Genomic DNA, 144,179 nt, shown 5'->3' on the forward strand with positions numbered 1-144,179 from the left:
AGTTATAACTTACAATGAATTTCTCTTAAGTCATTTCTTCTCAACTAATATACATTGGGTCTTTCCAGAATGTCGAAGCTTGGAAGCATTCTTTAGTATTACAAGTAAAGCCAATTGTCCATGGAGCTTAGTCCTGAACTAAGAAGAGGACAATTTGGGAACAAAGTTTCCGAGATAAAGGACCACTTTGATTTGGTAACAGGATCCTAGGACAATTTGGTCTAAAAGAAGAAACTTCTGCAAGACAACCAATAATCTTGTGACCCCAAGTGATAAAGCTCCACGCTATTTTTATTGTAGGGAGTTAGGTCATTTCAAAAGGGAATGCCCAAAGCACCCTAAACATTGATGCTCCAAGTGCCACAACATTGGACACAACTACGTCAATTGTCTTGACAGAACTCAAAGAGAACTTGAACTTACAAGGAATGAAAGTGTACAAGCTCAAGTGATCCAGAATATAGAAGGTACTTAGGAAAAACCTAGAAGATATCCATGAGATGTAACTACAATAAACTTTTCTCTTGTAATCCAGACTCAGATATATCAAATACAATAAGTTGTTATTTCAAAAGACCTTGTGCTTATGAGTGATCAAAATTTCACAACAAATGTGTGATGGATCCTTACCCCACAGGTTCGAGAATGAAATTCCCAGTTCTTCTGAGATGAGGACATCTCGAGTTCTCTAAGGGGGAGAGAATGTAACATTCCGTCATTATACACGGCCCCTATTATTTCAAAAAAATAATTGAATTTTTTTCTTCCACCTTGTTGTTGCTGAAACGTGGCGAGAGGGGAAAGAGGAAGGCATGAGGAATGACTACAATGATAAGGGTGGAAGGGGGAAGCCGACAATGTGGTGGAGCGATAGATGAAAATGATGAGCTTGACCTCGTAGAGGATGTGGGCAATAATGACGACGGGGAGGGAGCACACGTGTGCTACTCTCCCCCCCTTATGCGAGGAATTACCACTTCTTGCCCCCCCTTTTGTTTGCTGAAGTAGAGAGAGAGAGAGAGAGAGAGAGAGAGAGAGAGAGAGAGAGAGAGAGAGAGAGAGAGAGAGAGAGAGAGAGAGAGAGAGAGAGAGAGAGAGAGAGAGAGAGAGAGAGAGAGAGAGAGGGAGAGGGAGAGAGGGAGAGAGAGAGAGAGGAAGAAGAAGAAGAAGAAGAAGAAGAAGAAGAAGAAGAAGAAGAGGAAGAAGAGGGAGAGAGAGAGAGAAGAAGAAGAAGAAGAAGAAGAAGAAGAAGAAGAGGAAGAGGGAGAGAGAAGAAGAAGAAGAAGAAGAAGAAGAAGGAGAGAGAGAGAGAGAGAGAGAGAGAGAGAGAGCCTTTTGAAAAGAGGCTCTTTCTCTTCCCCTCCGAATAGGGTGGCCACAAGCACCTACTTTCCTTTTCCACAAAATTATCCCCCACCAGAGTTTAATTCTCTTCCCAATTTGGCCCCCGCTAACCAAGGAAAAGGTGTGGAAGTCTTGTGTGATTCACATCTAGGGAAGACCAAGATCGGGATGGCCCCCAAGCGGAAGATGTCACATGCAGATGGCAATCACACAATGAAACCCTCGAGCGAGGACATCATTGCCAATCCAACATCGGTACCGGTCGTAAGTAACATATTTCCAAATTGATAAATGCTTGCTTTGATTCCCGCATGAGATGCATTAGACCCGTACAAGAATAGGACATTAAAAATGATTAACTGCATCACAAATATTCAAAAGACTGGATTCCCCAAATGCGCGTATCAAGAGAAGGCCATTGTATTTAGATGATATATGATGAAGAAGACAATAAACTGGGAATAAAGGTATATATAAAGTTCTTATTGTGGGAAACTCATTCCTCATTGGTAGATAGTGTTGAAAATGTGGCTTGAGAGCATTGAGCATTAAAATTTCAAGACCAAGAAGTTAGGTTTACAAAGATGTCGCATTGTGGGAAACTCATTGGGTAGATATGTATGATAGGTGTGACTCAATTGCAAAAGCATGGAAAGTGTTTGGCAAAATTCTTATTTGAGAGATTTCATAATGGACAACAAAGATACATGGCTATGGTGAGAACCATATGGTTGACATGGTCGTATAATACTTCAAGTAGATGCAAGAGCATTGTCTAAAGCCAAACTACAGAGTGTTCACTACCTTCTTTCTCCTATAGTCGTGCCAACCTAGTTGTGGAGGGTCAAGATTATTTTATGGTCATGCAACAAAAAACATTAAATTGATAGTGGATCACTATGCATGTATGCTAGACCTTTTTGCAAGATTGGACTTGTAAAATTTTGCCAAACATTACATGCCCTTCACCTGGCAAACTAATAATAGTCCTATTTAATGTTGCATGGAAGAACTATGAGAAGTTGGAAATGGGAGAGAGATGCTTGCAACGACATGTAGATGTGAACCAAGAAGATGTTGCAACATGTTTGTTGATGGATGACATATAGGCAAGTGTCGGTAGGTTGAGAGATGCAAACAGATGGGGTGACATATACGGAACCACTGATAAGTTAAGAGATGCAGATTGATTGGAAGAATTGAGTATGCAAAGGCAAAGAAAAAGCCTGGAAATGTGAGAATTAAGGTGAACAAAGAATTGCATGAGTTTATATTGGGAATGTCAAAATGAGGATGCATTAGATGTTACATACATATGCTAGAATTAGCCTTGACCCTCAGTTTATGCATCTAATGAATTGAGCATAGCTAGATCCTATAAGCTTGGAAATAATTTGGTATATCTAAGTAATCTAAAAAGCAATGTATTTCAATAAAAGTAGTGAGGTTGTCCCATACCATTGACAATAAATTAGATAACATTTACCATGGTACTATGATTAATATACCCATTATTTATGGTAACAAAGATTTTCTAGGTCCAAAATATTCAATCTTAATATTAAAGGAAAAGGAAATACTAATGTAACAAAAGATGAGAAAATAAGAATAGGAAAGGCATGGAAAAATAACTATGATGCGGTTCTTGAGATTTATGGCAAAGACTAATGGAGAATGAACATAGGCATCATGAAGTATGGAGGTAGTAGATGTTTGGATCCAACACCACCTTGGCCATTAGCTTTAGCATTAATAATAATAATAATAATAATAAAGTCTCTTAACTTATCATGTGTACTTTTATAAATCAAGATATTTACTTATTCTAATGCAATAATCTATGATATCACCATGCTTCTAAATGTAATATAACTATACATGTCGCCAGTAGGAAATTGGTAGTTGACATAAATGGTACAAATAAATTATTATGTGGTCCACCAATGTTTGATGGATTGGTAACTACCCTTAATACTCAGGTGAGACCTTAATATTTTATTTTTGAAGATTTTGTGCATTATTAATGGAGGAGGAGTTGAGTCTGAAAGCCCAAGAAGAAAGCAACATTGGAGATGCTACATTCTTTGCCAATGCAAAAGGAAACACCAATGCAAAAGGCAAAGATGGCTCCTCCACCAAAAATGATGGTGACAAAAAGAAGAAGAATTGTAAGAAGAATTTCAAGGAGTCTTTATACTATAAGAAGAAAGGACATGCAATCACAGATTGTCATGTCAAGAAGGTAGATGAAAAGAATGGTACCCTTAAATGTAAGGGGAAGGAGACAACCAACATGGCTGAAGCAGAGTTGGAGTTATTCATGGCAACCATTGAGGAAGTGTGTTCCTCATCAGCACAAGAAGAATATACCACTTATTCATGGGTGTTGGATAGTGGTGCATCCCATCACATGACCAATAAGAAAGGTCTATATAGTTCTATGTAGCCTCTATAAGAATCCATCACTATGACTATTAGAAACGATGAAAAATGCCCTACTACTATGGGCACATGTACTACTTCCTTTGTTGCTAAAAATGGTAAAGTAAAAAATCTTTCAAATGTGTTGATGCTTCAAAAATTAAGAGAATTTTTTAATCAGTTTGTTACCATAATTGACTTGTCATGAAGTGAGATTCACAAGATAGATGCAAAATTCTTGACAATGCTGGAAAAGTTGTTGGAAAAGGAGAAAGAAGGAACAACCTATATGAGCTAACTGCTCTTATAGCCACCACTGGAGTGGGCACAAGTAAGATCTAACGTGAAAGGTTTGGAAACATTGGATTTGCAATTTTGAAGGAGATGCATAAGCAAGGTATGGTTCCTCACCTACATGCAATTAGTGAATTAAAGGATCCATGTGAAGCTTGTATGATGGGCAAGCAACAAAGAAAGGCATTTCCATAAGAAAGCAAGAATGGAGAAAATGCTCCTCTAGAGCTGGTACATGCTGACTTGTGCACTAAGATGCCTACACAAGCCTTGGGAGGATTTTATTATTTCATGTTGATTGTCGACGTCTATAGCAGGAAGATGTCACTGTACTTCATTCGTGATAAGGCTTAAGATTTTGGTAAGTTTAAAGAATGGCTAAAACTTGTTGAGAATGAAATAGGAAAAAGTGTGAAGAAATTTAGAATAGATGGTGGCAGTGAGTTCAACTCAAAGGAGTTTGAAGACTTTTGTAAGAGCAAAGGGATCAAGCATCATTTGATGTCGTATCATACACTTGAACAGAATGGTATTGTGGAATGCAAGAATTGCACCATTGTGGAGATGAAAAGGTGCATGCTAAAAGGCAAGGGATTACCAAACAATTTTTGGGCCCAAGTTGTAAATACTTCAACCTACATTTTCAATCAGAGCTACACAAAGGCTCTCAAGGGTAACACACCTCATGAGGCTTACACTTGTAAGAAACCATTGGTCTCACATTTCAAAAATTTCAGATTTGAATGCAATGCTTATGTTCCTAATGAGAAAAGAAGAAAGTTAAAATCAAAAAGCAAAAAATGTATCTTCTTCTGTTATAGTGATGAGAAAAAGGCTTACAAATTGTATGATCAAGAGGCAAAGAAGATCATAGCAAGCTGTGATGTGGTGTTCAAGGAGTAGTTGCACATAATGGAGAGGGAGAAGGAAAATTCTTTCACTTTAACATCAAGCAAAGAAGTAGTCCACTATGAACCTATCCCAAGAGCTACCCCTATCCTTAAGGAGGTGGAAGAACCATCTTTGGATGATGAAGAGTTTACCAACCTGACATCACACCACCGAAAAAGCCATTACCTTGATGGGTGACAAAGCTCTATGACCATAGTAACACTATGCCCACATTTGGTGAGGAGAAGGCAGATGGACCAAAGAGGTCTCAAAGAAGAGAGGAACAAAGAAGGGATTCTGCTCACATAGTCATATGGCCTTCATGGTTGACTGAGATTATGAGAGAAGTAAAGGAGCCAGTTGACTTGGAAGAAGCACTTGCAGATGTAGCATGGAAGGCAGCTATGCAAGCTGAGTATGACAATGTCATGAAGAATGACACTTAGGATCTAGTGGATTGTCCGCACAAAGAGAAAGATTATTGGCATCAAGTGGGTTTGGAAGTCAAGTACAAGGCTGATAAAACCTTAGAAAAGTACAAAGACAAATTGGTTACACATGGATTCTCATAGGTTACAGGGTTTGATTTTCAAGATTCATTTGATCCAACTACCAGAATGACCACTATTAGTAGAGTACTTGTAGTGGCTACCCATAATAAGTTGCTAGTTTACCAAATGGATGTTAAATCAACATTTTTGAACTCAAGAAAGGGGGAATTGGTTTAGCCACTAGGGTTTGATGTCCCCCATTTTGAAAACAAAGTGTATAAGTTGAAGAAGGCATTGTATGGGTTAAACCAAGCCCCTAGAGCATGGTACCAATAGTAGATAGATAAGTTCTTTTTAAGCTTAAACTTCAAAAGATGTGCCTCAGATGTGTCTATAGGGATGGTGAAAATTTTATAGTTATTGTCCTATATGTGGATGACCTTCTTATTACATGTGACTATAAAGATATGACCAATTAAACTCGAAAGGCTTTGAGCTCCTAGTTTAAAATGATGATAGACTTGGTCTTGTTGCACTATTATTTTGGGATTGAAGTCAGGAAAGATCTTCATCTCTGAAAAAAAGTATGCATAGAAGATCTTGAAACCATTTGGTATGACTGAGTGCAAGGAGATAGCTACACCTATGGAGGTCAATACAAAGTTATCCATTGTGGATATATCAATACTACCAAAAATTAGGAGTTATAGGAGGTTGGTCGGTAGCTTGATCCACTTGTTCAATACTAGGCTAGATATAAGTTTTGCTATTGGAGTTTTGAGTAGATTTTCAAACAAACCCCTTGAGAGTCATTGGAAGGATGGGATGCAAGTGCTCAGATACTTGAAGGGAACTCTTGACTATGGTATCACCTACAACTCTAGTACTTCTCTTGTGGGATATTGTGACTTAGATTGGGTAGGTGATGCCAGGAGGCATATTTCACGGTGGATTCCATGCCACGGTGGATTCCGTGAGGTTTTACGGTGGATTTCGTAAACTTTGTTGACCGGGGCTCATACACAAAGTGGATTCTTTGTGCGAGAAGTTGATGGGGACGCCTATCCTTTTCGGGCGTTTCATTAATTTAGTGTGTACATGGGTGATTCCATAGCGGGTGATTCCACAAAATACATATTAAATTAATAAACCTTTATGAGTTTAGAGTGCGCACTCGTGATAAATTAAGGTTAGGGTTGATTTCTAACCAGTTGATTTATTTATGTAGTTGAAGACTGCTAGGTATTCACTTTTGTCGGTTTAATTGTATTATTTTACTAACGATTGTGAATGCTTTAGTTGATGTGTTGAGATAGCAGCAGTGGCGGAGGAAAGCATTGGAGGATAGCGTGTATTCGAGTTATCACTTATATTTTGATGGGCGCATACCTTAGGCATGGTGCCTATATTTTGTCGCGCCTATTTATTGAGGCGTTGGATGTTTATTTATTATTTTATATGCGCATGGGCGCACGATTATGATATTTGTATTTGGACATTGTATTGGGTATGCCTGACTCTTAGGGTGCCCGCCCATTAGCTTTATTTCTATTTTGTGCTAAAGCAAACTCAAAAGCCAAAAGCATGCTATTTTGTAATTTGGGCTATTATTTGAGCTTGAAGATGATTAATACATAAAAATACATGCTTTGTGGAGCGCTCACACAAGTCATGGGAGGAGATTGCACCCAATTGGTCTCTTGTTCATGTCGTGTATGCTTTCTACCTTGAGTTTTGTGTAAAAAGTAGAGTTCTTTTGTTCTTGGGGACCTTCCGGCGTTCACTATGTGAGCATACAGCATCCGATCTGCGCACCAGTGGTATCAGAGCTCTACGGTCAGTCTCATCTTGAAAGGTTGACCCATCTTGTGCGAAGGCGGACCTCCTGGAACGATCGAGCTCTACGGTCAGTCTCATCTTGAAAGGTTGATACGGGTGGATTCCTGGCAGTGAAGAACCTCTGTTTATAGCCTCTGAACCGGCTTGTAACGGCGTAGGACTACTCCTACATCCTCTTCTCCAAGACGCTTTTCCATAGTCAAACAAATAAGCCTCCATATCTTAAAAAGTTCAAGCTTGAGTTTAAAGCTCATAAAGCTTAATTAGAAGCTTATTAAGCTTCAAATTATCAAAACGGCGGCAGGGCGGCCCTTCTCCGTGATTTCCGCGTCAAAAAACGTCCCCCCCCCCAAAATTTGATGATTTTTGACCACTAAGCTTTAAGCTTAGTTACCCAAGTCCTAAATCACATAAAGTTCCAAAGCTCTGAAAGTTTCGTAAGTCTGCAACTTTGCAAGTCCGGCAAGTAACTAGAAGTCAGAACTGACTTGTGCCCAAAACTCCCATAAGGACTTTTCCTGCGCAGAAGCACCGAACTGCGAAGTTGTTCCCTGGAAGACTCTGTTCGCATACGCAGACTTGCTGAACCAGTTTCAGCACATGCAAAAGGTCATACATAGAATTTATGAAGATTTCAAACCCTGCAACCGCAAAAGTCGAAGACCGTGAAAGCCAAACAAAAATTTATAAGCCTTGTATACCCGACTTTGAGCTACGCTCATCCTGCTAATTGGATTTTGAGAGTGTGAGGTCTTTTGAAGTTTTGCAGGATGACGAAACCAAATACGGATGATTTAATGGCTGAAGGCGATCTTCCTGAACCTACGGTAGAACAAAAGTTGGATTTAATTATGATGCAACTGGACGAAGAACGAAGAGCCCAGCAAGCATTGCAAGTTCAATTGGCCAATTTACAAAGATCGACTACCGACAAAGAGGAACCACAATCTGAAGATCTTATCCGACGTACCATCGATGCGACTCTCAAAGCTCAATCCATCTGCAAAGAAACAAAGATAAATAAAAGAAATTTCAAATTCCGTACTTTCAATGGCACTCGAGATGGAAAAACTGTTCTTGCATTCATCAGTCAGTTTGATGATTATTTTCATGAGGAAACATACGCTGAAAAAGATAAAATCAAGTGTGTCACTAATCATTTAGTGGATAGAGTATCTCTTTGGTGGACCGTGGTTTGTAAGAGTATAGATTGTCCCACTACCTGGGAGAATTTCAAGAAGAAGTTTATGTAGAATTTCCTTCCTCCACAATTCCATGAAAAAGCCATAAAGCAATGGGACCTTCTTCAGCAAAGAGATCGTGAGCCTATTTCTTAGTACACCGAACGCTTTTGGAATGCCTTACTCCAATTACACATGCTTGAAGATGTACCTGAAGCGACTCACAAGTGCAAGTATATGTCTGGATTACTTGGGCATTACTACGCTGAAGTCAATATGTTCAAGCTTGCAACTCTTGAAGATGCAATTTCTTTAGCTCATGACACTGAAGACAAGCTTCGAGGAAGAGACAAGTGTCCATAATAATTTCAAGCAAATGGTAACTATGGTTCTAAGCAATTCAATTCAAATTTTAGAAGATTCAATCAAAGTCGATCTCCTTCATCATCTTTTCGTAAGTCTTGGACGAAACCACCTGCTTTGCCATCAAATACCAATCAAAATCCTAAGCCATCTTCACAGCCAAATCCTAATATTCCTAGACTTCCTGCCATTGCAAACAATGTATCTAAAGCCAAACCTATAGTGTGTTACAAATGGTATCAACCTGGACATCTAGCAGCCAATTGCCAATCGAAGAAGCCACCTGTCCACATCAACTATCTTGGAGCAATGGAAGATGAAGAACATGAGGAAATGCCTGACTTTATGGAAGATGAGGACTACATTACTACTCCTTCGGATACTTTACCAGGTATGCCAACTCCACATTCTTTGTTGACAATGAAATGTTTAGTGCATGGAAAAGAAAAGATTATTTTGCATGATGATGGTAGTACACATGATTTTATTTCTGCCAAGTTAGTGAAAGAATTGAAATTACAAACTGTTCATATGCATTATTGCATTAAAGCAGCATTCTTAGGCACAAGGTATAATGGAACACAAGAGGTGCATGATTTAGAAATTCAAATTGGTGAATATATTGAAAGAAGGAATTTTCTAATTGTACCATTACAGTCCAGTGACATTATCTTAGGTATGCCTTGGCGTCATCAGCATAATCCTGATATAGATTATTCCACGCATTCAATTAACATTCATTTTCAAGGAAAACACATTACATTGTATGGTATGCATGCATCTAATGCTTTTCCACTGCTTACTCATACTCAAGCTAAACGTGCATTACGTAAAAGTAATAAATCTTATCTAATCTAGGTGAATGAACTGCAAGCTAAAGAAAAACATATGCACCCTAGGCATAATGAATTCCTTGCACAATTTAAAGATTGTTTTGCTAAAGATCTACCACCTGGATTACCTGCTTCACGTCCTGAAGACCACAAAATAGATTTAATTCCTGGTACACAACCACCTTGTAAAGCACCATATAGGCATAACCAGATAGAGCAAAAAGAAATTCAAAATCAAGTTGAGGAATTATTAAATAGAGGATTGATTAGACCTTGTAGTTCTCCATTTGGCGCACCTGTTTTGTTGGTAAAGAAGAAGAATAATACTTATCGTATGTGCATCGATTATTGTGTCCTAAATAAGATTACTGTAAAGAATAGATATCCAATTCCTCAGGCCGATGATCTTATGGATAAACCACAAGGTTCTCCCATATTTAGTAAAATAGATCTTAAATCTAGTTATCATCAGGTGAGATTAGATAAATCTAACATATTCAAGACTGCCTTTAGAACACAATTTGGTCATTATGAATTTTTAGTGATGCCTTTTGGATTGACTAACACACCTGCTACATTTAGTAGAATGATGAATCACATATTTTTGAAATACTAGCATTGTGTTATTGTATTCTTTGATGATATCTTGGTATTCAGTAAAAATGAGAAAGAGCATTATGAACATCTGTCTTTGGTTTTCAAGTTGTTGAAAGATAATCAATTGTATGCTAATCCGGAAAAGAGTGAGTTCTTTCAAACAGAAATTGAATATCTAGGTCATATTGTGTCATCAGATGGTATTAAAGTTGACCCTAAGAAGATAGAAGCAATATTGAACTGGCCAATACCTAAAGATGTGCATGAGTTACGTTCTTCTCTAGGTCTTGCTAGTTTTTACAAGAAATTTGTACGAAATTTTTCATTACTTGCTTTGCCTTTGACTAAACTTTTAAAGAAAGGTATTGTTTATCATTGGTCTAATAATCAACATAAATCTTTTGATTTATTGAAACATGCATTAACCCATGCTCCTGTATTACAACTACCTAATTTTAATAGACCATTATTTTTAGTAGTTACTGATGCTAGCGGATCTAGAATAGGAGTCGTACTTATGCAATATAATCATCCCATAGCCTATTCTAGTTGTAAACTGAAACCTTCCGAAATTAAATATTCCACATATGATAAAGAATTACTAGATGTGGTACAAGCTTTAAGACAATGGAAACATTACTTAATGGGTTCTGAGTTTATGATTAAGACTGATCAACAAAGTATTAGACATTTACTTAGTCAACCTCAAATATCTGACCGACATATCAAATGGGTAGCTTTTATTCAGAGTTTTCATCCCCTTATTCAATATCAACCAGGTAAAGAAAATGTAGTGGCCGATGCATTAAGTAGAAGACCAACCATTCATAATATCTCTGTTATATCATTTGATTCTCTAACCCCTATGAAAGATACATATCATCAGGACATTACTTTTCATGCTGATTGGAATAAATTAGTTGGAAATAACTGGATTCCTATTGATTCACTGTCTTATAATGATGGATTCATGTTTTATGAAAAGAGATTATGTGTTGCAGTTCCATTTAGATCTTTTGTTTTGAATGAGATTCATTGTCCTCCATATCAAGGTCATAGAGGTATCATATCTACTTTGCGTACATTGACTGAAGATTTTTATTTGCCACATATGGACACTGATGTATCTAACTTTGTTTCTGAAAGTATGATTTGTCAAAGAGTTAAGAGACATCATGGTAAACAGTATGGATTACTTATGCCTTTATCTATTCCATCAAGACCATGGGAACAGATCTCTATGGATTTTATTACTGGTTTACCTAATATAAAGCTAACCATGATATGATTTGGACTGTAGTAGACAGGTTTAGTAAATAAGCATATTTCATTCCATGTAAGAAAACTTTAACAGCATCTCAGGCAGCACAATTGTTTTTGAAAACTGTTTTCACTAATCATGGATTACCAAAAGTTATTATTTGTGATCGAGGTTCTAGATTTTGTAACAACTTTTGGATTACTTTGTTTGCTAACCTAGGAACAAAGATTGACTTTTCATCTGCATTTCATCTTGAAACTAATGGACAAACAGAAGCCACTAACAGTACTATTTTAGATCTTTTATGTGCTTATACTATTTCTAAACCACAGACATGGGACACACATTTGCATTTACTGCAGTTTGCATATAACAATACACCACACACATCTACAAATAAAGCATCGTTTGAAATGATTTATGGTTATAGATTGTCTACACCTGTTGCATCTTTATCAAATAGAATTCAAAGTGCTGATGATATTGTTAATATGCACACTACTATTTTTGATGAGGTTAAAGACATGATTGCCAAAGCCCAGCAATAGTATACAAAACAAGCCAATAAGAAAAGATAGGCCATGAATTTCAAAGTTGATGACTATGTTTGGTTGAGAATAGAAAAACGTAGATTACAAAGTGTAGATAAATACCCATTTGTGAAATTAGCACCTAGATTCTATGGACCATTTAAGATCATTCACAAAATCAATGACAATGCATTCAAGTTAGAATTACCACCTCACTGGAAAATTCACAACACATTTCACATTAGTTTATTACGACCCTTTAGAGGCCAATTACCTGTACACCCTATTTATGAAAACCCACCTTTGTTAGAAGAACCGACTGAAATACTTGAACCTGAAGCTATCATAGATACTGATTTCATGACCACTAGAACTGGACGTAGATATTCTAGATATTTGGTCAAGTTTAAAAACCATCCTGTTGAGGAAGCCCAATGGATACACGCTACACACTTAAATGCTTTCCCCACTCTGTTACCTCCACATTGAGCTAATAGCAATTGAGGACAATTGCTATCCCACCCCGGGGGTATGATGCCAGGAGGCATATTTTACGGTGGATTCCGTGAGGTTTTATGGTGGATTCCGTAAACTTTGTTGACCGGGGCTCATACACAAAGTGGATTCTTTGTGCGAGAAGTTGATGGGGACGCCTATCCTTTTCGGGCGTTTCATTAATTTAGTGTGTACATGGGTGATTCCATAGCACATGATTCTGCAAAATACATATTAAATTAATAAACGTTTATGAGTTTAGAGTGCGCACTCGTGATAAATTAAGGTTAGGATTGATTTCTAACCAGTTGATTTATTTATGTAGTTGAAGACTGCTAGGTATTCACTTTTTTTGGTTTAATTGTATGATTTTACTAACGATTGTGAATGCTTCACTTGATGTGTAGAGATAGCAGTAGTGGCGGAGGAAAGCATTGGAGGATAGTGTGTATTCGAGTTATCACTTATATTTTGATGGGCGCATACCTTAGGCATGGTGCCTATATTTTATCGCACCTATTTATTGAGGTGTTGGATATTTATTTATTATTTTGTATGCGCATGGGCGCACGATTATGATATTTGTATTTGGACATTGTATTGGGTATGCCTGACTCTTAGGGCGCCCGCCCATTAGCTTTATTTCTATCTTGTGCTAAAGCAAACTCAAAAGCCAAAAGCGTGCTATTTCGTAATTTGGGCTATTATTTGAGCTTGAAGATGATTAATACATAAAAATACATGCTTTGTGGAGCTCTCACACAAGGCATGGGGGGAGATTGCACCCAATTGGTCTCTTGTTCATGTCGTGCATGCTTTCTACATTGAGTTTTGTGCAAAAAGTAGAGTTCTTTTGTTCTTGGGGACCTTCCAGCGTTCACTACGTGAGCATACAGCATCCGATCTGCGCACCAGTAGGAGGCTATGATTCCAGAAATTCAATTTTTGGTTATTATTTTTCTTTTGATTTAGGAATTTTCTCTTGGATCAGTAATATAAGAAGCAACTAATAGTGGCATTGTCTTCTATGGAAGTAGAGTACAAGGCGACCTACTTTGTTGCATGTGAAGTAGTATGGTTTAGGAGGATGTGATGGCATATGGGAGTACAAGATGAATACTCAACTATACTAAGGTGTGACAATCAAAGTTGCAATACCATTGCCAAGAATTGAGTGTTTCATACACACACAAAACATATAGAGATCCAATATCACTATGTGCGTTATTTGATTGAGGATGGGATAGTGGAGTTGGTCTATTGTCCAATAGAGGAGAATGTAGTAGATATCTTCATCAAAGCACTCTCAAAGGATCTACTTCAATTTCATCTTCAGAGCCTCAGCATTGGGATAAGGAGTTAGTTCACCAGCGGACATTGAAGGGGGTGTTAGATATGCTCAATGCTCTGCCCTCATAAGGTGCCACCAATGATCCATGGTACTCAAAGTTATAAGGCCCCTATTATGAGAAGAAGCCATGTGTGAGCCTGAACATTAGTGCATCCTAACTTGTATGTCAAATAAGGTCTATATGACTAGATGGCCAAAAGGTGATTGGCCTTTGGGTTAGAGAGAGTAGTTAAAGTTGGTAGCAACTCGAGGCACACCACATCGAGTTACAAGGTAAGGAAGCTATCAGGGATCCCTATTTTGGGTCCGATGGCCACAGAAGTAGCCCTTAACTAGGGGTAGGAAATATTCCCTAAACAACTAGTAGAGGTACACATGGAAGGTCAACAGATGCATATGCATATGGAAGGTCATCCATCATGACCCCCTTCACAAACTATAAGAGGTAGATCCCTTCATAGATTTCATGATCCATAATTTCATCCAATCAGAGTTATTCTAGCTAGCCTTAAGCTCTTCATCTACCTTCTGTCTAGATCACCATCTAAGCTTCACATTGGAAGCACATGGGTGGACAAAGCCATCTTTGTATCAGCTTTTTTGGAGTTAAAGAATTTTTTTTTCCTTCTCTTATTTGATGTGTACTATCTTTCTATGTATCTTGCTCAAAATATATTTTCTATGTCATATAATTTTTACATGGTATCAGAGGCTAGGGGGCTCTAGGGATAGAAGAGTACATGAGAGACAAAGGCTTCAATAACAAGAAGGAGTGATGTCAACTTCCACAAGAAGGTTTGGCATATCAAGAAGCAGTTGTGGAGGCATTGTTGATGTACTGGCTATATTCAAACACTAAGGATTCATCTACCAACCTTTTTAGAGAAGGAAAGTTAGATGGTAGAAACTATACTTTGTGGAAGTTTAAAATCAAATGCAATCCTTGATTCTTATGACCTCTTGGAGATGGTGTTGGGGACTGACCCAGAATCACAACTAACCCTCAACCTATCAAATTTGAGTGTGATGATTCCTCCAAATACAAATATTCTATGGGCTTGAAAATAAAGAAACACAAATGCACTGTGTGCCTTAATTACAAGTTGTTCTGATAGTTTTTGAGGGTTCATATAATTGTGTTTTCAGCAGTTTTTGTTGGATTTTTGGGTGATTTTTGTATGATTTGAATGGCAATCGATTAGTTTGGAAGTTTTTGAGAGAGTTTTGGATAAGTTTGAATAGGTTTGAGAAGCTCATGATAGTTTTCAGTAGATATATGATGTGCTGAAAGGTTATGTTGAGTTCCTAATAGGTTCTGTTTAGCTTCATTTTTGTTCTGATTCCTTTTTGTTGTATGAGATGTTGGAATGATGACTGATGGAGTTTAAAAGTTTTTGAAGCTTATTAAATGATTATTGATGGTTTTGAATGGTTTTAGTTTAGTTGAATGCTTTTTGTTGACCTTCTGTATGGTACTATAGACCTTTTGTTGAGCTTCTGTCTAGAGCCTTTGTCTCTATTATGTTTCTATTCTATATACCTCTATAAGTGTTCTGTGGGATGAATGTGTAGCTTGGAAAAATTTTCTAATCTTGGGAAGAGATGAATAGAAGTTCAAAATAGCTTAAAGAAGAATAAAAATTAGCCTATTGAAGACTCAAGTAGAGGTGAAGTGACAGTGACATCATTGAGCTACGAAAGGACACTTGAGTGGCTCTAGTGACCCTTCATATCAAACATACCTCTTGGGAGGGGTACCATGACCAAATAGGGATTATGGATGGTTATTCTTCATTATTCCAATATATTATGGAGAGAGAGCATATGTGAGAGAGAGTGTTTGTGAGAGATAGCCAATTTTCCATGCTAAAAACAATATATCTATGAGTGAGTCTCGATCATGAGAAAGACTATGAAGACATTCAAGATGAAATTCTATTCAAAGTGGAGCATTCTTTTGTGTTCTCTTGTTCTTTTGTGAACCTACCCTTTTCTTATTGGAATTGCATTTTATTTGGATACCCTCGAGCTATTCATCCCCTTGAACCTTTTTCCTTTTTTCTCCCCCTCATTCTGACCACTTGATTTTTTGTTATTAAATTTTAATTGCGTTTCCTTGCACATTTTTGTCCCTTTTTCCATGAGAATGCATCTTGCTTCCCTTGGAATCACGTTCTGACTTGATAGCCCTATCGAATACCATTCCTCAAATATTTTTCCTTTTTCTTGCCCCTTGTTCCAACTTACGGATTGCTTGGAAATTTTTTTTTTGGGGATTTTTGAATGTGTTTTAATTGATTTTTCCATCAAAACCACTCCCTTTGTCATCGAAACCATGTTTTGACTAGATAGCCCTATCCAAACTGTCAACATAAATATTTTTTCTTCTTGCTGCATTCCATACCGACTTTAAAAAAAATAAATTCATTTCGATTACGTTTTTGGGTTTTTTTTTTGTTTTTTTCGTGCAAACAGGTTCTATCCTCATTGAAACTGTGTTCTGACTGACAACTTGTCCAACACCTCATTATGGGCATTTTTCCTTCTTTTTGCATTTCATTTTGATTGACAGATTTTTCAAAATTAATTTTCACGTGCTTTTTTGTGGCTAGGAGAAATCTATTATCCATTGTTGTTGCTATAATTGATCTTGGTCATGAAGTGAGATTCGACAAGACAGGTGCAAAAATTCTCGGTAGTGTTGAAAAAGTTCTTGGAAAAGGAGAAAGGAGGAACAACCCATATGAGCTAAGTGCTCTTATAGCCACAGCTAGAGTGGACACAAGTAAGCTTTGGCATGAAAGGTTTGGACACATTAGATTTGCAGTTTTAAAGAAGATGCATAACCAAGGTATGGTTGCTCACCTACCTCTACTTAGTGAATTGAAGGATCCATGTGAAGCTTGTATGATGTGCAAGCAACAGAGAAATGCATTTTCATAAGAAAGCAAGAATAGAGCAAATGCTCCTAGAGTTAATACATGCTGACTTGTGCAGTAAGATGCGTACATAAGCCTTGGGAGGATCTTCTTATTTCATGTTGATCGTCGATGACTATAGTAGGAGGATGCGGATGTACTTCCTTCATAATGAGGTTCAAGCTTTTGGTAAGTTTAAAGAATGGCTAAAACTTGTTGAGAATGAAACATGGAAAAGTGTGAAGAAATTTAGAACAGATAGTGGTGGTGAGTTCAACTCAAAGGAGTTTGAAGACTTTTGCAAGAGCAAAGGGATCAAGCATCATTCAACGATGATTTGTAGGAATTGCAGTGTTGTGGAGATGGCAAGGTGCATACCAAAAGGAAAGGGATTACCAAATAAATTTTGGGCCGAAGTTGTAAATATTGTAGTCTATATTCTCAATCAGAGTTACACAAAGGCTCTCAAGGGTAAAACACCTCATGAGGCTTACATTGGTAAGAAAACATCTATCTCACATCTTAGAACTTTTGGATATGAATGTTATGCACATGTTCTTGATGAGAAAAGAAATAAGTTAAAATCAAAAAGAAAAAGAAGTATCTTATTGGGTTATAGTGATGAGAAAAAGGCTTACAAATTGTATGACCAAGAGGCAAAGAAGATAATAGTGAGCCGTGATGTGGTGTTCAAGGGCAGCCATATACATTGGAGGAGGAGAAGGCAAGTTCTTCCACTTTATCATCAAGCGAAGAAGTAGTCCACTATGAACTTGTCCCAAGAGCTACCCCTATCCTTAAGGAGGGGGAAGAATCATCTTTGGATAATGAGGAGAAAGTTCACCAACCTGACATCACATCATTAGAAAAGCCATTGCTACGATGGGTGATGCAGTTCTATGACCAAAATAATCCTATATCAACATCTGTTGAGGAGAAGATAGATGGACCAAGGAGGTCTCAGAGAATAGAGGAGTAAGAAAGGGTTTTCACTCACATAGTCAATATGGTCTTGATGGTGGCTACGATTATGAGAGAAGTAAAGGAGACACCTAACTTGGAAGAAACACTTGTTACTGATGTAACATGTAAGGTAGCTATGTAAGCTGGGTATGACAGCATCATGAAGAATGAGACTTAGGAGTTGGTGGATCAGCCACCAAAGAAAAAGATTATTGGCACCAAGTGGGTCTAGAAGATGAAGTACAAGGCTCATGGAACCTTAGAAAAGTACAAAGCCATATTGGTTACATAGGGATTCTCACAAGTTGAAGGGTTTGATTTTCAAGTTTCATTTTCTTCAATTGCTAGAATAACCACGATTAACACAATACTTGCAGTGGCTGCCCACAACAACTTGCTAGTTTACCAAATGGATGTCAAATCAATGTTCTTGAATGGTGACCTCAAGGAGGAGGTGTACATGGTTTAACCAGTTTATGCCCCTCATTTTGAGAACAAAGTGTGTAAGCTGAAGAAGGTGTTGTCTGGGCTGAAACAATCCCCTAGAGCATGGTACAAGTAGTAGATAGATAAGTTCTATTGAAGCTTAAAATTCAAATGATGTGCCTCATATGCTAACTTGTATGTCTACATGGATGATGAAAAGTTTGTAGTTATTGTCCTATATGTGGATGACCTTATTACATGTGACTATGAAGATATGATCAACCAAACTTGAAAGGCTTTGAGCTCTTAGTTTAAAATCATGACAAACTTGGGCTTATTGCGCTATTGTTTGGGGATTGAAGTTTGGCCAAGAGCTAGGAAAGATCTTCCTCTCTTAAAAAGAGTATGCATGGAAGATCTTGAAAGCATTGGGTATGACTCAGTGCAAGGAGATAGCTACACCTATGGAGGTCAATGCAACTTATCCATTGAGGACACATCAATACTAGGAAATATTAGGAGGTACAGGAGGTTGGTTGGAAGCTTTTGATCTACTTGCATAACACTAGGTTAGATATTAGTTTTGCTATTGGAGTTTTGAGCAATTTTTCAAACAAACCCCTTGAGAGTCATTGGAAGGCTATGATGTGAGTGCTTAGATACTTGAAGGGAACTCTAGACTATGGTATCACATACAACTTTGGTACTTCTCTTGTAGGGTACTGTGACTCAAATTGTGTAGGAGACTGTGATTCCAGAAAGTCATTTTCTAGTTATTTTTTTCCTTTCAATTTAGGAATTTTATATTGGATTAGTAAGAAACAACCAACAATGGCATTGTCTTTCACAAAAGTAGAGTACAAGGTAGCCTATTTTGTTGCATGTGAAGTAGTATGGTTAAGGAGGATCTTATGGCATATGGGAGTACAGAGGATGAAGACCCGTTTATACTAACGTGTGACAATCAGAGCTACATTGTCATTGCCAAGAATCCAATGTTTCATACATGCACAAAACATATAGAGGTCTAGTATCACTATGTACGTGATTTGATCAAGTATGGGATAGTGGAGATGGTCTACTATCCAATAGAGGAGAATGGAGTAGATATCTTCACCAAAGCACTCTCAAAGGATATGCTTCAAGTTCATCGTCAGAGACTTGGCATTGGGCCAAGGAGTTAGTTCATGTGCGAGTGGACATTGAGGGGGAGTGTTAGATATGCTCAATGCCCTACCCTCATAAGGTGCCACCAATGATCCATGGTACTCAAAATTGTAAGGCCCCCATTACAAGGAGAAGCCATGTGCGAGCTTGGACATTGGTGGATCTTGACTTGTATATCAAATAAGGTCTATGTGACTGGATGGCCAAAAGGTGACCATTGCAGGTCTAGCCTTTACATTAGAGAGAGTAGTTAAAGTTGGTAGCAACTCGAGGCACACCGCATCGAGTTGCGGGGTAAGGAAGTAATCAAGGACTCCTATTTTGGGTCTAAGTACTTGGAAAAAGCCCTTGACGAGGGGTGGAAAATATTTTTTGGAATATTCCTTGGTCAACTAGTGGAGGTGCAAATAGAAGGTCAATAGACACATATGCACATGGAAGGTCGACACACACACGTGCATATGGAAGGTCATCCATCATGACCCCCTTCACATGCTATAAAAGGTAGACCCATTCATAGATTTCATGATCCATCCTTTCACCCAATCAGAGATATTTCAACTATCCTTAAGATCTTTACCTATCTTCTATCTAGATTGCCATCTAAGCTTCATTGGAAGTGCATAGGTGGACATAGCCATCTTTGCATCAACTTGTTTGGAGTTAAGTGACCTTTTTGTTCTTCTCTTATATGCTATATCCTCCCCAAATTTGGAAAATAAAAACAAGGAAAAAAATCCTAAAATCTCCCTTCTCAATCTCAATAGGATGCTCCAAAAATCTCCCCCTTTTCTTAGTTCGACATGAGGCCCAGATTGAAGCAAGATCATCCAAGAGCCAAGCAAATCAGTCATGGCATCTTTGGCAGCCTCTCTGGACCTCAAAGATCAAATCGCCAGCATCAGATTGCATCTTGAAAGCTTCTAGATTGCTAATTTTCCAAGATACTCTCCATAAAGAGCTCTTCTTCTTGGCCACAACCCTTCTTCTTCAATTTAGCTATAAATACGAGGCATGAGGAGCTGTTGGGGGGTAGCCTGAGCAAGGGAGGAGAGGCCCTTCCTAGGGGTATAAAGCAAGAGGGAGTGGGGCAAGAGAAGCACGAGGATGTGAATTTCTCGTCACAAAGAATGGAAGGATACTCCGCGAGCTCTTGAGTTCAAATCCTCCATCCATTCTACCCTACTTCCCTCTGGAATCAAAACTCTTCTCAAAATTTCTAAATTCTTAGTGATGGCCTTCCCCCATCACTTGAAATTCCGCCAATCTAATTACCCCCAAGCTCCTTTGCCAAAATCCCCTTTTCAATCTTGCGATTAAAGACCATGGCCCCGAAGAAGAAAGTTACGAAGGTCGCGGAGGCAAGAGCTACCAGTAACTTTACGGATACAATCACTACAAACGGAATGACGAGTACTAGGGTTAAAAATGAAGGTGCAAATACCATCAACCAAGCACCCATCATGGATCCCTAGGTACTATATTTTTATAGGCAACTAGTAGGCCATCATCTCATGAACGGGCAACAAAAGCTGCATTCATAAAATAAGATTTTTATTCAATTGTTGCATATAATCTTTTAAAGGAATTTCTAATTGCAAATTCCAAGGGGTAACTTGGATTTGTACAATATGAACCTAAGCATGTACAAGGAAGGTACTCCGTCCTAAGATACTTAATATTTCTAATTGAAACCCTCAATGGATAATCACTGTCATCACTAATCCTCAGAATATAAGAGACCTTGAAATGGAGTTTCCAAAGAAAACTGTTTGTAATTAAACTAACAAAGATTTCTTTTATCACGGACAAGGACCCATGAAACTCCAAGGGAATTATTCTCAAGAATAAATTTCTTGTTAAGATTCAGTCCAAAGTAGATCCCGAGGAAGGGAGAATCTAGGAACACTATTGGAAGGTATTGCCACTTTATCATGAGTTTTGCCTTGATGTTATTATTTTTGGAAGAAAAGTTTTGTCATGAATTTTTAAAAAAAAATGTATAATGCATTCAAATTAAGGTGTTTGTAATTGTGAGTTAGGTATTAATATTTCCTAAAATCATCAGGCTAAGAGAAGGATGACCGAGTAGAGATCATCGATTGAGGCAGTATTCTAATGAGTATAGAATGCTGATTGAGATACGTTCTTGATGGCCCTAGACCTCCCCAAGGCCAGCGTGAATAAAACCTATTGCAATGGATTTTCTCTTTTTGTTTTGTGTTAGTGAGTATAGACCAATCATGATGTGAAAGGTCTCATCATAGGAAACTCTAGTCATAGGAGGAGGTGAGGATACTAGGGGGCTTTGGTCATAAAACTCCTTAGGCCCTTACGAACTGCTAACTACCCTTCAATTTTAAGACTATATCCTGGAAGTTCCAATACTAGTTGGGAAATGAAACTTGGAGAGAATAATATATTCGAATAGAAAACATTGTAGAAAGTCATTTAAAAAAAAAGGAATTATTAAGAAGGTATTGCTTTACTCTCCTTTTGTGTCATGAATTAAAGGTGTGTAGCAAATTTTCATCATAATATAAATTCAAAGAAGTTGTTTTTATATGTTGAATCTAAAGTGGTAAGTAATTAGGTAATGAAAAATACTCTCTCAAGGGAAGCGGGAAGATGGACGGATCTAGACCTATGGTTGGGTGGTCTCAGTAAGCCGAGAGCTTTCCTAAGAAGAAATAAAAATCACATTTTTGATAGACCATTAGAGATAAGAGATCATGACTCACATCACTTTAGAACCTTGGGCAAAAGGGATTAAAGTGCCATGCTTCTCCCATTCTCTTTGAACCTAGTACAATGTAAGTCTGTTTTAGTTTAGCAATTCCTATAAGGGATGGAATCTCAAATTACTAGTACTAGTCAACCGTTAGAAATTAATCTAACCAAAAGACTCACATCGATCCTTGTGGGAATGGTTGGAACTTCCACTACGGGGTAGACTCAAGCGGTATATAAAAGACCTTGAGATGGAGTTGCCAAAGAAAACTGTTTGTAATTAAACTAACCAAGATTTCTTTTATCACAGGCAAGGACCCACGAAACTCCAAGGGAGTTATTCTCAAGAATAAAATTCTTGTTTATATTCAATCCAAACTAGATCTCGAGGAAGGGAGAATTTAGGAAACTATTGGAAGGTATTGCCACTTTATCATGAGTTTTGCCTTGATGTTATTATTTTTGAAAGAAAAGATTTGTCTTGAATTTTTTAAAAAAAATGTATAATGCATTCAAATTAAGATGTTTGTGATTGCGAGTTAGGTATTAATCTTTCCTAAAATCATCAGGCTAAGAGATGGATGACCGAGTAGAGATTGCCGATTGAGGCAGTATTCTAATGAGCACAGAACGCTGACTGAGATACGTTCTTGATGGCACTAGACCTCCCTAAGGCCAGCATGAATAAAACCTACTCCAAGGAGTTTTCTCTTTTTGTTTCGCATCAATGAGTATAGATCAATTATGATGTGCAAGGTCTCGTCGTCGTAGGGAACTCTAGTCGTTGGCAGGAGGAGGTGAGGATACCAGGGGGCTTTGGTCTTAAAACTCCTTAGGCTCTTATGAATTGCCAACTACCCTTCAATTTCTAGACTATGTCTTGGAAGTTTCAATACTAGTTTGGGAGCGAAACTTGGAGAGAGTAATACCTTTGAATAGAAATTATTGTAAAATGTTATTTTTAAAAAAAGGAACTATTAAGAAGGGATTGATTTACTTTGTTTTTGTGTTGTGAATTAAAGGTGTGTACCAAATTTGTATCACGAGATAATTCAAAGAAGCTATTTTTATATGTTGAATATAAAGTGGTAGGTAATTAAAAATACTATCTCAAGGGAACCAGGAGGATGGTCATCTAGACCTATGGTTGGGTGGTCTCGGTAATTTGAGAGCTTTCCTAAGAAGGAATAAAAATTGCATTTTTGATAGACCATTAGAGATCAAAAAGTGTGACTCGTGTCACTTTAGAACCCTAGGTAGAAGGGATCAAAGTATCATACTTCTCCCATTATCTTTGAACCTAGCACAATGTAAGTCTATTTCAGTCACAACAATTTCTATAAGGGATGGAATCTCAAATTGCTAATACTAGTCAACCGTTAGAAATTTATTTGACCAAAAGACTCAAATCGATTCTCATGGAAACGGCCAAAACTTTCACTATGGGGTAGACTCAAACGAGCCTAGTTAGCAAACTCTGAGGGTTTTTCATCAAATCCCAGAGGGTGCTTTCTAGGACATCTCTTGATGGGCTACTAAGAACGTACTGCCAAGCAAAGCTTGGGCAAACAGGTTACAAATTCTATTCGTTGTGCCATGTAATTTTTACAAATTTGTCGTTCTCCATCATTGCCTCTGGATCCACAAATGGTGGATTGATATAAAAATACCCATTTCTAGTCTTTCTCTCTCCCCTCTTGCGAGCTGTTCTTGTGGGAATAATCACGAGAAGATTGGGATGAGAGATGGTTGTTCGGCTTGAATCGATAGAGATGAAGATGAGATGATAGTGATGATGAGGTGTGATGACTAGCATTGAGTAGAACCCGAATTTGGATCAATTTGCTGGCTGCATATGCAACTATAAAAATGTAAAAGACAAGAAATCATGATAAGTTTTGTTTTTCATGAAAACTTTGATTCTTTTTGTTATTTGATCATGAAAGTGACGTGTATATGGCATGACATTTGATATGAGAGTAATATGTGATGTGTTTGAGTGATATCATAAAGAAAATGTCAAATCTGATATCATAATAATGAGAAATTAATTATCAAAGACATGGAAAAACATGCAAAATGAAGTAGCTTTGATAATCATTGATAAAAATGGTAGAAAGAAATATTGTATGTGGATGAAATAGTCTATACTAATTGTCACGATTAATCTTTGCTGGTATATGTAATCAAAAATTGAAAAATAATGAGTATTTATAGTAGAAATAATAGAGAAAAATAAGAAAAAAAGTAAAATATATTTAAAAAACATTTTTAAAATATAGAAAATAAAAAACAGTAAAAACATATTTGGATATATGGTGGGCTATAGGGCATGAGGTTTAGCCTCAGTCTACATCCATTTGCATGAGAAAGTGCCCATTAAGAGGGGATTCTATGGAAAAATGCATATAACATAGAGAACACTACATAATAAATCGATATACAATGAGGTTGAAATGCCAGGTTTTTTCCTTTTAAAAATAAATGGTTGGGCATTGAAGTGTAAGACTTAGGTTCCATTGAATATCTAAAGGAATGGAAGCACATGTTAGTCATTTATGTCTCCTCAATGCCACATTGCATTAAGAAAAAGCATGAAAAGAATGATTTCTCACAACACGTGCCTGATTGTTAGTTAAAATTGTTTAAGCATGCTATGGGATGACACATTGCATATACACAAAGCATGGTACTAATAAAAAATTCCTAGATACATAGTATGTGTTAGCCAAAGTATTGACCTATAAGATTGAGCAAAAGAGGTTTCTTTGTTGTAGATTAGAGCAGCTAACTTTTGAAAAGGTTGTGTGAAGAAATAATAAATCTCTTGGATTCAAAAGAATAAAAGAGAAGATTATGTTTCATTGTATTTAATGCATTAGGCATCGCATGTTAGGGCCAATTCTTGGGGTGTAGAAGAGCCATAGCTGCCACAACACTCAACTACTGGAGGGTGCCCTCTGTGTGTGAATTGAGGTGAAGTAGTCACCTATGTATGGGAAGCTCCTTGTGCATGGAGTTAGGATTGGCAAACCATTGGGCTACAGTTTGAAACTTGTGTCTACAAATGCATTAGTTGGATAAACCGTTTCTTATTATCCATGTGCTTCTAGCCACAAGATCATGAGGGCTGTTTAGTGTGTGAAGGAGCCCAAATAGAGTCGATAGAGCCAGTTTTGGGTCCATTTTTAGTCCCGCTAGGTGGTGCGTTTACTAGGAGCTACTAATAAGTGGGAATTTTTGAACCTTAACTAACAGGAATCTAGTCAATTAATGTATGCCAAAGATTGTTAAGATAGGTCCATTATATCCTGATAGAAATTGTCAAGCCGAATTCAACATAAAGAAAGAGTTGAAAGGCCTAGATGGAGAGCAAAGATCCTTAGGAGGTATTCTCCTAAGCGTAGTAGTCCAATATTCTCAAGAGGGAGAGGTCTTGTTGACCCTACTATCCTAGTTAGTATGTTAGGGAGGAGGAAGCTCTATCATCCCTCTTTTTCCAAAAAGTTAGCGTACTTCGACTGGGAGTGTAGCCCCTCGATAGAAATTCCTAGAGAAAACTTGGTCATTATTATGGCACAACCAATTGCGATACCTATAAGAATGCTGGATTTGCTAGCTCTTGGTTTTCCTCTATCCATTTTTAATGGGTTAGCAAAAGAGGATGTGGAGCTCCATGTTAGGGAGTTCCAAAAGCTAATGTTTAAAGATAAAATTTAGGATGAAGGGCATCTTATGTTGTTCTTTAATATGACTTTGAAAGGAAGAGATATGGTGTGGTTTCATGGCTTGGAAGTTGAAACCATAACTACAATAGATCTATTTTAGGCGGCCTTCAGAAGAGAGTTTGTCCTTGAGAGAGGTGGTCAATATTAGCTACGTATTTTGAATATAACATGGTAAGAGCCTCATGAGAATGCTTGAGCTTATGCCAAGAAATTGAAGGAGGTGTTTCATACATTACAAGCCTCTATTCCCACTCCACCTGCTACCCATTTGCAGTACTTCCTCCATGGATTGAAGTTCAACATCCAAGTATAGTTTAGTAGTGTTTTTGTCACTAATATAGATACTACCATTACATGGGTGGAGGGGATAGAGTCCCAATTACAAGTGGCCTATGCATCTAGGGTAAACCTCTATTCAAGTCCGGGTCCTAGCAACAATTCGGCATTAACTACGGCTAGTGGAGGTCAAGTTGTGATAAGGACACCCGTGACTAACCCTAATGTAAGAGGAAGCATGATGGAAAATATACCTATATTGCTCACTCCTCCTAATGCTGCTATGCCAATGACTAGCCAAATAGCTCCATTAGATAGCGAAAGACAAATGAGATATCCCAATATCATGTCAACTAATTGGCCATCAATACCTAACTAGGTGGTTAGGCCATTAGGACGCTAAGCAGATGATTATGATTATGAGTCTAGTGCATCCTCTGTTCTTGGGAAAGTCAAGGACATGAAGCACTATAATGACATGATATATAAACAATATAGACAAATAGCCATAGATGTAGACTTCTTGAAGAAGCAACAAAACTTGATAGAAAGTTGATGCTCTCAAGAGGGTGGTCCATTAAGTTGATCCTCCATTAGTATTATGAGCTCAAAGTCGATAGAGACCAAGATTAGAGATCCAAAAAAATGTCTCCACAATTCTAAGGATGGATAATGAGAGTTTGAGATGACTAGAAGGTTGTATTACCAAAGTCCATGTAAATGTTGCTAACATCTAGACTTTAGGGTCATTAAGTTTACACGGTAGCCAAACTACCAAGTGTTATTATAGGAAGGCCATGGATATTGCAATCCGACGATCAAGTCGACATACTGGCTAATCATTTGATTTTTGGCATAGGGGGCCAAATGAGTTATAATTGATGCTTACCCAGAATCACCTCAAAGCGAGAGAGCATCCATATCCTCAATGGAATTAGATATGCTAGAGGGGCCTTCTAGTAGTGAGACTTCATCAAGTGATGAATCAAGAGATGAGTCTACTACAAAAGATATTTATTAGGTAACTTTGAACAAGCCTATAGAAGCTCAAGATAGAATCAGAGATGTGAATGTGATAGAAATAGACCTTGGTTTGTTGAATGATCCGTGACTGATCAAATTAGGATCTATGCTCATCATGGAAGAAAGGAAGGACTATACGTCCTTAATCCAAGAATTTTGTGATATAGTTTCTTGAAATTATGATGAATTGGAGGATATTACCTCTAGTTTAGCCATACATACTATTTTCCTAAAAGAGAGGAGTCAAATTGTCCCGACAGAAAGTGAGGTGCATGACTTTTGAGTTAAGGGATGAGCTATTCGAAGAGTTACATAAATTACATAAGGCTAGCCTAATATTTCCTATGCAATACATGAGTGGTGCTTGCCAATGGTTATCAGGAAGAATAATAATAATCAGATCTAGCTTTGCATTGATTTTAGATAACTCAATAAAAAAACACTTAAGGATTATTATCCGCTACCATTTATTGATGAGATCTTGGAACACAATATTAGTGAGTTTGGGAATCTCTCAATTCCCATTTTTTAAATACTGAAAAGGTGGCACCTGGATAACATGCCCATAAGTTTCTCAAAACCATATGATGTGGTCTATCATTGGAAAGCGCTTGAAAAATGAAATTGATTGAGCTATAGAGTGCTCAATTTGAAGTTATAGTGTTCAACTTATGACAAATCCAAAGATTTGACCATGTGTCCCAAACTTACGGGAAATTCCCATATTCCCCAATATGGTGTTTTGGATCAACTAGCAGTTAGAGATATCTACTCCTTTATATATTGTTTTGCTAGCTACAACAAAATGGCCATCACAAAGTAGGACAAGCTAAAGACAACATTCATAACCGTATTTGGAACCTTTGTATATCATGTCATATCCTTTAGATTATGCAATGCACTCGTTCTTGGCAACACATGGCCAACAAAATCTTTGTTGACATTTCCTCAGAAGAACTAAAAGTTTTCATTCATGTTCTGGAGATAGCCATCACTAGTGAAAGGTATTGATAATTTTGTGAAAATATTTTGAGCATTATAAGAAGTTTTGTAGTGCTCTAAATCAAAGGAAATGTGTCTTTTGGGTGCCCTACGGATTACTATTAGGCCATGTGGTTAATCTGATCAAAATTGCAACTGATCAAGAAAAGATTAAAGTTATTGCCACTATGATTCTGCAGCGAGATCTTAATAAGGAAGTGCATAATTTCCTATTGTTAGTCAAATATTACCGATGATTCATTAATGCACTTGCTAAAAGGACATTGCCATTGAAATATTTATTATCCTTCAATTGTTGATTTGTTTGGAGTGATACATGTAAAATATCCTTCAAGGATGTGAAGCAAAAATTGGCTAAAGCACCAGTCCTCAAAGCACCTAAAAGCGGTGAGACATTCTATGTGCTCTTGGAAGCCATGATGTATAGTATCAACTATTGTTTAGCTCAGATATGGGATGAGAAATGGTACCATCAAATTGCAATCTCTAGTCACACAAATTGGGTGTGTCTAATGTTAATTATATGTATACGGAAAATTTATGCCTAGGAATGGTAATTGTTATGAAGAAATTTAGGCACTATATTATATATGAGAAAATAGTATTTTTTACAAAGGCAAAAGGGCTGAGATTACTATTGAATAGGTCGCAATTGCCTGATCCCCTAGCAAAGTGGTTAATTACTTTGCAAGAATTTGATTATTAGACTAAAAGTGAGCCATTGAGATTGCAAGGCATCATGAAGTATCTTATAGACTTTGGGAAACCAAAAGAAGTATTGGTGACTGAAGTTAGAGACCTTGAGGGTCAATTGAAAATAGACATGGCCTCCATTCCATCCCAATATGCTACAATAGTGCATTATCTATCCACATGAGAGAGAAGATTCTCTTTGTCTAAGGCTAAGAAAAGAAAGATTAAATATCAAGCCTTAAATTTTGCTTTAATTGTAGGAACTCTATATTGGTAAGGAGTAGATGATATTTATTGTCGATGTGCTATGCCTAATGAGGTCCCATTATTACTCGGGTATTTCACTATATGTATACCCTCTATGTCACGTGCATTCAAGGCATATTTATAGATATCCTTATCTGTGAATTTTTCATTTATAAAACATAACCCTTTTCTATTCAGTGTGTAAGTAACCCCTTTATATGGGACCCTTATATATGTAAAAAATGTGTAAAAATTATATTTTAAAAATCCCTTGTGTTGAACCCACGTGATACATACATATATTTATGATTGACCTCCCCGAGCATTTATATTAGAAGAGTGTCATGACTCCACTTATGGAGGGCACTTTGCTAGACAATTGACCGCATAAAAAGCCTTAAGAGCCGGATATTGGTGGTTGTCCATCTTCTAGAATGCATTTGCATATGTGAAGAGATGCGATGTATGTCAGAGACATGATAGTAAAGAAAATCAAAAGCACCCATTGATAGCCTTATTACCATTTGAGAAGTGGGACATTGACATTTTACATCCAAACTACCCCATCATCCTCAGAGTCTATATAGAAGAGATATATCATAATAGCGATTGACTATTGTACGAAATGGTCAAAAGCAACAACAATGAGAAAGGATGATACAAAGGAGAATGCTACTTTCATTCTTTAACAGATAATCTGTCAGTTTGGTCTATCAAAAGAGTTGGTACCAGATTGTGGTACTCATTTCCTCAATAAGAACTTATAGTAGATAAAGCATAATAAAATGATATTGTATAATTCATAGGTGGATGGGTAAGTCAAAAGCACCGATAAGTAGTTTGTGGGAATCCTATCAAATTTTTTTCCGAAAAGGAAATGATATTGGGACAAGAAATTATGTGTGGCTATATATGGGCATATAATAGGACCTTTACATGAGCTACACGAAACACCCCGTTCAAATTAATTTATGGAGAGGAGTGTGTTTGACCCTCGAGTTACCTACAATACAATTTGTGATCAACCATTCTCTAGGGGATGAAGATACAATTTATGGAGAGGAGTGTGTTTTACCCCTTGAGATTGAGTTACCTACGATACAATTTGTGATCAACCATTCTCTAGGGGATGAAGATGTGCTATTTGAATGTTTTATGACCTTAGCATATCTTGACGAGCTTAAACTTCAGAGTTTATTATATTAGGAGGTGGTTAAACAACTTCATGATATAAAAGAAAAGAAGTATGCCTTTAAAAGATGACAATTGGTCTTGTACTATGATGCATGTAGGGAGCTTTTTCCTGGGAAATTAGAGTCTAAGTGGGATAGTCCCTATAGAATAGTTAGAATAGGTAAAAATAAGTCCACCATATTATTAGCAAATTTACGGGGTTGAAATTTTAGAATAAGGTTAATCTTAACAAGATTAAGCCTTATTATATCTATAAGCATACTAAACATTTTGTAGATTTATGCCATGTTGATTTAAAACCTACAAGACATGTTACAACTAATTGATGGGGTGGCTAATTCCGTATTTGGAGCACCCATACTTGAAATAGAGATACTACCAAGGAAGGATATTTTGGTGAAGCAAAGGGTATAAGGTAATTCAACAAGAAGATGGGACATTTGTTTGGAAAATTAAGGTCTGTTTCCATAATTGCTTGAGTGTCTTGACGAGTATCCCTATAGGTTTCAATGAAGAAGGTGGGATGGAGCTTTTAGTTTACCCTTTAAATATACTACTGAACTTCTATTATCATAGTTATATGAATAGAGGAAGTGATGATGGCCGATTGTGTAAAACATTTATGGACCTACACAATGTATTTTAATGGAGCATCGAGGGGTCCCAATAAGAAATGGAGAATCGAGGGGTCCTTGGTATAGAGTCACAATAAAATTAGTTGCCTACCCTGAGATAGGGATTACTAACAAAATGGTAGAATATAAAGCCTTGATAATGGGACTGAACATTGCTAAGAGAGGCGATATTTGCCAATTATTAGTAAAGGGAAATTTCCAGTTTATATTAAATCAACTAAATTGGATGTACAAAGTACACAATCCCATCCTTCCTATGTCTTATCATGCTAGTATAGACTTGATCAGCGAGTTCGAAGGGGTGTCTCTTCAACTAGTTCCACCACATTGGAACTAGTTTGCCGACTCATTAGTGAAATATGCTTATGAAGAAGACCTCTTTTTCAATTGTGGTCCTAGCTCAAATATATATCTTGATAATGATATGGGACCTAGTTGATTATTGGGACTCCTATTTGAACATGCTTTATATGGCAGGCAGTGGCTAGTATGGGTAATAAAGAAAGTAGTTGAGGCCTATCTACTATTATTATCTTGGAACCATAAGCTTGTTTTGCAACATGTTATGTGTATGCTTTTTGTTGTATATGCAAGAGGTATGGGTCATAATTTGATACACTTAGTTTAGGACTAAGAGCCCTAATTTCTCCTTGAAATATCACATATTGTTGTATGTCCAGTACCATTTCAAGGGGGAGATGCAGGATAAGCTCTATTGATTTATTTCGTTAGGCCAAGAGAGACACTTCTTTTCCAATGCAAGGATTTGTTTTGTTAGGCTAAGAGGGCCATGTCTCTATTTGGTGTGGGTGCAGTTGATGGTTTTTTCTTTTAGTGTTGCACTAAACATGTTTGAAGAAGTACTAGGAGGGAGCCAATTGTTGCATGGATGCTTCTTGTGGCTAGCCCAAGTGATGTCTTTCCTTTTCAAGTTACTTCTTCTTAAGCAAAACGTGTATGTGTACTAGGGGATGATTCTTTTTTGTTGGAGATCGGTACTCAAGGCATGAAGTCCTAGCATTAGGTTTGGTATGTCTAGGGAGGTTTACTGCCTCTTGTGAAGACATTGTCAGGTATGCAAAGATTTGTCTTAGTTGTAACCCTAGTGACCATGTCCTACTAGCCTGATAGGCAACTGGTTCTAGGAATTCATATTACTTGTGAGGCAATTAGAAAGCCTACTGAATGAATAAGAAAAAAATAATAAATGTTTTTAAAATATATACAATATGGAGGTGTGTAAAAATAGATTCTAATACTAAAATAAAAAAATAAAGAGAAAAACCCAAAAGAATAGGTGTTCAATGCCTTGCAAAGGCTTGATAGGTTCCTAGGGAAGAGTTTGGGAACCTTTAGCCAAAAGAAAATAAGATAGGTTGGAGCGAAAATAAAAGTGAGTGGAAAAAAAGGATTAAGTGTCACCTTGCGAGAGCTTGATAGGTTCTTAGATAATGAGGCTGGACGTGAGACCGATGCCATATTCTCCTTGGGTCATAAGAAGCTAAAATCCCTCCTTTTTACACATCCAAATACCAAATAATAAAGAATGAAGAATGTGAAAAAAGAAAAAAAAAATACAAATTCAAGTGGACCAAGCTATAGGAGTCCTCTCAAGGCATAGCATGATGAGATGGGGGTGAAGGGGGATGAGATGGCCATGGCAACCTCAACATATCCTTGTCAATTGATTACATCATGATTCTTCCACATTTTTTCACTCTCCATTGTCACCTCTCGCTCTGCACTGGTGACTTGATAAAAAATGCCTATTTCTAGTATTTCTCTCTCCTCTCTCTCTCTGTCTCTCATTACGAGTCGTTCTTATTGAAATAATCAAGAGAAGATTGAGATGAGAGATGGTTGTCCGATGAAGGTGAGATGATGTTGATGTTAAGATGTGATAAATAGCACTGAATAGAACCCAAATTTAGATCAATTTGCTGGCTGTGTATGTGACTATAAAAATATAGAAAATGAAAAATGTCAATAAGTATTATTTTTCATGAAAATTTTAGTTCTTTTTTTCATTAATCATAGAAATGACATGCATTTGGCATAAATTTTGATATGAGAGTAGTATGTGTGATGTGTTTAAGTGCTACCATAAAGAAAATATAGAATCCGATATCATAATAACAAGACATTAATTATTCAAAACATGAGAAGACACAAAATGACGTAGTTTTGATAATAATTGATAAAAGCGATAGAAAGAAATGTTATATGTGGATGAAATAGTGTATACTAATTGCCATGGTTGGTCTTTGTTGTTGTATGATCATAAATTGAAAAAAATGAGTATCTATAGTAAAAATAATTGAGAAAAATTAGGAAAAAATAGTAATAAAGTAGGGAAATTTTTTTACTCTAATTTAAAAAAAAATAGTAGACCATGTCCAGATGTATGGTGAGCTATACAGCATGAGGTTTAGTCTCAGTCTATACCCATTTGTTAAGTTTTCATTTAAGGGGTGATTCTATGGGGAGATGTCATATAACATAAAAAATGCTACATAATGAATCATAGTGCAAAGAGACTAAAATTTTATGTGTTTTCCTTTTGAAAGTAAATGATTGTGAAGTGAAGTGCAACATTTAGGTTCCATTGAAGATCTAAAGGAGTGAAAGCATGGGTTAGCTCAGTTCTATCTCCTCAATCCTACATTGCATTAAGAAAAATCATAAAAAGAATGATTTCTTACAACACATGACTCATTATTAGCTAAAACTTTTTGAACACGCTATGGCATGATAGATTGCATATGCATGAAGCATGGTGTTAACAAAAAAACTCTTAGATATATAGCACCCGACTATCAAAATATTGACCTATGATTGAGCAAAATAGGTTTCTTTGCTATATGTTAGAGTGGCTTTCTTTGAGAAAGGTTGTGTGAGAAAACAATAAATCTCTTGGATTGTGAAGAGCACCCTACCACGGCACCATGAGAACCACGAACCAGCTAGGTAGAGGCTGCAAATACATTGCTGGCCTGCAAGAAAACTCTCCTTCTTCTCACCAAGAACCTTTGCTCCAAAACACACAAGTGAATGGCACACTAGAAATTGAGAGAAATTCTTCCATCCTCACTCTCCATGAGATCTTGCAAAAGAACACAAGAGAGGGAAGTAAGAACAAGAAGGCAAGTGTTGTGCCAAAATGAGAGAGAGGGAAATGAACCGTGATAGGAGAAGATAAAGGAAGAGAGAGGGTGTAACCACCTCAACCTCCCACCTTCCCAAATCCCACAACTGCAACCACCTCCTTTTCCTTTCTTCAATTATAAAATTCAAATTTGCATACATGGACTAAGGTCTAAGGACCCTTCAATTTTTAGCATGAGACAAAAGGGTTTGACCTTTCCTTTTCCTAGCAATATTTTATAGTGTGTCTCTTTTGGACTACACATTTTACATTGCTTCATAAATGAAATTTTGACAAAAGGGTACAAAAGCAAAATGTTATTTTGCCAAGGATGTTTCCATATTGAGCACATTTTTGTGCCTTTATTTGCATTGATTTCATGGTCATCATTCCTCCCACACTTAAGTGTGAAGCATCCCCACGAACAAATTTGAAGAAGAACCACGATCAGCTCTTTGAAAAACTTCATCTTCAATCTTTTTCTTCAATCTTCATTTCTTTTCATCATCATCTTTGAATTGTCATTGAATAGGAAAAAGGGAATAACACACAAAATAGAATCACAACTAGGATGGGGAGCCTAGGTTGAAAATCACACAATTAAAACCACAAACAAAACCTGAAAGATAGGGCTCTTCAACAAATTGAATACAAGGTTAGTATCACACTCAATACAAGCTGAAAGACAACCACACTATAAAGCTCATGAAGAAAACTCGAAAAAGATATCACATATAAGCACACCCTCACTAAGAATATCACAATGGAGTTCTCCCACCCGATAGTTTTGAAAAGGAAAAAGAGGTAGGTTTTATTGAAAATAAAACTAAAAAGTAGGAAAGCAATCTCTTGTGTGATGAAGATGAAAATTCTCGATAGAGAAGAAAGAAACACAAGGAAGAGGGAAACCTCCCATATGAACAAGCATTATATAAGTGATTTATGTTACTATTCATTCTTTTGAGTAGAGCATTGAAGATAAGGTTAAAGAAATGGCTCAAGTCGTGATGCCACGTGGAGGAAAAGAGAATCTAATGTCATGGAACGAGATAAGGCGCGTGAGGGAGGATTAGTCGGATTTGACACAGATGCTATGCAAATTTTGATGATGTCGTCAAGGGACGAAATGGAAGAAGAAATGTATGCTAAGATGGAGCAATTGTTGAAAACGAGGAGGTGAGGTGTTCTATCGTTAGATAGAGTGCTGGAGGATGTTGTGGAAGGAGAGCCTTGATGACCAGGGAGAAACGTGGAATGGGTCGGGGGAAGAAGACAGACGGCGGGCTAGTGAAGATGTTCTTGCCTTGATCATAGAGGGTGCTGGGGATGAAAGGGGACAATGAGGAAGGAGATGGGAGTAGCCTTTTCCTCCCCAAAGCCCAACAAGGAATGAATTTAGCAATTCGCCGCCTGTCATAAGCGTGTTGTTGTAGAGGAGGTGCATTCTTAGAGGAGAAGGTGTGCGACTAGCGGAGAAGGTCCAGGCTAGAAGCAGGCCGAGTACTGGCGAGGGGGACAAGCATCTTCTTTAAGGTGGAGGCACTTCTTCTTCAAGGCGCCACTACAAGAAGACAAGAGACATATGGTAGAGGTGCTTGAAGCTACGGGTGAGCTAGCCACGGGGCCTCGTCACACAGATCTACTTGGCCATCACCTCCACCTTCACCCCCTTGAGGATGTCCATTTTCTGCGAGGCCAAGATGGTCTTCATGGTGGCGAAGCTAGGCGACGGCTCCTGTGATGGTGAAGGGTTGGGAAGGGATAAGGGTTATTAGATAGGGCTAGTGAATAAACAATGAGAGGAAAGAGATATGTTGACAGGGGGTGTTCTTGTTTTTTTTTTTTTTTAATAACCATTTTAGAATGCAGAATTGGTGCAGAATGAGCAGCAATACCAGGGCCTCAACAACCCATCATCTTCTCTATCTTCTCAAGCCCAAACTTTTCTTCTTGAGGCTTTCATGTCGGAACCTCAAAAATTTTTGTTTCTTGTAGGCTTGATAGCCACCTCCTTCCCGACTAGTGTACCAAATGAAGAGCACCCTGCCACGGACCATGAGAACTACGAACCGGCTAGGTAGAGGCTGCAAATACATTGCTGGCCACAAAAACCTGCAAGAAAACTCTCCTTCTTCTCACCAAGAACCATTGCTCCAAAACACACGAGTGAATGGCACACAAGAAATTGAGAGAAATTCTTCCACCCTAACTCTCCATGAGATCTTGCAAAAGAACACAAGAGAGGGAAGTAAGAACAAGAAGGCAAGTGTTGTACCAAAATGAGAGAGAGGGAAATGAACTGTGACAGGAGAAGACAAAGGAAGAGAGAGGGTGTAACCACCTCAACCTCCCACCTCCCTAAATCCCATGGCTACAACCACCTCCTTTTCCTTTCTTGAATTATAAAATTCAAATTTGCATACATGGACGAAGGTCTAAGGACCCTTCAATTTTTAGCATGAGACAAAAGGGTTTGACCTTTCCTTTTCCTAGCAATATTTTATAGTGTGTCTCTTTTGGACTACACATTTTACATTGCTTTATAAATGAAATTTTGACAAAAAGGTACAAAAGCAAAATGTTATTTTGCCAAGGATGTTTCCATATTGAGCACATTTTTGTGCCTTTATTTGCATTGATTTCATGGTCATCAGATTGGAAAAAATAAAAGAGCAAACTATGTTTCATTGTTCTTTGTGTTAGACAGTGCATGTTGGGGCCAATCCATGGGGGTGTAGGAGAGTCATAGGGGCCACAATAGGCAATTGGGAGTGTCCTCTGTGTGTGTAAATCAAGTTGAAGCAGTCATCTATGTGTGGGAAGCTCCATGTGCTTGGTGTTGGGATGGGCAAACCGTTGGACCACAGTTTGAAACTTATGTCTACAAACGCTTCTCGCCATGAGACCGTAAGGTTTGTTTTGTGTTTGTAGAAGCCTAGCTAGAGTCGATAGAGTCACTATCAAAGGCCTAATTTTAGTCTCGAAAATTTTTCATAGGACATTTATCTTAGCATAAAATTTGATAATCTTACGAGAAAATCTGCCAAGCCAAGGAATATTTGTAAGTCTAGATTTGTAGGATGAGGCCATTGTAAGATATTTTGGACCTTTTTTGGATCCATTCTATTACTTTCTTCAAATATGATGTTGACAAGATTGTTAATGTTTGTCCTTATAAATTCACGTTTAGTTTCCTTAGCATAAAGCTTTTGTTACCCAAGCAACTCAAAGACTAAGCAACGATGTTTTCAATGTTTTTCTTCTAATTGACTATAAATAAGAATATCCTCAAGAAATAACAATAAAATTTTCAAGATATGGACATAAGACACTATCCATAACTATCATGAATGTGGTAGGAGCATTAGTTAGGCAAAAGAGTATAACCAAAAACTCATAATGGCCAAAGCACATCTGAAAGGTAGTTTTAGATACATCCTCCATCTATATTTGCACTTGATGATACCCTAACCTCAAGTCAACCTTTGTAAAGTATCATGCTCCTTTAAATTGATCAAACAACTTGTCCACATGAGGAAGTGGCTACTTATTTTTAATGTGATTGTATTTAGACCATGATATTCTATGCATATACACATGGGCTCATCCTATTTCTTCATTAGCCCATGGAGAAGAACTAGGTTGAATAGATCCTTGTTGGAGATAATCAATCAATCGCTTCTCCACTTTGCTAGCTTCACTAGCACTAAGTTGATAAGTAGTTGACTGATGGATTTACTTTATGGTAAAAATCAATACTATGTCTTACATTACATTCAAGGAGTAGACCTAGAGGCAATAGGAAATACATTGTTGTATTTATTAAAACCGATTAGCGCATCTTATTATGTACATATGGTAGAGAATGAGAAGAAGTGTTTGCAAGAGAATGCTACGATCATGAATTTTCTTTTAAAGAGAGAGAGCATACACTTAATTTATCATTGGATTCTAGTAAAGAAATATCCACAACATCATTAATAGGAAACAAAGGCTTGTGCAAAGAAACAAAGAGAGATAATATATAACAAAAATAGGCATCTTCTACTTCCTTATGTTTGGCCAAATAATAAAGTTCATCTATACACATAAAGTTCATATGTACACATAAAGTTCATATGTATATATAAGAGGTGATGGAAAAACATTATCTTCATTGTGTAACAAGACGTGCACACCATTCTCTTCAAATGTAGTAGTGTTATGCTGATAACTTCATTTTAATGAGTCACCTAAACTATACAACCATTCTCAGCCCAATGCCACATCTATCCGAGTCATGTGTATACCTTGAAAATTTATTTTTATAGTATGCCATTGTACTTATAATGCAATATCATAGACTTTTCTTTCCCAAACATCCTTATCATCCCCATTCACACTACAAGATACAGGCCTCATACCGACGTTCAAAAAAGCGATGAAAATGTTCATTAAAAAAATTACCCCTGTCATTGCTAAACACATCGGTACTAGTGTCTCCATGGAATTGTTGCTATTGGTATCGGTATTTGCATCGTTATTTGTGTTGCAAATACTGACACCAACAACGACGGTTTGCGATGCATATTGCGACAGCAGTAGCGACACCTGCGGTAAATTTGCGACGCTAATAGCGACGGTCAGAGAAAAAAAATTTGTGGCATATTTAGATTCTACAAATGGATTACATGTTAAGTGTACATGGTCATCAAAATGAGCACAAAATATACTAAAACCCACAAGAGTGATACATAGAATAAATACAAGATCGCTGATGAAAACTCATGGAATCATGGCAAGATACAAAGGATGATAATAACATAGTACATAGAAGATGCATGCATAAATCACAAGACCAAAAAGGAAGAGGATGTGCGCTCCACGAATCCAAGCTCGAGCTATAGATTCTCACCATTTGAAAGCTCATCCAACGCAAAAGAGCATCGAACAAAGTTTGCAAAAAAAAAAAAACTACACATCAATCCACCATACATAATGTATTTTAATAAAAATAGTAACTACGGACAAGAAAGATGAGTGACTTACTGGGCCACCACGTGCATATAGTCTATCGATCAATGTAGTGAGACTGTGCCTCTCTGCATATTGAGTCTCTAGGTTGGTTGGATCGCGGTTTGTAATGGAGTGCTGCAAAGAAAATAAAATACAATTGTTAAAAATAGGATTATCATCAGTACAAGCGATATCGCAAAAAAAAGTGAGAAGAACAAAAGAAAAACTTACAAAGTCCTCCAGATAAGTCATGTGGCCGCCACTCCCAAGATGATGGACCACCCTTGGCTCCAGTCGTGCCCTCATTGCCTCACACAGCTGTCTCCAACATCTCTGAGAATCTGTAGCCTCCTCCCTGAGTCTCCGTCAGTCATCTGTGTCTAGCCACTCGGGCTTTGAGGTGCCTTTCTTAAGTGCCTTGCATGTGTTCATCGTCTGTGTGACATGTACGCACGCATGCACTCCATCATCTAGCCTGTGGAAAACCTCTCTGTTGCGGTGGGTACCAAAAACTCCTCATGAGAGGATGCTACTATGTAGTCCTTGCTCCCCTTGCGCATGTTTTTCCAATGGTCCAAGATGTGCAAAAAACTTGTTGGCACAACTCTCATATGAGCCATCACCCTCCTCTCCTTATCATTCATGATCATGGCTCCTGTTTTGTCATCTACAAGGTATCCATACCCCTTTGGGATATGTTTGAGATGTGTCCTCTACCACCTACGACCACGCTCCTAGGCATAACCACTAGGAGACCCCTATACATCCGGTGTACCCACAGGCGTGGTATCTCTCAGAGTAGCACCCATAGGGATGCCACCTATAAACGATTAAGCAAAAGCTAGAGTCACTGGAGTAGATGTCCCCATAGGTGTGATAAATCTATGACAAATCCTACACGTGACGTAACTCCACTAGAACGATGAGACAGAGACACTGCATTGGTGCCTTCACAACAACCACTTGATCCACCCTCTCTTGAACCTGCATGAGAGCGAGGAGTAGCACCTGTATCTCAAGCTAACTACAGGCTCACCACATCCATGTCTTCGCAACATCTCCCAAAACTATTCCCTCCATCTGGCCCAAGTCTAGAGCGTTGACCTCGTCTACTGGAAACCAAAGCACTAGAGCGTGCCAATATAAATCTAATGGAACGGCCTAATGGTGTTTGAGATAGCTCTTGGCCCGCCATATCTTCAAATCAAGCCATCCGATTTGGAGATATATATGTGAATGTCTTCTACAACTCCTCGTTGCTCATCCCTCGACTCATCGTGCTCTCCAAAATATCGTCAAAGGTCACTTGCATAGATAAAAAGTGATGTTAGCATAATCAATGTAAATATTCAAGCAAAGAATGGTAATATAACTGTGAAAAATATGATATTACTTAAAATGCATATTCTAGAGTACCTTTATAAGCGATTCATCAACAAATTGTGTAGGCGGATGCTACAAGTATGACGTAGCCTATGGTCCCATGTCAATCTCCCGGCACAACTTCGCATACATTGGAAGGTGGATAGACAGGTCATCACAAAAGGATGAGTCCACCTTGTTATCAAAGAATTCTTGGCCTCCTATCTTTTTGTCATTGTTACTCAAATTTTCCTCCTCTACATGCTCCAAGCCATCTTTGACCTCTACCTCTTGTAATATTGACCCCTCAATCTACATATTGTCCTCATCTACACTAGGGATATTGCTTTTATCATACTCTCTTGCAATTCAAGGAGCTAAAGGCACAACATACCACCATCGAGGTTGTTGAGGGTTTGGATAGAAAATTACATGTTCAAAATCACATACAAGAGAGATTCAACATTGGTGACATATACCATGTCATAATAAAATTTAAAAGAAAATAGTTCATGCACTCGTTCACAATGGTCCGAAAAGACAAACATCACTCCACCCCTCTTTGTTTCTCTCCACCCCCCGTGTTTTCTCACTTATTCTTCTCTCTCCCTTCGTCTCTCTCTCTCTCTCTTTCTTTGTTATCTTTCATGTTTATTATATATATATATATATATATATATATATATATATATATTCCTTTTCCTGTCTTCTTCTCCCTCTCTCATTTTATCTCTTTCTCCCTCAATGCACCTCATTCTCAAGAAAAGAAGAAGAAGAAGAAAGAATAAGAATAAACAAAGAGGATGATGGATTGTTCTTCTTCTCTTCGCGACAAATCCTCTTTGTTTCTTTCCACCCCCTTGTGTTTTCTCACTCTTTCTCCTCTCTCACTCTCTTTCTTTGTTATCTTTCATATTTATTCTCTCTTTCTTGTTCTCTCTTCCTTTTCCTTTCTCTTCTCCCTCTCTCATTTCCTCTCTTTCTCCCTCAATGCACCTCATTCTCAACAAAAACAAACAAAAGAAAAGAAGAAAGAACAATAACAAACCAAGAGGGGGCAATGTACGCACTGTAAATGCTCAAGGATGGATTCTTTGTCTCCTCTTCACAACGGCCCCTCTTTTTCCTTTGTGCACTTCCTCCTCTTCTTCGCGAATGGTGATGGCAGTGGTAGCAATGGTGAGAAGCCCTCCTTCTCTCTCTTTCTCTCTTCCTCTCCCTCTCCCTCCCAAAGTCACAATCTCTTTCTCTCTCTCTTTTGCTCTCTCTCAAACTCTTTGCGAAAAAATGCTCTTGGGTAAGTTACTCATGAATATATGTGTACATCACGTGGGTTCAAAATAAGGTATTTTTAAAATACAATTTTTATATATAGAAGGGTGTAATATAAGGAGTTATTTATAGATTGAATAGAAAAGGGTTATGTTTTATTCAAGAAAAATTCACAGATAACGATATTTATAAATAGGCCTTGAATGCATGTGATGTAGACAATATACATTTAGTAAATTCCTCGAGAAAATGCCGCGCTCGGGTTTTGCCCGCTTTTTTTTTTCTCTGAGTACTATCGCTATTTGCATCACTATTTGTGTCACATTTGTGATGCAAATAACGACACCACTAATATGCATTGCAACTGCCCATCGCTATGCTCCTATATCCTTGTAGTGTCATGAGAGAGATGATATAAGTATGAGTACTAGGTACTTAGGGACGTGAAGATCCACATACTAAAGGTTAAGTTTAGCTCCACAAGCCTTAATGACTTGAAAGTTCACAAGCTAAAGATGAAGTTCAACTCCACAACGCATGTTGTGGGACTCCCATAATCCTTGTATTGAGATTACATAAAAAGGATTGTTACAAAAAGAATGCCCTCCATGTAGGCCACAAGTTTGTGCCTAGCCTTAGAGACATAGGTGAAGTAAGTTTAGGGTTGACACCTTTAAAGAGTAGGAGCCAAATCTCAAAGGAGAGATGTAGATACTTACTATTGAGCACTTCCATGGTAGCTCCTATCAATAGTATTTGTAAAATTAACAAAAGTTTTGTTGGATGTCGTATAATATCAGACTCTATGAGAGCTATTCAATCATCAAATAATATAAATCATGAAAACAAAGATTAAAAAACTAGGTCTATACAAACAAGCAATGGTATTTTATCAAGCACTTACTTTTGATGGTACAAAATGAAGGCACTTTGCACATCATTGATCGAGATGTCACTCCATTGCTTCAAAGCATCTATCCATAAGACTTTTTCCTCTTGTAGGGGATGCAAATCATGGATCAAGAAAATATATGGATCTCTAGATCTATGATGGCACCAATGATATTACATAGCTATCAAACGCAAGGGGCATGAAAATAGATTATTAAGATAACATACCAATGAGATCAATGATTGAGATTCCCAAAAAACAAATAGCTAAAACTTACTATTGGAGGACAAGAAGGATGGAGTGTCATTAGGGAGAGCAAACACTCTAATTTCCATTGCATTAATTTCCACAACCTACCTCTACCCTCTCAAAGGTACAATTACCTTGGCGAGGGTCATTACCTCCCCCATTGCCATTGAGCACTCATTAAGGACAAGGTTGAGATGATTATCAAGGGCAAGCTTATCCGTTGTCAGAATTACTGGATGTTGAGAGGAGTTGAGGTGGAGGCAGAGGTGTCAGAAGGTGTTGGAGAGGAGGGGGCAGTTACAAGTTGGGGCCCTACACTCATTGAGGATGATTGCAAGCAGTGGGTATGAGCCTAAAGGGACTTGTCCTTAGGGGGACTCAATTCTTGGGGTGGTCAGCCTAAAGGGGCTCCTCCTTGGGTGGCTTGGTGTTGAGGGGCTCCTCCTTGGGGGACTTGGCATGGAGGGGCTCATCCTTGGGGGGATCCTCCTAGAGGGGCTCAATGTCATCCTTGAGGGACTCAACCTAGAGGGGCTCCTCCTCGGGGAGCTTGGTGTTGAGGGGCTTGCCCTTGGGGGGCTCAATGTGGAGGGTCTCATCCTTGGGGGGACTTGATGTGAAGGGGCTTCTCCTGGAGGGCATCAAGGAACTCAAGGTGTGGAGGCTAGCTTGTGGACTTGGGGCCATCCACCAAATCAAAACCTTGGTGGACCATCGCCATGGGGGAAAAAAATCTGAAATATGCAGTTCTCAAGAATGTTTTTTGGAAACAAAAAAGGCCTTACCAGCAAATAGGGCATAATGGAAATGGCAGTATAGTGGTAGAATATCTCTATTGGGAGGCCAATTCTTAGTGCAGACAAGTCAAAGATATGCTCCTTCTAGAGGCAAGCTCAATAGGAGGGCTCAACAGATGGCTAGATGGGTGGGAAGTAGAGTAGAGGACCAAGTGAAGGTGAGAGTGAGAAATCTACAAAATGTGTGTAAAGTCCAATTTGAAGGAGCTATTGTAGTAAATGGTTTATGGCATGAGGATTGAGTATTTTGTGTTAATTTGTTAAGGGTATGTGCAACACGTAATGAGGATTTTTGCATTAACATGTGAAATTTTTAAGCTTTGTTTTGGATGTGTCTTGATCGAGACATGATGTAGGGTACCACTAGAACACGTGCTTATTTCCAAGGGTTCAACAAAAAGTAAAAATAAAGCATTTTAGGTTGAAAATAGCCATGTATATTTGGGTCGTTGATCCCCACTCTCCGTTGATTTATTTGGGCCATTGATCCTCATGGGAGATAGTGTTGTGTCCACTGCCACCATCGAGAGAAAGAGAGATAGAAATGAGAATCCTAAAAAGGGGTGCCCTTGTCACTATGGGTGTCATTTAGGATGTGCTAGATTAAGGAACCAACCCATCTAGCGATGGACGTCAGCTACTTGTGCAAGGTGCCATCTGAAAACATAGAAGGTGTGGGCTATTTCTAACACGCAAAATTTAGAAAACTTTTCCAAAGTCACACATACATTCTATAGAACACTTACAGAAGATCTATAGAATAGAACAGAACAGGAATAGAGCAGCGACAAAACAGAGACAGAGGCTCTACAGAAGGTTTACAGAGGGTTACAGAAGGTCATCAGAGAACATCAAATCCTCATAACTCATACTAAAACTATTCCAAACTATCAAAAACTATTCAATAAACTTCCTAAATATTTCAACCTCCATCAATCATCAATCCATGCTTCATACATAAGAAAATCAAAACAAAACAGAAGCTATACAGAAGGTATCAGAACCAATTAGAACCTCAACAAAACATATTAGAACTTCACAGAGCTTCATATTTCCACTAAGAATCATCATGAGCTTTCAAAACATAATCAATATCATCCAAAACACTCTTGAACACTTCCATTAACAACCATACATCACTCTAAATCTATCCAAAATCAATCATTCAGACCTCAAAAACAACAAAAATCAGTCAAAAATTCGGTCTTTTCCCACTCTCAACATATCCCCACACTTAGAAAGGAAGCGTCCTCGCGACCTAAGGAAAAGAAGAATATAATTTCACTAAAGAGCTCAATTTTATCTTCTTTATTATCTTCAACAATCACCCCAAACCACGACCCCAACTTATCACCTGTATCTCTAGAAAAGAGTACTACTAAAGGAAAACTTCGTTATTCATTAACACATCTGATAAATAATAGAAAGTCATAATAAATTTGTAAAGGATATAAGAGGTTCTTCAGCTTTCCATGGTAGGCTTGCCATCCACCATCACCATCAATAGTTGAAAAGAGAGCTCTTGAACAAATTATTCAACTAGCACGAACTCGTCACGTACAAATTAATACAACACAGACACAAACACAACCATCTGAATGGCACCTCCAAAAAATGTCTCATTAAGAAGCACATAAGATACATCCAGGGGTATCAATGAAGATGATCCCTCTTGAAAGCTTGATGATTTTGAAAGCAATCTAGGCATAAAGACTTATCTACAAAGGATTTTGGAGGATTCTGAAAGAATTAAAGGCAGCACATCCATTCTAGCAAAACAAGGTATCTGCTAGGTAGACAAAGGGCATGAAAATATAGGACATCTAACTTTTGGGAATCAATGTTCACATTGACATTCATACAAAGCTTTGGAATGGCCTTTTGATATGGGAATGCCTATGCATATATGCTAAGTACCAAGCAAAATGGGCTGTCAATCTCACTGAAGGATCTAGAGATTGTGAATATTGTTAAGAAAAATGGATGTAATTTTGGTATGCTTAACTAACAGTTGTCCAGTCCCCTAGAATTAATGGGCAATTAATCTATGGTCCCATGAGAGAATCAGTGGAGCTCCATCCTCTTCTTCTCGAAATCTGCTGATCAAATCCTTCGTACCCACTAACCAACTGAGGGGTTTGAGAAATAGAAGTGGTAGGAGATGGAAGTGGAATAAGTAAAAGAGGATGAAGAGATGGGTAGGAAAAATCATAAAATGAGGAATAAGTTAAAGAAGGAGTGGCTGAAAATCTAAGTGAATCAGTTAGGAAAGGTATCAATTGATAAGCAAGAAAAGTAGAAGGTATATGGATAGATGGAGAAGGGCATGGTGGAGAAGGGGAAAAGACTCGATCTTCAATGAAAGAACAATAGATAAAGATTGGAATTTGAGGAAAATCTTGAGGTTGGAAAAGGAGAGGTAAGATATACCTGTCGAGTTGGATTGATAAAGGGAAAAATAAGCATCATAGCGATGGGCCATTTGTTGATAGTACAATAAGCTAGGAACAAAGGGACCTAAAACAGATCGTCGATGGTAGGCATCAAATAAGGATGAATCAAATGGATGGTTTTTGGAAAGATAAGCTAGGAGATCCACCCTCAGTTGATTAGTGCTCTGCACATAAGTAGAAGCTTTATTCTGGTATTGGTTTAGGACTACAGAATCAATCATTGAATGCCATGAAGTGTCAGGGCAAGTAGCCACTTTAGAAGAATAGCACTGGAACATGTCATCTATCCTCAACTCCAAATGGTTGACATATAAGGAAGATTGTAAGACCACATCTCCCACATACCAAGCCAGATTACATCATTTGAAATTAACAGATCACCTCGTAGATACATATAAGATAGCAACATGGTATCCGTCGTTACAGAATCTTCAAAGACCATACGAACAACTTCAGCAAATCAGAAGACCAAGCCCCACACCAACCATCCTCTAGAAGAGGGAGATCCATCATTGAGAGCTTAATATAGAAGGCTAACTTCTGCAACTGATAGTGAACAAAAAAAGGAATGGTCCAAAGGAACATACTCCTGAAAGTGCTCAAATATAGACCATAATAAATCCATCCTGGACTGCAATCTTTCCACTTTATCTTGAAACAATGGACATAATGTAGAGTGTCTCTGGAGAACTGCCAAGTCTTGCTGAGATATAGAAGGAATCATAGGAACATTAGGGCTTGGAGGAATGGACCGTGACTGCACCAGTTGGTCTTGCAATAGCTTAATATGGGAAGCTTGGGATTCCAATGTATGATGAGCAGTCTCTGCAAAGCTGAGAGTTTCGTATCTAAAAGAGTCTTAAACTCTTAAGCTTCTTTAGACATTTTATCTTTCTCTTCCGAAACTCTAGTGACCTGACTGAGCCTTTGCTACTGAATTTTCAAAGAAGATATTTATTATCTCTGGGTTTCAATCGTTTGTGCCTGCTGCTCCATCTGCTTAAACAGATCGGCAAGAGTATCTTTAGCAGAGGCTAACTGTGTGATTGCCTTATGCATCTGGTCTTTGGATTGCATCAATTATTCATAGAAAGAAGCATATAACTATTGAACACAAGGTGTCTCACTGAGAGTTCAATAGAACTCTGGATATCGTTACAAAGGAAAGGAATGGCATCTCCTGACACTAAACTTTTTAGTGAAGGAACTGATATTTCCAGATAACCCTCTCGATATGTCCTGAATAAATTATTGCATGTGAGGTAGGCAGGAAGGTCACTTCCAGAGGTAGCAGGAACTGTTACTAAAGGAATGACTAGTGGAATTTTTTCTGCCACATGCTTCGAGCACTTCCACTAAATAACTAATGGAAGAGGGGAATCAAGATCCTCTATATCAATGGGTTTTGAATATTTTGAAGGTGGAGGGGGAGAGACTTGATCAAATGGAGGAGGGGGTAGCACACCATTCTTAAGGCCTGAGTATGTCAAGAAAGCACATAAATATGAACCATAAGTTACATTGGTAACATTCCTTCTAGTCACTTTGACAAAATATTTGTCCATCTTCATAAGAAGGTATGTACTCTAGTCAATGGAAACCCCTTTAAACACCATCCTGGAAGCTGTAAAGAGCTCCTTGTACAAATAGTGGGATGGTGTCTTGGCAGGCATGAACTTGTCCTTGAGAAATTGACAGTAGCTTCCAGAGGATTAGTAATCATGGAGAAAGACACTCCTGAAATGTTAATTACCTTCTTTACATCGAAGACCTCTTTAGTCTGCTTCTATAACAGCTTGAGAATCTCGTCATTTGAGAATAGCTGACTGGCTGTAACAAAGGGTTCTCCTTTGTAGGGAAGAGACAAAGCCTTCCCTAACCCTCTAGGTGTTAAACCATGGAAGTACCATAAACCAAGCCCGATTTCTTACTATATGACGCAAGAAACTCATCACATAGGGCTGGATCGTCTGAAATCAAAGGGAGTGAAGCAGCCACAAAATTTGCAAGGCCAGCTTTTGCGATAGGCTCAAAAGTCAGTAGGAAAGAATAATCCCTACTAATTGTCAGAGAGAGAGCTAGGGAGAGAGAAAGAGGAGAGAGAAGACTGCAGAAGAGAGATGCAAAAGAGAGAGAAAGATTGCAGGAAGAGAGAGAAGAAGAGTGATGAGGAGAGAGAAAGACTAGATTTAGAGAGAGAAAGACAGGAAAGAGGGAGAAGCCATAGAAGCTGTGAGCAAGATGGGAGAGAAAGATTGTAATTGTATTAATGTGTCAAAAAAGATGTGTAAAATTACATGTCCTCTCATTTTATACTAATGTCAGTGTGACATGGCAATACACACTAAATTCCTCATTCCCAGCTATAATCCATCCCTTCCCAAAAGTTTTTGTCCTCAAAAATAAACCTGAAAGACTAGAAAAGGATAGATGAAACATAGTACTACTCTGACACAAGGGCTACAAAAATAGAAAAAGCACTAGTTTGTACTAAGTAATGGAGAGGATCATAAGTGGAAAAGTGAATAAGCCAATGAACATCCATTTTTAAATGATAGAACTGAAAACTAAACCATCATTACTCCAAGAAAGGACACCTGCAAGAGATAGACAGCTCGTTGTCTACTACAGAACCTGCTGTAGTAAAATGGAGATATCTTGTGATGGGCATAGACAAATCAAGTGTGCTATGAGTCAAAAGAAAATTCATTAGATATACTTGCAACCCATATAGATATCCTTCTTTTGTAATCAAATCAGAATTGAAGCTGAACCAAAATAGTAAGCTGTCCAGAAACTGTCCGCAGTAGAACCAGAGATAAATGGACTAATTTTCAGCCAAATAAGCCTCTCAAAGATGAAAATTTTGAACCCCAATATGGACGTTAGCCTAATGAAGGTGCAAAATCTTGCTCAAAACCTCTTGGATCAAAAGGTATTCCATCATAATGATTGTCCAAGAGAATAGAATGCCCATCAACCACATACTCCAATCCACCCGGATCAAATGGATACGATGAAGTATCCCCATAATCAAGTCCATGATCACATCCATAATCTCCCGGATCATAGGGAAGCACAATGCCATCTTCATATTCATGTATGCCCAAATCATGTATTATATCATCATCGGACATGTGCCAGTCATCATAACCATGATCAAGGTACTCATTATCAAATGCGTTCAATGGCTGTTGTAAACCTTGATTAAGTGTAAATTGATGCTCAAGAATATCATCATGAGGTTTATCTAAGAGTCTAAAACCTTCAGCATAACCATCTACATCTGCAAGTGCTTCATGTGATTCATCAATGAAAATTCCATCAGCTTGTACATCTTGCTCATCTACAAGTGCCTCATGTGATTCATCAACGAAGATGCAATCAACTTGTACATCTTGCTCTTCATTGTTCCCTTCTTGTACATCTTCTTGGTCTTCTTGCTCATCCTCTTGTTGATCATGTTGTTCATTATCCAAATCTTGTTGTTCAGCTTGCTCATTGTTCTCTTCTTCATAAGAACTCATCATTACATTTGGGTAATCATGAGGTATGAACTGATTGGGATATGGGGTACCATGGTAGTTATGAACTTGCTACTGATCAAAGCTAGAAGAGTACTGATAAGCATAACCATTACTGTCACATCCATTAGAATTGGGCTGCTCAACTAAGAGAGCTTCACAAGTATAATCATAACTATGTTGCTGAAGAGGTGGATCATAAGCATAAGCATGTTGTCCATAATAGCCATTCTATTGCCAAGGTTCAATGGAATGGTACTTTGCATTATGATATGGTACATCATATTTATAAGCATTAACATGCTATCTAGATGTACTTGCATACTGCTCATATTCATTTGCATGTTGTTGTTGTTCATATTCATAAGATGCATGTAGATCATAGTGTGTACCATCAGCATATACATGTTGGCCATAAGCATAAGCATTTGATTCAAGTGTACCATCAGCATATACATGTTGGCCATAAGCATAAGCATTTGATTCAAGTCTTGCTCTTTTTTCTATAACCACCTTCATAAGAGCAATACATTGATCAACTAAAACTCCAAGTTTATCAATATTAGCTTGTGTTTGAAGCCAACCTTGTTCACTAGAGTTGGAGCTATTTATCTCCGTTGCCATTGTAATCAAGTTGCTTTCAGAATATTCATGTTTGATGAGCATCAACAAAGCTGCATAACTTCTCTACTTCTGTTTATGTCTTTTGGTTCATCTCTTTGTTGGGATCATTGAAGCCATTAGCATGTCTTTTCTCTCGAACTACAATGATGTCAGAAATGTCTTGTACACCTTGTTACAATACATCATCAGCCAAAAGAAAAGCATCCTACAAAATTGTTTGTTGTTGAGAAATGTCAAGCAGCCATTTGGTATCACAATCAATGTATCTACTGACTTTTGAAGCTATTCAATGACCTCTAATGCCTGCACAGCCCTACGACGTCCCTCAAAACTGAATAAATGTAACCACCCCAACCAGTTAGATTGCCTGCATCTTTAGACATCCGAGCAACTATTGGAGTTGACAGTGCAAACTGCATCCTTTTTAGTTACTTCAGCATTACCAAGCCTTTAGTTACTTCAAAATCCTGAGTTACACATGCTTGCTGCTGTAGAAATGCTACAACTCAAGTAGTATGTCAGGAGACAAAATTGCTCTTGACAATGTTTTTCCAAATTTGAAAGTAGATATCAAAGAGTCCACTTAGCTCTTCTGAAATATCCAACTTGCTTCCACAAATATCCAACTTGCTTCCAACATCTGGGGTAAATGATTTGTAATGCTTGGAAAACTTAGTATAACTGTCCTTATGACATCAACTGCTCCAGGTGCACAAAGTATAAGAGATACATCTCTTCATTTTATTGATGTAAAGCGTGTTACATATCCCATTCTCTGACCATTTCTGAGTTGTTGATGATATTCCTAATGCCTTTAGATGCCTGGGACAGATGGTGATTGGCTCAACACTTGTTGTTTCCACAAGAGAGCTAAAACATGTTGATCAGAATTCTACTGGTTCAGCGGAGACTATAGACCACTGAAGCGTAGTCAAGCTGTACAGACATCATTATAATCATCTTCATGATCTTCATCATCATCAATTGATTGCACTTAATATGGACAACTTGTTTGCTGATCTCTTGGGTATTAGATAGTTCAAAGCGACATTCTCTATAGCCTTCAAGCATATCAGTATCCTAGGCTTCATCAGAGTGAGGATCTAGGGCAACATTTGTTCCTGTAACCCCTTTTTTTTTCTGTGTGTGATGTGAGCCAGCAACTACTATTAGCTTCTCCACTGAAACTCTGACCCTCGACATTTAGAGAGATAAATCCTCAATCCATTTTTTTAAAATAAACTTCTACAATGTGATCCTCAGCTGAAGGAGCATTCTGTTTTTCCTCCTCGTGACTTCTGTTGGTCTTCCTTGCAATGTCTGCCTCAGAATTGGTCAGTCTAAAGATGGAGTCATGCCACTGCATATCAAAAGCTAGGTTTTCTAGTCCTGCCTTCCGCTAGAAGAGCCCAATTTGATTGATACCAACTTGGATGATTCTGATCTGATGTCATTAGCAAACTGCCTAAGCCTTAAAGTTCTCAAGGTTGGGTTCTGATATTTTCATGAAGCAAGAAATCTTTAACTTTAGCTCTGCAACTCCGCGTGATTCTCTGGAAATAAGCGGGCTTCAAGGGCGCAGACTGGAATGCCAATTGTTGTTGTTGAACCCTGTAGATGCTTCATAGAGGCGAGAAAGGCAACAATAACAATTGGATTGCTGATAAAGAAGATGAACTGTTGCACTTGAGACGATGTTGACGCAGAAGAATAGACCGACGAAAATCTGACAACTCTCTTAGAGGATGTAGATGCTCTGGAAGCATCATCAGCCTGCACACGATTGTGATTCTCAAAACAAACACATCAATTGCTCAGATCCAGATGTGCTCTTTGTCATCATAGCCTATAACTTGGAGCATTTCTCAAACCTCAATTTCTTTGCCTATAAAAAAGATTTCAAGAGATTTACTCCCAGCTACACCAGTCTTGCAATCACAGTGTTATCAGTTCTTTGGGATGGCACTCTGGGAAGAATGCTAAACCACTTTACCATCATCGAAAGAGCTTTTTTTTCTTTGTGAAAGAACACGTGAATCCCGAAGTGCAAATCTATGAATTCTAAAGCAAAGGAGAGGAAGTTGAAGCAGTTGTCTCATCTAGTAAATGCAATCATTGCATACTTTGCCAAGATCCTTTCGACCACTGTAGATAAACTTCAGGCTAACTTTGATGAGGCCTTCACGCTATTAGCAAAGGAAGATGCTAAAAAATATGGTCGAGGATTTATAGAATACTATTGTTTCAAGGCTTTTATTGGGTGTAACTCAGGTGTCTGACATTGCTTCTAGGCCCTCAGATTCTAGCAAAATGTCCTCCTTCATCATCGGAGAGAGAACTTCCACAACTCTTGAAAATCTTGCCAGGAAGAAGCAATGGAACACTGTGCCATATAACCTTGAAAGCTTGTCGGTAAGAAGAAATGGAGCACTATGCTAGATCTTGAGAGGAAATTTGCCATGTATGTAAACCTTGGAAGACTGTTGTTGGCCAAGATGGAACCTGAAGCTGTGGATCTGGTCTCCAGGACTGTTGCAATACCCTCCAAACTGTTCAAGTAGGCCAATGTGTATCAGTGTACTGCAACTCCACGCAAAGCATTTGGTTTCTTTCATTTTTGCCTCTAGCTTCTGAAAAATCTTCACTGCTACCTGCTATCTTTAGGGTTTCAAGAAGAACAAAATACTTGTGAAGAGAGGTTGCTGAAAACACCATAGATGCTGGAAGGAATCTTTGAAGAAGAAGAAAAAGAAGAAAAGTTTGCTCTCTTAAGCCTCTTCAAAGCCTTCAGTAATGGTGCTCCACTTGTTAAGAATGAAGAGTAAAGAAAGTTTCCAGCATGAAATGCCTGTAAAAACCTCATGGCTGAAAGCTAGGAGAAGATCTCTGTTTTGCAAACTCCATGAAAGCTTGGCAAAAGCTTGAAGAAAGAGGAAAGGAAGGCCTCTTTTGAAAAGTAACCATAGTTTAATCCCAAACTAAGCCCGGTTAACTCTTCTTTACCCTAATTACCTCCAATTTTGCATAAAATTTAATGACAACCTGTCATTTAAGCCATCCTTCGCCATATCTGACCTTGGATATCTCTAGATGTAGTCTCTTACTAACTGTAGATGATCTGCAGCACTCCACTAGTCAATGTCTTGTACAATTTTTGTCTAAAATTGATTTTGATAGAGGAAAATAGGACTGAAAATAGAAGATAAGAATGGATCAAAGACCAATGCTCTGATACCACTCGTCAAAGAGAGAACTAGGGAGAGAGAAAGAGGAGAGAGAAGACTGCAGAAGAGAGAGAAGAAGAGTGACGAGGAGAGAGAAAGACTAGATTTAGAGAGAGAGAAAGACAAGAAAGAGGGAGAAGCCATAGAAGCTATGAGCAAGATGGGAGAGAAAGACTGTAATTGTATTAATGTGTCAAAAAAGATGTGTAAAATTACATGTCCTCTCCTTTTATACTAATGTCAGTATGACATGGCAATACACACTAAATTCCTCATTCCCAGCTTCTTACACTGATCAATGGAACATACTGAACAAGAGGAGGAGCTTGAGGCACCATTCAGATGGAATACACACACACCACAAACACAGACAATCACAATGAATGCCTGCAAAACAACAAAATAGCTATAAAAAAGAAATTGATCAAAATAAACACACACACACACACACACACACACACGTAACTAACCAATTGACCACCCCAAACAACCCACATCCTAGAAAAAATATAGCATGACCCCTACACATATGCGACCGAAAGCTTCATGCTATGCAACAAGCAAGCATCCAAGACCCCGTAGTATCAGAAAAAAAAGAAAACTACAAACCCGCACCCGTAATCGTATCACACAACCAAACCATAATACATCTAATTAGTACATAACCAGAGCTTTGATAAACAATGTTAGCTTAAAGGACTATACGTACCCATCCCATGAAGCGTATTTAATAAAAAGGAAGAAAAAAGTGCAGTGAGGGGAATGGTTTTAATGAAGGGTTCATTTTAATAAATTATTAACAATGGTTGAAATTTTATTAGGTTGTAAACCTTAATAAGAAAACAACGGTTCATTTTTAATTTTTTTGTTACAATTTATTAATGTAAAACGATACTTTTAATGAAACCCGGCCTGCGATCCCCAAACTCAAGTCTCTAAATGCATATTCATTGATTAAAAATTTAATGTGTTTGAAGCGCTCTTTTTTTTCAACGCATGCATTTTTGTGATGGTTAGTTCATTTTTATTTAAAATTAAAGTGCATCTGAAGCACACGTAGCACATGCAAAGTGAACGACGGATTGCTTTTAAGTTATTAGAAAAATGTGTGTTTAGCACGAGCGCGCGTGAAAAAGTGGGTGAATAAAGTTCAATTTAACGATTAACTGTGGTTAAAGGATGACCAAAAATAAATAAGGCACGAAAAATAGATACCTGGTAGGGGTGTGTATGCAAAAGACTGAGGGCGCATTGAGTAGTCCCAAATGCAAGGAATCCAATCAAAAAAGAAAAAACCAATAACTAGAAAAAATAAAACAGCTTAGTATTTTTATTTAAAAAAATAAATAAATATCAAGGCAATGCTAGTGGGACCACATTTGGTTTAGACAATGTTCATTAGTGGTTGGATGAAATGGTTATTATATTTTATTTATTGTAATTTAGATATGTTTTGATTTTGTATTTTATGTTTTTTGTATATATTTTTTAAATTTTAAAATATTCCAAAAGTAGTCAAATGCATTGATGGATTTTTTTGTGATTTTTTTGAATTTAATTCTGATTTTTAGGAATTTTAAACAAAATTTTCGTAATTTTCAATGAATTTTAAAAGGATTTCAAATATTATTAAATTTTTTGCAATTAATTTTCTATATTATAATCAACACGAGCAACCAAAAAATTACCAAATTCAGGAAAAAAAATTCAGTAAAATTTTTTATTTTTTAATTGATTTTTTATGATTTTTAAATATTTTAAAGTGTTTTTAGATATATTTTTAAGTATTTTTCTCGGGTTTGTGAAAAATCAAAAGAGATACCTGGGCTGCGTGGGAACAGTTTTGTGTGCTTGGGGACGGCACGCACCACCCCACGGAGAAGACCAAACGCGCATCCTCGTGTGTGAACACCCGCTAGCCACTCCCGTACGCGTAGGCACACCTGGACACTCGCGCTGTGTGTGGAGGGTGGGGGTAGAGTGGGATAGGGGCAGGAAAGGGGGCTAGAAGGGGGGTAATTGGGATTAGGTTAGTGAGCTAATCAAGTAGGGAAACTAAGTAGAGTTAGGTAAGTTACTTAGGTGAGTTAAGTGATTAGGGTAAGTAAGTTCACTAGGTGAGGTAAGTAAATTAGGTGAACTAAGTGAATAAAGCGAGTTAGGTTAATTAGGTAAATTAAGTTAGTTAAGTAAGTTAGGTTAATTAAGTTAGGATAGTGATTTAAGTTAACTAAATTAATTAGGTTAGTTAAGTGGGGGAGGTTAGTCAACTAACCTGAGAAAGGTTAGGAGAAGGAAGGAAGGGGAAGGAAGAGAAGGCGGCAGAGGAGGAGGAAGGGAGGAGATGAGAAGAGGAGGGCGGCGGCGGCGGGAGGAGGAAGGGAGAAGAAGGCGACCTTGGCAGCGGTGGCAGAGACATGAGGAGAAGGGGACGCTAGCGCGAGGGAGGCGAGGCCCTGGAGACGGGGAGGAGGAGAGGATGCTGGCAGGAGGGAGGCGGCGTAACGAAGGAGGAGGAGGAGTGAGGAGAGTGGCCATCGACGAGAGGAGAAGAGGAGGCACTGCAACGGGCGGCGGCGGCATTTGCCAAGGCGAGGGGGCGTGGACCTAGGCGAGGCGACGACGGTGTGGAACCAGGTGGGCGGTGGGGCGTGGACCCAGGCAAGGCAACGGCGGTGGGGGTGGGAGAAGGAGGCGAGGCAGGTTGGAGGAAGAGGAAAGGCGAGGGAGAGGGCGAAGGAGCAGGCGTGGGAGGCGAGGGAGAGGCGTTGGAGGAGAGGTCGAGGGAGACCCATGAGGAGAAGTGCCGAGGGAGGAGGATTGAGGCATTAGGTAAGGTAGTTGTTTTGGTTTTTTTTTAAGTTTTAATAGTTTATTTTTTTTAAAAAAAATTGTTTTAATTTGGGTGTTTTGTTGAATTTGTAATTTCGGTTTTTTGTTTGTGGGGGTGTGGCTGTTGTTTTTTTTTGTTTTTCTTTTCGTCTCGATGTGGGTTCTTGTGTGTTTTTTGGTTTGCTCGTTGTTTTTTTTCTTCTTTTTGTTGTTGTTTCTATGTTTTTTTTTAAAAAAAAGTGTTTGGTTAGTTGTGATGTGTGTTGTTTGTTTGTGTTTTTGTTTTTTGGTTTTTTTGTTTGTTTGTTTGTTTTTTTTTCTAATTGTTCTTTTTTGGGTGGTTTTTGTTGTTGTTGTAATTCGGTTTTGAAGTCCATTAAAAGAGGAGCGCACCCCCGACCCGCGCGCATGCGCGGGGCGAGAGTAAAAAAAATTGCATCGACAGAATCAGACGGGGCGAGGACGGCGACACGCGAGGCACAGAGGCCAGGGGGCGTTCGAAGGCGCTTAAAACCAAAAGCAAGTGCGTTCACGCGCGACATGAAAGACGTGACCACACGTCAAGAGAAAGAAATATTAATAAAACCCAAACCGTACACCGGATCGAAAAACTATAAAAAGTAAAAATGGTTCAGAGACGAGGGGAAGATGATAGAAAAATGCAATACGGGTTCCGGGGCAAAATCAAGGTGCTAACATGGGAAAAATGTGAAAAACAGCGCCAAAAATACATACAAGGATTAATATGGAAAATTTCGCTAGTCGGAATGCAGGGCGAAAAGAAGGAAAAATTTACAAGATAATGTGCCCGACAAACCGATCATGGTAACACACGGTTTCGACCGAAAAAGGATGCGTTCACATGGAAAAAACCCAAAAAGCGTACCTGAAAAGGGATTCAAAAATTAAGATGGAATGATCCGTGCACCAGAATAGAGGATATTAAAAAGGAAAAATGTCTAGAGGAAGGGAATTCATAGGACTATCATGTCAAAACTCACTGCTGGTGGAGTGAGGAGGGGTTCACATGCAAAAAACACAAAAAAGACACCAAAAAACACATGGAAAAATTAATAACTAAAAATATGACAGTCGGAAGAGGGGGGAGGAAAAAGGAAAAAGTGGAGGAAAGACTGGCAAGACACAACTGTCAAATTAAACGAGACGTCCGGTGCAAATAAGGCATGTGCACATGGAAAAAATATGAAAATTACGCACGAAAAGGTCCCGAAAACTCGTGAAAAATTAATAGTGGACCAACCATGCAGCAGAAGGACACGGAGTAAAAATAAAAAATATCAAGGAAAAGGGAGTTGTTAGGGCAAGCACGTTGAATCACAGTTCCGAAGCAATAAAGGCACATTCACATGGAAAACCATCTAATTTACGCAAATTGCTTCAAAAATTAATAACTCAAGAACCAACGGTCGGAATAGGGGTTGGTAAAAAGGAAAATGGTCAGTTCAAAGGGACAAACATGGCTATAAGGTTGGATGTGAGTCTTGGTGAACGTAGGATGCGTTCACATGAAAAAATGACAAAACAAAGGATAAAGGCAAACGGACAAGGAATAGCCCCAAGGACATGGTGAAATAGAACGGATGAGTAGGGAAGGGATCCCATCAGAGCATAAAAAATGAATTTCCGCATTTGGAGGTGGATGGATGCATTTCCATGATGATATGTAGAACTAATGCGCAGCGACGCGTCCCCGCACTTAAGACCTTATCAGGGCAGGGTTAAATGTAGCAACATAACCTAAGACTCATCAACCGACTGGACTCTAGCGTCCCCACACTTAAAACATGACGTACACTTGCAAACAGAAAAGTAGGGTTAGGAACACTTGGCCCTTTTCGCGGATGGTCGAATGAACTGTCACTACTACAGAAGAGTTGGAGTCGACTACAGGCGAGGTACCACGGCTCGCTCCAGCGTTCAGCCAACATGGCAGGGACCATCCAGCATCACCCAGGGAGGTAGTTGGTTGATAAGGCCTAGTTGGGAGAGGTGTCGTTGACGAAGGAGAGTTACTCAACTCACGGGCACTCAAAAGAAATGAGAGAACAATCACTCGCCTCATAACTTACATCACTCGAGTTAATATTGATGGAAACCTAGATCTCACATCCGGTTTAGAAATCGACAACAAGGGGGTGGTGCAGAGTGAGTATGCCACGGTGCACAATTGATGGTGCATCAGTGCATCACACCCGTTTGGCATAGGTGTAAGCAAGAAGGCCAGGGAGCCTTACAGTACCATGTACAGAATAGAGTAGCGTGTCCTGTGCGGATGGCAAAGACCCATCCCGTGGGTGTAGAGAAAAACGGGAATATACCTGACTTCAATTGTTGTAACGTTCCTTAATCCTGACCTCTCAATAATTGATTGAAGAACCATCTGTCACACTTAGTCCACCCTCTGTCTCACACTCTGTTGAAAGATATAGAGGGCAACCCATTGATGTCATCCTCACTGTCACTTGTGCAGAGGTTGTATGCCTTGTGCACATTTGATGGTGCAATAGTGCATTCCGCCATGTGCTTGCATCAGTGCAAGAAAGAAGGCCAGGGAGCCTTATGGTGCAGTGCACAGGAATAGATCATGCGTTGTGCATTGAGAGGCCCATCCCGTGCGTGCAACACTCTGTTCACACATCTCACCTCTCATTTGATTTGAAGGGAAAGACTGGTCACTCACCCCACCCTCTGTCTCATGCTCACACTGATAGATACATAGGGCAACCCATACTCACGTCCCCATCCTGTTAGGATGAAAGCTCACATCACTCAAGGGGTTGGTGATGAAGACGAGACGTATCTAGGGAGGTAACCAACAAGCCTCGTACTTTAATGATTTGTAAAAAATGTCGTCTGTTAAGGACAGACGGACTGATATTGCAGAGATAGCGCGCCAAGGAAGGTGGCTTCAAATTACTTGCTGGAAAGGTTCTACTGGTGAATCAGCTATCATGAACTGCGGGGTGTTACCACCTTTTCCACAATCAGCTTTCCGCCCAAGGGTGTTTCCAACTTTTCTTGGAACGAGGCCTGTTATGATAGGGAATTTCTTCCTTTTCTCCCATAATAGTTTTGTTTGTTTTTTTTTCTTTGCTTTTCTTTTCTTTTTCATTTTTCTCTTCTTCTTTTTCGTTAAGAAAGAGAATGGTAGAAATACCATGTGTCAGGACCAACCTCACCACCGTTGTTGGATCAAAACGAGAAGAGAACAAGGTCGGATTGAGAGGTATCTATGAGGGGCTAGCAGAACGAGATCGCCTCATGAGGAGAATCATAAGGGCTATTAGAAGCACGACGAGAAGGACAGTGCGGCCTTTGTCAAGAGGAACACAATGAGAGTAACTATAACTGCCATAGCGAAGATGATGAGAGTGAATCTAATAGTGAAAATAACCATATTATGCGATCATTAGCTTTAGAGAGACTCATTGAGATTAAGTCACTTTGGAACAAACACTAAATCTCAATTACAGCTCAAGATAATATGCTTCAACTCTTATTTGGGGATTTGGGTGGAAAAAGAGTTGAAAAACACAGTGTAGAAAAAGCAAATCCAAGCTTATGTAAACTATTGATCCAATTGCCAAAGACATGGGATGGTGATTTAGATGGTGTGAGAGTTCTAGCATGTTGGGAACAATTAAACATGATGTTTTATGAACTTGGAATGGTCAAACTATAATGTTATAGGCTATGTATAGGTGATGAAACAAATCCCCATGAAATTGAGTACTCTTTACCTAGAAATGAGGACTTGTACTATTTTGCTATAGCACAAAGGCCATCATGCATGATGTATCTTTTTCTTACCTTATGGCAAGTTGTTCTTCTTCTTTGAGAAATTAACATTAAGAATGTCCATTTTTACACTTTGCATTACTGCATGTGCATATTGGACCTCTTGTGTGTGGCCAAAACCAGCTCTCCTCCTCCTCTTCTTCTTCTTCTTCTTCTTGTTCTTGCTTGCTTGATCTTGTGCTTGAAAGATAGAGTATGAGGGAGTGAGTGTGTGAGGGTGAGAAACCGTGGAGGAGAAGCTCTCCATCTTCCTCTCTCTTCTTCTTCTCTTCTCTTCTCTTCTCTTCTCTTCTCTTCCCTTCTCTTATCTCGCACGTGGCAATGGAGCATGGAGCATAGAGCTTAAGGATCGAACTTGCTTGAGCTTGCACCTTGGATCGTGGAGCTATCGGCATGCTTGAGGGAGGAGAGAACTCAATTGAGCATGGAGGTAAGCTCATTACACTTGTAAGTGTGAAAGTGCGTACGACTATGTAAGAGATAGCCATTGCACCTAGCTTGAAACACTTGAAACAATAAGAGGTCTGTGGGTTCTGGTGGCCGAGTGAGAAGCTCCTGCAAGCATCTTCTCAAATGAGTGAGTGTCATAAATAAGGGCCACATCAGCAAGGCTTAGTACTTTGGGATTAAATTCGATTTGAAGGTAGGCGATGAGGAAAGATGGCAATTGGGGTTCCGATGTGGAAGACATAGGGAGATCGAGATTCAGGAAAAATGGGCATTGAAAGCCTTCTGTATGGTAATGGCGTAGTTGAAATCCATTGACAAGCCTGGGCAGCAACTTACCTTCACTACAAGATATAGGCCACATACCGATGTTTAAAGAGACACAAATATTTATAAAAAAAATTTCTCTTTCCACATCACTAAAATCATCGGTATAGACGTCTCTACAGATTCACCGCAACAATAAGCATTGCTATTTGTGTCATTATATGTATTGGTGTCGCTTTCGCAATGCTAATAGCAACACAAATGGTGATGTTTTCTGATACATATACCGACTCAGATATAGCAACATGTGTAGTAAATTAGCGATGCAAATAATGATGATTGTAGAGGGAAAAAATTGGTGGCAAGGCAAAAGTTGCCCTGCCATCCCCCAGCACCATGTGCTAAATAATATTCTACAAAGTAATTATATATTGAATACATAATCATCATCAAGATAGGTGCAAAAACTGCATGCAACTACAAGACTGATAACTCATAAAATAAGTATAAGACCGATGACGACAACTCATAAAACTACATGGAACCATGGAGAGGAGAGTCCAAAACAAACATGAAAATGTATCTACAAATATCACAAAATATGATTTTATACAAAGAATCATAAATATATCTAAGCAATGCTACATGGAATAAGTCCGCATGGATCACAAGACCAAAAAAAAAAATGTGCGCTCCATGAGTCCAAGCAAATGCTACAACTTCTCACCATCTGATAGTTTGTCCCAATGCAATGGAGCATCGAACAGACTCTACAAAATAAACAACTAGACATTAATCCACAATATATAATGCATCAGCAAAAAACCTAATGACTGCAAATATGAGAGCGGGTTGACTTATTGGGCCACTGCATGCATACAATCTATCGATAAGTGCAATGAGACCCTGTCTCTCTACATATTGAGTCTCCAAACCTGCAGGATTGTGATTTGTGATGATGAAGTACTGCAAAGAAAACAAAGCAACATTGTTAGAAATAAGGTTGTTAGTACGAGTGATATTCCAAATAAGAAAGTGAGAAAGACCAAAAGAAAACTTATAAAATCCTCAAAATAAGTCCTATGGCCGTGCCACTTCCAGATGATATAGGACCCCTACCTCTAATCATGCCCTCGTTGCCTCTTGATGTTGCCATTTTCATGGAGAGTCTAAGGCCTCCTCGAGTCTCTTCCAATCCTCTGCATCTAACCACTCGGGCTTTGAGATGCCACTATTGATTGCTTTATGTGGTTTTGATCATCTATGTGACATGTATGCAAACACACAATCCATCATCCACCTAGTGAAAAACCTCTCTATCACCATAGGTATCGAAAACTCTAGTGCGAGGATGCCACTACATAGTAATTACTCCCTTCTAATATATTTTTCCAATGGTCTAAGACATTATGTCTAAATACTTGCTGATATAACTCTCTCATGCAAGCTATCACCCTCCTCTCCTCATCATTCATGATCCGAAGTGTTGATGGCACAATATACCACCATTGAGGTTGCCGAAGATTTGGATAGAAGATTACATGTTCAATATCACATATAAGTGTGTCGCAAAGAGTCAATCAATATTTATGACTATTTTATGTCATAGAAAAATTAACAAAAAAGTTCATGCACGTGTTCACAATGACCCAGCAAGATAAATATGTCACACAGATCATTCCATCTTTTCTTAGAATCTACCTCTAGAAATTCAGATGAACCTCACCGAACGGTTATCCTAGCTCCTTCCAATGCCACTTTAAACCATTGTACATCAAATATGATCATGGAGAAGCTATGGTAATCTACTAAGATAACGCTTTATAAGTTACTAAAATACTCCATCTCATCTACTGTAGTATTTGGATCTATGGCCTGCCGTGTTGGCTCTCTTGCTCAAACTTTGCCATGATACCACAATTCATTATGGAGTGCATTTTGTTGATGTACTCAACTAAAAAATATTGCATGTGTGCCCATGCTTGTGCTGTAGATTTTGTATTGTATAGCAAAATAGTTAGGTTAGTTGTTGTGCATAAAATCTTGATATGACAACAAAGAAAGCATGCAGTCACCTTGGGACTATATACCCTTAAGAATTCCCACTCCTCCCTGGAGATCTCTACCCCTTTGTGCAAACTGTGTCGAAATTCTAATCGTACTCTCTCTTGGCTTGCTTGTACCTACTGAGCCACTTCTTCATGGATGCATAATGTAACATACAAAAACAATTCACTTTCTCCTCCATGGCACCATCCATCCTTTTTTCTATCCCATTTCCAAACATCAGATCTCCGGTCCAGTCTATCATTTTTCTTCAGTGTCCATAGTATATTGTTGTGTGAATCGACCATTCACTCCGAAATATGTACTAATGATTCCGATACTAACTAACCTTCAGCCATGCTGCTTTCTGGCCAAGCTTGTTGTTGCACAAAGCCCTTCATAGGGTTTTCATGAAGCGCTCTAAGAAGAATATCCATAATGTATGGATGAGTTCCACAATCTCCACTTCATCCAGAGATGTACCACGACGTGAGTTTGTATCGTAAGCATACTCGTGGATAGGTATTTATCAAAGAGACAAACCGTCTCCACCACTCTTGACCTTGCGGATTCAATAGAGAATGTCTTGATCTCCTTCTGTGAGATCCATTGCACTAAAATCGATAACTTATAAATCGCCGAGTGTATTTTTGGAGTGAGACACCCCACAATCACGATCAGTAGTATGAGCTGTCAAAAATTTAAAGCATTACAAATATCAAATCAACATAAAATAGTGAAATACTGAGGTTAGTTACTATTAAGTTGGGACAAACCTAGCATATCTTGTGCCAATCGTGGGATTTCAGTCTTGTTAGTTGGTCATCTTTAGAAAAAGTAGACATAAGGGAATGCATCATATCCGTCAAGCTCTTCTTTGGTGGATAGGACCCAAGGAGTACAAGGTAGTTGCAAGCGACCGCGTCAAACTTGACTCTGGTCAAAGTACCTCCATCTTGCCTACCTTCTTCAAATCCATTTGTGCCCCTACAATGTCTCTCTTTCTCGTGATATGGTTCAACAATAAGCTTCCCACATTCTTGAACATATGCATGGGATCCAATAAATGATTGATATGTAAAAGTGGGTCCAATATAGCAACTCATAGAAAACTGAGAATCCTTGCATTCTACTCCGATGTGACTTCTCATGGATCATTTTCAACTTGTACTAGCTTTGGGTATTCATTTGTGCTCGAGATCATCTAAGAAAACCTTCACTCAGTTCATGAGCCTCCAACAAAGAAAGTGTCATATCCCTACTATACCATCTTCTTTATGGTTCGTGACCTTCAGGAGTCTAACTATGACCCACACAATGGATATGCATGATAACTTGACGTAACCAAACCTGTCACAATATCCCTATCTAGTCAACACAAACTTGAATGAGCCATGTTAGATATTAACAACGAGAATGAAAGTGCACTTATCTGAGTACTTCCTAAATCTTGAAAAGTCATGCACGGTCCACATAAGAATGGCTCATATATTAGCAAACCACCCAATCATTATGCTTGCTCATGTCTTCCACAATGACCCCCTCTTCCCACAAAATCTTAAGCTTGTCAACTAATGGATGGATGTAGATGTCCATGTTCTTGACTTTGTAGCACCCCTAGGAACAAGTAAGCTAAGGATCAGGTGTCATTTCTTCGTAGAAAACCATGGGAGGATGTTGTAGTTTACAAGGACTACATACCACATACTATCAAAAGTTGAGCAAAGATTGAATGGATTCACACCATCCATAGTAAGATTGAGCCGAACATTCCTTGGCTCTCATGAAAATCTTGGAAAGGTATAGTCAATGTGGCTCCATACATGTGAATCTATTGATATTCCTTGAAGTCTGTTTGTGGATCTATTTTGAGTATGCCATGTTGTCAAGCTCACCATGCCTGACGTATGAAACATGTAATATGTACATTAGAAAGTGTCAGAGAATCTTGTGAGGGATAGTTTTTTTGTAACATTCCCCCCCCCTTTTTTTCTAAATTTTTTTCTAAATTTTCTTTTTCCTTTCCCTCCCCCCCTGATAGTACGTTGGGGAGAGAGGGAGAGGGAGTGATGTGGAAGAAGGGGAGGGGCATTCCGCCCAGGTGGTGGCGTTCAGTTGCGCCCTCCCCTTTAAAAGCGCACCCTCCTCCTCGTCGTTAGGAGAGTTCCCCCCCCCCCCCTTGTGGGTTGCAGGCGGCCCTCCTCCCTAGCGTACAAATGCAGCGCCCCCAGCTGACGAATTACCCCCCTTTTTAATTCAATCAATAGGCCCCTTTTTTTAGCGAGAAGAAAAGAGAGGGAAAAAATGGATAATCAGGCCGTTGTGGAGAGAAGAAGAGAAGGAGAGAGAGAGAGGAGAGGAAGTGAAGAGGAAGAGGAGAGAGATAAAGGAGAAGGAGAAGAAGAAAAGAAGAAGGAGAAGAAGAGGGAGAGAGAGGAAAGGAAGAAGGAAAAGAAGAGAGAGAGTGGAAAGGAGAAGAGAAAGAAGAAGTAGAAGAAGAGAGGGAGAGAAGAAGAGAAGGAGAGAAGAAGAGAAAGAAGAAGAAGAAGAAGAGAGGGAGAGAAGAAGAGAAGGAGAGAGAGAAGGGATAGGAAGAAGAAGAAGAAGAGGAGAAGGACAAGAAGGAGAGGAGAGGGAGAGAAGAGAGGAGGAGAGAGAAGGAAGGAGAAGAGGAGGTAAAGAAGAAGGAAAGGAAGAAAAGAGGGAGAGAGAAGAGAAGGAGAGAGAGAAGGGAAAGGAAGAAGAGAAAGAAGAGGTAGAAGGAAGAGAGGGAGAGAAGAAGAGGAAGAGGAGAAAGAGAGAAGAGAAAGAAGGAGGGAGAGAGAGAAGAGGAAGAAGAGGGAGAGAAGGGGTAAGGAGAGAGAGAAGAGGGAAGGAAAGGAAGAAGGGGAAGAAGAGGGAAAAGAGAGAAGAGGGAGAGAAGAAGAAGGAGTGGCCGAGAAAAGAGAAGTAGTGGGAGAGGAGTGAGGAGATAGAAGAAGAAGGAGTGAGGAGAGAAAAGAGGAAGGAGCAGAAGGAGAAAGAAGTGGGAGAAGGAGAAGAAGAGAGGGAGAAGGAGAGAGAGAGAGAGAGAGAGAGTAGAGGAATAAGAGAGAAGTAGGAGAAGAGGAGGAGAGGGAGAGAGAGTAGGAGAGTAAGAAAAACAAAGAAGAAGAAAAGAGAGAGAGAGAAAGAAGGAGGAGAGGAGGTAAAGAAGAAGGAGTGAGAGAAAGAGGGTAACCACTACGAGTCACTCAAACCACTCTCCTGGCAACGAACCACATTCGGTGGTCTTCCCAACCGATCGTGTCTAACCAAAACCGTTAAGGTCCAGACTGCCCAATCTCCGCGAGGCGAATGGCTCCCAAGAAGAAAGTCGCGGGAAGCATAGGTGCCCAAACCACCGGTCATGCTAGAGGGATGAGTGGAACAACCAATGCAGCATACACACGAATCAAGCCTAGGTTCCAAGCGTTAAAAAAATTAATTTAGGACTTATTTCTCGTGGAAGGGATAATGTTGTGCATAAGGTTTTGTTTATTCTAAGAACTAAGTTGCACACGCGAAACGGTAGAGGTTGATTTCCCATAAGATTTTACGCACATAAAATGAAAAGGTTAACGCCTTACCCCACAAGAAATGATAGCTTTTACTCACATAAAATGATAAGGTTATGGCCTTATTTCACATAAAATGATAGCTTTTTAACCAGTTCAGTGCATGAATAGTCATCTAGAGTTCACGTTTCGCAATCATGGTTAAAAGAAACACATGAAAGGTTAATGTTTGTTCATGAGATACACTTGCATCGTTAGATAAAACCCTAGGCTTTCATAGACGCAAGTCACATGTGATCCGGTGCATTAGGAATAAGTATAATTGCCTGCGAATTGTTTTATCGATCTTGCTGTGGACTATCGCAAATGGGTACACTCCTAGCTTAGTTGAAGCTGGTGACCTAACCCTAAATGGATTGTTGACCCAGGTAATGCTTGGTGGTTTGTAAAGATTGTAAATCCCTTAAGCAATTGTTTTGATACATCCAGTTAAAATTCTGATTGTGCATGCAATGGGATTGTGATGCCTTGAAGCGAGAGGTTGTGCATTCAACTGTTTGTTAATGTGGCTTTAAATGTTAACCCAAGTGGGGAATGTTTAATGGTTTCATGGCCGGGTCTGAGATGACTGATTACCATGGAACGAAAGGAATATTTTCCCTAGAAATTGTTATTATGCTGGTTGCTTTAGCTATGGTTGATTTCTTAAAGGAATAATTAAGGAAGGATGGCACTAGCTACCCCCCACGAGCCGCCAAACCCTAACCAAGGGGGTTATGAATCCGTGCCGGGAATGTGGACCCGAACCCACTGCGAGAGGTCTCTCCGTGGAAATCACTTGGCATAGAAGGACGCTTGGGTGCCAGTGGGAGCTTTTGGCCGTAAATCCCAATGCCTCCGAGCCCTGCACAAGTATTATACGTGACTCGAGATGGGATCTCGAGGCCTTGATACTAGTTACAAGGCGGAATCTTAGAAGGATAAACCTTTGGGTTTTAATGCCGGAAGATGGAAGGATTTTTCTGCAAAGGTAGAAAGGAGCACTTAATTCTCCTGTATGGGCAGGAGACACACATTAATTTGAAGAAAAGTTAAGGAAGTGTTTGATCTTGTTTTAACCTGTCTTCATGTCTGTGGCCTAAATTACGTAAAGGAACCTGTGATTAACGGGTTAATTAAGGAAGCCGCCTTTCTATGTCAAATATAATGTGGTAGGTAATTAGATAACTAAGATAATCCTCGAGGGAAGCATGGTGGATGTGACCAATGGGTCTATCCTACAAAAGGATGGTCTTGGTTAGCCGAGAGCTTTCCTCAAAGGAAATGTTAACGAGAAATGTCATAAAAAAGTTGGTCTATGACCTCAGATAATGTTGGCTAGGAACCTGGACTCCAGGTCGATCCTAGTGGGAACGGCCGAATAAGTTTCGTTACGAGGTAGACTCGAGAGACCCTAGTTGACAAACCCTGTGTCATTCCTTGGGAGTGCCGATCGGCGTCCTCTACATTGATCTCTTGATGGGCTACTAAGACGTGTCCCGAAATTGAGGGGCGGGCACGTTACATTTTCCTTGCAAGTCCTATCGATACATGTGAGCACCATACTTTAGACATGTCTCTATAGTCTCATATTCTCCTCAAAATAGCACAAAATTGTTAACATATGCATGGATGTTGTTGTAGTCCATGCTAAGCTTTTGTACCACCAAAGAGTGCATCATCATGGGACTCAAGCATTGTGTTTTGAGGTGGCAATATGTGATATTTTAGTAACCTAGAAAAAAACCAAGCACCTTTGAAGAGCATAAAAAGTGTTTTATAATGGAGTCAATTACAATGTGAGCATAGTATGTACCTAAATAACTCAGTCACATTTGTATCACTCCATCCGTACTTTGCATGCACATTTAGGAGTGCAAGTAGCGTCTTTAAGTGAGATACTCAACACCCATCATACAATCTTGGATGTCATGACTATCATCATTGTCCATTTTGCCATCTTTCTAGCTCTCTATTCTTATATTTCTCTCCATTCATCTTCTCTCCCCCTCTTTATTTCTCTCCCCACCCCTCTTTGTCTCCCTCTCTCCCTTTCATTGTTTACCTCCCTTCATCTCTTGATTTCTCTCTCCCCCCTCTCTCTCATTTTCTCTCTCTCCCTCTATTTATCTTTCTCTATCCCCCTCTCTATTTCTCTCCCCACTCCTCTTTCTCTCTCTCTTTCCCTTTCTTTGTTGCCTCCCTTCATCTCTCTTTATTTGCCTCCCTTCATCTCTCACTTCTCTCTCTCTCTCTATTTTTTTTAAAGCCCCACTCTCTCTCCCTTTTTTATTTCTCTCCATATCTCTCTTCCTCCCCCTATTTCTCTCTCTCCTTCCCTCCCCACTCTCACTAAACACATCTTGTAATAAGAAGACTTAAAGAGAGAAAATAAATATCTCAAAAAAAAAGATATTGAAAGCAATGTCTCCCTACCTCTATCTTTCTCTCCTCTCCCCTTTACTTTTCTCTCTTTTCCCTCTCTCTCATTCTCTCATTGTTTCCCTTTTTCTATCTCTATCTCTCACTCTATTTTTTCTCTTTATCTCTCTTTCTCCCCCTCTCTCTCTCTCTTCTTTCACTCTCCTTCAACTCTTTACCTCGCCCTTCTTTTCTACCTCCTCCTCTTTTTCTTCCTTCCTTCTCTCTTTCTATCTCTCTGTTTCTATCCCCACCTCTCTTTCTCTCTCTTTCCCTTTCTTTGTCTCCTCTCTCTTTGTTTCTCCCACCCCCCTCTCTCCCTCATTGTTTCTCTCACTCACCCTCCTCTCTCCCTCCCTTTATCTCCCATTTCTCTCTTCCCCTTTCTCTTTATTTTCTTTCTCCTCTTTCTCTCTTTCTTCCTCTCCTTTCCTTCTTCTCCCTCCCTCTCTTCCTCTCTTTCAGTGCATCTCTATGTAAACAAAAACAAAGAAAAAAATGAAGAAAAAAAAAAACAAAGCAAGAAGAGGCAATGTATGTACCTTAAATGCCCAAAGATGAAACCCTTTGTACCTCCTCTTTGCAACTTCCCTCCCTTCTCCCTTGCACATTTCTCCTTTTTCTTCATGTACAGTGGCAATGGGGTAGCGGTGATGAGCTCTTCTCTCTCTCTCTCTCTCTCTCTCTCTCTCTCTCTCTCTCTCTCTCTTTGTTTCTCTCCCTCTCTCTCTCACACAAAGCCTTGAGCTCTCTTGCTCTCTCTTTCATTCTCTCTCACAAATATTTTTAGAAAAATGCTGAGCTCAGATTTTTGGCACTTTTTTCTTAGAGCCGAGTTGCTATTTGCATTGCTATTTGTATCACTAAAAGAATTTCCCAAAATAGTCCACTTCACCTAAATTTGAACATGCTATGGAGTTTTTTCATTTGGGTTTTGAAGACCCAAGATTAGTTGATCTTTATGGAACAAGGGCTTCTTGGGATAGTTTGTCAACTTGGTATTTTTACTAGGCTTGGACCCTGGATAGGATGTAGGTGTTGTGTATCCGATCTTCTTTGAGTTGAGCAATGGTTTCTATCTAGAATAGGAGGGATTCCTCTAGAATCAATCAAGCCCGTACTACTAGTCAAAAATTGGAGACCACACATTCCAATGGTGTAATGGTTAACTTATAGAGAGTCATGCCAATTGCAACCTTGAAAGATGTCCGGAAATCCCAAAGTGCATCAAGAAACTTGATATCCCAATCTTTCTGGTGTTGGTCTAACAATTTGGTTAGAATTTTGCACAACACTTTGTTGGTGGATTTTGCTAAATGATTGGCTTGCGAATAGTGAGGAGAGGAGTTTTTGTGGACAATGAGAAAGAATAAGGAGCTCTTTGATGATCTTATTTACAAAACATGTACCTCGATCATCATTAACCAATTCAATTAGCATTCCATATCTAGTGAAGATATATTGAAATATATATTTGGCAACTAACTTGGTGGTATTGTCTAATAGAGCCTAGGCTTCTACCCATTTGGTGCAGTAGTTGATTGTGGGTCAATATGTACTTGTGGGTGTAGGCAACAAGAGAAGAGATGGATTCAACAAAGAAATCCTCGCTTTTAGAAATATTACAAGGGTACGATTGGTTGGGGTGCTAAGTAATTATTAGTTGGACCATCCCTTGGCAGGAATCATAATGTTGGATCCACATTCGAATATCACCATGCATTGTTGGCTACTATAAATCAACTTATTGAATTTTTTGTACCGTCACATTGGTAGCAAAGTGATCACCACAACTCCTTAGTGTGCTTCCTCCAAGATAGCAAGTTTCTCCACATCAAGAGGACTGCTCTTTGTAGTACTCCTCCAAAGAGAGTGCAATAGTATAGTTAGCCCATGATAACATCAAAATGCTAGGTCCAAAGAGCTAGTCATTTTTTGTGGTCCTTTTGGAGACGGGGTGGGGGTATACTTGTTTCTAAGAAAGTCATCATCTCATCATACCAAGACCACTGAGGGTTTGGTGGCTCAAATTCTATGTAATTTACTGCTGCTACAACGAGTTGTGCCTCGAAGCATTCATCCTTAATGCCAGTTGGTGGTTCTCCAAAATCTAGGTGAGACAAAAAGTATGTAATGATATACTGAGTTTTTGGGGTGATACACTATTGTGTACAATGACCTAATCACAATGTAAGGTTTTGTTGCTCGACCAAAAAGACTAGGGCAGAATGATTCTCATGAAAAGTGAATGCGTCCCCTAGGAGATGGTGCTGGAAAATTTTAGTGGAGTAGATCATGCCCAGGCATTCACAATGTAAGGTTTTGTTGCTCAACCAAAAAGACTAGGGCAGAATGATTCTCATGAAAAGTGAATGCGTCCCCTAGGAGATGGCGCTGGAAATTTTTAGTGGAGTAGATCATGCCCAGGCATTCTCTTTCATTGATTGTTTTTCTCTACATACGATAATCTCCTACTAGCATAGAACATGGGTCAATCATCCATTGTCACATTCCTACAACATCAGCATATTTTCAATTACTATATCATAAGCATCCACAAATACATGAAAGGGCTTGTCCCAATCAGAAAAAATCACAATGGGCACCTTTTGAGAGTGAGCTAGAGGTATCGGAATGCCACATCAACTTCCTCATTCCATTGGTAAGTTGCTTTAGGTATACGCACCAATTTGTTGAGTGGGACAACTAGATGTGCTAAAGACATAAGTGCTGGCCATGTCACTTGATTTGGCCTAAGAAGTGAAGTAATGTGAATGGCGGATCCAGTATCAGAGGTTCCATTATCACAGCTTGTTGAGGGTTGAAATGACTTGATTTTTTGGTTGATTTTTGTTGTTTTTGAGTACTACATGATTGATTTTTGATGGATTTTATATGATGATTAGTTGGTTTGGAAGTTTTTAAGAGTGTTTTGGATGAGATTGATTAGGTTCGAGAAGCTCATGATGATTTATAGTAGTGGAGATATGATGTTCTGACATGTTTTGTTGATGTTCTGTTAGTGTTTGATCGGTTTTGTTGAGCTTCTATTTTGCTATGTTTTCTTCTGTATGAGGGGTTACAATGATGATTGATGGAGTTTGAGAGTGTTTGGTAGCTTATTGATTGATTCTTGATGGTTTTTAATGGTTTAGTTGAGCTAAAGGCTTTCTGATGACCTTCTGTATGGTAATGTAGACCCTCTATTAAGTGTAACAAGCGGGATACACACCGACTAGGGTTTAGACTCCCCGTCACATTGATCGGGGTATTTAAGGTGTAAGATCCCCAGATTAAGGCAACCAATTATTATCAAGATCACACTCTTCACCTTCATCTCCAGCTTCCATGGCTTCCTTCTCCTTTCTCTCCTCTTTCCTCTCTTTCTCTCTCCTCTTCTAGTCTTCTTCCTTCCTCTTCTTGTTCTCTTTCTCTCTCCACAGCTCTCTTTCTCTCTCCCCTTAGCTTCTTTCATTACAAGTGGTATCAGAGCTTCACGCTTTGATCCTTTTCCTCTTTCCCCTTTCTCCCTTTTCAAATCCCGAAAACCCTAGTTACTCAGCTTAAAGGTATAGGTATAGCAAGAAGGATTGCAGTTAACTCCTGCTTTTTGGAGCAAGCAGGAGCTATGGCTGGAGACTCAGACATATCTGGAGGTAAAACAGTTAAAATAGCAGGTCATCACTTCTTTTCATGAAAATTTTAATGGTTCCAGGCCAAGTTTAGGGTCCTAGGAGTTAGAAGAGGGCAAAACCCCAGTTACTTTTTGCTCTAGCCCCCTTTCTCTCTCCTCCCAAGCAAGCTGCCATAGCCACACAATAGAAAGAACTCATCTTTTTCCCTAGAGCAGCCATGAGAGGGCAAGATTGAAGCCTCAGAAGCCTTCCCCACTTGCCCTTGACCACAGTCCATACCCTTGAAAAGGGTCACAGGCCAGAAGAGACCTCAGGGAACAGCTCGCAATTTGCGGGCGCATTTTGCGCTGCTGTTTCCTGCTCCTCCTGCCTCCCCCCTTTGCCCTAGCCCTACTTGCCTGCTCCCCTCTGCCATTCTAGGCCCTGAATCCACACATTGATTTCCTCCTCCTTGACACTCTTGCTCCCGAGATTCAGCCACAAAGTGGACAACAGTTGGACAGTTTGGAACAGTTTGGGGCAGCCATGGATTCTTCAAGCTAAACCATCTGTGACCCTGAGAGCTCATACCCCACAAGTCCTTCAGCCCCTAAATGATTTCGTTTTCCTGTATGAAGATATTGAACTCAGCATGCATGGAAGCTTTGCGGGCAACCATGAAAGCTTAACTTGAAGCTTCCCATCCTTGAAGCTCAAGCTCGAGGATAAGCTTGGGAACCTTCTTAATCAGCAAAAGCACTCGAAGGCTGAAGCACTCTTCCACGAATGCCCAACCAACAACCGGACTTCATCAATGGAGCAAGCAGCATCATGATGATTCGGGCTTCAACGATCATCACAAGCATTAAAGAGGTATGCCACTCTGATCTTAATCTCTCAATTTAGCCACTTGCTAAGCTTAATCCATTGTTGGAGAGATTCAAGATTGCATACGAGCATCATACCTCTTCCTGGGATTTCATTGTAATGTCTGACATTAACCCCTACCTTGTCTTATGATCTTAGAAGAATATTAGCCATTGTAAAGTGGGTAAGTAGCAGCCAGTGAGTCACTGGACTACCAAGGTAACCCCTACCTCAACCCTCATCATTCCTTGCATCTCATAAAAAGGCCCAATGTCTCCTTTCCAATGCATCTCATGTTGATTACTAATTAAAAATTCTTGCCATGTATACTCCGGCTGAGGAAAAAGGCCGATGCCAGGTGAGGTGGTAAGACAAAAGAGAGGTGACCCTCCTTTACCACTTAAGACCCTGAAGGGTGCACAACCCGGCCCAGGGAGAACTTTGCCCACCTCCGGGTGATCCGAAACCCAATACTTGTTTGCAGGTGCAAGTACTTCCATAAGCCACACTTCCCTACCCCAATGATCCCTCTTGAATAGCTGACAATGATAATGGCACCCATGTATGCCACTTGAGGTACATGCAGTCTATGGAGATGTATGGCAGTGAATGTACTTATGCATGAATGGAAATGTTGATGGGTATGCAATGATGCTTGGGATTATGCTCAGTATTCTCAAGATGCTATTGAGGTGTCAAATCAGGTCCCTTGATCTATGCTCTATCCATGTCAGACATTTGCACACTAAGGGATAGACAATGTTTTTTGGTCACAGTCCTGCACGACTGTCACAAAGATCTAATTGCAGAAAATTCTATCCTGAATATGGGGCTAAATCCTATAGCTCATCTCAAAGAGGGCTTTGTCCCTCCGATTTGAATAAAAAATCTCCCCAATCAGAGTTACGATGTGAAAGTTATGCCCATTTTTGTGCACTAGGGTCACTGTGGACAGCGCTCTAGGACAGCCACTGTAAAACCCCTACAGAAAATTCTGATCATTTTCTGTCATAAAGTTTAATAGCTTATCTTGAAGAGGCCATCGTCCCCTCCGACTTGAGCCCAAAACCTCAGCAATCGAAGTCTCCTACTAAGAGTTATGCCCTTTTTACTGACAGCAGGTTGTGTGGACTACATCTAGATGGCTGGCCAGAAAGGCAAAAGCAAGGCCCAAGAGGAACTCCAGAGGGAGATTAGAGACTCCCGGACCTCCATGAATGAGGAACCAAGCTTAGCACAAGATTACCATGTTGATATACAGGAGGACATGCCTAAAACGGACCCGTATACCCTTCTTAATCACACCCTCTGTCAACATGAGCTCCATTATATGGAATGCCACAATGATATGGTCACCAACCACCGCCAGATGATGTCTAAGTTTGATAAAGCGATTGAGCACATGGCCAACTCAAACTCAAAGACCCAACGCACCTTGGAACAACTCACTACTCTTGTTGCTCAATTAGCGACTGCTTCATCCCAAGAGAAGACCAATGACTCTAGACATGAGTCTAGACGCCCTCCACATCAGGAACCGTTGCATGGACTACAGGGTATACTTGGCACTAAGGGAATTTACCCTTCTACTTATGAGATCTGGGAACCCTCTCACATGCATGATGAGCCCCTATTGAATTCCCCTGTCCACCATGCCAGCAACATTCACTTGAGGCCTTCCCCTACCTTGGGTCGAGTTTCACCCGCTCTACCTAGGAGCCCCCATGCACCACATATGAATCAGCCCCATCAAGGACAATATGGTACAAATGGCCAACTTGGCAATCATGGACAGCATGGCTATAATGGACAACATGGGCTAAATGCGCCACAAGGGATGTATGGACAGTAGGGCATGTATGGCCACCACAGGATGCATGGACAACAAGGATTTCATGGGCAGCATGGCCCCTATGATTTGCATGACAAGGTCATTCTCACAAAGTATAATGGGAAATCTCCCTCACCATCTGACCTGGAAGAATGGACGTCCAAGTTGGATTCCTACTTCAACATCTACCCCCGCACTGATAAGCAGAAAATACTTTTTGCTTCTCTCCACTTGGAAGGTTTTGCCCACACTTGGTGGTGCTATGTCAATCGAGAGAATCAACAGATCATTGATTGGGAAGATTTCAAAATGCATATGGTCCAAGTTTTTGTGTCCCCTATGGAAAAAGAACGGTTGGCAAGAAGGTGGTACACTCTTGACTAACATAACCTCACTGTATGTGACTACACCAATCAATTCATGAACTTGACCATGTATGTGGAAAGCATCAGTGATGATGCTAAACTGCACAAGTACATCTATGGGTTGGAACTGAGTCTATCAGCTGATGTCATTGCCCAAAAACCCACTACATTTTTTGATGCAATCGAGCTAGCTGAAAGATATGCAAGAAAGTACCATAAGAATGAGCATTTTCAGCAAGGTGTTGGACCTCCCCACATCCCTTCACGATCAGCCCCATACGGAGGTGGTTTTCCAGGTCTTCTATGCCTAATAACAGCCCCAAAGTACCCACTTACCCCACCTTCCATGCTGAAAGGAAAATGGGCACTTTTGGGACAGCATTGGGCTCTATGGCTGAAAATCGGTATGTTGAAAATAAACAGTCCACTGCATCACCTTCCCATGGATCCAGTAGTCAACGGTTCATCTCCCCAGATATTGTCAAGGAATGGAAAGAAAAGGGCCTATGCTTTAAAAGTGGAGATAAGTACACTGCTCATCATGCTTCCAAATGCCTGTACAAGTTAGCTAAGATCAAAGTTCATAGCATTTATGTCATGGAAGATTGGCACAATGAGGAGAATGACCTGGCCATTGACCAGACTGAGTCCACGAAGGATGTTGATCATGAGCAGTTCTATGACCTGGAGGATGGGTTTCCCTTTGACTAGGGCGGTGAGCCCTCACAGATACTTGATTTAACATCCCACCCACCTCCCACTTCCCTTTGCTCGATCTCCTTGGATGCTTGGACAGGTTCGTGTAGCCCCAATACCCTTCGCATTCAAGGCAGTATCAATGGGAAGCATGTTTTTATCCTTGTGGATAGCGGAAGCACGCACAATTTTGTCAATAAATCAGCCATTGATCGGTTGAAATGTATTCCTATGGCATTATACCACCCCTTGAAGGTCCAAGTAGCAAACGAAGAAGAAGAAATCAGCACACATGTATGTCTCGCAGTTCCCTTATGCTTGGCTGAAAATTATGTGGCACTAGTTGATCTAATTGCCCTAGATATGGGCCCCATTGATGTTTTCTTGGGCTGTGATTAGCTAAAACAATTGGGGAAAATTACTATGGACTTCTCTCAGCTTTACATGGAGTTTATGATGCATGGACAACCTATCCACCTAGAGGGAGTTCGAGACCATGCTGATTTTCAGCTCATTACAACAAAGCAACTCAAACGAGAGTTTAAGAAATGCTCACAGATCTTTGTTTTGCAATTAAATAAGGACAATTATGATCAGCCCTCCACAGTATCATATGACTCTACCTTGCAGGCCTTACTTGAGGAATACAATGACTTATTTCAGATGCCTACATCCCTCCCTCCCTAGACACAAGTGGACCACCCACTTGACCTAGAGCCCCATTCCAAGCCAGTGAACAAACCCCCTATAGACTCTCCAAGGGTGAGCGTGAAGAGGTTGCAAAGAAAATCAAGGAGTTGTTGGAGATGGGTTTCATCAAACCGAGTTCTTCCCCCTATGCATCCCCTGTTCTCTTAGTAAAAAAGAAAGATGGCTCCTTCCGCATGTGTATTGACTACAGAGATTTGAACAAGATTATAGTGAAGAATCGCTACCCCATCCCACGGATTGATGATTTGCTGGACGAGTTAAAAGGGGCATGCTTTTTCACTAAGATTGACTTGCGCTCTGGCTACCATCAGATTCATATGTAGGCAAGAGATGAGGTCAAAATGGCCTTCCGGATTGATCATGGACTTTACCATTTTCTTGTGATGCCTTTTGGGTTGACTAACACCCCTGCCACCTTTCAAAGCCTCATGAACAAAATCCTACAGCCCTTTTTGTTCAAGTTCGTACTTGTTTTCTTTGATGACATCCTCATTTACAGCAAGTCATCTCTGGAGCACTTGACACACGTTCAGAGGGTATTTGACATATTGAGAGAGCATCGACTCTTTGCTAAGGAGAGCAAATGTATATTCATGCACACATCTGTGGAGTACTTGGGACACATTGTAAGTAAAAATGGTATACAGGTTGACCCCAAAAAGGTGCAATGTGTTAAGGATTGGCCCACTCCTTCCACCACCTCCTTGCGTGGCTTCTTTGGCCTCTCCTCATTCTACAGACGCTTCATTAAGCACTATGCCACCATTGCAGCACCTTTGACTGATCGCTTAAAAAAAGAGTCATTCTTTTGGGATGCCACGACAGATCATAGCTTCAAATAGTTAAAGGACGCGCTTACTTCAACCCCCATCCTTGTTTGCCCTGACTTATCTAAACTCTTTACCATTTTGACAGCAACCCTCCCACAACAAGAAATGAACATGAAACCAAGGTAGAAGCATGAAAAATCTATGCACATGGCTGAGCCATTAATCTCAAAACTGAAAAGAAACCATAAATTTTCCACTTAATAATGAACCAATTCGTTATCTTCAACATCTTCATCCATAGCTTCAACCATTATACAAGAACAAAAGGGAAAAGAAGAATTTCTGCACAAAAGACAGATGAGAGAGGAGAGAGAACAACTTTTTGCACCACCGAAAAGGAGAATATGCAATTGGACAAGAGAGAGAAGGGAAAGAGGCACATAACCACTCGTGCACTCCATCCCACCTCTTCCCCAAAAAGCACACCCCTTCGTATTTTTATTATTTCTTTGAAACTTTGATACATTTGATATTATAAGACCTTTGGCCTTTAATTTTGAGTATTCCTACCCTTCACAAATGCATGGACCTAACACTTTTGTGTATATCATTTATTTATGATGGATGTGGATGTGGCCCCCTCATGTAAGTGTGTATTTTAGTGATTTTGGAACAATCTAGTATTATTCTCTTGACAAAAAATAAAAATATGATGCATGCTTGGATTCTTTTGTGCCTTGTTTTTATGCTTCTTTTGGTGTCATCATATTCCTCCCACACTGAAACGTGAAGCGTCCTCGCGAACCTTGTCTAAGAAGAACCACTGTCTACCACAAAACAATTTCAAAATTGTTAGTAATACAACTTTGATCATAAGGCCTAGCCATGGTAGGGTATGGAACTCCAAATCCACGACCACTAGAGTAAGGGAACTCTTGCCTCCATCACTCCCACACTGAAAAACTTTACCAGTCTTCAAAGGATAGGGTTTTGTCTTCCACAACGAATCACAAGCACAACTTTCTCCATCCCCATAGAGGAAATAAGGATGACTCCCTTGATTATGTAGCTCGAAAGGCGCTTGGAAGAATAGGATCAAGTTGTAGATATAACTTTACAGATTTATCCTTATATGGAGTGGGGTTTGTTAATGTTATGAGATATGAGGATTAGGATTTTTAAATTATATCATTAGGGTTTCCATTTGAAAGCTTAATTTTAAGTTTTAAGAGTCATGGAGTTTTAACTTGTCTCATTAGGTCATTGGACGGATTTCATAGGAAAGGACAAAGGAAAGAGAGGAATTGAGGAAAAAGAGGAGGTGGGCTAGGAATACCAAGCTTGAAGGAATGAAGGGAATTTCGAAAGGGGACTCCTTTGACCACACAATGTAAAAAATTTTCTCTCTCCGTCTTTCGTTTCATGGGTGTCTTTGGTTGCTCATGATTAGGGGTAAGGTTTTTGGTGGAGAAGAGGGAAAGAAAGGGCAAAGGGCGGATAAGGAGGGGGAAAGGGCATCATATTGACAAAGTTATGGAAAAGGTGCAACAAACAATAGACTCTTCATCTTCTTTTGTGCTTTGCCTTGTTCTTTGTATTATCCTTCTTTGTTGTTGCTACAAAGAGGAAATCACAAATTACCACTTAACAATCCCTCTTCTCTTAATTCTTTTGTTTCTCTGATGGCACCTCGATCTCTCTCTCTCTCTATGTAGGCTCTATTCTTCACAGCACAACCATTGGATCCGCTGTGCAAAGGGCCCCGACTTGGATGGTAGTAGATGAGGAGGGGGAAACCTCTCTCTCTCTCTCTCTCTCTCTCTCTCTCTCTCTCTCTCTCTCTCTCTCTCTCTCTCTCTCTCTCTCTCTCTCTCTCTCTCTGGTTCTAACAACGGTTATCTGATTTCCTCTGCCCGTGCCTTTGCTATCTGCAGATGTCTTCTCATCCTCGATTCATTTATTCCTTTATCCTGCGGGACGGAGACAGGCCTGCCTTTCTGACCTCGCTATAAACCCCCCAGACGAGGCCAGGCGAGGGGACAAAATGGCAGAGCCAGCTGACAAGGATGGTGGCCAGGAAGGTGAGGAGGAAGCGAAGGATAGGGATCGAGAAGCCAAGGGCGCAGAGGCGAGCAGAAGCAAGGCCATGGCCATGGCAATGGTAGTGGTCTATCAAATGGCCACCCCAGCTCATTTTTTGACTGAGTTAATCGCTCTGTGTCGACGGGCTGGGTATATTGGAACCTGTGAGTAGCGTTTAGGGAAAGCATGGCACTCTTCCAGCCTGGCAGTCTTCCAGCATGGCACTCTTCCAGCCTCGATGTCAGAACTGTCCTTAGCAACTTCAGTTCCTTGTATTCCCATGGCAAGTCCAATGTCTGATTCATGAAGGGCTGGTGCATCATTTGTTCCATCTCTTGTAACTGAACAACATGCCTGAGCTCTCTGAGAGTGCACACCATCAATAGCTTATCAGATGGTGAAGATCTTGCCATGATAGATATCATTGGCAGTACTTCTTTTCTCTGCTCATCCGTGTAATTCCTAAAGATCACTCCCTGAATTGCAATGCCACCTTGGAGAATTCCACATTCTGCTGCTACTGCTGGTGGTGGCGGTATTTTGCAGTGCTCTCTCTCTCTCTCTCTCTCTCTCTACCACTCTCATTTCTTCTTCTGCTTCACATTCCAACTCAGATTTGAGATCATCTTGTTTCCCCTGCTGCGCACCAAAATGACAGCAACCCAACATGAAACCAAGGTAGAAGCATGCAAAATCTATGCACATGGCTGAGCCATTAATCTCAAAACTGAAAAGAAACCATAAATTTTTCACTTAATAATGAACCGATTCGTTATCTTCAACATCTTCATCCATAGCTTCAACCATTATACAAGAACAAAAGGGAAAAGAAGAATTTCTGCACAAAAGATAGATGAGAGAGGAGAGAGAACAACTTTTTGCACCACCGAAAAGGAGAATATGCAATTGGACAAGAGAGAGAAGGGAAAGAGACACATAACCACTCGTGCACTCCATCCCACCTCTTCCCCAAAAAGCACACCCCTTCGTATTTTTATTATTTCTTTGAAACTTTGATACATTTGATATTATAAGACCTTTGGCCTTTAATTTTGAGTATTCCTACCCTTCACAAATGCATGGACCTAACACTTTTGTGTATATCATTTATTTATGATGGATGTGGATGTGGCCCCCTCATGTAAGTGTATATTTTAGTGATTTTGGAACAATCTAGTATTATTCTCTTGACAAAAAATAAAAATATGATGCATGCTTGGATTCTTTTGTGCCTTGTTTTTATGCTTCTTTTGGTGTCATCACATTCATTGTGATGCCAGTGGCCGGGGTATTGGTGCATATTGTTGCAAGAGCATGGTGTGATTGCATTTGAAAGCCGCAAGCTTGATGAGAAGGAGATGCAAGTGAATGTATATGACTAAGAGATGTTGGCCATCCTCCATGCCATCAAGAAATGGCACCACTATTTGTATGGCAGCCGCTTCCAAGTGAAAAGTGATCACCGAGTCCTCCAATACTTCTTGACTCAATCTACTTTGACTCCTAAGAAAAGGCGATGGGTGGCAACCTTATAGAACTATGACTTTGACATTTCACACACGAGGGGCAAGGATAATATTGTGGCTGATTCTCTCTCTCGAATGTGGGCATGCAGAGTGTCATCTATCTCAGAATTGCACAGTGATTGGGTTGAAGAGTTCCAGGAGGCTTACTTATTAAATGACCATTTCAGCCACATATTTCAAAAATTAGAGCATGGGATTATGTTGAAAACTCCCAATATCAGCTCAAGCATGGCCTTATTTGGTCCCATGGCAAGATTGTCATCCCACACACTACCCCTTCACGCAGAAGATCATGGAAGAAATGCATTCTTGCCCCACTGCCGGTCAGTTGTGGGTGTTTTCAAAACATATGACAGGATTGCCAAGAGCTTTCATTGGAAAGGCTTATGGAGGGATGTCAAGGACTTTGTGACCAAATGTGTTCCATGCCAACAGAACAAGGATAGTACACTCAAGCCCGCTGGCCTCTTGCAGCCTCTCCCCATCCCTGATAGGAAATGGACTCACATCACAATGGACTTTATCACCGGCCTTCCCATGACTAAGAAAGGGTGGAACAGTATCTATGTGGTAGTTGATTGCCTCACCAAAGCTGCCCACTTTATCCCCACTAAGGTTCAATATACTACCTCTTAGGTGACCACTCAGTTCATGGAAAATGTCTTCAAGTTGCATGGCCTACCACAAGTCATAGTACATGATTGGGATGCAAAGTTTATGAGCAACTTCTGGCAGACAGTTTTCACCTCCATGGGGACCAATATTGCTCCATCCACTGCATACCACCCTCAGACTGATGGCCAAATTGAGAGAGTGAACAAATGGCTTGAGACATACTTGAGGCACTTTTGCCATGATGCACAGCACAGTTGGGATACGTGGCTTCACTTGGCTGAGTTTGCATATAATAACTTCACACACTCTAGCATTGGAATTTCCCCTTTTGAGGCCTTATATGGGTATAAAGTTCCCCTCCCTACAGTCTTGTTTACTGATAAGATCAATCCTCAGAGTCAAGCTGAATTGGATCGCATGCAAGCTTTACTACAGCAATGCAAAATGAATCTTCAGAAGGCGTAAACACATATGAAACTCTATGCTGATGAAAGACGTAGGCATTTGGAGTTCCAAGAAGGGGAATTGGTCCTTTTGAAAGTGCCTAAGTCCTGCTACTCCACTCTCAAAGAGGGCATCAGTAACAAGCTAGCCCACCGCTTCTATGGCCCATACCGCATCCTGAAGAGAGCTGGCGACTTGGCCTACCGCTTGGAACTTCCCCCTACCACCAAAATCCACAATGTGTTTCATGTCAATCAGCTGAAACCATTTGTAGGCTCCTCAGTGGACTATGTGGAAGAACTTCCCCCATTGATGAAGAGGGCATCACTCAATATGTTCCTGAAGCAATCATTGGGCAGCGAGATAAGCACTTACGATCCTGATCCATCAAAGAATACCTCATCAAATGGCAAGGCCTACCCTTGGAAGAAGCCGTTTGGCGCCCAGAAACCATCCTCGATGAATTTCCCTACCTCTGTGAACCCCAACGGCTGGTAGACTAGCCAGTCATGACCCAAATTGCCCACTTCCCGTCCGCAGGCTGCACACTATTTTAGAACAGTTTTGCACTTACTCAAATCCAATGCATGTGCATTCTACATAAGCTGAAAGTGCTCATCATAAGCTCCTTTTCGATATATAGTATGCCCCATTTGGAGCTAGCTATCAAAAATTATGACGAGTTTACTTCAGCCGACCGGTCCAAGACTGCATGCTGTCCCTAGTCTCTCCACACCTATTCTTCATTGTCAAAGGGCTCTGAGTAGTACTCGGCAACCCTCCCTTAGCCCACCCATCACTCTCCTCTGTTTCTCCTTTTTTTTGAGGGAAAAAACCTTTCGAGTGGGGATGGATTGTAACAAGCGGGATACACACCGACTAGGGTTTAGACATCCCGTCACATTGACTGGGGTATTTAAGGTGTAAGAGCCCCAGATTAGGGCAACCAGTTATTATCAAGATCACACTCTTCACCTTCATCTCCAGCTTCCATGGCTTCCTTCTCCTTTCTCTCCTCTTTCCTCTCTTTCTCTCTCATCTTCTAGTCTTTTTCCTTTCTCTTCTTGTTCTCTTTCTCTCTCCTCAGCTCTCTTTCTCTCTCCCCTCAGCTTCTTTCCTTACATTAAGCTTCTCTAGAGCCTATGTCTCTGTTACGTTTCATTCTTTTGTATGCCTCTATAAGTGTTATGTGGGATGGATGTGTAGCTTAGGGAAGTTTTCCAACCTTGGGAAGAGATGAATACAAGTTCATAATAGCTCAAAGAAGTGGAAGAATTAGCTGCTGAAAACTCGAGTAAAGACTGAAGTGATAGTGACAATATTGAGCTATAAAGGGACTCTATAATGGCTCTGGTGATCTTTCATATTAGACATATCCCTTGGGAGGGGTATCCATGACCAAAGAGGAGTTATGAATGATTATTCTTGGTTATCCCATTGTACTATTGAGAGAGAGCATGTGAGAGAGAGTGTGTGTGAGCGAGTGAGAGATAGTCAAATCTATGCCAAACAATGTATCTATAAGTGATAGATTGTGAGAGAAAACTATAACACTATTGAAGATGAATACTATGTGATGATTTCCATTTAAAGTTGTCCATTCTCTTGTGTTTTTGTGGTCTCTTGATGAATTCCATATAGAGGATATCTACTCTCTGAAGAAGGAGATACATGAAAGAAGGAAGAAAGACGAAGAAGTAAGATTCAACTTGTTGGAATCTAAGATAACCACATAGGATATCAAACCAAAGCCTAGAGAGTTTGGTTTGGCCTAAGGAGGTTTCCCTCTCAGAGTTACAAAGGATGACACTCTGGCAGTGGTGAGAGATCAGAAGTAGAGTACTACATAGGTGGAGAAAAGGGACATATCTCACCAAATTGTCTAAACCCTAGAAGGTCCATGGACTACAAACCCTTATGCAGTATAGGCCACATTGCAAAAGACTATCCTAGTCTAGCTCCTATGAAAGTCATCACTGATACCCTCGACAGAAGACCCAAGAACTTGCCTCCAACTTGGTGGAATTGGAGGTTATTGCAATAACGTTTGCCAAGAAAAGAGAACCCACACTTCAAAAGAGAGTGTTCCCTCTACCAAAATAGTGAAGTCCAATCTTCCCAAGGAGAAATAGAATGATACAAAACAGAACAGTACAGTACCACTAAGTCGTCCAACAGTACAGAAGGATACAAAGATAGTTAAACATCATATTGAGGAATATGGGAATTTCCCATAAGTTTGGGACATGTGGTCAAATCTTTGGATTTGTCATAACTTGAACACTACAACTCCAAATCAAGTGCTCTATAGCTCAATAGATTCCATTTTTCAAGCGCTTTCCAATGATAGGTCACATCATATGGTTTTGAGAAACTTATGGGCATGTTATCCGGGTGTCACCTTTCTGGTATTCAAAAAATGGGAATTGGAAGATTCCCAAACTCACTGATATTGTGTTGTTACAAAGACAGGACCAGAGGTCCAAGAGATGGAGGATGCAAAAGTACATCTAGAAGTAGAAGAAGTGCATATGTTGCCACTTTTGGAAGAAAAATGAAAGATAAAAGTGGGTCTTGTCCCATTTCCTAGCCAGTTGGTAAAGCCCATGGATCCTATCAAAGAATATGACTTGGTTAAATACTTAAACTTCTTTAAAACAAACCTAACATTTTGACAATTACTGATGTTGTCTCCCAATTGCCGAAAGAAATTCAAAAGCATACTAACAAGAAGAAGAGGCCTAAGGATTGCTCCCTCAACAACAACTAAGTCCAACAAAGCCCCAAAGCTTGTGAAAGAAGTGGATGTGACTAATGCTTTCTTGGATCTTGGTACCCCAAAAATTAGTTTGTAGATTGAAGGATACTTTATTGCAGATGCATTGATTGGTGGAAGTTTATCAGTGAACATAATGACGGATATAACAATGAATAATCTAGGCTTGCAAGGTATGCAACCTACCCAATGGCTTATATGATCTTGTCGCCCTATCCCACAAAGTTTCCCCTCATATTTTTTCTTTTCATTGCACTCCATTCCAATGCACGGGTTTTCTCGTATTAATTTTAATCAACTCCGTTTTCATCTGTATTTTTACTTTTTTTCTCATGCGAATGCGCTCTCCTTATCCCTTCAGACATTTTTTGTTTTTACTTCATGTGATTTCGACCCACAGCTTTTTTTGTGTTAATTTTTATTTATGTTTTGGGTGTGTTTTTTACCTTTTTCCCCTACAAATAAGTCATATCCCTGTTAGAACTATGTTTTGATGTACTAGGTCTATTTGACACTTCCTTTTGTACATTTTTTCTTCTTTTCATTAGTCATTCTGGTGGACCTTTTTTCTCTTCTTTTGTCTCTCCCTTTCTTTCCCTCTCCCCTCTTTCTCTCTCCCCGCACCTTTTCTTTCTTCCTACCTCCCTCTACCCTCCTCCACCCTTGCGTGTCTCCTCCCCCCTCCTCCTTCCTTCCCCCCTTGCCCTACCATCTCCTCCTACCCTCCTTTTTTCTTCCTCCCCACCTTCTTCCCTTCCTCTTCCCCTCTTTCTCTTGCCTCCCCCTCCTCTTCTTCTCCTTTCTTCCTCCCCCTCCGCCCTTTTTTTTTCTCCTTCTCTCCCTCCTCTTGTAGCATCCATTGTCGTTGCACCTGCATGCCCCGTTCGTTGGTGTGAAGTCATGCCTCGCCCAAGATCATCGTTGGTCACTGCCCACCCCTGGCCACCACGCTGAACACGTACACTCCACCGTCCACCCCCACCTCCACCTCCAATAGCCTCTACTCCACCACTTGTGGCCCTGCTCCCCCTCCTAAGCGTTGCTCCACGTGGCCACTATCCCTCCGCCTACCCGCCCATCCCATCCTAAGGCGTCCACCCCCCTAAAAGGCCTAGCCCCCAAAATAAAAAGACCCCTCCTGTCCCCCCCACCCACCCAACTTCTCATTTAGCTTTTTTTAAAAAGAAACCACACTGTTGGGGATAAAGGCACCTTCGCCTAGCCGCACATGTATTACTACACTGATAGTCACCGCCATTGCACACTACAGGTGGCGGGCGCCCGTCACCATCACTTTATTCTTTATTCTTTTAGTGACAATTTGAATAAAAGGAAGGCCTAGTCACACATTGTGATTGTTGGAGTTCCCATTTCTTGTCTCTCTCCTTCTTGCTCTTGCTCTCCCGCCATAGCTCTCGCGTGCAAGCTTCGATCCTTCTCACCGTTCAACTGGTATCAAAGCTTGGCTTCCCGACTCTTGAGCTTCGCTCGTGGCATTCTCAGCTTCCCATTAACTCCCCACTCGCATTGGGTCTCCTTCTCGACAGCCATAGCTCATTCTCTTGAGCTCCCGTCACTCCCCGGCTTCTTGAGCTTCTTCCTGGCCTATTGAGGCACCATCAAGGCATTGACATTGAGGTATTACTTCATTATTTCAAAGATTTATTTCAGTCCATATGTCTAGGTAAACAGGGCAGCCACCATTGAAGCTTCTAATCTTCATATCTCTTTGCCATTGGTTGTGGACTGCTAGAGGCTTGTTCCAAGGCCTCTTTGGCTCATGTTTGAACCCTCCAATCTCTCTAGACCTGCCACATGGACCAGCAAGAGCAACAGCATCATCACACTGATCTACGCTTGATTTTGGACAAATTTCATTCAGCCACACACTAGTTACTTCAGCTCCAGCTCCAGCTCCAGCTTGACATTAAGCACTTGTTTGGGCTCCATTTCAGACTTCTTGCACATGTATTGATACTTGGCATTGATCCTTTGAGATTAGGCATTGGTTTTGTGGCTAAAAACAATGTTTCACGACTATTATAAACAGTCTACAGACATTTGATGCTAGTGCTACATTCACAGTTTATGCCTATGCTTGTTTGGGCATGACTACATAACTGGTTTAATGCCTATTACATCTCGATTGATTGGGGGATTGAAGCTACATGTCATGCTATGATTTTGGCCTAATTGTGGTGCTAGAAATACACAATTTATAACAGTAAATGCATGTTGAATACTCTTGGGCTGAAGCTATCTTTCATGCTTTGACATATGCCTATTGGTTCCGGGTGTATGTCTTGGGTTATGCTATAATGTATTGATCATCGATGGATGACTTCAAGCTTGTCATTGGATCCGGATGCTTTTGGAAGCTTGAGCTTATTTCAACCCGCACTTATTGACATCGGTCTATGCTTGACAATGGTCAGTGCTTTGACAATTATATGCTCTTTGGGTACATGGGCCTATGGCTTGATGCATTTGTCTTGGCACAGTGTACCATGTACTTGTTGAGATTTAGTGCTCTCTGAAGATTTGGCTTGGATTCTCATTTGCTATTCTGGAATTTTGTATTGGATGTCATTTTGGTTGTCAAAGATCTTTATTAGGATGTATGTCTTGCTCATGGATGCTACCTACAGTTGCTTTGTAGCCGTCATGCTCTTGGGATGCTATTGAGGCATTGTCTTGGTTACATGTCTTTAGTACTTTGACTTGGTTTGATTGAGCTCTTGAGCTCGTTTATCTACCTTTTGTGCCAGTGGGAGCATCTTGTATGCTTGACCGACATTGAGTAGGAGGTTTATGCTATTTGAGCATTTTGGAGATGAGACTTTGGGATCTTTTACACTTAAATATTGCAGGGTTCTTGCACTAATATCTTGGAGTTGCTTTTGACCTGAGCTTGGGCTTTGCACTCTTGTGAGCATACACCTACTTGTGTCAAGTCTTGCCAGTGTTATGTATACTTTGCCCTACGGTCTAGGGGGTATGCCTACTCACTGACGAATGCTTTGGTGGCATGTTTAGGTGTTTGCTCAAGGTCTTGATGATTGTTTGGTGCTGATTTATGCCCTTTTATGGTTGGTCATGTCTTGGCTGTCATTTATCGACTTGGTGCAGTGATTTGATCTGCAATTGACTCTCACAGTACCCTGCTGTTATTTATTACAGCAGCATATAACTCCGGTCTAACATGGATTTTTCATGTTGAAATATTCAGAAATGATGTACTTTCACTAGTACTTGGTGGGCAGGAGCTTTGGTTACACTTTTCTCGCCACTTTCTCTCGATTTTGGTGATTTTTTGGTCATTTTTTACAGTAAACAGCAAGCAGTTTTTGAACTGTCTACAGTCTTCCAATCTGCATTATGGCGAGTTTGTCCACTGATCATACTATTTTCAACATCACTAAGCTTGATGGTATGAAATACTCTTATTGGAAGAGCCAGATTTGGCAGGTGTTGGTGCAAAAATCGCAGATCAAACCATTGAGGTTGAGCGAGAAGCTGCCTGCAACTATGCCAGATCTTGAATGGCTTGAGCTTGATGAGTTATGCAAGTCCACTATTGTATTATCTCTCACAGAACATATTCATTACAATGTATTTGAGGAAGAATAGAGTGTGTGGCAGTTGTGGGATAAAATCAAGAATCTCTATGACAAGAAAAGTCCAGCGAGTCAGATGTATTGGTTGAAGCAGCTTATGGATTTGCGCATGAAGGAGAATGTGACTAGGTATGCTCACTTGAGCCAGTTCCATGCTACACTCAAGAACTTGACTTCGCAAGACATCACTTTTGCAGAGGATGTCACTTCTCTTTTCTTGCTTGGTACTCTTAATGAGTCATGGGATGTATTCCGCATTGCATCATGTGTCTCTAGTGCTATCTTAAAATTATCTGATGCTGAGAGTGCTCTTCTGCAAGAAGAGGTTAACCATAAGAATTTGAATGCCTCTCGTGTGTCGCATGCTATGACAGTTAGAGGCAAGAATGATGGATATGGAAAGCATGGCAGTGGCAGTGGCCATGGACGGGATTCTTAAAAATCTCGGTCCAAGTCTCGTGGGAAGTCACGTAGCAAATCCTGTGGCAGGAATGCAGATGTTACTTGTCACCATTATGGGAAAAAGGGCCATATTAGGCCACAATGCCATGAGCTGCACAATGAAAGGTGCAAAGATAAGGGGAAAGACAAAGTGCGGGATAAGTCTTCTGATCGCATCATAGTGCCTACAAAGTCTAGTGTTAAAATTGAAGAGATCAATGTTATGCAGCCTGAGAATGTTAATGATGATTATATCCTTGCAGCTTCTTCTAGTGCTTCACAGATGACAGAGATACACTCTATGTATACACTCTTGTTGGCTCTTGGAGGAGGGCCATGAACTCAGGGAAGGTTTTCTTGGATGACCTCCAGCACGTATGAATGCCCAAAGATGGTACGAGCTAAAAATGGTCCACTTGGAGTCACATCAAAACGGAATGCGATGGTTCTTAGTTTTCTATGAGTTGCCATATTAGACCCACTTACAGATCAACCACTTGTTGGATCCCTTGCATATTTTTAAGAACGTGGGCAGCTTGCTATGGGACCACATCACAGGAAAGAGAGACATTGTAGGGGCACGAATAGATTTGAGGAAGGTAGGCAAGATTAAGGCACTTTGGTCGCAATCGAGTGCTGATGGTTGCTTGCAACTACCTCATCCTTCTTGGATTTTGTCTACTAAAGAAGAGCGCATTGTGAAGCAAATAGTCAAGTCTATATGCACTCCAACGGGCATGATGCGTTCTCTCAGGTCTGCGTTTTCTAAAGACGACCAATTATCAAGGCTAAAATCCTATGATTGACATAAGATATGTCAGGTTTGTACTACTACGAACGGATTATAAGTAGTCTGCATATTTTGCTATTTGGAGTATAGTCGTTGTTTATAATGCTTTCTCGTTTGTGATAGCTTGTACTACCGATCGTGATCGCAGGATGCCTTACTCTAGAAATATGCGGGGCGATTTACAGGTTGTCGACTTTAGTGCAATGGATCTCACAGAAGGAGATTAAGACATCCTCTATTGAATCTACGAGGCGGGGAGCAGTGGAGACGGTTTGTCTCTTTGAGAAATACCTGCCTACCAGCATGTTCACAATACAAATCCACCTTCTTGTTCATCTTGTAGTAGATGAAGTGGAGATTTTTGGATATGTCTATACGCAATGGATGTTCTTCTTGGAGCGCTTCATGAAAACCCTAAAAAGCTTTATGTGACAACGAGCTTGGCCAGAAGGTAGCATGGATGAAGGTTGGTTGGTGTTTGAGGCGCTAGTGCATATTTCACAATGGCTACCAACAGTGGATTCAGGCAACAATATGCTATGGTTGCTGAAGGATGATGATAGACTGACCGAAGATGTGGTGGTTGGAAATGGGGTAGAAAAAAGAATGGATGCTGCAATGGAGGAGAAAGTGAATCACTTTTGTATGTTGCATCATGCCTTAATGGAGACATGGCTCGCTAGGTACCAACAAGCTAGGAAAGATAAAGAGGAAGCGCGATCTAAATTTTGACGTAGTAATGCACCATCGACCAATTCGATATCCCAAGGGCATGGAGGAGATGCCACGGTTTATGTCAATGTGATGGTTGCATGGAGCTTTGACCGTAGCGTCTCGCGAAGGGGCGAAGGTCTCAACCGAGGAGTGGGAGTTCTCGAGGGGATGTAGTCCAAAGATAATGACATGTTTATGGTTTTTCGTATCTATATTTTATATGTGACAACTAATTGAGTGTTTTAATGTATAGTACAAAATATATAGTGCAGTGTGGTCATGCGGATGGCATTTCCGTATGGAGTGTATTGACAAATGCGCTCCACAACAAATTGTGGTATCATGGCAAGGTTTGAGCAAGAGAGACGATGAGGAGCAATGGATCCAAACATGGTTATAGATGAGATGGAGTATTTTGAAAACTTGCAAAGTATTGTCATGGTAGATTACCGTAGCTTCTCCATGATCCTATTCAATGTGTAGTGGTTCAAAGTGGTACTTGAAGGAGCTAGAGTGATAGTTCGACGAGGTCCATCTCGATTTCTCGAAATAGATTCAGAAAAGCAATGGACAGATTTGTGCGACACCTTTGTGTTGCCGTCCCATTGTGAACAGGTTCATGAAATCATGTGTTTTTTAATTGTATTATGACATGGTACATGTCACAATAGTTAAATCTCTCTTATACGTGATTGTGAACATGTAATTTTCTATCCAAACCCTCGACAACCACAATGGTGGTATGTTATACCTTCAGCTCCCCAAAGTGCGAGAGTATATGATCAAAGCGATATTCCGAGCATAGATGAGGACAATATGCAAATAGAGGGGTCGATATTGCAAGGGATGGAAGCCACCAAAATCTTGGAGCATGTAGAGGAGCCAACATCGGCTAACAATGATGGAAATACAAGAGTCCAAGATTTATTTAAGAACGAGGTGGACTCATCCTTTTGTGGTGACATGTCTATCGACCTTCCAGTGTATGTCGAGTTGTGTCAGGAGATTGACATGGGACCATAGGGTACTTCATACTTGGAGCATCCACCTACTCAATTCGTTGACGAATCGCTTATAACGATACATAAGATATGCATTTTAAGTAAGATCATTTTTTAAAGATTTATATTAGCATGCTTTGTATGATTTATATTGATTATGCTAACATCATTTTTTGTCTGTGCAGGTAACCTTTGTGGATACTTAGATCATCAGGATGAGTTGAGGGATGAGCGACGAGGAGCTACAGGAGATCTTCACGTGTATGTCTCCAGATCAGATGGTGAGTATCATAGATATGGCGGACTAGGAGCTGTCTAAGACACCATCAAGACGCTCTATTAGATCTACTTCGACGCGCTCTGATGCTTCAATTTCTAGTAGATGAGATCGATGCTTCTTTGGAAGATTTGGAGAACTTAGGGAGGGAAATGTTAGAATGGGGTATCATTGGGCTAGGAATGGCAGGTGGAGTGGAGATGACTTGCGGGGCACCTACCAAGTCAGTAATGAGAAAGCAGTTAGTCAAATTCAATGGTGAGATAGGTGAAAAGACAATGGATTTGGGTCGCTTCCAGTCAGAGGCATGGATCATGAACAAAATGTTCGGAATGCTAGGCTACTGGAATATGTGTCAACTACGGCCTCATTGAGGAATGAGCTTGCCCACAGGAGGTAGTGTCATCTAGCATGGTCTAGTTCAAGACCATCGTGTATGACTCACAGTCTCAAGATTGCCTCACGTGGACCATGCAAACACGTATGCATTCACCTTAGTGCGCGAAGGAACAAAAATTATATTCACCATGTGTTATCAATATCATTGCATAGCCACCACAAAAAAGATGATGGTTGCACTTAGTACCGACACAAACAAACTCTAACATCACTTTCAACAGTTGAAGAGTGAGACATAATCACAACATAGGAATGAACTCAAAACTAAATAAACAATATTTATATTACTGGAACTCAAGGACAATACACCAAACAAGGACCAATTGGTTACAATGTAGTTCTCTAGAGGAACAAAGATTGGACAGTCAATTGATACAACTGACCAAGGTAATACTAGTGATGAAACCAATGACTAAAGATAGTATAAATAGAAGCTCTACCATGAGAGCACTTAGGATGCTAGTCAAGAAGATGAGGCGGCAGACCAAGGGCATGGCATACAGTAAGAGAACTTCCTACTGCTTGGCTTCCAAGGCTATGTCAAGTAAGCTTGAGTAACGACCCCTATCTTGCTTCGCTCCCTCCTATTATATAGATCATTGCTAGTGGTAGGGCCTTCTTCGTACCCATGTGTCGTTGTCAGTCAATAGGACATTCTCTGCCCATGTGTTGTGCTGGGTTGCAATTACTCCTCCACTTCCATTAGCTCTTCAATGCACCGCTAGCGGCTCTTATGATTAATGTTGCTGCCACCCTTTACAATTAAGAACCTTCCTCCTTGAATTTTAAATACACTGTTTGTCATCATTTTGTCACATGCTTACGAGTAGTATTCCTTTCTAACAAGCCTTGTAGTGTCTCTAATTTACATTTTCCTATCCCAACAGTTCATGGCAAAACTACCCACATAATCTCTATGTTGCATAAATGTAACTTTACAACTGAAGGTCCTATTATGAAATTGATCCATTACATAAGCACCCACTATTTCTTAAATTATCTCTACCAACATAGGGGGGCCTCTAAGCATGTCCCTTAAACCATATTTAATCACGGAAGGTGCTTTCATTTTAACTAGCCCTATCATTCCAAATCTAAAATGCATCTGCCTACTTCGACGATTCACATTGGAATTGTCACATAAACTCTATTTTTACTAAGGGAACCATGAATACTAGATGCTATTCAAGAAAAACGGTCTTCTCATATATACACTTCCTATGCCACTATCCTTCCACATGCCACAAACTATTCTTTGTTGCATTGTTTGGGCACAATTTCTTCTCTATCGAGGACAATGAGTCCTCACCTTAAATTACGCATAGCATATTTTACCTATTAGCCAAATCTACAATTTACCTTCCCATACTCTAACAAAACTCTCTTACTCAATCATGACAACACCATATTAAAAGAAAACACCTAAAACCCTAGGAACTCATGTTAATTAATTCCAACCACACTACAAGGGTACACACATATAGCGACGCTAAGTAGTAACGTTTTTTTTTGGCGTCGCTATTTACGTCGCTAATCGTCAAAATATTTTAAGGAAAAAAAAACATCGGTATTAGCATCGCTATCTGCATCGCTAAAAATGTCGTTATTAGTGTCACTATTTAGCGATGCAAATAGCGACGTAAATAGCGATGTCTTACTCTGGTAACATTTCGCGGAAACCTGAATGTTTCTTTCAAACACGCACGCGAAGGCGGAGAGAAAGAGAAAGGGAGGTGAGCAAGAGAGGGAGGTGAGCAAGGAATCAAGCCACAAGCTGCACGCGAGGAGAGGAGCATCGCCCGCACGAAGAGGTCGTGGAAGAAGAAGAGAGCATGACGGTATGCCCTGTTTTGGTTTCTTTACAATCTTTGTTTTTCTTTGCAATGTAGGTTAGAAAGTGTTGGTTTCTCTTCAATCTTTGTGTTGCTTTGTGTTGCTTTGCAATGTAGGTTAGGAAGTGTTGAAAGAGAGAGAAATGGAAGTGAGTGTTTTCAAATTTTTTCTTGTGTTGGTTTTTATTCTTTGCAATGTAGGTTAGAAAGTGTTGGTTTTTCTTCAATCTTTGTGTTGCTTTAATTTGCAATGTAGGTTAGGAAGTATTGAAAGAGAGAAATGGAAGAGAGTGCTTTTATATTTTTTATTGTGTTGGTTCTCTTCAATCTTTGCTATGTATATAGGGTAGGAAGTGTTGAAAGAAAGAGAAATGGAAAGGAGTGTGAAGGGGGATGCTTGTTTTGCTTGATTATAATTTTAGAGAGAGAGTGAGAGAGATAGAGATGTAGAGAAAGAGAAATGAGATGCTTGTTTTGTTTGGATTGTATCTTTTGCAAGATCTTTCTAAACTACATATTCATCCACAATGATATTTCTAGATGTAGAAATACTTCTTTTTCTAGGATCATAAAAGAAAAATGCTTTGGTGATGTTACTATTACTCATGAGAATACATTTGAGAGATTTAGAGTCTAATTTCTTTCTATGAGCATAAGTAATGCTTCCAAAAACTTTCAAACAACTCACTCCTAGCGTTTGACCAATAAAGGCTTCAAAAGGAGTTGTGCCTTTCAAGGCATAGTGGAAGATCTATTAATTGTTATAAAAATGTATGTGTGTGAGCATAGTTTAGAGGCGACCTCAAAGATAGATAAGTTTAGAGCTGAACTCAAAGAGATAGGTACGAAAATTTTAAAAAAAGGACCTGAAATATATATAGTGGAGTGGTCCCAATATACAATATAGAATCGTTATTAAATTATCCTTCCATTACATTGCAGTCAAGATGTCTAGCACTCACGACCAACATGGTGGTGATCGTGAGGATTGGCTCAATCAACGTGTCCCCTGTCCATGCACGCAATGAAAATTGACCATTCGTCGAAAACGTCGTTTGTCCATAGACCATGTACAACGGTATGGAGAGTTTTGAGTTGAGATAATCAACCAAGATTGCGGTAAGTTCTCTCTCATTACTATATGACGTAATTGATTTAAGTATAACAGTTTGGGGTTATCTTAGAAGTTAGCTCCTTAATGTCCTTTACAGGGTCAGGGCCATGTCGATACATTGCAGTCCGCAGATCTCTTGTGTCCAGTAAGACAGGTTCGTCCGCACTCTATACAAATGCCGTCCGAGATAACTAACTGTCTCATAGAAGGTGATAACTCTCAACCCCCTTCTATGGGTGAGAATGCTGGAGACATGGACGATCCTCCTGCTTTTTTGGAGCCCGAGTTAGAGGACATGATCGAATCATTGCTTCCGACGGACTCGAAATCCCAAGATCCTTTAATTGCGGAGGCTACCATTCCATTGTATGATGGGAGTCGAGTATCCTGTTTGAAGACACTTCTTGCATTGTTGAGTATACAATCAAAGTATGGATGGAGCGATGCGAGTGTGACAGAGCTATTCAGGTATATTATGATGTGTATGATTCTTTATTGAAAGCCATTAAAATGTGCTATGTAGTACTCTAATAACGTGCTTCATTGCAATTTGTAGAACGTTGAAATCTTACATTTTGCCTACCCAAAACATGATGCCTGAGTCTCGTGATGATGCAAGACAAGTGCTGTGAAAGCTAGGCATGGAGTTCTCTTCCGAGGAGAGTTTGAATTGTTGGCCACATGTCCCAAGTGCGGTGCGGACAGGTATCGAAATGACTTGCAAGGACAGACTGTTCCGTAGAAGGTTTTGAGGCACTTTCCGCTGATAGCGCGTGTTTGTCACATTTTTCAAACCAAGAGTTTTGCAAAGTTGACTACATGGCATGCAGAAAATCGATCCACTAATGATGTACAGCATACACCAGCTGACTCAAAAGCATGGCATCACATTGATGAGACTTTCCCTGACTTTGCAAAGGAGGCGAGGAATCTACGATTCGGTCTTGCCATGGATAGGGTAAATCCTTTTGGTTTACGTTCCACCTCCTATAGTATATGGCCCGTGGTTCTTGTTAACTACAATATACCGCCATGGCTTTCCACCAAGAAAGGACACCTTTTTCTCAGCTTAGATGATACAAAGTCAAGAATATGGATGTCTACCTCTCTCCACTGATTGATGAGCTAAAGGAGTTGTGGGAGGGAATTGTAGTGGAGGACATGAGCAAACATATTGGTAGGCAATCCTCAACTATAAGGGCAATTCTTATGTGGACCATGCATGACTTTCCAGGTTATGGAGAATGCTCTGGTAAAGCATGTTTTCTTATTTTGCTAGTTTTCTTTGACCGATGTTGGTGTTATGACATGCCTCATTGTACATGTGTGTTTTGTAGGGCTAGTCACGTCAGGTTACCATGCATGTCCTCTATGTGGACCAAGGTTTGTTAGAAGTCAAGCTCTCCTGTCTGTCCGTCTTTATGTATGACCGACATATGTGACAGCTAGTGTGTAGCTGTCTGCACGTGACTACATTGAATAAGTAGGTTTAGCTAGTCGGTGACCTGACTAGAGTTAGTCAGTGAGTTAGTCAGTCTAGTTATACTTACACTAGGTTACTCTTTGTAGTGTAAGTATGACTCTAGTGTTGAAAAATGAAAGAGAAGAAGAAGAACCCGATGGTTCTCTGTTAGCTCCATCTCTATCTCTCTCTCCTCTCTTTCAACATGGTATCAGAGCGGGACTTGGTGGACTCCGTGAAGCTGGAGGAAGTGAAAAGGACTTGACTTAGTTTTTCCCCTGCATAAAACAAGCTGCCATTGTGGGCTGCAGGTGAGCATTTGTTCATTGCATACTCCAGGGTGAATATCAGTGCTTGTGCCTTGTTGGGAGCCTTGAGGAGGCCAAGAAGACTACATCAGATTGTGTATCACTCACTACAATCATCATCATCTCCAGAAGTATGCTGAAATTCAGGTTTGCAGGCAGGGTGAACTGCGCCTGTTTGCTGCCATCACTTGTTTGGCTGCACTTCATCAAATTTTGGTCATCAAATGCCTGGTTATGTCATGTATGAAGTGCTTTGAGATAGCAAGAGGCAAATGCTTGACCTTGAGCTCTGACATGAGCTGAGATCAGAGTGGGCAGATCTGAAAAAAAGGGCAGCATTGTTGTATACACAGTATACATGGTATATGCAACACATTGAAGAGCTTTAGAAGCTCTCTGACAAGCCCAAAAGCACTCGTGGAGCATAGGTATATGCTGGAGGTCATATGTACATGTTGTGATCCACTATAAGCTAATTTTGGTAACTGAAATACTCAGATGTGGAGCATTTTAGATAGGCTGAAAACTATCATTTAACATGGATAGCAAGCATTTGTTCTTTACTGAAGCATAGTGTGACATTTGGTGACATCTATGAGATGTATGTACTGACATATGTATGTCAGAATGTTCATGGTTTGAGAAAAGCATTAAGTGCTAATGAATGCTAAAATTTTTGGAGCTGAAGTAAATGCAATCTTGTCTTTTTGGCTGAATACAAATTGCAGAAGTAATGTATGACTTTGCTCATTAGAGACATACAGTCTATGGTCACTACATAGTCATGCATTGACCTTGTCATACTGGAGCAAATGTATGGTTTGGTTTGAAGACACTTTGAAGTGGTTTGAAGCTAGTTATGCTGGTTTTTTGTTGACTGCAACCTGCAAACAAAACTGTTGACACTTGTACTTGCTGATTATGCACTTTTTCGTGCTTCTATGCTCATGTCTATTGAGAAGACTTGGGACATATATGACATGTGTGCATGTTGTTTTTGGCATTGAAAGTGTTGCTGTTAATCACAGTTTACAGGTTTAGACTGCATGTTTTTGGACCCTAGCAGTGGATTTGCAGGAGTTCAATCTGAAGCAAGTACATGGCATATGTATTGACAATTATTTCTACAAGTTGGACAACTTGATTGTGGACTATTTTGGGCTGATACTAGGCTGAAATTTACTGGTTTTTTACTGCAATTAATTGCAGAAAACTGTCATTAACTGTAGTGGACTGAACTTAGTCAGTCGGACTTATTGACTTGCAGGGAGGTTGGCAGAGGATATTGAGACTTATGCATAGGAGATGAAGTAGCTCCTGAATTGCCTGAAGAAAATGCAACAAATGAACAAAAGAGAGCTCACAGGTTATGGACTGAAAGAGCATGTAAGGTACTGCATTGGTTTTCACTATGTATGTATGATGCTATGGCTATTCAAATCACTGGCTGTGAGTCTCCGAAGGATGCTTGGGATATACTGATGAGAAATTATGGAACCATGACACATGCACGGAAGATCCAGTTGAAACAACAGTTCAATAATATGTCTAGAAATGGCAGGAGCATCCAGGTGTATACCATAGAGATCAAGACCATAGCTGATTAGTTAGCTACCATTGGCTCAAGGGTATCAAAAGATGATATGATTGCTATTGCATTGAATGGTTTAGGGAAAGAATACAAAGCATTTGACACTTCCATCTGAGTTAGAGAAGATCTCCTAGACTGGGAAGAACTGGTTGCATTGTTGCTGCATGAGGAGGTCAAACTTGGCCTAAATACAGGTTCCAGTGCCTCTCAGAGCAGAGACACTATGTTAGACTCTAGCCAGCGTGGCAGAGGAGGCAGAGGCCGTGGTTCATATCGAGGTCGTGGCGACACTCGTAATGCCTATGGACAGCAATAGCAGCAGGGAAATTGGCATGGTGCCAATACACAGGGCCAACGAGGATTTGGTGGTTTTAGAGGCAGTGGGAGATCACCTCGAGGAAGAGGAGGTGGATCTGGATCTTGGCAGTCTACTGATCAGTCAAATAGGGACAAAGATTGCCATTATTGTGCAAGTATGGGCACATAGTGAATGAATGTTAAAAAAAGCAGAATGACATGAAGGCAAAAGGGAAACAGCATGGGCATTATGCATCCTCTAGTGGTGGTCAGGATGATCAGGTTGATAGACTCTTTGCCATGCAGCATGTGTCCAAGACTGCATCAAGGCAGAATAGAGATGATAGGTGGTACATTGACTTTGGTGCGTCAAACCACATGAATCCGCATGGAGAGTGGTTTGATGAGATGGTTGCAGGTACACATGCTCATGTATGTACTGGGGATGACACCCAACATGACATAAAGCATAAAGGTATTGTTCCATTGATGATGCCTGATGGCAAGTAGAAAGGCCTACATGATGCCTTACATGTACCAACCATAACGAAGAATTTTTTGTCTGTGGGTCAAATGGCAGAACAGAATCTGCAAGTGAGGTTTAACAAGGATGGATACTTCATTGAGGAGTATGGAAATGGCTGCAAGCTAATTGCCAAGGGCAGAAGGGATGGCAAGATGTTTACTTTGGAAGCGATCATTCCTAAACTTAAAGCAGCTATGTTTGCTCATGATGAGAGTGCCATCACAAATGTAGAGATTTGGCACAAGAGAATTGGACATGTAAATGTACAAAAGCTGAAATCCATGCAACAGAAGGCAGTCGTACTTGGATTACCGAAATTCAAGTATAATGACTTTGGACATGTGTGTCCTGCATGTCAGTTTGGGAAGCAGGCACGATTTCCTTTCATGAGACATGTACAAAACAGCACTAGGCCTTTGCAGTTGGTGCACTCTGATGTCTGGGGACCGTCGCATAATGCGTCTTTTGGAGGTGCATGGTACTATGTCTTTTTTATTGATGATTTTAGCAGGTACACTTGGCTGTACGTTTTGAAGCATAAAGATGAGGTGTTTGAAGTCTTTAGAGATTTTAAAAAACATGCTGAAAATGAACTTGGCTGCTACATATCATGCTTGAGATCAGATAGAGGAGGTGAATATGTATCCAAAGAATTTGACAGATATCTTGCCAAGTATGGGATCAGAAGGCAGCTCACATGTAGCTATACATCGCAGCAGAACAGTGTTGCAGAATGAAAGAACAGAGTCTTAATGGAGTTAGCAAGAGCTATGCTAAATGAGAAGTGTTTGCCTAATGCCTATTGGGCTGAAGCAGTAATGACTGCAGTTTATGTGCTGAATCGCACTCCTACAGTGGGAATACATGCAGTCACCCCTTATGAGAAACTGTATGGTCATAGACCTGACATCAAGCAATTGAAAGTCTTTGGATGTATTGCGTATGTGCATATACCAGATGAGAAGAGGAAGAAATTGGATCCTAAGGCAGTGAAGAGTGTATTCTTGGGATATGCACAAGAACAGAAAGCATACAAGCGTTATGTACCTTCTACGCATGAGACACTAATTAGCAGAGATGTAGTCTTTGATGAGTTAGTATCGTGGTATGGGAATTCGGCTGTGGTGCCTACTGATGGAGCACCTAGTATGAATCATGCTGAAAATACTCCTGCAGAGAGTACTTCTATGAGTGGTCAGATAGCAGATGTATCTTCCGCAGTGAGTCCTTGGTCAGGACGCTTACGGAACTGTAATTCTGCATCCACTGACATGGACAAGTCAGTGAGGGGGAGAAATGACAAGGGAAAAGGAAAAGAAAAGGTCTTTGAGGATTTGACAGGACCACTCATAGCAGGCTATGAGTCATCGAGTAGTGACAGCTTAGACAGTGAACTGGGGATTCTGTCTGTTATGACGCCAGGTGCTAGGTAGAGCCGTTATGTGCCGCCTCATGAGAGGCAAGCTCAGAGTGAGCCACAGCTCAGGAGATCAGAGAGGATCAGGAGACCTGTTGACAGGTTTATGTACACTGGTTACGCTGCAAAGCACTATGCTTACATGACAAAAGTGATGGAGATCAAAGAACCAGGTACTTATATTGAAGCAGTAAAGGATGAAAATTGGTGCAATGCTATGGACGAAGAGATGAATGCCTTGGCTGAAAATCAGACTTGGGATCTGATGCCACTGCCTGATGGGAAAAAGACCATTGGCTGCAAATGGGTCTATAAAATCAAATGTAAGTCTGATGGCAATGTGGAAAGATACAAAGGCCAGGCTAGTTGCTAAAGGATATGCTCAACAATATGGATTGGATTATGATGAAACATTCAGCCCAGTTGCAAAGATGGCAACCATACATACAATAATTTCCTTGGCTGCTGCAAAAGGCTGGAAATTGCAACAGATAGATGTCAAGAATGCATTCCTCAATGGTGATTTAGCAGAGGATGTATATATGGTTCAGCCGGAAGGGTATGAGCACCCTGATTTTCAGCATTATGTGTGCAGGCTGAAAAAGGCACTATATGGGTTGAAGCAGGCTCCGAGAGCCTGGCATGCTAGGATCAGCAGCTACTTGCAGAGCCTTGGATTTGTTGTTGGCAAGGCTGATCATAGCCTGTTCATAAAGAAGACTGACAGTGGCTTGATAGTGCTGGTCATATATGTTGATGACCTGATAATTACTGGAGATGATGACATCGGAATTCAGCATGCAATGAAGATGTTGAAATCTGAATTTGACATGAAAGATCTAGGAGATCTGAAGTATTTCTTGGGTATTGAAGTTGTACCAGGTGAAAATGGTTTATGGCTGATGCAGAAGCACTATGCCATGGAAATGCTTAAGAAGTATGACATGGCTGAATGCAAACCACTGTATACACCTCTGGATCAGAATGTAAAGCTAGACATGAACACTGGGACTGAAGTTGAAGATGTGTCTATGTACAGGCAGATGGTTGGCAGCCTGATTTACTTAATCATCACTAGGCCTGACTTGAGCTATGCTGTAGGGCTGATAAGCCAGTTTATGCAGAAGCCAAGGAAGCCGCACTTGGATGCAGTTAGACGAGTCATGAGGTATGTTGAGTCCACTGTAGACTATGGGCTGTTCTATGTCAGAGATAAGCCCTTGACACTGATTGGATACACAGATGCAGATTGGGCAGGATGCTCATTTGACAGACGGTCTACGAGTGGCTATGCTTTTGGCTTTGGTAGCGGCATGATCAGCTGGAGCAGCAAGAAGCAGCCTACGGTTGCTTTATCCAGTACTAAGGCTGAGTACAGGGGAGCTGCATTGGCAGCATGTGAGATTGCATAGCTGCTCAAGCTTATGGCTGACTTTGATATACAGGTTGATGCTCCAGTGACACTGTTATGCGACAATCTTAGTAGTGTACTCCTGGCCATGAATCGAGTTTACCATGCCAGGACAAAACACATAGAGGTACACTACCACTTCATTCGAGAGATGGTTCTTGCAGGAAAGGTTGATCTCATGCATGTGAGGACTGATGAGCAAGTTGCAGATATTTTTACCAAGTCTCTAGGTAAAGATAAGTTTTGTGGTTTTAGACAGCTACTTCGTGTGCAGATGCTGTCTTGAGCTTGAGGGGGAGTGTTAGAAGTCAAGCTCTCCCGTCTATCCGTCTTTATGTATGACTGACATCTGTGATAGCTAGTGTGTAGCTGTCTGCATGTGACTACATTGAATAAGTTAGTTTAGCTAGTCGGTGACATGACTAGAGTTAGTCAGTGAGTTAGTGAGTCTAGTTATACTTACACTAGGTTACTCTTTGTAGTGTAAGTATGACTCTAGTGTTGAAAAATGAAAGAGAAGAAGAAGAACCCGATGGTTCTCTATTAGCTCCATCCCTATTTCTCTCTCCCCTCTTTCTACAAGGTTGGATTCTTGTATGTCAAAATCTATGAAGAAGATGGTATTTGAAGGACATCGAGCTTTTTTGCTAGAGATTCATGTCATGAGAGAAGGATTTCTTGGTCGCCCTCCTGCGAGAATGAACGCACTGAGCTGATTTGATCGCAGGATGGTGGACCAAGACTCGCTTCCTAGTGGAATGCGATGCTTCTCAATTTTCTATGAGCTGACTTATTGGAAAAAACTGAAAATTAACCATCTTTTAGAACCCATGCACATTTTTAAGAATGTGGGTAGCTTGCTATGGGACCACCTCACTGGGCAGCGAGACACACTAGGAGCGAGGATGGATTTGAAAGCAGTTGGAAAGATGGAACTATATTGGCCTATAAGTGGCGTCGACAATCGAGTGCAATTGCCGCGCGCTCCTTGGGTTTTGTCTGGCAATGAAGTGCGACGATTAAAGGAAAACATCAAGTCCTTTCGCACGCCGACTGGCCTAATGTGTTCTCTCAAGACAGCATTCACAAAGGATGACCAACTGACAGGACTCAAATCCCATGATTGGCATAAGATGTGTCAGGTATATACGGTATGAGGCTGCGTATGGCATGATTCTGCATATTAGATTTCAAAATCTCTGTTTGTTTATACACAATATTAATTACATGGTTTTCACAGTTTGTATTGCCAATCGCAATCGCAGGGTCTCTAACATCGGAGGTACGGACATCCATTTACAAATTGTCCAAGTTGGTTCAGTTTGTCTCCCAAAAAGAGATTCACACATCATTGATTGAATCTGCGAAATGCATGGCAGTAGAGACTGTTTATCTTTTGGAGAAGTATCTTCCCACTAGCATGCTCACGATACAAACCCATCTTCTAGTGCATATTATAGATGAATTGCAGGTTGCAGGTCCAGTCCATAGTCGATGGATGTTTTTCCTTGAATGGTTCATGAAGACCTTAAAGGGATTTGTACAACAACGGGATCGTCCTGAGGGTAGCATGGCTGAAGGTTGGTTAGTGTCGAAGACCTTGGTGTACATTTCTGAGTGGTTGTCCACTGTGGACCTGGACAAAGGCTTGATATGGTCACTTAAGGAGGATGATCGTCTGAATGGAGATGTCCTAGTGGGAAACGGAATAGAGAAGAAGATGGACGCATCCATGGAGTCCAAGGTGAACCGATTTTGTATACTGTATAGCGCTACGATGGAGAAGTGGCTGCCACGGTATGAGGATGCTCGAGCTGAGCGAGAGGTTGCAAGATCTCACTTTCGACGGAGTATGCGACAACGGCCCATTCGATATCCAAAGGGCTTAGAGGAGATGCCTCTACTCATGTCCACTAGATGGCTACATGAGGCCCTAACCAAAGCATCTCAAGATGGAGAAACAGTTACTGAAGAGAGTGGGACTTCTCACATGGATGCAATCCCAAGAAATTACAATCTATACTGCAAATCGCAACTAATATACTTGTTCTTCTCCCAGTATAAGGTCCATAGTGCAGCATGGTCACGTGGACGACATTTCAGAGTAGAGCACATCGACAAGTTACGCTCGACAATGGATTGCGGAGAGATGGCAATGTTTGATCAGGAAAGCCGACGACGTGCCATAGATCCAAACCGTGTAGTTGTAGAGATGAAGTATTTCGGATGTTTACAGATTATCCTTGCAGTGGACTATCGAAGTTTCTCCGTGACCATATTTGATGTGCAATGGTTCAAGGTTACTCTCAAAGGAGCAGGTGCAACTATTCGGCGAGGGCCAAGTGGCTTTGTAGAGATTGACTCAACGAAGAAGTGGACCATTTGAGTGATGCATTTATTTTTCCAAATCATTGTGAGCAGGTAAGAGTTCCTAATACTTAACGCGCTTTAGCAATCTCAAAGTGGACTTTTATACTAATCGTAATATGGATCAGGCCGTCTTTTTCCCTAATTTGCAACAACCTCAATGGTGGTATGTCATTCCCATGACATCTAGGAGTATCCCGTGTTTGCCAGAACCCCCGTACCGATCGTAGAAGAGACACCTTTAATAGCAGCAATGATAGAAGGCATACAAGAAACTAGGATGAACCGCCTGGAGGACCAAGACATCTCACCTATGGAGATAGAGGATGGGTTTTTTGAAAATGAAGCAGAGTCCTCATTTTGTGGAGAATTTTGTATAGATCTCCCGGTGTATACTGAGCTATGTCAAGATGAGATTGTCGAACCCTAAGACTCGATCAAAACATTCCTCCCACTACAACAATGCCACTTTTTGCAAATCGGCTAGGACAGTTTGTATGTTTTTGGAGTATGGTGTTTTGTATTATCTTTTTTTTTAATTATTTTAAAATGAAATCTTAGTTTTATTATGTCTTGCAATTCATTATCTAATAATATTATTTTTCCTTGTATGTGCAGGTTTAGGATTTGGGCACGGACGGCAGGATGAGTCGCGATTTTACAGATGACGACATGGACACGATACTAGCGTGTTTCTCACCGGAGCAGCTAGCACGGGTCAGAGATAGAGCTAATGCACAGCTTTCCTGTTCCACCTCAGCACGATTGGCAGACTCTAGATGGTCAGATGCTTCGGTCTCCAGTAGACACAGTTGCAGGTCTTGCTTTGCTTCAGAGTCACGTAGTCGAGGAGGAGGTAGCTCGTGTTGTGGGGATACAGATGCAGTCTCCCCTACTCGCATTGCCACCAGGGAATCGACACCGTCTTTCACTAGCAGTGGCGGGCAGACGTCTACTGCTCCCACTCCTTCACATATCCCACCAATCACTCCTAGGACCGACAAGAACTACACGAAACCCACTCCTCCAGGTATGTATTTTCGCATCCTTTTTCGCAGTAGCACTTATCAATTCAAGTTGTGTTTGACACATTTGTATTAATGTCATGAAAGTACCCATTTTCAAAATCTTGCAGGTTACTCGTATCTCATAGATAAGGCCACTGGCCATTTATACATGAATGATGAGGGAAAAGCTATCATCTCTAGGATGCATGAGTTGTGCCAACAAGTATTTCGACACAACATTACAGACAAGTGGAAGGAGATCCCAGATGCCAGCAAGGAGTACATAATCGATACATTGTATCGAGAGTGCCCTTAGCCCTCTAGTAATGATAGATTTTCGAGAGGGTAGATGATGACGCGTATGCGTGACTATTAGTCGCATAGGCAGTTTGATGCACGCGAAGCAGTCAAGCAGGGAAAATCGAAGCCGGAATGGCTGGATATAGAGGACTGGAGTAATCTCCAAGATGAGACGACATCCACTCCAGACAAGTGGAAGTAGCAGAAGGACGCAACAAAGGCGCGCTTGGACGCAGGATCGGTGCATCACCTTGGTAGTAGCGGCCACGCAATATTCCTAGCAGATTTCGTAAGTATTAATAGGGTAGAGTACTCTAATTTAATGACATCCATGTTGATGTATGTATTTCGAACATGAATCTCAAGTACGTTGTTTTTCAATGTTTGTGTGCCACAGCAAGGTTTTACGAATTGCGACCCGACTGCACTAGAGGTGACATACGGGGAGAAGCATGGCTTGAGTGCCCTGATCGAGAAGCTCTATGCTCACGAAGGACCGGTAAGTAGTAATAAATATCATTCCTAATTTGAGAAATCTATCATTATATGTCTGTTTGTATTTGGTACTCACATATATATATGTATTTGATGTTGCAGGCTCCCTTCGGTATGCCACTACAGCGAGAGGAGTTTTCTGATGCGGATGAGTCGTAGAGAGTAGATTAGGCTACATAGGATTACTCCCCATCTTGTATTATGTAAGGCCTTATGGCCTCTATCCTCCATATGTAATAGTTAAGTGTATATGATTCAGGCTTCTATGTTGTAGCATGACTCCATATACACATCTCCATGTTATTCACCACATATTGATGTACAGGTGTATACATATTTGCTTTGTCGCAGTAGCGCTTCTCAATTTAAGTTCTGTTATTTTCTTTATCAATGCAGTGCACATTTGTGTTAATTAATGTCATGAAAGTACTTGTTTGCAAAGTCTTGTCATTATTTGGGATCGATTATTTAACTTCTTTGACAGCAGGAATTGTCTCTTAGCCCTGTGTGGCTCTAACTGTGGCAAGGCTGCATCTGCAGCTCTGCCACAATTTTTTTTTTCTGCAACCGTCGGTATCAGCGTTGAAAAATAATTCTGCAATCGTCAGTATTAGCGTCGAAAATTCCTCTGTAACTATCGCTATTTTCGTTGCTAATTTGGTCGGTATTACCGACGAAATTAGCAACGAAAATAGCAAGGCAAATAGCAACGGTTTTGTAGCGACATTAATAGTGACGACGGGATATTTTTCATATATAAAGAAAACGTCGTTATAAATATTGTTATAGCATGTATATGTTGTAGTGCCATACTTTTAATTTCTATTAGTGGAATAACATAAGGAAGAATGTGGTCTTTGTGAAGGACATTGGCATGCTTTTAATGATGATCCCTCCCCCTGATGCCATTTGTCTTCCCAATACTAAGAAGATATGGGAGTGAAGGGTTAGATAAGAAAAGAGAGGGGTGCATGTTTGTCTCTACATTTACGACATCCGGAATCTCCTCACTTCAGCTTTGTGCTCTCTCTCTCTCTCTCTCGGGTTGGTAGTAAAATAAGAGGGGGAGAAAGCGGCTTTGCATATGCTTGGAAGGGGGAGAGCATTATTTAACACGATATATTTATTAGGATAATAATATGGGGGGTTTCGTGTCGGCACGTGAGGAGGGGAGGGGGTGTGCCCCTATACATATGGCAAAAGGAGAGAGGAGGAGGGGAGGGGGTGTGCCCTTAAAGGGCAGAGGAGGAGTAACCCATAGGAGGATGATGTAGATTATCACAAGCAAAGATTTGTGTGTGTCTGAGGGGTGGAGGGATGTGGTGCTTTGGACTAGAATGATTGGCGGGGATGGATAGCTTAGTGCAACTTGCAACAATGTTTATACCACACCTGCAGCATCCAACAATGTCAAAATCAGGGTCTCTGAACTCCAGAAAGTCTACAAAATCAGTCACATTGTTCAAGCTCCGTGCTTCTAATTATCTCGATCAAGTCACCAACCAAGTGCGACCCTGCCATCCATAAAATCAGACACATTGTTCAAGCACTATGCATCTTAATTATCTTGATCAAGTCAGCAACAACCAAGTGCAACGTTGCCGTCCTGTTTCCATCTTGTCCAGGCGCTGTGCAAGATGCGACGTGCACACAGTGTTCAAGCTCCATGCATCTAACCATCTTGATATTGTCAGCAACCAAGTGTGACGTTGCAATCCCAGTTCCATCTGGCTGCGTGACGTACAAGATGCAATGTTCATAAAATCAGATACATTGTTCAAGCTCCATGCATCTAATTATCTTGATCAAGTCAGCAACCAATTAGTTCGTCGACATTGCCATCATGGTCCCATCCGCTGCCTGTTCAAGATGCGACGCAGGCCTTCCATGGCTTAAGTGGGATTCGCGCTGTGAACCCGCGAGGCGAGAATGGCAGCGTCGCACTTGGTTGTTGCTGACTTGGTCAAGATAATTAGATGCATGGAGCTCGGAACTAAGTGTCTGATTTTATGGATGGCAGCGTCGCACTTGGTTGGTTGCTGACTTGATGAAGATATAAATTAGGTGCATGGAGCTTGAACAATGCGTCAGATTTTATGGATGGCAGCGTCGCACTTGGTTGCTGACTTGATCGAGATAAATATTACGACGCTTGTCGCACTTGGTTGCTGCCTCGACCAAGATAATTAGATGCATGGAGCTTGAACGAAAAATTAAATACTAGGGCTTATGTTGTCATGAGAGACTCCACCTCTGCTGCAGGGCGTCTACTACTAATTCGGGTTACGCTTGCAGCGTGTAATCTTGCCACACTCGCGACGGTAAAAGTTTACAGGTTTAGATTCAAGGCAGCCGTAGTAGGACGTTCCCCGCGTGTCACAGGGGACGAAGTTTCGATTCAGGGCGCAGTAGCCGACGTGATCGGTAGGGGCGCATAGTGAGGAGGAGCCTGTGAGGATGATGCGGCGGTCGACCTCCGATTCCATGGGGAATTCATCGTCCGGGCTGCAATGGCCGAGGGGGTCGCCATTGTTGCAGGAGGAGGAGCTGGAGGGGGCTTTGAGGGCGGAGTTCGAGTGGCTGCTGTGATGCAGGGAGGGGGAGGGGGGGAAGCAGAGGCCGGGGCGGATGGCGACGAGGAAGAGGAAGAGGACGCTCATTAAGCGATGCATGGTTGGATGCTCAGGCTGCAGAAAACACACGCGCGCCCCCCCCGTCCCCCCCCCACACACACACACACTCTCTCTCTCTCTCTCTCATATGTACCAAACTACTATAACCATGAACATTTTCCTTCCTCTCTAATTACGTTCTGAGTGGGCTTAAAGCCAAAGCAAACATCTCTTTTACGTTTTCAAAATGGGCTTCACACTTTAAGCTCAAGCAAACATCTCTTTTAAGTTTTCAAAATGGGCTTCACACCTATAAGGCATTATTAAACATTTCTAAACATTGTCAATTTTTTCTTATTACACATTAGCTAATTTTCTCTGTGTATATGCATGTGTTTATTTCTCTCTCTCTATAATGTCTATCGAATAGATATTGTCAACAACCCTACACTAATGTCAAGACAGTGGGAAGCATAAGTAGTGCCCTCTTAAAAATGTTTATACATATGTTTAAAGATATATTTGTGAGCACCCCTACACTAATACAAGTATAAACATTCAACACACTATTAGTGTAGGGAAGCATCCACTAGTTTTGTTTAACTATTTATGTTTTCTTGTAATGCTAATAGTGTGTTAAATGTGTTCAGACATCTTGTTTATATATGTATGTTTTCATGTAACACTAACAGTGTGGTTAATATCTCTACAATGTTGTGTATCAGTTGTGGTCATAATCTTTGTCAATTATTTATTTACATTTTTTGGCTATTAATTATGTTGTGGAGATTTTATGACACCCAAAAATGCTTACTAATAGTACTCATTTGCATCCTTTCATTTTCAAATACAATGCTTCCATTGGGAATGAGTAATTCTCTTCTTTTGCTACATTGTGAATCTGCCCAATTCCTTTCTTTCTTTAGATTCTTATGGACAAGTATTTGCCCAGGATCCTCGTGACCTTCATCACCATAATGCAATTGATGATCAGATAATACCTCATGAGCTTGCATTTCACATTGGGTCTCCAACTTCATATGTTGAGGATAGCTTTCATTTGGTGGACTTCAAGCAATACATTATGTTCTTCAACTCCATGACACATTTTTGTCATCTTGTACCTTTCTCATGTAGACTAGGTTGAAATCCACTTTAAATTCTAGTATATAAACCTCGCTCCATACATTGGTGGCCTAATTACCATATTTGGTGCATAAAGTATCACATGCGATTCCAATCTTTCTTCCGCATTCCAAGGATTCCGAAATTGCATGGGTGTGATTGGTTGCACCCATATAAAAATGGAACACCTTGCAAATGAATTGCCTACCAACTAGTATGATAGAAAAGGGAACTCCATGACATTACAAGATATTGTGGGTGCAAGCTTGCAATTGGTAGATGTGTACGCAGGTTTTCCTAGTCCAAAAAATGACAAAAAAAACTTGCAAAATAGTTCCTCCTTTTGATTGGCACAAGGAATAGATGACTAGACATGCCATCTTTCATTGGTTTATGTTACAACATTTGGGAGTACATAGCTTCTACCAGGTGTCATGATTGCTCATTCCTTTCTAGGAATCTTGCTCCCCATCATAGTCTTGCTACAATTTTCAACTCTCATCCTCTAGAATAATAATTGAGTGTGCCTTTGGGCATTTAAAAAAACGTTGTGGAAAATTCTAAATGGAGTCATTAAAACCCCCAATGTTTGCAAGCTTCCTAAGATCATAACTATGTGTTGTAGTAGAACATGGCCACTGATCATGGGATGAATGTTGACAACAAGGTGGACTAGGACCTTGCATTGTACAATGAGGGAATTCCTCAAAGGGTAGATCCTTTACATGCTATTAATGTTGAGACAATGACCATGTATCTTGATAAGATTCATGGCACCCATTGTAATTTGCTATTCATGTTCTTTGAATTGCATCACTTCTCTTTCATTGTTGTCTCCAATATGGCATTTAACTTTGAAGGTTTATTCTAAAAATGCTATTGAAAAGGGCGTATCTAGGCAATCTTAATTTGTACATAAGGCAATCTTTGCTACATAACTCTTTAAAAATCATTCTTTGAGATTGAATTGAAAGGTTCATTGATAATTTCCTGTCAGGTTTTGGAAAACATTTTCTAGCATTCTTGAAATGGCTTACTAGGTTAAAAGATTGGTGTGACAATTGGCTAGAGAACTTGTTGCCCACATTTCTAAGGGTAACAACATTACTTGCATAAGTTCTATTCTCTTATGTTGAATCGCATGAATGGGAGATAAATATATAAGAAAGAAGTTGGATACAACTATGTGAGCTTTTAGAAAGTGAATTATAAAGATTATTTAGCCACTATTTGAGTAGGTAGAGGGACACTGAGTAGGTAGAGGGACACTTAGAAACAAATCATTGCAAATTGCATCACATAAAGATCTACATTTCATGTGGAAGTAAGAGAGTTGCAATTTGTATCACATAAATGTGTACATTAAGCATAAAAATTTGCACATGAAATCCTTGACAATCACATCAAGGTAAGTACACATGGAATAATCATTAAACTTAAGGCGCACAAATGCCAATGGTTCTTTGATTGATTACAATATGCCAATGCTTCCTTGAAAGATTTTAGATGTTGAAAGCCTAACTAATAGAATTGCTACATCTTTGTAAAGCACTAAAGGATAAATTCATTCTACTACTGGAGAAAATGAATGGAAATTGAAAGCAATATTGTCTCCATGTAAGCCTTGCACCTACAACAAAGGTGGGGCTTTCCAAGAGAGGTGTCCAAAAATAGAATCATACATTCTCCTTGTAAATTATTGAAGAGCCTAAACTTGATTTTCAATAAATTGCACATGTCTTGGTTGTAGAGCAAGCATTTAATCAGCTTGCCTTTGTTGTGCTTTAGATCTTTCCTTCTACAATTTCTCCATAGTGTCAATGAGATCTTGTCTTGAAATCCCTTCTTCATGCTCTTAACACTTGCTTCAAGCTCACCTCTTCTTTTTCCCATAGAGATAGGGCTATCAACAAGTGAAGCAATTTTCAAAGGGGTCCTCCTTGCATCAATTGCATCAACACTGCCCACACTTGAACTTGCAACCATTGACGAGTTTGTACTCTTTAAAAGAATCTCATCTTGTTAGCAAATCTTTCTTAAACATGAGGTAGGACAATAAAATTTTTGAAAGGAAGAGTGCTTTTTTCTTAGAGCCTTGATGCCAGGAGGCATACTCCACAGTGGATTCCGTGAGACCATAGTGGATTCCGTGAGTTTTTATTCCACAGTGGATTCCATGAGGTTTTGTGGTGGATTTTGTAAAACTATATTTATTTTCCGAGGCTCGTACACAAGGTGGATTCCTTGTGCAAGAAGCTAACAGGGATGGACGTCCTTTTCGGGTGTCATATTAATTTAATGTGCACGTGGGTGACTCCGCAAAATACATATTTAAATTAATGGATCTTTATGAGTTTAGAGTTCACTCGTATTAAATTAAGGTTAGGATGAAGTTCCAACTTATTTATTTATTTTGTAGCTGAAGACTGCTAGGTATTCACTTTTATCGGTTTAATTTTATTATTTTCTAATGATTGTGAATATTTCAGTTGATGTGTAGAGCATGCGGTGGTGACATTGGGAAGCACTGGGCGATAGCGTGTATTCAAATTATCTAGAAGGAATTATCATTTTTGATGGACGCACGACTTATTATTAAAGGCAAGATGACCAATCAAAATATGAAAGATTTTATGGCTGAAGGTGATTTACCAGAACCAATGGTGGTGCAAAAAGTGGACCTAATTATGATGCAGCTTCAAGAGGAACGAAGAGCACATCAAACTTTGCAAGCTCAATTGGCCACTCTTCAATGATCTACTGTCAAACAAGATGGACTGCAACCCAAAGATGTTATATGATGTACGATTGGATGTGACACTCGAAGCACAATCTATCAGGAAAGAAGCTAAGATAAGTAAAAGTAATTTCAAATTTCATACTTTTAATGGGTTACATGATGGAAAGACTATTCTCGCTTTTATTTGTCAATTTGATGATTATTTCCATGAAGAACCATATGCTGAAAAAGACAAACTCAAGTGTGTCACTAACCATTTAGTGGATAGAGCATCGCTATGGTGGACTATTTTCCACAAAAGTATTGATTGTCCTACTACTTGGCAGGCTTTTTAAAAGTAATTTTTGCAGAATTTTCTTCCACCTCAATTCCACGAAAAAGCAATCAAACAGTGGGAACTTCTGCAACAAAGAGATCATGAGCCTATTTCACAATATATCGAGCGTTTATGGAATACCTTATTGCAACTTCGAATGCTCGAAAATGTATGTGAGGCGATCCATAAGTGCAAGTTTATGTCTCGTTTGCTTGGTCCCTTTTATGCGGAGGTGAATATGTTCAAGCCAACGACTCTCGAGGATGCGATTTCTTTGGCCCATGATGCTGAAGACAAAATTCGAGGACAAGAGAAGTGACCACAACAATTCCCAACTAACAGTAACTTCGGTACAAAGCAATTCAATTCTAACTTTCGAAGATTTAATCAAAATCGGTTTGTTTCATTTTCTTGTAGTAAATCTTGGACACGACCCCCTGCTTTACCATCAAACACAAATCCAAATCCTAAGCTATCTTTCCAGTCAAATCCCAACATATGTAAACTCCCTGCTATTACCAATAATGTTTCCAAAGCCAAACCCATAGTCTACTACAAGTGCCACTAACCTGGATATCTAGCGATGAATTGTCAATCCAAAAAGCCAACTGTTCATATCTTAGGAGCGATTGAAGATGAAGACCATATAGAAATGCTAGATTTCACAGAAGATGATGACGATATCGATACTACTTCAGATACTTTACCAGATATGCCAAATCCTCATTCTTTTTTAACGATGAAATGTCTTGTGTATGGTAAAGAAAAGATTGTTTTACATGATGACGAGAGTACACAAGATTTATTTCTGCAAAATTGGTCAAAGAATTGAATTTACATACTGTTTCAACTCATTATTGCATCAAGGCTGCATTCTTAGGTACTTGATACAATGGTACACAAGAAGCTCATGACTTAAAAATTAAAATTGGTGATTATGTTGAGTGCAAAAATTTCTTAGTTGTGCCTTTGCAATCTAGTGACATTATTTTAGGAATGCCTTGGCATCATAAATATAATCGTGATATAGATTATTCCACACATTTAATGAAGATTCATTCTAATGGAAAACAAATCACATTACATGGTATGTACACTTTTGAAAACTTTCTATTACTTAGTCACACACACGCTAAACGTGTGTTAAGAAAAGGTAGTAAATCATACTTAATACGGGTGAATGAAATTGAAGCTAAGGAAAGTCAGATTCATCCTAGGCACACACAATTTCTTTCACAATTTAAAGATTGTTTTGCTACTGACTTATCACTTGGCTTACCAGCTACACATCTTGAAGATCATAAAATAAAATTAATTCGAAGTTCTCAACCACCATGTAAAGCACCTTATTGACATAAAACACAATATTAGTGAGTTTGGGAATCTCCCAATTCCCATTTTTTGAATACGAAAAAGGTGGCACCCAGATAACATGCCCATAAGTTTCTCAAAACCATATGATGTGACCTATCATTAGAAAGCACTTAAAAAATAGAATCTATTGAGCTATAGACCGCTCAATTTGGAGTTATAGTGTTCAACTTATGACAAATCTAAAGATTTGACCATGTGGCCCAAACTTATGGAAAATTCCCATATTCCCCAATATGGTGTTATAATCAAATTGAACAGAAAGAAATTCAAACCCAAGTTGAAGAATTGTTAACCCGAGAGCTTATTAGGCCCAATAGTTCTCCTTTTGGTGCACCTTTCCTATTAGTCAAGAGAAAAAATAACACATATAGGATGTGCATTGATTATTGTGCCCTAAACAAGATCACTGTCAAGAATAGATATCCGATCCCTAGGGTAGACGACCTCATGGATAAACTACAGGGGGCTACAATATTTAACAAGATAGATCTTAAATCTAGATATTATCAAGTACGATTGGATACACCTGATATTTTCAAAACTGCATTTAGAACTCAATTTGGTCATTATGAATTCCTTGTTATGCCTTTTGGTTTAACTAATGCACCAGCCACATTTAATCATATGATGAATCATATTTTTTAAGCATCAACATTGTGTAATTGTTTTCTTTGATGACATATTGGTTTTCAATAAGAATGAGAACGAGCATTATGAACATTTATATTTGGTTTTCAAATTATTGAAAGAGAATCAATTATATGCTAATCTTGAAAAGAGTGAATTTTTCCAAACCCAAATTGAATACTTAGGACATATTGTTTCATCTGACAATATTAAAGTTGATCCTAAAAAGATAGAAGCAATTTTGAATTGGCCGATACCTAAAAATGTGCATGAACTATGTTCTTTCTTGGGACTTGCTAGCTTTTACAAAAAATTCGTGAGAAATTTTTCATTGCTTGCATTGCCTTTGACAAAATTATTAAAGAAAGGTATTGTGTATCGTTTGTTTGATAATTAGCAAAAGTCTTTTGATTTATTGAAACATGCCTTAACACATGTCCCTATTTTGCAATTACTTGGCTTTAATAGACCATTTTTCCTAGTAGTCAACACTGATGCTAGTGGATCTAGAATAGGAGCTATCCTTATGCAAGATTCACATCCCATAGCCTACTCTAGCTACAAACTTAAACCATCTAAACTCAAGTATTCTACCTATGATAAGGAATTTCTAGCCGTAGTACAAGCTTTACGTCAATGAAAATACTATTTAATGGGATCTGAATTCATGATCAAAACTGACCAACAAAGTATCAAATATCTCCTTACTCAGCCACAAATCTCTGACCATCATATTAAATGGGCAGCTTTTATTCAAAGTTTTCATCCACTTATCCATTTGGAAAAGAGAATGTTGTTGCCGATGCCTTGAGTAGAAGACCAACTATCCATAATATCTCTGTTATATATTTTGCTTCCCTTATCCCTATGAAAGATACCTATGACCAAGACCTCAATTTTCAAGCTGATTGGAATAAATTAGTTGCAAATAATTGGATTTTAATAGATTCATTGTCTTATACTGATGGATTTATGTTTTATGAGAAAAGATTGTGTATAACTCTTCCATTTCGATCATTTGTATTGCAGGAAATTCATTGTCCCCCATATCAAGGCCATAGAGGCATTATTTCTACTTGCGTACATTGGTTGAAGATTTTTACTAGTCACAAATGGAGTTTGATGTTTCTAGCTTTGTATCTGAGTTTTTAATTTGTCAAAGATTTAAGCGACACCATGGCAAGCAATATGGTTTATTAATGCCTTTACCAATTCCTGAATGAACACCATATTGGGGAATATGGAAATTTCCCATAAGTTTGGGACACGTGGTCAAATCTTTCGATTTTTCATAACTTGAACACTATAACTCCAAATCGAGTGCTCTATAGCTCAATAGATTCCATTTTTCAAGAGCTTTCCAATGAAAGGTCACATCATATGGTTTTGAGAAACTTATGGGCATGTTATTCGGGTGCCACATTTTTTGTATTCAAAAAATGGGAATTGGGAGATTTCCAAACTCACTAATATTGTGTTAATGACCATGGGAACATATTTCAATGGATTTTATAACTAGTTTGCCTAACACCCAAGCTAATCAAGATATGATTTGGAATATTGTAGATCGATTTAGCAAACAAGCATATTTCATTCCATGCAAGAAAACATTAACTACATCTCAAGCTACACAATTGTTTTTGAAAACTATTTTCACTAACCATGCTTTGCCTAAAGTTATTATTTTTGATCGTGATTCTAGATTCTACAATAATTTTTGGACTACTTTGTTTGCTAATTTAGGTAGAAATATTGATTTCTCATCTGCATTTCATCTTGAAACAAATGGGCAAACAGAAGCTACTAACAGTATAATTTTAGACCTTTTGCATGCATACACAATTTCAAAACCACAAACATGGGATACACATTTACATTTACTTCAATTTGCATATAATAATACACCAAACACAATATTAATGAGTTTGGGAATCTCCAGATTCCCATTTTTTGAATACAAAAAAAGATAGCACCCGAGAATAACATGTCCATAAGTTTCTCAAAGCCATATGATGTAACCTGTCATTGAAAAATGCTTGAAAAATGGAATATTTTGAGCTATAGAGCGCTCAATTTGGAGTTACAATGTTCAAGTTATGAAAAATCCAAAGATTTGACCATGTGTCCCAAACTTATGGTAAATTTTCATATTCCCCAATATTATGTTACCACATACCGCTACACAGAAAGTACCTTCTGAAATCATTTATGGACATAGATTGCCTATACATGTTACATCATTGTCAAACAAAGTTAAAGCTACTGATGATATTGCCAATATGCATGTTACTATCTTTGTTGAAGTTAAAGACATGATTGCGAAAGCCCAGCAATCATACACGAAACAAGCTAACAAGAAAAGAAAAGCTATGAGTTTCAAAGTTGATGATTATGTTTTGTTACGCATTAAAAATAGAAGATTACAAAGTGTTGAGAGAGACACCCTGTTGTTAAGTTAGCTCCTAGATTCTATGGACCTTTCAAGATCATTCACAAAATCAATGACAATGCATTTAAATTAGAATTACCCCGTCACTGAAAAATCCACAAAACTTTTCATATCAGTTTGTTACGACCTTTTAGAGGCCAATGACATGTTCACACTGTCTATGAAAACCCTCCTTTGTTAGAAGAAGAAACTGAAATCCTTGAACCTAAAACTATTCTAGACATTGACTTTATGACTACTAGAACTAGCTATAGATGTTCTAGATATTTGGTTAAGTTTAAAAATCATAATGTTGAAGAAGCCCAATGGATGCATGCCCATGACCTAAGTGCTTATCCCTCATTGCTTGCTTCCGTAGTAAAACTATATTTATTTATCGGGGCTCGTACACAAGGTGGATTCCTTGTGCGAAAAGTTAATAGCGATGCCTATCCTTTTCAGGGTGTCACGTTAATTTAATGTGCAGGTGGGTGACTCCACAGCGGGTGATTCCACAAAATACATATTTAAATTAATGGACGTTTATGAGTTTAGAGTGCACTCGTATTAAATTAAGGTTGTGACAAAGTTACAACCTATTTATTTATTTTGTAGCTGAAGACTGCTAGATATTCACTTTTGTGGGTTTAATTTTATTATTTTCTAACAATTGTAAATGTTTCAGTTGATGTGTAGAGCATGCGGCGGTGGAGTTGGGAAGTACGGGCAATAGCGTGTATTCAAATTATCTAGAAGGAATTATCATTTTTGATGGGCACACAACTTGTTATTAAAGGCATGGCACTAATATTTATTTAGGCATGCTTATTTATTGAAGCACTTAACAAATATTTATTATTTTGTATGTGCATGGGCACACGGTTTAAATATTTCATTATTGGACATTGTATTTGGGCATAGCCCAACTTTTGGGCCGTTCAACCGCTTTATTCTTTATTTGGACAAAAGAAAACACAAAGCTAAAGTATGGTTATTGTAAAATTGGACTATTTTTTAGCTTTGAGATGAATAAATTTATAAATACATGCCTTGTGAAGCACTCACACAAGGCATGGGGGGAGATTGTACCCAATTGGTCTTTTTGCCTCATGTCTACAAGTCTATTTTCTTGGTTTTTTGAGCTTAAAGTAGAGTTCTTTGTTCTTGGGGACCTTCCAATGCTTGCTACGTATGCATCCCACATCCAATTTGCACACCAAGCCTCTATGAAAGTATCCATCAAGATAGGTCCAAGGTCCAACGCACATCAACATCGAACCTAGTGTTGAGAATACCCTACAATATTTATAAGGAGAGGACATGGTGAGGATAGAGGAAATGTAAGTAAGAGAGAGAATATTAAGATAGGAGATAGAAAAATAGAAAGAAGAAAGAGAAATTGTAGGAAGCCATGAAATGTATAGGAGAGGAAAAAAGAGAAAGAAGAAAGAGAAATGGTAGGAAGACATGAAAGGTGCAAGAGAAGGTTGGAGAAGATGAAGACATTTGCATTATTGCTTAATGATGATCCTAATCAAAATATCTCTTACATATATTTATACTTGTGTTAAGGTTATCCCAAGTATATTTAGTAAATACATCAATATTTCCTATGTTTTCACAATATCTCACTTCATTACATTCCATCTCCACCCAAATATTTTTGTCCTCAAAACCACAAGAGAAAGCTCACTTTGAGCACTTTCAGTCTATGTAACCTTCATTTCTTTGTCATTAGTTTAGAATTCAAATTGGTCCAAAATAGAGAGATATTTGCATATAGATTACAGAGAATAGAGCATATAAACAGACACGGCCTTCCTCCAAAGGATCTCTTGAAGATTCCACAATGAGTACTAGTCTAAATAGATATTTTCCAAAACTCATCCTTTATCCACCTAGATCAAAAGGAAAACTATCATCAAATCCATTAGACTCTATGTTAGGGAATGTGGATTTCCAATTAACATGGAAATTCCAAACCGAATTGGATTTCATCAAATTTGGAAATTTCATAAATTTGGAACTTGATGTAGTGAAATGTATTATTGCTTATGACAATTTGCAAGATCTTGAAAAATTTTCATACAGGTAGTGTCGATAAGCACCTTAATCTTAATACCCTTGATACTTCGACGAAAATCTTCAAGCAAATGATTATTGTAGACTTTCTTTGGCCTTCAATACAATCTTTAGGGGATCTTTTTCTTTTTAGGAGCATTTGAACCTTTCTTCATCCAAGAGAAAATAATGATTTCTATTATTTCCCATCGTTGAGGATCTTTATTGTTGCATATCATTCAATATTTATCCCAATTATTAGGATACACTTTTATCTTTGTAGCATTTTGACGACTACAAACCTGTGCCCAATATGGTATATGTACCTCTTTGAAGTTTTTAGATTTTTATTTGTATCCACCTCACTTTATGCAACATCAAGCCATATTGGATATTTAAAGGTCAAACAAGCAAAAAGTCATCTTTCTTAATGTCTAGCATTGGTTGAAATGCATGTTTTGGTCATTTAATGAGAGGTCCACAATAGTAGTCATTAAACTCATCCAATCCAACAAAGTTATCCACATCATCTACACCTATATTGGTTGTATCACTTTGTGTTTTGTGCCAAAATCTATAAAAAATATGCACTCTTGAACATTTGGAGTTTAAAGAACATAGATCATATGTTTCCAATAATCAAATCACTAGTGTTACTACAAACTTTGTGAACTCTACCTCATATCCTTATATATTTGACCATCTTTCCCAATACTTCAAATAGTTGTTAACTCCACTTACTACTTCTTGATGGTCTTTAATGTACTCAAACATGGGTACCAACATTGGAAGGCCCTTTTGAAAAAGTAGGTTTTCCTACTAAGTCTCTCTTCCATAATTCAATGCCATCTTCCCTTGGTAACTAGTCTAGTGACTTTGAATGCAGCTTATATTGCATGAGAGGTATATCTCCTTGCATATAAAAATAAAATGGAAGAGTTTGAGTGACCAACAAGTGCATATTTGGAATCACACAAGTATTTGTCAATGTACTTCTTGAAGTTAGATCAATGTGTTAAGATTTATGTAGAGCTTGTCCTTGGCATGGTTGAAAATGCTACATAAGATGAGGAAACGTGAAGGTCGCGCTGTCGTAGAGTTCACGCAAGGGCTACAGAACACGGGGTTCAAGATACAGCAAGGAAAGAGGCTAACAAGAAGATCTCAATATTTGATGCCAAAGATCATTATATTGCTTGTCAAGAACTTTACAAGAGGTCCATGAGTTCTCATTCTAAACATTCAGCTTGTGTAGGAATTTGCATAGGCTAAGCGTCTCTCGGCTTTGCACTGCTGCAATGTTTTGATAAAGCTCTTTTCATAGACCAGTGTTGATGACTTATGGGTATAAAGTCAAAATAAATGACAAAGCATTACAATTTGTCTATAGCTTTACAATAAAGCTTAAGAACTTGCTTTTCAGGGTAAGATGTTCCAAGACTGTAACTTCAATTGGCATGCCATTCATAACCCTTCCTCCTGCTTACAACAGCAAACATCCCATGGCCTCAATTCCATGCTGCAAAGGACACTTACGAGAGTGAGAAGTGTTCAGAAGATGGAGCAATCAGGAAGAACAGAATCAGTAGGTTCTCCTGTTGGAAGCATCAATGGCACTTCAAATGATCTGGCGAGGATGAACTAGATGATCATCTTCTTTCCAAGGTGGTAATTATGGTAGTGTCTTGTGCAAACTCGGATTATCAGGAAGACGTTCTGTGCTCCAGCACCTCCTTCATCACATGAAGAAAGCAAGCAAAGTCCCAAAAGTCGAGTGATGATCAACAGACCACCTTCATTGATTCAATATGCTGATGAAGATGCCGATATTTTGCGGCATGTAGATTTCTTGCACAATTCTTAAGTCACAAGGAAAAGCGATGAATAGTAGCCCCATGTTGCTCTTATAAATGGCAGAAATAATACATTTGAAAAATCGTGCACCCCTTACTGCTGCTTCAAACTGTGGATTCGATCCCCTCTCCACTCGACATTCTGGTCGGGGCGAAGGTTGTTGTTGATGATGACACAGGCTTTCTGGATGTTGTAACTGAACTTCTTGAGGCAGATCTTCTGCTCCTCTCAATGAGCTTTGCTAAGATTGAAGGCAGGATCGCTTGGAGCTGCTAGACGATGTCCGAACTGATCACAGGCGCCATCTACTTAGCTTGGACCAGCTTCTTCAGTTGCTGGAGCGGGGGGGAACACAGCTGGTCGGTGATCACGTCGCTCTCATGGAATCCCATGTTGTTCCCCAGAAGACAGTGCGATGATAGGAGCAAAAAGTTCATGTCACCTCTTTTGTCATGGAACAAAGAGATCCCTACCTAGACAGCAACCTCCATTACAGATGCTACACCTATGGTGATTTCTGAAGGGCATAAGCTGCACTATCACCACCTGCACTGGCATCACTGAATAAACTCTCGGGGTTGCCTGAATCCAAAGAAAAATCAGGTGCATCTGATGTTTACACAGTAGAGCACCCATCTTCAGGACATTCTGATCCTCCTCCTGCTGTCTGTACTCTTTTTCTCTCTATTGTTCATCACGTTTGCGCCATTTTCCCCAAAACAGACTTGGGCACAGTTCCTGACGGGCAGTAGCTTCCTCTGAATTAGTCTTTTCTCCTTTGTTCATTCGAATTCTCCCACATCCATTTTTGCCGCCACCACTCGATAATCTTAGACAAATCTAAGAATAGCTTTTTCTATTCTTTCCCCTTTTCTTTCTCTGTAACGGTGCAGAAAAAAAAACCAAGGAATCCCCCAAGCATTTAGTATTACCAAAGCTTCCTTTTAACTTACTCCATAAAGTGATGTTCCTATGCCACATCCAAGGATCCCACCAGCAAACTGACCCAGAATTTACCAACAAACATCAAGCCAAGGGAACTTCCCTATACTTGCAAATCCTGTTGTCAATGCTGGGTTCACTTATGCTCCAGTTATGTGTCCAAATGAAAAGATAACAAAGATGATGCTAAATGCATCACTTTCAGCAAACATATCCACCACAGCAGTCCCAAGTGCTGTACATACCCAGCAATAAGTGCATTCCAAGAGTCTTCATCTCGACAAGGGAACCCGTTCAGCACTCCTTAAGCTCTACCCATTACACATGATATTCCTGAATTTACACCTTTGTCTTCATAGCTTAAATGTCAGCTTCTATAAAGCTTCCTTTGATTCCACGGTATCCTGCACTTTTCTTCGAGTTCATCATTAAAATTATCAGCTGGATAATGTCCTTTGGCATCAGTTTTTCATATTTTTCTAATACACGTACATCATGCATCCAAACAAAATCATGCACATGCACTAAGGGAATATATACATTGGATGCCGATTATTAAAATGCATCACACAAACAATGAATCACACGCGGAAATTAACACAAATGCACAACAAAAGAAATGGAGGTGTATACGACTCGGATGCGCAGCAACACGACAGCGCTTGTCCTTAGCCTCTCTAAAATTCTAGTAAGCATTGCATCAATTTCCTCATGTACGTGACCCACCATGAGAAACCCAAGTTTGGTCATCTTAAATGTCCCTCATGCAACAAGCAATGATAGATATGCAAAGAGGTAGTGATTTTTATTTTCAAGCCTACAATTATGTGGTTGAAGTAACAAGCTCTCTAGCAATCATTTGAAACTATGTTGGCCATCATGTGGTGCTATATCTTCCATACATGTAGCAATGACTTGATGGTGGTCCAATGCTTTCCTTGAATTGAGGGTTTTTAGTAGCATAATGGTCTGTCAAAGCATTTCATCCACATGTAGATCACCATTTGCATGCCTCTTTCATTGCTCCAAAGTCTTGTAGCAAAAGGAGAAAGAGCAATTGTGAAGTTAGGATCATGAGGCCATAGATCAATTGAGAAATGTCCATATCTACCTCCTTCATGCCCATGTGTAATCATGCCTACTAAAGAAACTACTATTTGGGTGGACCTTTCAGTTTCTTTTGAGATCAAAGCCTTTATCTAGGGATAGTTGTCTTTTATTTGTCTACTTGGTCATGTATGATGCACAAGTTTTTCTCCTAAAGGTGGACAAGGGCATTTTCTTACATCGAATATCATCTAATCTCTATTATATGTGTTTAACATCATAGCAAGGATAAAAATCATTATGATTTCCATAGAAAACTATTTCACTAGATAATGAAAATATCAAGTAGAATACATACATTAAGAAAAAATATTCTTTTAATATTTATAGCAAAATATTCACCAAATGGACAAAAATCCTAATGTGTATGCTCCATATAACAATAATGATAAAAACTTTTTGTCATCTCCAACATTTATTGTACATATTTCACATGATAGTAAGGACAAATATTGTCAATGAAAAGTATTGGCCTTTTGGTCAAATGTTGAAATTAGGGAAACCTCCAAAGAACACAAGATTTTGTACCATATGAAATGAAGCTATAAGGATTGAGGAAATTTCACAAACTATGAAAGACTACATGAGAAGGAAGGAGAATTTATGTTGTGGCTAAATATTAAGGATTCCTTTCTTTGTGATATTTTAATGACTTAAAGTTCACAAGTGACTCAATTTGGAATGAATTGTACTCAATTCCAATTCAGTTATATTTTGTAGAGAATCCTAGATAAGTTTTATGACTTTAGAACAAGATTTGGTCATGGGGTCATTGATATCTCTATCATAGCCACATGGTCAAATATTGTTGGTGGATTTCTTCAATTGAGAAATTTTTTGTTACATGCCCAAAAGCCATTGAGTCTATTTTGATTGTAAAGCAAAAATTTGGTAGTATGGCCTAAATTCATGCTACATGGTGTACTATCTAATCAAGCTATAATCATGCAATACTATTTACACAATGAGCTTTAAGCTGCAATGAGGTTTCTCCCATAGCAACTTAATCTTCTTAGTTAAACCTTCTAATGAGACAAATGATTAATCATAAGAATAGAGGCCATTTCAATTATGAAAGTTGAATTTGGTCATATGGAAAAAAATCATGTCACTTAAATTAATATTGGATAAAGGCGTACTCATGCAATACTTATTACATGTTAGTAACATGAAATGAGATCTTTTTCCATGTAATCATTATTGCAAATTGTCTATAATTTTGAACGAGATCTCTACCAAAGTAACTTCATCTAATCTTATGAATGGATTTTCTTACAATACAAAGGTCTAGCCATAATGCCAAAATACTATGATACCATTTTCATTGTGGAGCTAGATTTTGGCCATGTGGACTAAATTATTACTAGGTAATCATGCAAATATAAAGTTTACATAATTATAATTAAATTTTTCAATCCTTCTTCAATAGAAAGGTTCAATTGATAATGTTGTGGCTAAAAGAAATAGTACATGTTCAAAACCCTCATGATATAAAGCGTGTTTTGTATGAATTTCCCAATATTATACTCTTATGATGATATTTATTTATGTTAACTCCTTGTCCACAATATTCAAATGCAATATATTACATTTTGTGTGTGTGTGTGTAATTATTTTTCTAAATTTGACTATATTAATATATCATATTATGCTCATACTATGGAATAAAATATTATATTATATCATAATATGTTTTTTTAAATAAAATAATTCACATTAAAAAGTAATTAATGTATTTATATTATAATATATCATTTTTCTAAGATTTTCTATTTGCAATGCTCCTAATGATAAGGGTTGCAATGTCTAATGGCATTGGGGATTTTGAAGTTATACTTTCTATGTCGGGATAGGAAAAGGAGAGGGTGATTGAGGAAGATGTTGTAATATTGAGGGAGCTCCCTTAGTGGTAGTCTAAGAATTCATATAAAACACATTTTATACAATGAGGGATTTGAACATGGTCTATTTCTTTTAGCCACCATATTATCAATAATTGAACCTTTCTATTGTAGAATAACTTTGGAGCATATGGTATAGGGGCACCATAAAATAGAGGTTTGTTTGAATAGCTATGCAGCGCAGGGTATAGGGGCAACACCCCCAAAACAGGAGTCTAGGGGTATCACCCCCATCTACGGGTTTGGATCAATGCTTCGAGCAACTGAATTTTTTTTTAGAAATACAAATTATCATTGAAAAGAATATATAAATATACTTGTATTTCGTAATGACTTATGGCAAGAATACTTAGTTTGATAGTGAATTCATTAAATGGTACTTCTTTATGAGGTCGGTCTCTTTACAATCACAAGCTATTTCGAAAGAGACTCTCACCCTCTCTTTGACCTCATCTTGAGTGTTTTCTCTCTTGCCCTTTCTCTATTATAGATTTTGTGCCCCTAATCCTTTGTGCTTCTATCCCTGCTCTTCTCACCATTTTGCCTATGCAAGTCTTTTACCCCTAATCTTCTGAGAGTCTAATGCCACTTCTTCTCCCACCACTATGTGTGTCTTTTTTATCCCAACTAAAATCAATGATGTCACAAAAATTATAAGTCAAACCTACATATTACGAGAATAATTCATGCTTCTTTGATTCTTCAACTATGAATAGGAGGCTAGAAATCTCTTGAAATTCCATGGAAATTTTAAAGGAAATGGAAGAAGAACCCCCTATCTTAAAAAGTGAGGCTAATCTCCAACTTTAATGAAGCTCTTTTCTTTGAATGAATTGTCAAATTGTCATAAACAATGTGCTAAGATAGCTTCTATCTGATCATTTTTGTATGATCCTCCTCTCGAGGGGGTTCACTATATATATATCCTCTATATAACGTGCGTTCATGGCCTATTTATAAATATCCTAATCTGTAAATTTTTCTTGAATAAAACAAAACCCTTTTCTATTCAATCTGTAAGTAACCCCTTTATATGACACCCTTCTATATGTAAAAAAATGTATAAAAATTGCGTTTTAAAAACCCCTAATTTTGAACTCATGTTATATATACATATATTTATGAGTGACACCCCCCCCCCCCCCCCCAGAGATCCTCCTATAAATAGCTCCAAAGATGGTCATGACTAGAAGGCTTGCTAGTCATTGCCATGTATGTACCTTCCATAGATTTGGACCATGTGTACCATATTTGAATGGGATTTTTTGAGTGAAAATTGAAAATGAATATGGAAGAAAGAGAAAACAAATGGATCAAAATCCTAGGCTTTGATACCACTTATAAGGAGAGAACATGGAGAGGAGAGCAAAAATAGAATGAAGAGAGAGAAAGAGGAGAGAGAACACTAATAAGGGAGAGATAAAGTATGTCAAGGAGAGGGTTGTGAGGTGAGAGAAAAACTCTCCCTCTTGGAACTCCAAAGGTTGCCTCTTCTCATTAGCATACACCTTCATCTGATCTTGAGCTTTTCCAAGATTGTTGAAGAAGGACCTACATTTTTTCCAATGCCCCCTTTCCATGAGGGTTAATCTCTCTCACTAAAAATAACTATGGATAAGGGTACCTTGTAGCCACACGTAGCCTCAAAGGGTGAAACTCCAATGCTATTATGAGTGGAGTTATTATAGGCAAACTCAGCCGAATATAACCATGAATCCCATGCATGTTGTACATCATGACAAAAATGGCGAAGGTAAGTCTCCAACCACCTCTTAACCCTTTTGGTCTTACCATCATTCTACAGATGATAGGCTATAGAAGGAGCCAATTTAGTTTCCATGGGGCTAAACACTGTGTGCCAAAAGTTACTCGTGAACTTGGTATCTCTATTTTGCACAATCACATGTGGTCTCATCGATGCAATCTAAAGATCAGCTCCATGAACTGACTAGCCACTTGTGAAGTAGTAAATTGAGTCTCAATAGGAATGAAATGCACTACCTTAGTGAGTTTGTCCACTACCAAATTAATGTTATTCCAATCCTTCTTGGTAATAGGTAGACTAGTAATGAAGCCCATGGTAATGTGTAACCACTTGCCCTCTAGAGTAAGCAATGGCTGCAATAAACCACCTGGCTTACATGCACTATCCTTTTTCTACTAGACAAGGCATACATTTCATAACATAATCCTTAACATCTTTCCATAATCCTTTCCAGTGAAAACTCTTGCTATTTTATCATAGGTCTTAAACAATCCAAGTGTCCAACTATAAGCCAAGAATGCAACTCCTCAATCATTTTCAACTTGAAAGAGAAAGTAGAGGGAATAACAATCTTGCCATCCAGCCAAATGAGGCCATTTTTAAAATAATAATGGAAGTTTTTCTCCATAAGATCTTGCTCTAATTTTTGAAGTGTATGGCTAGGATGATCATCCAAAAGATAGTCTTCCTGTAATTCATCAATCGAGTCATCATGTAACTCAATCATAGCTAAAATCTAACATACCCACATTCTAGAGAGAGGAATCAGCTACCACATTGTCTTTGCCCCTTGTATGAAGTGATATCAAATTCATAATTTTGCAAGATAGCTACCCACCTACACTGCTTAGGGGTAAGATTTGATTGAGTAAGGAAGTACTTTAGGACCATGTGATCACTTTGAACTCTAAACCAGCTGCCATACAAATAATTCTTTATTGCATGTAGAATACCCAACATCTCTTGGTCATAGACATTCATAGCCATCTCTTTATGTGTAAACTTACATATTTCAAAGGCAATAACTCCATGCTAATGTAGCAAAATAGGCCTTATGCCATGGCTACTAACATCATAATGTATGATAAAGTCTTTAGAGAAACCTGAGAATACTAGAATAGGAGTAGAAGTAAGTAATTTCTTTAATTGCTTGAATCTATTGTTTATAAGTTCATCCCAAAAGAAAGCTTCCTCCTTTAGCCCGTCAATCAAAGGAGTTGCTACAATTGCATAATGCTTAATGAATCTGTGGTAGAATGATGATAGACCAAGAAATCCTCAAAGAGAGGTAGTGAAGGTAGGTGTTGGCCAATCTTTGATACATTGAACCAGCTTTTAGGGTAAGCTTGTATCCCTAGTTCATTGACAATATGATCCAAGTACTCCCCTTCAATTTGCATGAAAGAATATTTCTTCTCCCTAGCAAAGAGTTTGTGATATCTCAACACATAAAAAACCTTCCTCATATGGGATAAATGGTCTTGTAGAGTCTTACTGTAAATCATTGTCATTAAAGATGACTAGGAAAATTTGAAAGAGGAAAGACTGCAAAATATTATTCATTAGACTCTAGAAGGTAGTTGGAGCATTAATAAGCCCAAATGTCATCACTAGGAAATTGTATAGCCCACGATCAGTCCTAAATGAAGCCTTCACTTCATCACCCTCTCACATATGAATAAGATGATATCCAGACCTCAAATCAATCTTGGTAAATAATCTAGCCCCCTTGAACTCATCAAGAAAATCATCAGCTCTAGGTATTGGATACCTATTCTTCACTATGATGTTGTTTAGATCCTTGTAGTCACAATACACACCCTGAAAGATCCATATTTATTTCATTAACAAGACCATAGATGCATAAGGTGAAGAACTAGGCTCAATAAATCCCATTTGTAAAATCTCATTGATTTTCTTGGCTACTTCCTCGCGTTTGCATTTTGACAACTTGTAGCGTGGCTTATTGATTGGCTTTGAATGAATCTCTAAATCAATAGAGTGATCCATTGCTCTCTTGGGAGGTAATGAACCATGTACTTCAAAAAAGTCCTTGTACTCCTCAAGTAGAGATTTTAAAGCCGAATGCTCTGCTAAATTCTTAGATTGATCTTCAACCTCTTTATTTAAGTGCAATACAAAAATCAATGAGCACTTCTTGTACTCCTTGAGTTACTTAATAGTGATAAGCTAAAAATCAAATTTACTTTAGATTCCATGTAGATGGATAAGCTACCTATCAATGGAAAACTCCATGTCCAATTGCAAGAGATCCATAGTAATCTTTCCTAAAGTTATCAAGCAATCACAACCAAGTACAATATCAATGGATCCCATTTCCAAAGCAATTAGGCTCATATGTACTTCAAAATTTTTAGCTAACTATACAAGAACATGTGGGCACATTTGAATGATGATTTCGTCTTCTCCATTAGCTACTACTTGTACTCTTATGGGTTGCTGTAACTCAGTGGGAAAGCAATGTAACCTATCCAACACTGACTTATTTACAAAAATCTGTGCATTGCCAATATCTATCATGATTTCATTTTTCATACCCTTCATACAAAGTATATTAGGGTTCTTTGAACATGTCCAAGCATCCATGGAAATAAAATAAAGGGTAGTGGCAACAAGAGGTAACTTTGTCCCACTAGGATCAAAAGGAATATGCCCACCTAGGTCAAATGGAGATCCATCCGCAACCTCCTAAGTTTGATCAGGATCAAGATCCTCATCGTGCTCATCAAATACATCTTGTGCACTCACTATTGGTTCATCAACAACAATCTCATCATCTCCATTCTCAAGTACTATCATGTTGTAATTCTTAGCCTTCTCATTCTTGAAAATGCACTTTGAAGCATGATCAACCACATACTTTTCATCGCATTTGAAACATAAACCTTGCTCCTTCCTTCTCTTAAAAAGATCCATAGGTATAAACTTGGCAATGTTTTCAGAATTAATTTGAGGTCTATTGTTACCTTTCATAGGCTCCATTTTATGGCTGATTGCTGGCTTTGAAGCACTTTGTTGTCTTCACGCATTGAAGGTAGGGTATATAGCGACTTTGGGATTGCTAAATTCCAGAGCTACTACTCAACTCCAATATTTTTTTCATGGGTTGGACTTTAATATTTAGGTGAAATTAGCATAAGTGACAAAATTAGCGTAAGTGGCAATACCTTAATAACATCGAGACAAATTAGCATAAGTGGTAAAATTAGTGTAAGTGGTAATACCTTACAATAGTCTTCCTAGATTTCCCCTTCCTTGGGGACTAGTTTGGATTGAATCTAAGCAAGAATTTCATACTTGAGAATAACTCCCTTGGAGTTTCATGGGTCCTTGCCCGTAATAAAAGAAAATCTTGGTTAGTGTGGTGTGATTGTTTCTGATCTCCCTTCATTGGGACCAAGGTAAGATACTTTCTCCTCCCCCACTAAGACATCTATGAGATAGAGCTTGAGCATCAAGCTTGCATTGACATTCTCTGTTTGATATGAATTTTTGAGATGTCTTTTAGATAGAGCTTGCAAATGTGCTCAAGCTTGTCTCAACCCTCTCTTTCTTTGGGAGGATCTTGCCATGATAGATTCACAGCCTCTTTGCTATCTCTAAGGTGCCTTGAGATAGAGCTTGGGCATGTGCGCTTGTCTTAGCCCTCTCTTTCTATGTTAGAAAAGTGGCATGACTCTTTCTCATATCCCTTCCTTGAGACAATTGCAAGATAGTTCTCCTCCCACATTAAGATGTCTATGAGACAAAGCTTGAGCACATGCTTAAACTTGCATTAACACTCTCTGTTAGATATGAATTTTTTGAATGTCTTTTAGATAGATCTTGAGAACGTGCACAAGCTTGTCCCAATCGTCTCTTTTTTGGGGAGGAATTTTGCATGATAGATTCCCAACCATCACTTTCTTGGGGAGGATCTTGACATGATAGATTCACAACCCCTTATCTACCTCTCAAGTACTTTGAGATAGATCTTGAGCATGTGCTCAAGTGTGTGCTAGCCCTCCCAAATTTTGACATGAGTTCCAAGCATCTTAGGGAAAACTTGTTTCAACCATCCCTTTTTGGCGAGACTTTTGAAATAGCTCACGAAAAGAGCTTCAAGATTGTTTAAGCCCTCCTTTTCTAGGTGAGGATAGCTGCATGGTTGCTTCCCCTCTCCCTTTATGGAGATTATGCCAAGGTAGTTTCTCCTCCCCTATTAAGACATCTATGAGACATTGATTCAAGCTAGCATTGAAACTCTCTATTTGATTTGAACTCATCAAATTTTTTCTATACAGAGGTGGAGAACATGCTCAGGCTTGTCTCAACCATCTCTTTCTTGGGGATGAGCTTGGTATGATAGATTCATAGTCTCTTCTCTAGATTTGAAGTGCTTTGAGATAGAGCTTTAGCATGTGCTGTGGAATATATCAAGCTTGTATCAAGTCTCACTTTATAGGGGAGGACCTTGGCAATATAGATTCATGGTTTCTCCATTGTCTTTTAATTTCCCTTGATACAAAGCTTAAGCGTATATGCAAGCTTGTATCAACTATCTCTTTTTGTCAAGAATTTTGAGGTGACTTTGGATATGAGCTTGAGCATGTGGCCCAATCTATATTTCCCTCTATTTATTTTGGGGAAAGGGGGAGGGGGAGGAAACTTTGCAAACTAGAGGGACACAGCATGAGTAGGTGCTAAAGCCTATATAGACACTCTCCACTTTTATGTGTCTTTGGATTCTCTTTGGGATAGGACTTTAGAAGGTTCATTTAGGCTTAAGCTCTATCTCTTTCTAGGGGAGAATGCTAGCATGAGTGTTTCCCCTCTCCCTTTATTGAGACCATGCCTAGTAATTTTCTCCTCCCCTATCGAGAAGCCTATGGCATGGAGCTTGATGCTCAAGCTTGCATTATCACACTCTATTGGATATGAATTTTTAATGTGTCTTTTGGACAAAGCTTCAGAGTGTGCTCAAGCTTACCTCAACCCTCTCTTTCTTGGGGGGGATCTTGGTATGATAGATTCCTAGCCTCTTCTCTATCTTTAAGGTGCTTTGAGATAGAGCATGAGCACATGCTCATGCATATATCAACCCTCTCATATTCTGATGTGAGTTTTAGGTGATTTAGGGACAAAGCATGCTCAAGCTTGTATCGAATATCTCTTCTTCACAAGATATTTGAGATAGCCCTCACAAAGAGCTCGAGCACATGCTCAAGCATCTCTTAGGCCACTCTTTCTAGGTGAGCAAAGTGGCATGAATGTTTCTACTCTCACTTCATTGAGACCACAACAATATATTTTCTCCTCCCCCACTAAGACATGTATGAGATAGAGCTAAGCATGTGCTCAAGCTTGCATTAATGCTCTCTATTTCGTATGAATTTTTAAAATGTCTTATAAATAGAGCTTGAGAATGAACTCAAGCTCATCTCAACCCTCTCTTTCTTGGGGAGGATCTTGGCAGGGTAGATTCATAGCCTATTCACTATCTTTGAGTTTCCTTGAGATAGAGCTTGAGCACATTCTTAGGTGTGTATAAACCCTCTCATATTTTGATATGAGTTTTAGGTGTCTTAGGGATGGAGTGTGCTCAAACTTATATAAACTCTTGCAAGACTTCTGAGATAGCTCACAAAAAGAACTTCCAAGGCTATCTCACCCCTCTCTTTCTAGGAAAGAAAAATGGTATTATCGTTTCCTCTCTCCCTTCATGGAGACCATGGCAAGGTAGTTTCTCCTCCCCATTGAGATGTCTATGAGATAGAGCTTGAGCATATGGTCAAGCTTGTATTGACATTCTCTATTCGATATGACTTTTTGAGATACCTTTACATAGAGCTTGAGAACATGCTCAATCTTGTCTCATCCCTCTCTTTCTTTGGGAGGATCTTGGCATGATAGATTTACAGCGTGTTGTCTACCTCTAAGGTGCTTTGAGATAGAGCTTAAGCATGTGCCCTAGCATGTATCAAGCTTGTATTAAGTCTCTCTTTATAGGGAGGATCTTGTCAATATAGATTCATGGTTTCTCCATTGTCTTTTAGTTGCCTTCAAGAAAAATCTTTGAGATATATTTGAGGAGAGAGCTTGAGCATGTGATCAAGACTTTATCAAGCTTCTTTGTTGGATATGACTTTGAGGTGCCCAATCTTGGATCTACACTTTGAGGTGCCATTGAGATAGAGGCAAGGAAAGTTTGGAAAAATGCTGGATAGAGGTTGAGTATGTGCTTAAGCCTATATATATCTCTCCACATTTATGTGCCTTTGATTTCTCTTTGGGAGAGAGCCTAAGCACATGCTTAAGCTTGTATCACCCCTCTCTTTATGGGGGAGGATCCGTGGTAGTGTTGTTTTCCCTTTATCTCTCAATGCGGTAGGGTAGTTTCTCCTCTATCATTGATATATATACGATAGAGATTGAGCATGTGCTCAAGCTTCTTTTGTATGTGAATTTCTTAAATGACTTCGCAAGATAGGTTCATGGTTTCTCCTTACTCTTTTAGATATATTCGAATAGAGATCTTGAGCATTTGATCAAGCCTATATTGACTTTATTTTTTTGGATATGACTTTGAGGTGCCCAACCTTGAATCTACACTTTGAGGTGCCTTTGAGACAAAGGTGAAGGGAACTTGGCAAGATACTAGGATAGACGTTGAGTATGTGCTTAAGCCTATATATGTCTCCCTCCACTTTTATATGACTTTGTGTTCCCTTTGGGATAAAGCTTGAGCACATGTTCAAGCTTGTATTGAAATTAAGTGTTGATGTTAGGGATGAAATAGAAGACCCTACTATGTTCAAGAGAATATTAGGGATTTTGATGATTTACATGACTATCACAAGGCTAGACTTGAGTTATGTTGTCAGCCAATTTATGCATATGCCTAGAAAGCCTCATTTGGATGCAATTAGATGCATACTGAGGTATGTGAAGTCCACTTTGCATTACAAACATTTTTATGAGGCAGGTAAGGATATACATGTGTTTGGATACATATATGCAAATTGGGCTAGTAGCACATCTAACAGAAGATCTACCAATGGATTCATGTTTTTTATTGGTAGTGCAATAGTTACATAGATTAGTAAAAAGTAACCTAAAGTTGCTTTATCGAGTATAGACGCTGAGTATAGAGGTTCTACTATGGCAATATGTGAGTTGGTAAAGCTACAAAAGTTATTGAGTGATTTGGATGTACAAGGAGATGGTCTATAAAATATATTTTCCTCAGAATAGTGAAAATCTTCTCTTGTTGATATATGTTCTTGATTTCTGGCAGAAAGACAAACCTTGGGAACGATTCTTAAATTTTCAAGTTATGTTTATGTTAGCAATGCACTCCTCTAATTCTAGCTAGAGAAACCAGATGATGTGAATATTAGATCAGATATACAATCCTTTGCCCTTGTATTATGAAAGATGATGGATGTTAAGTGGAGGGTATTGTTACATTGACGCAAACCGTCTTGCTTACCTCTAGAATAATTTAACGAGGTTAAGGTGGATGGAAGCCCTTAAGGTTTCCAAGAATTATCTCTTCTATGAAGGCAGGATAAAACTCAAACATGTTCACTAGAGAGCGACAAGTCTAATTAAACTAGTACATCTATGAGGAGGTTATAATCAATGATCGAGTCATGGTAGTAGGACGTTCCAATTGCCACAACTACAAGAAAGATGGATTGCCTGATCTTCCCCGGAAATATAGATTTCTAGATATCTATTCTCAGAATCCTAATTACTATGCGATGGATGTATCGCAACGCCATGCCTAGATTGTGGTAGAAGGACCTTTCCCAAGAATAATATGAGCTCTCGAACTCCTGAATAATGTATTTCCTTCCTATTGACATAAATAATTATTTTTATCCATCATTTTGTCTCCTTGTGATGAATCAAAAATAGTAGATAGATCTTTTTTATGATTAAAAATAAAAAATCTCTTTTGAAGTATAAACCTTGATCATTATTGGAAGGACAAGTAGTACATAATTTTATTCCTAAATTAATGAGGAAGATTAAATAATGAAACATCTTTCTTGAATATGGTTGGAGAGAAAATTGATCATAAAATTGCATGATTTTCTAAAACGTTACCCTGAATCTCAATATTATGAAAGCTCAAGAGAAGAAGTTTCTTCTCAAGTAGTACAATCCATCAGAGTTTGATGGTAAAGGGAGGGACATTCCAACTGAGACAGAAACATGGATAGAATCTATGGAAGACTATTTCACTACTGAAGGGACTGCAGCATCAAATCAGCCATGATTTCCAAACTAAAACTCACAAGAGATGCCCGCCTTTGGTGGAAACAATGGTGCAAGAACCAAAGAACGTCCGAAAGCATTATCGCTTTGGACAAGATTAAGGACGCGGTGCATAGGAGATATCTTTTGCCCACATATCAAGCATAGAAGATCCATGTTTCTCTAGTCACTGATCATAAAAGCCTAAAGAGGATTTTTTCTCAACCGGATCTCAATATGAGACAACACCAATGGATTGAGACCTTGCAAGAATTTGACTTTGAAATCAAGTATAGAATAGGCAAGGAGAATGTGATTGCGGATGCCCCAAGGCGTAAATCATTTCCTAATGCTCTAATCCTAGAGGAACCCTCTAGGATTGGAACTCTTGCTACAATGATTTCAATGCCTAGTAACCCTCTCATAGAAATGGCTAAAGAAGAGGCATCGAAGGATCCAAGCTATCAAAACTTATTAAGAGAAATTTCCATCAACTTGGATTCAAGTCCAAGACTCAAGGCGAAGTATCAAGATTTTTTCATAAACGAGGAGCTTGCCTATTATAAAAGACAAGACTATGTACTCCTGCAAGTGAGGAACTCAAAAGGAAAATACTCTGGAAAGATCACAATTCCCCATTTTTGGGTCATCTTGGTTATGCTAAGACTCTTAATACAGTCATCAGAAGAAGCTTCTACTAGGAAAGACTCAAGGGTGATGTACTCAAGTATATCACCGAATGCCTGAACTGCCAAACGAATTAAGGCTGAGCGTGTCAAGGTGCCAAACAAATTACCCTCCATACAAGGAGGATATAACTCCATAATGGTAGTCATTGATATGTTAACAAAAGTTTCATACCTTATTCTTGTAAAAACCAATTACAAAGCTTCCGATATCTCTAGGCTTTTCAATAAGAAAATTTTGAGGTTATATGGATTACCCCAAAGAATCATCAGCGACCACAATTCTGTCTTCACCTCAAACTTTTGAAAGAGTTTGTTCAAAGCTCTAAGAACCCAGCTCTGTTTCATTATTGCTTACCATCCCCAAATGGATGGTATATGTCGATCCCAACGAAGGCAAGAATGTATTTTCAAAGAATGTGACATGGTTTTCCTACGAGTTTTCCCAAAGAAAATTTCCTTATCTTTAGGAGAATTCAAGAAGCTAAGTCCCAGGTATTGTGGGCCATATAAAGTGCTAAAGTCTCTCAGATCAAATGCCTACAAGCTGTAACTCCCTATAACAACTTGAAAGTACATAATGTATTTCATGTCTGTCTATTGAAAGCTTATGTTTCTAACCCACACCATGTACTTAACGACCAACAAATTGTGATGCCAAGTCAAGGAGTCCTCGAACTTCAACCAAAAAAGATATTGACATGCGGGAGAAGACTCTAAGAAGCAAAATTCTTAGAGAGTATCTTGTCTAGTGGAAAGACTACCCTGAAGAGGATGCCACTTGGATTGACCATGAATCACTATGTAACCAATATCCCCAGTTTCATTTGAGATGAGGACATCTCGATTCCTGTAAGGGAGAGAGGATATGATATCTTGACTTTAATTTAAAATCTTCACGACTTCTCACAAAAATGGACTTGAAGAACTCTAAATCATTAAATAGAGAAGATCTTGAGTAAATTAAAAGTTGCTAAAGTGTCTAGGGCGAAATGCCTATAAGCTGCAACTCCTTAACAACTTGAAAGTACATAATGTATTTCGTGTCTGTCCATTGAAAGCTTATGTCCCTAACCAAGACCATATACTAAACAACCAACAAATTGTAATGCCCAGCCAAGGAGTCCTCGAACTTCAACCAGAAAAGATACTTGACATGCAGGAAAAGACTCTAAGAAGCAAAACATTGCCTAGTGGAAAGACTACCCTGAAGAGGATGCCACTTGGATTGACCATGAGTCACTATGTAACCAATATCGCGAGTTTCATTCTAGATGAGGATATCTGGATTCCTCTAAGGGGGAGAGGATGTGATATCCCAAATTTGATTGAAAATCTTCTCGACTTCTTACAAAATGGACTTGAAGAACTCTAAAATCATTAAATAGAGAAGAGCTCGAGCAAAAAGACATTTTTTTGGATTGACAAGGACTATAGCCACCCATCACGAAAGCTACCATGTGAACGAGAGTTATGAACCATATTAGTCATTAGTGTCAGTGTCTATAGTATGGATGGTCCAACAATACTAGATTTTTGAAAAAAACTAGCATATTTTTAATATTTTGGATATTATTTATTGTAAATATCCTAAAAATCTATGGAAACTTCTAAAATAGGATGCCATATTAAAAAATCAAGTAGCTTTTTGAGCCACTTTTGGAGATTTCATGCAAAAAGAAGAATTGAAGAAATCACGTGCGTTGTGATTGCATTTTATAGGAAGCAAAAAGCACTCCGAACGGGAAGAAGGAGTGATGTGGAAGAAATATGATAAGGTGTCCTAGGGTTTTACCCCCTTTTGGATCCAACAGAACCATTAGATTTGCAGTTTGAGCATCAGATTGCATCTTGGAAGCTTTAGATTGCTGATTTTTTCAAGATCCCCTCCATAAAGAGCCCTAAAAGATTTAATATTTTTGATTTTTTTTTGTTGATCAAACAAAATCTTTTATGGGTAATCACAAATGCTAATCCTCAGTATATAAGAGACCTTGAGATGAAATTGCCAAATGATACTATAGATAATTAAACTAACCAAGATTTTCTTTTATTGCGGGCAAAGACCCACGTAACTCCAAGGGAGTTATCCTCAAGTATGAAATTATTGCTTAAATTCAATCCAAACTAATCGCCTAGGCTATTGGAAGGTATTGCCACTTATGTTGATTTGTCTCGAAGTTATTTTTCCACTTATACTGAATTGCCTCAAAGTTATCTTGACATTTATTTTGAGTTATCTCGAAGTTATTTTTCCAATTATGCTAATTTACCTCGATGTTATTATTTACCTTGATCTTTCCTAAAATTATCAAGCTAAAAGATGGATGACTCAGTATAGATTTCTAACTAAGCCCGTATTTTGGTGAACACAGAATGCTGACTGAGATAGTGTTCTTGATGGTGCTAGACTCTCTAAGGTCAGCGTGAATAAAACCTACTCCAAGGGGTTTTTCTTTTTTTGTTTCACGTTTGTGAGGTTAGACTAATCATGACGTGAAAGGTCTTGTCGTAGGGAACTCTAGTCACCAGGAGGAGGTGAGGATACCAAGGGGCTCTTGTCATAAATTCCTTAGGCTCTTACAAGCTGCTAACTACCCTTCGATTTCTAGACTGTGTGTGGAAGTTCCAATACTAGTTGGGAAAAGGAACTTGGTGAGAATAATACTTTGAATTAAAAATATTGTAAATTTCATGTGTTTTCTAAAATGAACTATTAAGAATGAATTGCTTTACTCTATTTTTGTGTCGTGAATAAAAGGCGTGTAACAAATTTGTATCAGGAGATAATTCAAAGAAGTTGTTTTTATATGTTGAACCTAAAGTGATAGGTAAATATATAACTAAAACTACTCTCTCGAGGGAAGTGGGAGAATGGACCCTCGATAGATCCAAACCTATGGCTCGGTGGTCTTGGTAATCAGTGAGCTTTCCTAAGAATGAATAAAAATCACACTTGATGGACTATTAGAAACCAAAAAGTCTAACTCACATCACTTTAGAATCTGCTAATATTAATTAGCCGCTATAGTAATAGATTTGACCAAAAGGCTAACTCACATCACTTTAGAATCCACTAATATTAATTAGTCGCTAGTAATAGATTTGACAAAAAAAAATCAAGTTTGAGTAGCTAGAACTTCCACTACGGGGTAGGCTCAAGCGAGCCTAGTTAGCAAACTATGCGGGTTTTATCAAAATCCCAAATGGTGCTTCCTAGGACATCTCTTGATGGGCCATTAAGAATGTACCACCAAGGATTAGCTTAGGTGATGTTGTACTGCTGCGTATCGAAAACCCTTCGACAACGGCACGTTATACAAGTAGTCTACAAGACTTTGATTGTAGCATCCAAGTAGCATTCAAGGATAGAAATGATAGCCAATGTCAAAGCATCAAAGCTCCAATCTCAGCTTAGGATCATGCCATAAACATATCCATAGGTACACATGACAACCAAAGTGTTGGTACATTCAATATGTGGTACCTGAGGAGCACAAATAGCATAATCTTTATCAGATAACTCTTGGTTGTCCACTATGGACATAGCGATATAAAAGTCAAAATTGAGTGAATGTGAGCTCAATCAAAGCCCAAAAGCATTCTAAAGCTTATGCTAAGCATCCCCAATTGTCAAATGAATATTTCGGTATCAATACCAAGCCTTGAAAGCATCAAGTGATGTGAGATATATAATTTTTTTAGATAAATGGCATTCAACCCTATTATTATAGTAATGAAATATCTAAGAAAATTGAACCAAATGTATAGTCAAATCAGCCCAAAAGCATAATCATACCATCTAGGCACTAAAATAGCATCCCTGAAGCATCACATGCATTACGAAATCTACTGCTTGTTATCCAAACTAGAACAATTTTGTTCTATGTGAAAAAAATAATAGAAAACTACATAGAATCAACTTTGTGAGTCTCCAAATTTTTAGATCTTGTTGCCCTCTTTGTTATTAGCTATAGAACTCTTAAATTCGATACTCTATGAAAAAGTTATGACCAAAATATGACAATGTTGTCAAGCTACCATAGTTGTTCATGACTTCTATAATGTTGGTAGGTGAACTTGGTAGTCAGCCTCTAACAACTCCCAAGACAACACCACACGATAAAGACCAAGGATCTCCCCTCAACAAAACCCATGAAACAACACCACTAAACACATGATTAAATATTTCTAATCACGTACTCCTCATTGAGACTTCAACTCAACACTTAAGCGACTTAAACCTTCAAGCTTAGAATTTACAATGTTTAGAGAGAACCTAATGCGTAAACAACCATGGCTGAGTTTCTGACAACACAAACTCTCATATTCACACAACTCCTATTTTTAAGGGATGGCTACCCCACACAACAATTGTTCCACAAAGCTTGGTTGCCTCAAGTAGTGCAAAATTAGTTGTAGACCCTTTCTGTTCTTCTTTTCTCATAGCACACATAAATATAAACCAAAAACACATGTAACCAAAGCTTTATACTACAAATTTTCATGCCAATTCAACTATGCTACAAGCATTTCACTATTGTAGACATTCCATTACTGCAACAAAACATAGTTTACATTGATATAGCAATGGATAATCATGATAAATTTCATGGGAAACCAAGTTGGTGACATGGATGCTACTGAATTCACATGTTTTCTCATAGAGCACAGAAATTGTCTCATAGAGCATTGCACAAAACATCTCATAACTTTCTAACCAAGTCTTCGATTTGCTAAGCTTTAAAAAGGAAAGTTGTAGCTCTCTTTCCAATCTAGAACTCTCTAGAAACACTTAGAGACAAATTCTTTTATCTACTATCCTGAAATAGCTCTGCACAGCCTGCAGTCCTAAATATACAGTTGCTTTATGAAGTAAACACATAACTTCTCTGTTCCAAGAAGCCCAAACTTGCAAATGGAAAGACGCTTTCTTTGATTTCACATTATCATTTCAACATACTAGGAGATACATTTCCACATATCTTGCATTGATGAAGATTTACAGGAGCTTCAAACTTTATGAGCTCTAATTCATTATTTTCTTCGCTGCAAATCCTTTTAAATTTTCAATAAGTTGGGTCCATGCATTCAACACCTACCTATAATACATATTCTTTGCTCCACATACTCAGTTTTAGATGTAGAGATCCTTTACTTCCATTCTTCTCTACTGACAGTGATGCTAGTAGGCATATTCTACGATGAATTCCATGAGGTTTTTCGATGAATTCCGTAAAACTAGAGATATATTCAATGGTGGATTCTGTGAGGTTTTATGGTGGATTTTGTAAAACTATATGTATTTGTCGAGGCTCGTACACAAGGTGGATTCCTTGTGCGAGAAGTTGATGAGGACGTCTGTCCTTTTCAGGAGTCAGATTAATTTAATGTGCACGTGGGTGATTCCACATCGGGTGATTTCGTAAAATACATATCAAATTAATAGACGTTTATGAGTTTATAAGAGTGCACTCAAATTAAATTAAGGTTAGGACAGTGTTCCAACCTATTTTAATTATTTATAGTTGAAGACTGCTAGGTATTCACTATCGTTTGTTTATTTTATTTATAAACAATTGTGAATGCTTCAGTTGATGTGTAGAGCGGGTAGCGGTGGCTTTGGGTAGCATTGGGTGTTAGTGTAAGTCCAAGCGTAAATTTCATAATTATAATTAGTTATCTTAAGTATAATATATAATATTATATATTTATATGATATTTTATTATTAAAATTATTCCTCTATTTGTAAGTTATAAGTTTAAACTTATTTAGTAATAATTAGATCATTATCTTTAGTACTATTAATTAATTTATTTTAAATATACATTATTTTTAAATATAATATTTAAGATATTATTTTATTAAAATAAGATTTCTTTATGGAATACCTTGCTATTTTCTTAATGTGGTTAAGTTTAGAAGGCTTTTCTAGCTTTCTTTATAAAAGTAATAGGATCGTGTGCAAAATAGGAGAAAGGGGTGAAAATTGAGTTTTTTCATTTCTTCCTTATTTGGAATCGGAATTCAGAGCTTCAAGAGTCGTTTTAGGGATTTTGACACGCTCTAGATGCAATGGTGATGTCAAAACTTCAAGATTCAGAGCACAAAATTTTCTGCAACAACTGCAGCATATTTACCATGTGTTCCGCTTCGCACCATTGGTATCAGAGCCTGGCTACGCTCCAAGTTTTCAATTATATGATATCAGTGTATAAAGGCGAACACCGTGGAAGAATCGTAATCTACAAGACAAATCACTATAGATGAATATTATAGTAGTATTTATCGTGTTTTGGAGAGCTTTATATCCACAGTTGATTGACTCGAATTGATCCAATTTGTTCCCTGAATTTGGATTATAGCATGGACTTGGCTATGCAAAATGGATGTTATAGCCAAAAAGCTTTTGAAGTTTATTTCATAGTAAATCATAGCTTTGTTTTATTTTATAGAAGTTTTAATTTTAAGCATATTAAGTCTTTATTTATGTAACAGACTATATAGAAGAGAAACTTGAAAGTTGTCTAGCTATTGCATATGCTTCATCATAAAAATCCTCTCGAACAACTATTTTTTTGGTAATGTAACTTTTTACTGGTTCATATTTTGAGGATGGTGTTAAAACAAAATTTTAGCCCTAAAAAAGATCTACAATTGTTATTAGGCACATATTTTACAAATTCTGAATATTTAGAGAGTTATTTGAGTCCTAAAGTGACCCTGAATATGAATTTCAAAGCAATATGCAGAAAACTGTGTAGTAGCCAACTTTGAGCCCTATTTTTTATGACCTTGCCTTCAGATTTGGTAATCCATCATAGGGACATGAATTGTATACCTTTTTATTGTCTACAAATCTCTAGTTATCATCATGACCTGATTCTATCTACAAAGAAAGTTATTTATTTTGAAAGTAGGTCTCACAGTTAACCCAGACTAGGTGAAATTTGCAAATTTGAATCCATACAGACATCTAATTTCCTAGCAGGATAGCTTTTTATCCATTTGGAATTTGAGTATACTCCCAAAAGAAAAAGTTTTAGCTTGTACAAAGATCTAAAACTTATATTAGACATGGTTTTGTCTAAATATGCATATATTAAAAGATAATCATATCTAAATATGCCATAAAACTTGAATATTACTATTTTTTAAACCAAGAGACTAGTACTCTATCCAACTTTAGCCTTATCTTTAATATGTTTCTTTTTTAAATTTTTGTCTTAGTCATAAGTAAAAATCCTTATAAGCTCGAACTCTCTAGTTATAGACTAACTTTTGTAAAAATCCTTATAAGCTCCAACTCTCTAGTTATAGACTAACTTGATTCACAAGAAGATATAAGTTGTTTTTTAATTCAAAGTAGGCCTTCAATATGATTCTCACTCTAATTTTTGACGATTATAGTATGCCTTTAATGTTGTTATCTTCTGATTCTATAAACATTGAGACTAACAATTTTTTCGTAAAAGTACTTTCGAAAATTCTTCAACTTCCAAATTCTGTTGCGAATTCACACTTTCTAGTAAAGATAGAGATCTTCAATCAAGTTAAGATAAGTAATCTTTGACTTCTTTTTTTTCTAGAGTTCTTAGTTAAATTTTTACTTACTACTAAACTAGAATAACACTTTTATTTCTTATTGTCGATGCTTTGAGTATAAGACCTAGCATTCATAATATTTATGTCTTATCTTTGGACTCTCTTACTCCCATAAAAGACATCTATAGCACTAACACTAGTTTTTAATCTTATTAGAATCAATTGTTTGCTAATAATTAGACTCTGATTGACTCGTTGTCCTATACTAGATACTAATTGGTTCAGTTGAAGACATGCAACGAATGACTGCTCGTGCGATTGGTGCTTACTC

The 144,179-nt window shown here is 39.1% G+C and overlaps 1 protein-coding gene across 2 annotated transcripts; it reads right to left on the reverse strand.

Annotated features, from left to right (window-relative positions):
• Positions 1-107,282: 107,282 nt before the first annotated feature.
• LOC148010960 (protein RALF-like 4) lies at positions 107,283-109,248 on the reverse strand. Of its 2 annotated transcripts, none has more exons than XM_087671502.1 (2): positions 108,751-109,245; positions 107,283-107,891 (listed from the first exon to the last, which is right to left on the reverse strand). In XM_087671502.1, exon 1 carries the CDS (start codon positions 109,169-109,171, stop codon positions 108,773-108,775), a length of 399 nt encoding a protein of 132 aa, XP_087527628.1. In that variant the 5' UTR covers positions 109,172-109,245; the 3' UTR covers positions 107,283-107,891; positions 108,751-108,772. The 2 variants fall into 2 exon arrangements, with proteins under 2 accessions (XP_087527628.1, XP_087527629.1); XM_087671503.1 differs by having other exon boundaries at positions 107,879-108,013; positions 108,751-109,248.
• Positions 109,249-144,179: the final 34,931 nt, after the last annotated feature.

Source organism: Lygodium microphyllum, chromosome 29, assembly GCF_053477565.2.
Source record: "Lygodium microphyllum isolate KBCC chromosome 29, Lygodium_microphyllum_v1.1.10, whole genome shotgun sequence".
Classification (NCBI taxonomy): domain Eukaryota; kingdom Viridiplantae; phylum Streptophyta; class Polypodiopsida; order Schizaeales; family Lygodiaceae; genus Lygodium; species Lygodium microphyllum.

What these genes read in the sequence shown, in the direction of transcription:
- LOC148010960 (XM_087671502.1), bottom strand. Translation starts at nt 109,171, where the DNA reads ATGCATCGCTTAATGAGCGTCCTCTTCCTCTTCCTCGTCGCCATCCGC.